We start from the raw sequence: 144,179 nt of genomic DNA, 5'->3' as shown, positions 1-144,179 counted from the left end.
GGTGGCCTGCGGTAGAGTTGCTGCCTTACAGCGAATGCAGCGCCGGAGACTCAGGTTCGATCCTGACTACGGGTGCTGTACTGTACGGAGTTTGTACGTTCTCCCCGTGACCTGCGTGGGTTTTCTCCGAGATCTTCGGTTTCCTCCCACACTCCAAAGACGTACAGGTTTGTAGGTTAATTGGCTGGGCAAATGTCCCTAGTGGGTGTAGGATAGTGTTAGTGTGCGGGGGTCGCTGGGCGGCGCGGACCCGGTGGGCCGAAGGGCCTGTTTCTGCACTGTATCTCTAAATCTAAAAATCTAAAAATCTAAACATCGTGATCTTTAGCATAGACCAGAGTCGTAGTCATACAGCATGGAAATGGGCCCTTCCACCCGACTCGTCCATGCCCACCATGATGGCCATTCACGCAAGACCTGTTTCCCTACCTTTGATCCATGTCACTCTAAACCTTTCCTATCCATCCACCTGTCCAAATGCCACTTAACTGGTGTTGTTGTTCCTGCCTCAACCACTTCCTCTGGTAGCTCATTCCATATACCCACCACCCTCTGTGTGGAAAAAGGTGCCCTTCAGTTTCCTAATAAATCTTTCCCCCATCACTTTAAACCTATGCCCTCTAGTTCTTTAATCCATTTACCTGTCTAATCCACTTATGACTTTTTACACCACTATAAGATCACCCCTCGACCCCCTACGCTCTAAGCAATAAAGTTTTCCTTGCTTCTCCCAGCTTCTCCCTGTAACTCAGTTGCTGGAATCTTGACAACAGCCTTGTAAATCATTTCTGCGCTCTATCCAGCTTAATGGCACCTTTCCTGTAGTTGATTGACTAAAAATGAACGCAATGCTCCAATAGCGGCCTCACAAACATGTTGTACAATTGCAATATAACATCCCAACTTCCAACTCGATAGACACAAAATGCTGGAGTAATTCAGTGGGTCAGGCATCATCTCTGGAGGGAAGGAATGGGTGACATTTCGGCTCGATACCCTTCTTCGGACTCTATACTCTTTGGCTTTACTGATGAAGGCCAGCAGGCCAAAAGCCTTCTTCACCATCCTGTCTTCCTGTTACACCACTTTCAGGGAACTATGTACTTGTATTCCTAGATCTCTCTGCACTACATCACTCCCCAGGACCCTATCATTCACTGTGAAAGTCCAACTATGGACTACCTTCCCAAAAAGCAACACCTATCACAGATAAAGCCTCCAATAACAAATAACAGAGAGAGGTGGAAACAGAAAGACAGGATATACTGAAAGAAAGGTAGAAAGAAGTAGGCTCATTTTTGTAGATTGAATTTGAGAATCTTCACAACAGGAAGCATCACTTTCTTACTTACATTGCAGTAGCAATGCAGACAATAAAACCAGCACTTACCACACAGCAACACCAGGTGGCAGTATCCTGGAATGCCAATGTCTTTAAGGGTCCTGGCAAACAGATTTCTTTGAGTCAAATAGGAAAGTTGGGGATCAAATTGAAAGCCTTGGCACGTGGTGTCCAGTTGAAGAACTACCCAGCCTAATTACTCTGCTCTCTCTCTGGTCTTACATTTACATCACATTCGATATTCAGGAAGGATAGATAGAAAGGAAGAGGAGGTGGGATGGTATTGCTGGTTAAAGAGGAGGAGGAGCCAGCGCTGCCGTCGCAGCTGCGGCTTGCCTGCAGTCCATCTGTCTTTTGTGTTTTTTGTTGTTTTTGTCTGAATTGTAGTTTTAATATGGTGTAGGGTTTGTATGTTATGTTTGGGGGGGGGGTGGGAGGGGGTGGGAGGGAACGGGAACTGTAAAATTCTCTCTCCCGAACGGAGACGCGACCTTTGTTTCTGTGTCGTGTCCCCGTTCCCGTTGCGGCCTACCATCGGCCATGCACTTGGGACCACCTGGGGCTCTGGTTCGCAGAGCCCGCGGCCCGGACTCACCACCTGCGGCGCTGGCTGCCTTCAGATGCTGCGGGTGCGGCTGCGACTCGTCTCCGGAGGCTCCGGCGCGGGCCGCGTGGATGTCAGAAGCCCGCAGGCCCCTGGATGGGGGCCGACATGGGGACCTCCGGCAACGGCAGCGACAGCGTGTTCGCCCGTCCCGAATCGCGGGGCTTGGGTCGGCCCGCCGCGGACCTTTCACCGTCCGGCGCGGCCTGGAATAGGCCGCGGGATTTTCACCGCCCAGCGGGGGCTTCAATGTCGGGAGTCCCGACCACCCCGACGTGGCAACTCCAACAGCCTGACCGTGGGAGAAGACGGCAGGGAAGAGAAAAGACATTGTGGCCTTCCATCACAGTGAGGAGGGACTGGAGGAGACTCACTGTGATGGATGTTTCTTTTTGTTTGGTGTTAGTTTGTGATTGTATGTGTTATTGCATTTTTATTGATTATTCTTATTGGTCTTATTGTTCAACTGCGGGTAATGTTTCATTTCACTACACATTTATGTGTATGTAACAAATAAACGACTATTGACTATTAATTATTAAAGAGGAGATTAATGCAATAGCAAGGAGAGACATTAGCTTGGGTGCTGTAGAGCTGCTGCATGGGTAGAACTGCGAAATAGCCAAGGGAAGAAAATGCTTGTTGCAGTGGTATACAGACCACCAAGCAGCAGTAGGGAGGTTGGGGGTGGCAGGAAATTAGGGATGCGTGTAGCAAAGGTACAGCAGTTATCATGGGTGACTTTAATCTACATATAGATTGTGCCAACCAAGTTGGCAGCAGCACTGAGGAGAAGGATTTCCTGGAATGTATACGGGATGGGTTTTTTAACCAATATGTAGAAGAACCAATTAGAGGGCAGGCCATCGTAGGTTCACCGGGTTAATTCCCGGGATGGCGGGACTGACATATGATGAAAGAATGGGTCGACTGGGCTTGTATTCACTGGAATTTAGAAGGATGTGAGGGGATCTTATAGAAATATATTAAATTCTTAAAGGACTGGCCAGGCTAGAGGCAGGAAAAATGTTCCCGATGTTGGGGGAGTCCAGAACCAGGGGGGTCACAGTTTAAGAATAAGGGGTAGGCCATTTAGGACTGAGATGAGGAAAAACTTCTTCACCCAGAGAGTTGTGAATTTTGTGAATTCTCTGTCACAGAAGGCAGTGGAGGTCAATTCACTGGATGTTTCCAAGAGAGAGTTAGATTTAGCTCTAGGGCTAAAGGAATAAAGGGATGTGGGGAAAAAACAGGAAGGGGGTACTGATTTTAGATGATCAGCCATGATCATATTGAATGGCGGTGATGGCTCGAAGGGCCGAATGGCCTACTCCTGCACCTATTTTTCTATGCTTCTATGGTTCTACATTAAGTGCAATGCAGGTTTCCATTCCTATTACATTCCTCAGTCAATGAGTTCTAGATGGCCATAAACGTTTGGTTGCAAGATGAAATGATACCATCTCCTCAAATGATACCATCTCCTCAAGATGAAATTATACCATCTCCTCAAACCTCCACTAACCTACGCCCATTGGTTATTGACTTCCATATTGAGGGAAATAGATTTCTTCATATCCACCCCATCTCCTGTTAAGTTACATTTTCCCCCTACCTCCTCTGTTCTAATTAGTTTAGTTAGTTTAGTTTAGAGTTACACCACAGAAACAAGCCCTGCACCAACCAGCGACCACCCTATATATCAGCACTATCCTATACACTAGGGACAATTTGCGATTTGAACGAAAACCAATTAACCCACACTCTTTGGAGTGTGGGAGGAAACCGGAGCATCCAAGGAAAACCCACGCGGTCACGGGGAGAACATACAAACTCCGTACAGATAGCATCCGTAGTCAGGATTGAACCCGGATCTCTGGCGCTGAAAGGCAGCAACTCTACCGCTGTGCCACCATGCCCCCCCCCCCCAATGGAAACTGAGCAGCACAGTGGCACAGTTGGTAGAGCTGCTGCTTCACAGCGCCAGAGAACCGGTTTCGATCCTAACCTCAGTGTGGAGTTTGTATGTTCTCCCTGTGACCGCTTGGATTTCGTCCGCGTGCTCCGATTTCCTCCCACATCCCAAAGGACATGCGGGTTTATAGGTGAATTAGCCTCGGTAAAATTGCCCCTAAAGTGTAGGGAGTGAATGAAAAGATAATCTGTTGCAAATGTGAACTGTTGATCAATGGCTGACATAGACTCGGGCCTGTTTCAATGTTGTATCTCCAAACGTAAGCAAAAACATTTATAGATTCAGCAATTGTTCCTCATATCTAAAAATCTCTACTCCTGATAACCTCCTCATAACTCATCCATTGTTACCTCTCTCTGACGTTATCATATACTGTACTTCTTATAATGTGGTGACCAGACTGTACACAGTGTTCCAGCACTGAGTTTTCTAATCTTATTTAAATTTCTAACAAACCACTTATATATCCTATGGCATCATAAATAAGGATAGATATCAAATATATCTTCTTAACCATCTTATCTACCTGGTCATATTTTCAGGGATTTGTAGACATGCAAACCCAGGTTAATCAACCACCCATCCAATGTTGTGTAGAAAGGAACTGCAGATGTTGGTTTATACCTAAGATAGACACAAAGTGCCGTTGTACCTCAGCGGGTCAGGCAGCATCTCTGGAGAAAAAGGAAGGGTGATGTTTTGGATCGGAACCCTTCGTCACGCTCATCTCTGGAGAAAAAGGATGGGTGACATTTCGGGTTGGAACCTTTCTTCAGATATCTCTGGAGAAAATAGCTGGGCGATGTTACAGATTGGAACTGTTCTTCAGACTACCTTCCATCTGCCCATCCAATCTTTGCATGATGTACACAGATGTATACCACACAAAGCAAGTCAACTAGTTGTAAGCATTGTGGAAAAACCCTGGAAAATAGTCTTATAGTCTCAATAACAAACTTGATTACATTCACTGAGATCCAACTTGCCTGTTTCCCATGGATCTGCTGGGCTTTGATTGAACAGGCCATCGTGTGTGGTATTGCCAATCTTTTACCAAAATCCATGTTGACTACTTCAAACATTACCTTCTTTGACTACTGGGTACCTCTTCACACAACTCAATCATCAATACAATAAACCCTTGTTATAACAGACCATGGGGGGCAGGGGGGGGGGGGGAGGGGGATAGGTGGTGCCTTGGTGTCCGTTATTGTCGATTGTCCGCTATAACCAAGTAAGAGATTATAAGTAGTTGAAACAAAAGAACTGCAGATGCTGGTTAATACACAAAAAGACGCGAAATGCTGGAGTAACTCAGCAGATCAGACAGCATCTTTGGAGAACATGCCTAGGTGAGATTTCGGGTCGGGACCCTTCTTCAGACTCTTGGTCTGGAACTGGGCCTGTCGGGGTGAGGATCGATGGTGTGCAAACAGACGCTTCAGCCCACTTAGTCCGTGCCAAACGACAACCTGATCACCCTGTACATTAATACTATCCAACACACTAGCGACAATTTACAGAAGCCAATTAACCGACAAACCAATACGTCCTTGGAGCGTGGGAGGAAACCAGAACGCCCGGTGAAAACCCACACAGTCACAGGGAACTCTGTACGGACTCTGTACAGACAGCACCCGTAGTCAGGATCGAACCTAGGTCAGTGGTGCTGTAAGGCAGCAACTCTACCACTGCACCACGATGTCACCCCACACCTCTTTTCACAATTGTTGTTTGACCCGCTGAGAGTTTCCAGCATTTCCTGTTTTATTTATGAAAGACCATGGTCAGTCGGTTTAGTTTAGTTTAATTTGGAGAAACAGCGCGGAAACTGGCCCTTCGGCCCACCGAGACCGCGCCGACTAGCCATCATCCTGTGCACTAACACTATCCGACACACGAGGGACAATTTACAATTCACAAAAGCCAATCGACCTACAGACAACGTACAAAAGTATAGTTCCCCTTCTACTTCCCTGCGACCTGATGGTGCAATCATAACTGAGTCGGTGACTGTTTAGAACAATCAATTTCATTCTATGTAGACGCAGAAATGTCACGACAGAAATAAACTATGAATAGTGGAGATATTTAGGATTTATAAGCCCCCTTTGTCATCTTTACCATCCCAAGCATACCAGTTGTAATGTGTATCAGCTCAAGTTATTGTTATGGCAATGATTAACATAATTAGCAAACAAGCCATTCCCACTGCATTATATATGAGGCAAATGGTGTTAAAGATCATTTATCAAAATTTGGTTTATCTGATAACATCTTTACATAAAAGTAACCTTTTCTGTTGCATTACAGCAGTCAAACATTACAGCAACAGCATTTTGTAAATGTATAATTTATAATTAAAGATACAAAGGTTTGCATAGTGACGATATTATTGAAGTGATACGAGGTGATTCACAAAGGTGTTGGCAAAAAAATATTGACATGAGAATCACAAGGAGAAAATGGGCAGGTGAAGAAAAGCTTGATGAAAGGGTAAGACTTTAAGGATTTTAAGGAGGGTAGAATTAGTAGCCAGCTAATATAAATTTTACCGTTTCGTTTCGGGACACATGACAATAAAATACTCTTGACTCTTGATCATGCAATCAAAGACAATACATTTGAATTTCCCAATATGCAGTCAGAGAAAATGTTGTCCTGCACAGATTTGGATATTGGACAATTTGATGGAAGCAAAAAGGCGGTGGTGGTCAGATAGAATTGGGAATCTTCTGCATGTGGAAACTCATATTGAATCCAAATGATGAACTGGAGCAGCAGAAATGGGGAAATAAAGAGCAACATGCCGAAGAACAGTGCTGAATGTACTTAGCCATGTTCCATTCCAGAACTGCACTCCTTGGCTTTATTAGAAGACATTTAAGCACACATAAGGCCCAAATGTTAATACACTTTGAAGTAGGTATATGGGAATCCATTGTTATTTTACAACCAACTATTTGCTGATGGAATGCATCCCTTCTGCAGTCAGTACCGCAGAATTAATGCTTCAATACCTCTGTGTATAATGTCTCCCCACTTTGATAGACTGGTGACAGAAAAGTAAAAGTGACACATTATTATTTCCTTCTTTGCAAACATAGAGCTCAGCCCCTTTGAAGGGGTTCCTAAGTCCAAGCCGTGTGGGAGGTTTAGGCTGAGGCTTTGTTCTTTGCCTGCAGCTCCTTCTCCAGGACCAGCTTGCGTTTCTCGGCCTCCTGCAGTGCACGCGTGGTGTCACACAGCTTCACTTCCATAGCTTCGTACCGCTTCTTGTCTTCCTCCATCTGCTGATTGAGTCGCACCACTTTGGCCCAAACTTCGTAATTCTCCGTTAAAACGCTGCAAGGAAAAGTGCGTCAATTTTGTAAGAGGCATCGAAATGTGGATCATATCACTTGAGTTTAGTTTAAAGATACAGTGTGGAAACAGGGACTACGGCCCACCCAGTCAGCGCCGACTATCGACCACCCATTCACACCAGTTAGACTTTACTTTACTTTGGACTTTAGAGAATGCTGCTTGGAAATGGGCCCTTCAGCCCACTGAGTCCGTGCCGACCAGCGATCACGCATTCACACCAGTTAGACTTTACTTTAGACGTTGGAGATGCAGCGTGGAAACAGGCCCTTCGGCCCACCAAATCCGCGCCGACCAGCGATCATCCCCTACACTAGCATAATCCTACACAAGATGGACAATTTACAATTTACAGAAGCTACTTAACCTACAAACCTGTACATCTTTGGAGTATGGATGGGGGAGAAACCGGAACACCCAGAGAAAACCCACACGGACACAGGGAGAATGTACAAATTCCGTGCAGACGGCACCCAGTGTCAGGATTGAACCCGGGTCTCTGGCAAGACTCTACCACTGTGCCACCCTATGTTCTATGTCATCCCACCTTCTCATCCAGTCCCTAAACACTATGGGCAATTTACAGAGGCCAATTAACCTACAACCCTACATTTTCAGGATGTGGAAGGAAACCTTTGAACCGTCTGTGATCAGAATTCACTGGACTTTATCTTGCATTAAATGTTGGACCCTTTATCCTTTATCCGTACAATGTGGACGGTTTGATGGTAATCGTGTATAGTCTTTTCTTTCACTGGCTAGCACGTAACACTATCCTTCCACCATACATGTACACAATGAACTAAACTCTAAATCGGAGCACCCGGAAGAAACCCACTTGGTCACAGAGAAAACGTGCAAATTCCACACGGAGACCCCCCAAGGTCACAATTGCATGCAGATCTCTGGTGCTGTGGTGCTGTGAATCACCGTGCCCCCCCCCCCCCCCCCCCAACTGTGTTCTGATCTATTATTAAACTTTGACAGAATGCGTCACCAAACGGGAATGACACAGAACTACACCATGTAGTGTCAGAAAATAACTGCAGATGCTGGTACAAATCGAAGGTATTTATTCACAAAATGCTGGAGTAACTCAGCAGGTCAGGGAGCATCTCAGGAGAGAAGGAATGGGTAACGTTTCAGGTCGAGACCCTTCTTCAGACTGATGTCAGGGGGGCGGGACAAAGGAAGGATATAGGTGGAGACAGGAAGATAGAGGGAGAACTGGGAAAGGGGAGGGGAAGATCGCTGTTCCTGATTGAGGTGCTGTTCCTCCAATTTCTGGTGGGCCTCACTATGGCACTGGAGGGGGCCCATAACAGAAAGGTCAGAACACCATGTAATTGCTTTGATGGCCGATACAAAGGGCACCATCTAACAGGTTGCATGGGGATACTTTCTCTTAGGGTGGAAATGTCAAAGACATTGTGGTGATGTTTTCACGAGAGAGTTAGATTTAGCTCTTAGGGCCAAAGGTATCGAGGGATATGGGGAAAAAAGCCAGAACGGGGTACTGATTTTAGATGATCAGCCATGATCATGTTGAATGGCGGTGTTGGCTTGAAGGGGAGAATGGCCTACTCCTGCACCTATTTTTCTATGTTTCTATGTTTCTATGTTTCTTGTAGAAGGCATAACTTTCCAATGAGAAGCGGAAACTTTAAAGGAGAAGCGGAAACTTTAAAGGAGAAACTTTAAAGGAGTATTTGTACACAGAGTGGGGGGTGCCTGGAATGCATTGTCAGTGGTGATGGTCAAAGTAGGTATGATACTGGTGTTTACGAAGCTTTTAGATAGGCACATTGATATGCAGCAAATGGAGGGATATGGATAAAGTGCTAGCAGAGGTAATCAGGGTAACTTGGTATCATGTTTGGCACCAACATTGTGGGCTGAAAGATTTGTCTTGTACTGAACTATTCTATGCTGTATGCTGTAGACTTACGGTGTAACATGCAACAAAACTGATGGTACATTCTGCCATCTTGTAGAACTGAGGGGCGATACAAAGTGCACCAACGAACAAGATTGGCAGAACCCATACAATAATCACTTGGCAGTTGGCATGCAGGCACCATTTTGCTGGCACATGACTGACAATGGGCACATGGTGCACAATCTAAGTCAATTCATGATGGACTTGCAGTGCACCATCCAAAACAGTTCAGTGCATTATGGAGTGATAGTCAATAACGAATCCTAAAACTGAACTGATTGTCGACAGTGCACCATTTAACAGCATTGATGGTGGATACTCAGCAGGTCACTGGCCAAAGAAACAAAGAACCCTAGCTAACAGTATTGCTAGTAAACACAGTGTTTTTCTTAATAAGACAGATGGTAGATCAACAATTGAGCATTAACCCAAATTTAAAGTAGGCACCACACACCATCTAATAGGTTTAATAATGGACAGTGTGGTCTCTAACAGGTTTGATAGGAGATGCACGGTTTACCATTTCATAGGGTTGACAGTAAATGCATGATATACCAACTAACAAAACTGATAGTGGGTACATAGTGCATCATCTGTTTAGAACTGATGGTGGATTTAATGCAGCTTCTAACAATTTTGATGGTATATACCTAGTACAACACTCAGCAGAATTGACAGTAGAAATGCAGTCTCCCATCTAACAGAAGTGACAATAGACACAGTATACCATATTTAGACACAAAATGCTGGAGTCACTCAGGAGAGAAGGAATGGATGAGGTTTCGAGTCGATACCCTTCTTCAGACTCAAACCGAAACGTCACCCATTCTTCCTCTCCAGAGGTGCTGCATGTCCCGCTGAGTTGCTCCAGGATTTTGTGCCTATCTTATAATAGATGTGCAGTGCACCATCCAACAGAACACAAAAAGCTGGAGTAACTTAGCAGGTCAGGCAGCACCTCTGGAGAAAAGGAATAGGTGACGTTTTGGGTCGAGACCCTCTCGACCCAAAAGGTCACCTGTTCCCTTTCTCCAGAGATGCTGCCTGATTTGCTGAGTCACTCCAACTTTTTTGTGTCTGTCTTCGGTTTGAATCAGCATCTGCAGTTCCTCCATACACATCTAACGGAACACATGATATGCATACATTGTACTATCTGACGGGGTTGATAGTGTTCAGAGGGTATCATGTGTTCTAATGCACTGTTTCAATTTCCAAGTATGACGTGCGGGGACTGATACTAGACACATAATATGCTCTTTAACAGGACCCTTTGACAGGTTTGATTGTGGATAAATAGCAGGCCAACTAACAGGAGTGAGAGGACATGCAGACTGCACCATCAAACAGATCTAATGGCTGACACAAAGAGCACCATATACTGTGATAGGAATGCAGAATGCCACCTAATAATAATAATAATAATAATAATGCATTACATTTATATAGCACTTTTCTAGTAACCCAAAAACGCTTTACATATTAGATATAACATTAAAATAAATAAATAAACGAACAGAAAAGGAAGAATAAGGTGGAGCAACGGTCAATGATTGAAGGCAGTGCTGAACAAGTGAGACTTCAGTGATGTTTTGAATGTGGTGAGTGAGGAGGAGTCTCTGACGGTTTGGGGTAGTGAGTTCCAGAGGGTGGGAGCAGCGATGGAGAAAGCCCTGTCCCCCCAGGATCTGAGTTTGGTCCGGAAGGGGGGGGGGGGGGGACAGGAGGTTAGCAGCAGCAGAGCGGAGGGTGCGGGTGGGAGTGTGTCTGTGGAGGAGGTCAGTCAGGTAGGATGGGGCCAGGTTATGGAGGGCTTTGTAGGTCATGAGGAGGATTTTGTACTGGATTCTCTGGGGGATGGGGAGCCAGTGGAGCTTGTAGAGGACGGGGGTGATATGGTCACGGGTCGGGGAGTGGGTGAGTAGACGGGCAGAATAAGACTCTTAATGACAGTCAAGCACAATTGAACAGAATGGATGACAACACATAATACCATTTTTTATCAGAACTGATGGAAAGTACACAGTGTACCATCTAAAAAGATGGACAGTAAACACACAATTTAGACATAGCGTGCAAGTAAGAATTTCATTCTTCTGCTTTGGGACATATGACAATAAAACACTCTTGACTGTTGACTCTCTTGACCTTTTCGATTGGATGGCAAACACTATTTAGCCGGATTCATAGTAAGTACATAGTGCATTTTCTAACAGGTGTATGGTCTGATAAGATCGATGATAGATTCGCAATGGACCAGTTAATAAGGCTGGTGGAGGAACCACAGTGCAATATCTAACATGACTGATCCTAATTGCACAGTGCACCATCCAACAGGATTAACAGCAGGCAACCAACCAGTGCATCAATGTGTAGGAAGGAACTACAGATGCTGGTTTAAACCGAAGACAGACGCAAAATACTGGAGTAACTCAGCGGGGCAGGCAGCACCTCTGGAGAGAAGGAATGGGAGACGTTTCGGGTCGAGACCCTTCTTTAGGCTGATGTCAGAGGAGAGGGAGATACATAGATAAGGAAGCGTAAGGTGTGAAAATAGGACAAAGGGAATGGAAATCAAGGAAAATGTATAATAGTTCATTGTTGGCTGGGAGTTAGCTGCTTTTTTAAAGCTCTGTTCAAAGCAAACAGAGATTGTTTCATCAATGTTCTGTATTGATGGTAGACACACTGTGTTGACATAAATGGAGTGGCCAACGGATTCATGATAGTCGTACAATGCACCCTCTATCAGGACTAATAGAATCTATGATTGATTGCAGATAGTAGATTCTCTGACAGAACTGATGCTGGGCACAAAGTGCATTGCATAACAACATGAATAGCTGACACGCACTATGCACTCTCACAGAATTGATGGTAGTCTCATAATGAACCATTTAATAGGATCGATGGTGTATGCACTGAGCAACATCTGAGAGGAATGGAGGCAGCCACAACAGTGAAGCATCTAAAGGGATTGATAGAAGCACAGTGCCCCTTCACAGGATTGATGGAGGTACCCAGAACCCCATCGAGCAGAATTGGCAGCGTGATGCAGTGAAGCATCTAACCAAAGTGATGACAGGTACACAATGTACCATCTAACGGGACTGATGATGAGCCTGGTGTACCATCTAATGAGAACGAAAATACATGCAAAATGAACCATGCAAATGGATGTGTTAGATGTGTTGCTTGCCACTTATCACCAAAGTTCTCATTCTGTCTTACCGGGTCCCTTGCCTAAATAACTCAACAATGGACAGCTGACCCTTTAGCTATTAACACCAGAAGTCTTGAAATTATTCCGCCCCTCTGTTATTGCTTTGGTTGCCTTATCTGGTGACTCCTCCTGTGGCAGATGGACAAATTCTGCGTGATAATCTTCTCCGAGAAATGTTTCAGGATGTTTCGTTAAGAATGTACAGGGTGGAACTGCAGATGCTGGTTTACACCGAAGATAGACACAAAATGCCGGAGTAACTCGGTGGGACAGGCAGCATCTCTGGACAGAAGGCATGGGTGATGGTGACATTTCGGGTCGAGATCCTTCTTCAGTCTTTCTTCAGATATTGAAAATTATGTGAACGTAGATTACTTTCGTTATATTCTTAGATTTTCAAGGCTCAGGGATAAAAGGGCGAATTTATGTTGACAGTTCTCGTGGCTACTGCTCTCTTTGCTGGATAGTTAACTCTTTTATTGCACATTTATACAAATTAAAACCATCCAAGGGCCCAGCCCTCGATCCTGTGACTCCCCACCACCAATGGTGTGTCAACTAAGAATGGCCCCTTTATTACGACTCTCTATTTTATCTCTTTAGCCAATCCATGTGGTTCAATTTGGGGAATTTCCCAAAGACACACTTGGAAAAAATACAGTAATACATTAAAAGCCCTGCTCCTGTTGTTTACGAATGTGAATTATTATTGAAATATTGGAATTATTTGAAAATGGCACTAGTTTAACCATGAAGAAGATCAAGGATCTGAAGCCATATCTCAATAGACTAGACAATAGGTGCAGGAGTAGGCCATTCAGCCCTTCGAGCCAGCACCGCCATTCAATGCGATCATGGCTGATCACTCTCAATCAGTACCCCGTTCCTGCCTTCTCCCCATACCCCCTCACTCCGCTATCCTTAAGAGCTCTATCCAACGAACTGGCCTCCACTGCCTTCTGAGGCAGAGAATTCCACACCTTCACCATTCTCTGACTGAAAAAATTCTTCCTCATCTCCGTTCTAAATGGCCTACCCCTTATTCTTAAACTGTGGCCCCTTGTTCTGGACTCCCCCAACATTGGGAACATGTTTCCTGCCTCTAATGTGTCCAATCCCCTAATTATCTTATATGTTTCAATAAGATCCCCCCTCATCCTTCTAAATTCCAGTGTATACATGCCCAATCGCTCCAGCCTTTCAACATACGACAGTCCCGCCATTCCGGGAATTAACCTAGTGAACCTATGCTGCACGCCCTCCATAGCAAGAATATCCTTCCTCAAATTTGGAGACCAAAACTGCACACAGTACTCCAGGTGTGGTCTCACCAGGGCCCGGTACAACTGTAGAAGGACCTCTTTGCTCCTATACTCAACTCCTCTTGTTATGAAGACCAACATTCCATTGGCTTTCTTCACTGCCTGCTGTACCTGCATGCTTCCTTTCATTGACTGATGCACTAGGACACCCAGATCTCGTTGAACTCCCCCTCCTCCTAACTTGACACCATTCAGATAATAATCTGCCTTTCTATTCTTACTTCCAAAGTGAATAACCTCACACTTATCTACATTAAACTGCATCTGCCATGTATCCGCCCACTCACTCAACCTGTCCAAGTCACCCTGCAGCCTTATTGCATCTTCCTCACAATTCACACTACCCCCCAGCTTAGTATCTCTGGCTACCTTTTTCTTTGTTCCTATTCAATTTTCTGTCTTTATTCCCTAATCCCTACCTATACGACTTTACCCATTAAATGCTTGCAAATGTGCGAAGAAGTTGAAAGAAAGATTTGAATTTTTTTAACCCATTCAGTATGGCCCATAATACTTTATACCACTTGAGGTATTTGAATTGTATCTGCTACTGTAAGCTATGAATTTCGACAGCCAAATTGCAAACAGCAGGTTCCTACGTACAATGCAATAATTCTCAGATCTATTTTTAGAATCTGATCTATATGAGGTTAAATATGGGCCAGATCTCTAGATTTAATTATGCTGCTCTTCATCCAAGTCGTGTTGCGGGATCTTTGATATTTCATCTACAACAGTGCAGCCCATCCTCAGTACTGGAATCAAAACTTGAGCTACAGGCTGGAAGGGGACTCGAACAGGGAACGTTCTGCTTCAGAGAGGAGAGTCCTGCCCACTAAGCCAAATCTACCTTGGAAAAGTAGAAACAAGGAACGGCAGATGCTTGTTTACACAAAACAACACAAAATGCCGGGGTTAATTCGGCAGGTCAGGCAGCATCTCTGGAGAACATGGATAGGCGATGTTTCGGGAAGGTGCAGAGACTGAAGAAGGGTCCCGACCCAAAATGTCACCTATCCGTGTTCTCCAGAAATGCTGAGTTACTCCAGCATTTTGTGTCTTTCTGCCATGGAAAACTCAGCCGGTGTGTAACAGATGCTTACCTTTCAATTCTCTCCTCGTAGCTCTGCTTCTGCTCGTTTAGCTCCTGTCTTAATGTGATAAGTTGGCTCCGAAGCTGTTCCATGCTCATTTCACTCACATCCAACTCTGCTTTTTCCTCTTTTCGTTCCAACTTTGGCTGGTCCTTTTGGGTGTTTGAGGAGAGGTGCTGGCTTACCTTGAGGCATGGGTTACCAGGACTCCCCAGTTCCACGCTGGGTAACGTACTCTGTTCAGGAGGCCACCCTGAGCTCACTGAGTCCTTCCTCTGGGAATCGTCAGGCTGTGTCAACGTATCGTGAGTGGGAGTCTTCATCATGTCCTGGGAGTGACTCCTTTTGTGTCCCTCGGTGAGGTTTTCTTGGTAGGACTTGCGTTTGTCGAAGACGTCAGCACCAGAACTGCCTGCAACGACACTGTGGGACATCTCTCCAGCTGAACTCAAGATGCAGCTACTGGCTGGGAGTGTGTGAGTCCTTTTCCTGGGGCATCCATTCAATCTGTCGAAATCACTCTCTAATGTGAAGCCAATCTCATCAACTTGGCCGGACTAGGGACACAAAGAAATGATTGTAAATACTCTTAGTATTTCCCTTAGAAAAAAACGTTTACATTTACATTAACGATAAAGGGTAGGGAATCTGCGGAATTCATTGCTACAGACGGATGTGAAGGCCAAGTCAATGGATATTTTGAAGGCGGAGATTGAAAGATCAGGGGTTATGGGGAGAAGACAGGAGAATGGGGACGTGAGGGAAAGATAGATCATCCATGATTGAATGGCAGAGTAGACTTGATGGGCCGAATGGCCTAATTTCCTCCTAGAACTTATAAGAGTTGAAGGCCGTGCAAGGTGTCGGAAGATTGGACAAGAGAGGATAGGATAGTATCGATGTAAGTGGAACAGAAAGCTGGATCGAAGCACCATTTGAAATCTATTTTTGCACTGCTGTTGTAAGCATGGCCTGTACAGCAAGAATAATTCTCCAATTAGACCATCAGACCATAAGACAAAGGAACAGAATTGGGCCATTCGGTCCATTATGTTTGCTCTGCCATTCAAGCATGGTTGATCTATATTCCCTCTCAACCACACTCTCCTGCCTTCTCCCATAATCTTTGATGCCTTTACTAATCAAGAACCCACCAAACTCCACTTTGTAAAGTACCCAATGTCTTGGCCTCCACAGCTGTCTGTGGCAATGAATTACACAGATTCATCATCCTCTGGCTAAAAACAATCCTCCTCGTCTCCATTCTTTTTATTCTGAAGCTGTTTCCTCAGGTCCCAAACTCTCCCATCAATGGAAATATCCTCTCCAAATCCACTCTATCCTTGCCTTTCATTATTCAGTGGGTTTCAATGAGATCCCCCCTCATCCTTCTAAACTCCAGTGAGTACAGGCCCAGAGCCTCATAGGTCAACCCAGTCATCTCCAATGTAACCACAAGGATCTTTTGCTACTGCCAGAGGGGGCAGGCATGGCTTTGAATTATAAGGTCATATGATCGTAGCTGACTTATCTCTCCCTCCTAACCCCATTCTCCTGCCTTCTCCCCATAACCTCTGACACCCGTACTAATCAAGAATCTATTTATTTAGATTTTTAGATTTTTTTTAGATTTAGAGATACAGCGCAGAAACAGGCCCTTCGGCCCACCGGGCCCGTGCCGCCCAGCGATCCCCGCACACTAACACTATCCTACACCCACTAGGGACAATTTTTACATTTTCCCAGCCAATTAACCTACATACCTGTACATCTTATCTCTGCCTTATCTCTGTCTTATCATCTTGCATGAAAGAAAACAATGATCCCTCAGTTCTTTCACTCGGATCATTAGCTTGGATTATGTCTCCAAGACCCTGGAGTTGGACTCAAACCCATGACTTCTGAATCTGAGCCAAGAGTGTTCCCACTGAACTGGATAACCCCTTAACTGGATTGCATATTATCACCTTGATAGATTTCCAAAGGCCCACTGACTGAATTCACAAATATATGGAGGCAAATGTGTGAGTGAAAAGATTACAGACCAGTCATCGACTTGGTCCATCCCAGCCCACCTTCTGGCATTTGCTTAGTTCTTTCTTTCTGTCAATGTTCTTGACCTCCCAGACCATCAATGGCTCGCGTTCAGTGCTGTGAACCGTTAGCTTAGTTTGCCTAACCATGGACAAGTTGTATTTTTCTTTTGACTCGACAACCTGGAAGCATTAGCCAATTCATTTTGCAGCTAATTGAGGTTGCAGCTAACAATGGCCAAATTGATGTCAATGCCCCATTTTCCCTGCAAGAGTCCACATTGTGTTGGTGGGTTCCTCATATCAACGAGGCATGAAGGCTCTGTGGTATAAGAAGATAACTGCAGATGCTGGTACAAATCGAAGGTATTTATTCACAAAATGCTGGAGTAACTCAGCAGGTCAGGCAGCATCTCGGGAGAGAAGGAATGGGTGACATTTCGGGTCGAGACCCTTCTTCAGAAGTGTCTCGACCCGAAACGTCACCCATTCCTTCTCTCCCGAGATGCTGCCTGACCTGCTGAGTTACTCCAGCATTTTGTGAATAAGGCTCTGTGGTAGCTGTTTCCAGCCAATGTCCTCATCTGTGAACCAAACACACAGCCACTGATGATGAGTTGTGGACCTGACCATCCCTATCTCGATCTTCATCTCCCGGTGTTCAACCCTCAGGAAGTGCTTTCAAATAAAGCACCATTGAATCATTGCTTTCAAACATGGCTGTGTGTGCACTCCCCATTTTCCTTGCCCAAACATTAGTCTTCTTGCTATCAGCGATCTATGGTTCAGGCTTTGGATCTCGCTTCTAGATCTTGGCCCCGCAACTCCTCCCGAAGATGCTTCCGACAACCTACCTCTTTTGACTACGTTTTCAGCCAATATCAAATTTTGGCTGTTTCTTCCAACGGAAAAAATTGGACCATTTTGCTATCTGATCAAAATCACCAACTCAATGTTCGGAAGGAATTGCAGATGCTGGTTTATACCAAAGATAGGCACAAATGGCAGGAGTAACTCAGCATGTCAGGCAGCATCTCTGGAGAAAAAGGATGGGTGATGTTTTGGGTCGGAACCCTTCTTCAGTCAAAAGGGTCAGAAGAAGGGTTCCAACCAGAAACATCACCCATACTTTTTCTCCAGAGATGCTGCCTGACCCATTGAGTTACTCCAGCACTTTGTGTCTATCATCACTAACTAAATAAGTAGTTGTTGACAAAGAACCTGATGTGAGAGTGTTGGACTACTGATGGTGACTCAGAATGATTATTGTCAGCCGGTTATTGGTGCAGATCTAAGACAATTGTACCCTGTAATCATCAGTTGTGAATCCTGTGTCAATCTCTGAAGCCCCCCAGCCAACCATGCTTCGCTGTACGGAAGCTTTCTTGCTGTCTGACTTCGAAGGGGAAGGCGGTTTATCCTTGTGCTTGGGGAATAATTCATCATGGTTGCTGATCATCACAGTCATCAGTTTCTGAATCTGTGGTGCTCCTGTCTCAAAACAAAAAGATTGAATCATTTCACTGTGAGACATTTCTCAGACGAGAATTCTGTGAGACTCACTGCTCCCCCTCTGTGATTCTTACTACTCTCCCACTCAATGACCTCCACCCTTCCTTGGTCGTCTATTGCTGGTCCATTATGGGTTCCACCCTTCCTTGGTCGTCTATTGCTGGTCCATTATGGGTTCCACCCTTCCTTGGTCGTCTATTGCTGGTCCATTATGGGTTCCACCCTTCCTTGGTCGTCTGTTGCTGGTCCATTATGGGTTCCACCCTTCCTTGGTCATCTGTTGCTGGTCCATTATGGGTTCCACCCTTCCTTAGTCATCTGTTGCCATGAGCCGATTTCTTCTGACCTTTTTCCTACCTCTAGTTCCCTCTCCTCCCCCCTCTACTTTCAGTCTGAAGAAGGGTTTCAAACCGAGAAGTCACCCATCCTGTTTTTCCAGAGATGTTGCCTGACCCGCTCCACCACTGTATGTCTATCTTGAGTCATTTCACCACTGAGTTTTTTACCTGTAAAATTTTCGATTGGTCTTTAGGTAAAACTAGGGACCCAAGTAACAACAAACTCATTACGATCAAATATGAAGCAAAATTAATGAGATACAGGATAAAGCCAGTCTAAAAACTAAATCTCTAAACTAAATTTAAACTAAAATTTACTGGTGGGGCCCACATGATGACAAGAATCTCGAGGCTGCAGAAAGAACTAGGCATATGTTGAAACAATCGTTTGAACTGCTAAATCTGAGACTTCCCTGAAAAAACTCCCATCTTTGTACAGAGTGCAGACAGTTTCTCCTCAGTCGCTCCTTCAGGTACTGGCCTATTAGATGATGATTACTTAGTAATTGGTTCAGTTTGTTTATTAACAGGGCTTAAACAATTGAATAAAACTGTCTTGTCGTGTACCTTAATAATGGCCTGGTTCCCTCTCGAAATGAACATCACTTCCAGCTATACAAACTAACCTGTTAATTCATATTATTCAAACCCTAAAAAAAACAATAGGTTTAAGTTCATTGTTGTCAAGTGTACCAAGGTACAAGGAAAAACTGATCCAGTCAGTTCAGATAATAGGATTCCTAAATAACAATCACCTCAAGGTCAAGTGCAATAGATAGAGCAAAGGGGAAGATACAGAGTGCAGAATATAGTTCTCAGCATTGTACCACATCATTTCCACGGATATCCTGTTCATTAAAGTGGCAACATCTTCCTTTGGTCTATGTGGTGCAGCGGTAGAGTTGCTGCCTTACAGCGAATGCAGCGCCGGAGACCCGGGTTCGATCCCGACTATGGGTGCTGTCTGTACGGAGTTTGTACGTTCTCCCCGTGACCTGCGTGGGATTTCTCCAAGATCTTCGGTTTCCTTCCACACTCCAAAGACGTGCAGGTATGTAGGTTAATTGGCTTGGTAAATGTAAAACAAATTGTCCCTAGTGGGTGTAGGACAGTGTTATCGCTGGTCGGCGTGGACCCGGTGGGCCGAAAGGGCTTGTTTCCGCGCTGTATCTCAAACCAAAACTAAAACTAAAACATTAATGTGTCAGCATAAATGTTGACATGTTGCTAATAGGAATATATCGGCCATAAAAATTAGACTTTTGTTTTTTCTCATTCCTCTCTTCCCAGGTATGTCAGGGATTTTCTCGTGAAAGTGACATTCCTTGGTCACAGATGGAAGAGATCGCTGAGTAAAATCCAAAGAGTGTGTAAAGGTAGAATCTATTGGTATGGTCAGTGTGATCACCACATCACCACATCAAGGAGGAGTTGGCTGCGCCTAACGGCTGCGGCTCTCTGGCAGTCTGTTGTCTTTTTTTCTTTTTTTTTGTTTGTGTCGGTGTTGGGATGGTTTTTGTTTCTGTTTTTGGCTGTGTATGTGTGGTGGGGGTGTGGGGTGGGGTGGGGTGGGGTGGGGTGGGGTGGGGTGGGGGGGGGGAAACCTTTCTTTTATTAGGTCTCTTCCCCGGGGCGCAGCTCGCCCGCAGGGCCTTCCATCGCCCGGCTTGGCTCGGCTGCGGGCCTTAACATCGCCGGCGCAGCTCGGCCGCGGGACGTTTCAGTGCCCGGTGCGGCTCGGCCGCTGGACTTAACATCGCCCGGTGCGGCTGCGGGACGTTTCAGTGCCCGGTGCGGCTCGGCCGCGGGACGTTTCAGTGCCCGGTGCGGCTTGGCCGCTGGACTTAACATCGCCCGGTGCGGCCGCGGGACGTTTCAGTGCCCGGTGCGGCTCGGCCGCTGGACTTAACATCGTCAGCGCTGTTCGGCCGCGGGACGTTTCAGTGCCCGGTGCGGCTCGGCCGCTGGACTTAACATCGCCCGGTGCGGCCGCGGGACATTTCGGTGCCCAGGGCGGCTCGGCCGCGGGACGTTTCGGTGCCCGGTGCGGCTCGGCCGCTGGACTTAACATCGCCCGGTGCGGCCGCGGGACGTTTCGGTGCCCAGGGCGGCTCGGCCGCGGGGCCTTCCATCCCCTTGCGGGGGCTGTGCGTGTCGTTTGACTCGGTAGGGGTCGAGCTGCCTGTCCGTGGGTGCGGGGGGAAGAGAGGGGAAGTTTTGTTGCCTCCATCACAGTGAGGGGGTGTTTGGAGTCACTGTGATGGATGTTTGTGTTGGGGTCGGGTGTCCTGTGTTCTTTTCTTTTTTGCTGTGTTTTGTGTGACTGCTGAAATTTCGCTCGGTGTTGTGCCGAGTGACAATAAAGTGTTGTTATGTTATGTTATGTTATGTGATGATTGATGGACTGTGTGGGGTGGGGGAAACCGTTGCTCCTCCCGTGCAGCAGGTGGCGCTGCACAGGACAAAGGGAGATGTTTTGTACATAGTTATCTTGGCTGTACACAGTGTGGAGTGTGCAGTCAGATTGAGTTACTGTAATAAAGACTTCTGTTGCACTTTGAAGACCCGCAAAGTTTCATACAGGCATAGAACAAGAACACGAAAGTGGTGTCAGGAACGGAAGACTTCGGACTGTGTCCAAAGACCCAGATAAGAGCCTATTTTTCGATTTAAAAAAAACCATGTCTCGGCAATTCGATCGTTTCGATCCCGAGCGAGAAAGGTGTTCGTCTTATTTAATGCGCGCTGAGTTTTATTTTGAAAGTATGGGAATTATGACTGACCTGAGGAAGAAGGCTCTCTTGTGTTCATCAATGTCTCCAGAAACTTTTGCACTACTTCAAAATTTACTTACAGAAGAAGTAACTGAAGTTTCGTATGCTGAAATCACAACGGCTTTGCAGCTGCATTACGAAGAAAGTCAAAATTTCCTCACAGCTCGCCTCGATTTCTACCGGACGGTGCAACAGGAAGGGCAATGAATCACCGAATTTCGCACCATGGCAAAGGCATGTGATTTTAAAGCTCAATGCTGCGAAAAGTGCCAAGACATTGTGTTGCAGGATAGACTGGTCATGGGCTGCAGGCACGCATTCATCCAGGAATCGGACGCCTCATTGAAGAATGTGCTGCATTGTGCTAAGATGGCCGAGCTGCTAAGTAAAGAACTGCACAAAATGGCCGGCGATACAGCGTCGACGCTCCCTCAAGAGGTGCATATAGTTCGTCTGACTTGTCCGCAAAGCGTGCATACAGTTTGTCAGACTTGTCCGCAACGCCAGAAACCATTTGATCGACCCAGAGCAAATCCGGAGAAGAAGGGGCAGTTTCAGAAGAGCCGCTCCCCTGTGGAGGAAGGATGGAAACCCTGCTACCGGTGCGGCTCGACTGTTCATCATCACCGTGAGTGCCCGTATATCGAGTACATTTGTTACGCCTGTAACCGAAAAGGTCATCTCCAGGCAGTGTGTCAATCCGTAGGAAAGCGGAGAAAGGGCAAGAAAGCGCAAAACACGGACAGAGGAAGACCAAATTACGGAGACCATTTCTATTGAAGTGCTCGGTGTGTCCACGATCACCGACAAGCCGAGGATTTCGCTGCGGGTCTGGAACGTTGATCTACAGTTCCAGGTGGACACTGGTGCGGCTGTGTCGCTAGTGGGTCAGGACATCTGGGAGAGGATCGGATCGCCGAAACTGAAACCGGCCAACATCCGCCTTTTTGGATACGGTCGACAGGCCATTCCCACGAAAGGCAAATGCACAGTCGCCGTTTCCTGTAATGGTATGACACAGATGTTGCCGCTGATCGTCGTTGGCAAAGAAGGTACATCCCTGTGCGCCATCGACTGGATCCGTGCTTTCAAGCTTGACATGAACGCCTTGATCTACGATGGATCAACTATGTCATTATCATCTACCACGGACTGCAACATGGTCAGTAAGTGCCAGAACAACCTGCTGAAGGTTCTTGACCAGTTTCCGGCTGTTTTCACACCTGGACTCGGGCATTGCACAAAGATGAAGGCACGGCTCATGCTCAAAGATGATGCCGGCCCTAAGTTCTTCAAACCATGACCAGTTCCGTTCAGTCGGATGAACGCTGTCGACAAGGAACTCTGCCATCTTGAAGAAATGGGGATTATCACCCACGTGGACCATTCAGAATGGGCCACACCCATAGTTGTCGTTCAGAAACCTTGCGGCAAGGTGCGCATCTGTGGCGACCACAAAGTGACTGTAAACCCTCAATTGCACATTGATCACCACCCCGTACCAAGAGTGGACGAGCTGTTCGTCAAGCTGCAAGGAGGACAGTACTTTTCGAAATTGGACATGTCCGGCGCGTATCTCCAAGTGGAACTGGACGACGAGACAAAAAACCTGCTCGTGATCAACACGCACAAGGGACTGTTCAGATACAACCGGTTGTCATTTGGACCGGCACCGGCGCCGGCCATCTTCCAGAAACTGGTCGACAATCTGGTTGCCAGGATTCCATATGTAGCCGCCTACCTGGATGACATAATTGTCACCGGCCGGACAGAGGAAGAACACCTGCAGAACCTAAAACAGGTCCTCACGGCACTGAACAACCACGGCATGAAGTTGCTCATGGACAAGTGCGCATTCTCCCGACAACAGGTCACATATCTCGGACATGTGATCTCGGCAAGTGGTCTGAAGCCATCGGTAGATGGAGTGGACGCCGTTGTAAAATTGTCGCCGCCTGAAAATGTGAAGCAGCGTGAAAGCTTCATTGGGAAGGTGAACTACTATGGCAAGTTCATACCGGCACTTTCCACTTTGTGCGCACCATTGAACAACCTGCGAAAACAGGACGTCGAATGGCACTGGTCCAAAGAGTGTGACCACGCATTCACCAGGTTGAAGGAGATGCTCGCCCAGAAGACGCGTTTGGTCCACTATGACCCATTGAAGCCAATCTCGCTGGCCGCCGATTCATCGCCGTATGGTCTTGGAGCTGTAATCTCACAAACGGCGCAGAACGGCAAGGAAGAACCAATTGCGTTCGCATCCAAAACGCTGACGACCACCGAGAAAAACTACAGCCAAGTGGAGAAAGAAGCACTGGCGATCGTGTTTGGTGTCCAGAAGTTCCACCAATATTTGAGTGGGCGACATTTCCTGCTCATCACCGACCACAAGCCGCTGCTGACTATTTTCAGTCCGGAGAAAAGTTTGCCTGTCATGATGTTGCAGCGTCTACAACGTTGGGCCCTGATCATGATGGGATATGATTACCACATCATTTACCGACAGTCTGCCGAGCATGCCAATGCCGATGCACTGTCCCGTCTATCGATTGGACCCGACCTGACCTTCGATAAAGAGGAGGCAATTATGGAAATTGAGATGGACGTGAACTTGCTCAACACGTGGGTCATTGGCGATTTCCCCGTCTCTGCAAGGATGGTCGCCAACTATAGGAGCACAGACCCCATCTTGTCAAAGGTACGACATTTTGTCACTCAGGGGTGGCCGGACAGTCCCAAGCTGGACAAGGAATTCCGCTCATTCCAAAATGCGCAAACGGAAATCTCCTCAAAGGATGGCATTTTGCTCCGCGACTGTCGAGTGATCATTCCGACGGAACTGCGATCGACAATTCTGAAAATGTTGCACAAGACACACATTGGACTTGTGCGAATGAAGGCGCTCGCCCGCATGCATGTGTGGTGGCCGAATATCAAGGCCCATATAGCCGACCACTGCAAGGACTGCACCACCATGTGCCGAAACAGCGCCGAATCCGCCGGAAAAGACCTCCCCATGGCCCGTCCCCGACCAACCATGGCAGCGAATCCACATAGATTTTGCCGGACCATTCCTGGAGGACATGTGGCTGGTCGTCATGGACGCCCATTCAAAATGGCCACATGTTATCCAAATGAATAAATATCCAACCACCGAAACAACCACTTCTGCGCTCGACGATTTGTTTGCCATTTGGGCATTGCCCTTAACAGTCGTAAGTGACAATGGGCCTCAATTTGCCTCGCAAATGTTCAGTGTCTGGTGCAAACATCACTCAATCGTGCATCTGACATCAGCACCTTTTCATCCACCTTCAAATGGTGAGGCGGAGCGGCTCGTCGGCGTTTTCAAGCAAGCCATGAAACGCGCTGTAGAAATTGAAAAGAAATCGAAACAATTGGCATTGCGCGATTTCTTACAGTAGTATCGAACTGTTCCAAACTGCACTACCGGTCGAACGCCAGCGGAGATGATGCTCGGACGTCAAGTGCTTTCTCCCTATCAGTTTTGAACCCGACCGGTAACTCTAACACGGCGTGCACTCAGCCAACGAAGTCAAACAAGTCCAAATTTGACATTGGCGACCACGTATATTATCGCAATTATACGACCAAGCAAAACAAATGGTGCGCTGGCAGGATCATGGCTCACATTGGAACCAAAATGCACACCGTCCAAGGACAAGAAGGACATTGCCGATGGCATGATGACCAATTAAGAAGCCGCGTTCCTCCAGCGAAGACTGCGCAGAGCCTGATCAGAACCAAGCAGTCGGACATCCTGGTACCGAATCGTGTGGACACTGGAGTTCCTGATTTGCCCCTCCCCTGGCTTGACGAAGTTCCACCTGACGAACTCCCCGCCGATCTGCCTGTGGTCCTTCGTCAATCGACACGTTGTAATCGTGGTACTCCCCCAAGGCAACTCATTCAGGAATAGAGACGTTCAAACTGGAAAGGGGGAGTATGATGTTTGATGGACTGTGTGGGGTGGGAGGACCCGTTCCAATCCCGTGCAGCAGGTGGCGCTGCACAAGACAAAGGGAGATGTTTTGTACATAGTTATCTTGGCTGTACACAGTGTGGAGTGTGCAGTCAAACTGTGTGGTTGCAGCCATTTTAGTTGTCTTGCTGCCAGCATTGAGTTACTGTAATAAAGACTTCTGTTGTACCTTGAAGACCCGCAAAGTTTCATACAGGCATAGAACAAGAACACGAAAGTCAGACTTCCCAAAAGCTATCGGTATGGCCAGACTTTGAGCAGGCAGGCGCCATCTCCTGTCAATCTCTGGTGCCAAGCATTCCATTGTTGTTCAAGCAAGAACAGTCTTGAGTTACTATTATTGAGTCTGAAGATGGGTCTCGACCCGAAACGTCATCCATTCCTTCTCTCCAGAGATGCTGCCTGTCCCGTTAAGTTACTCCAGCTTTTTGTGTCTATCTTGAGTTATCATTAATTGTCTGAAACTATAACATTCAGAAATGGCTAGTGTTTCACTTAAGGCCCTGACTTGCCTCTCATGATGGCCGCTGGATCCTCAATCTTGGGCCTGAACAGATTCACCCCGATAACAGTGGCCAAATTGCCCACACTCATCTTGTTAATGGCAGAGTGCAGCTGGACCTCATGGAGAAACCTGGTCAAGAAACAGAGCAGAAATATTCATTTATCACATTATTATCAACTTACATAGAAACATAGAAACATAGAAAATAGGAGTAGGAGTAGGAGTGGGCCATTCAGCCCTTCAAGCCAGCACTGCCATTCAATATTATCATGGCTGATCATCCAAAATCAGTACCCCGTTCTGGCTTTTTCCCCATATCCCTTGATTCCCTTAGCCCAAAGAGCTAAATCTAACTAAATTGGGTCAAATTATCAAAGTTATTTTGTTTTGAAGAAAAAATCTTCACACCAAACTTCCTTTATTCTAGAATCATTGAATAGTACGTCATTAGGCCATGCAGCCCATGTAGTCTGAGCTGAATCCTTCAAAGACCAATCTTGTTTGTCCTGCTCCCAAAGTCTTTCCAAGTTAAAGAAAAAAAAATTGTTATATATGATCCATTTCTCTTTTTAAGGTAATGTTTGAATCTGTTTTTACCACTGTATTAAACAATGCATTCTAAACCCTAATCATGTTGCATGAATATTAATTTTCCTATTGTTTCATCTAGTTATTTTGTTAATAATTTAAATGCTTATCCTCTAGTTATTCCTCTTGTCATCTCCATTGATATATGTACTGTATCACAGGCAGATGTATGAATGAGGAATATCCTTGCTAATTTTAGCCTGGCCTACCGTTAAGGTATGAAGAAGGGTCTCGACCTGAAATGTCACCCATTCCTTCTCTCCAGAGATGCTGCCTGTCCCGCTGAGTTACTCCAACATTTTGGGTCTATCTTCGGTTTAAACCAGCATCGGCCGTTCCTTCCTACACATCCTTGATGATTGGCTGAATTGAAGTCATAAAGCCATAGAGCATGGAAACAGGAAACATTTAGACAGGTACATGAATAGGATAGGTTTGGAGGGATATTGGCCAAACACAGACAGGTGGGTCTAGGGTAGATGGGACATGTTGGCCGGAGTGAGCAAGTTGGGCCGATGGGCCTTTTTCCATGCTGTGTGACTCTATGACACTCAGGGAATGGGGTACTGACTCAATATTCTGATCTCCACTGTAACAAACTGTGCAAACAATCGAAGGGTTGGCTGGTAGGTGTTTCTGGTGGACTGGCGTACCTGCAGATATAACCGAGCAGGTTGTAGTTTTCCTGAGGTAACAGCGATATTTGTTTCATCAGCTCCTGTTGCCCCTGTCAAGAAAAAATAACTTAGCATTGATCACGATCAGACCAAGTGATCAAAACATACATTTTATCTCTTTTACATAAACAGCATTGCGAAGTTGCCATTTCTTGATTGAGGCAGAATAATATTTGTGACACCTCGTGTGACTCAGTGTGAACTGGAGAGGGCAATTGTACATGATCGTTTGATCTTAGCATGCCACCCCATACAAAATGTACAAGCACTATTAATTTTTTTGCAAATTTGGATCGCATATAGAATTCATATTTTTCGATGTTAATGGAAAACAGCCAGGTGGAGGATCAGGTACAGGGAGACTAACAACACACCAACTTGTTACTGCTGTCCAACATCTGACTGCATGCAAGGAAGTCTTCATATTGGGACCAGGGAATGACTGGTTCTGGGAGTTCTCGGAAGTACAGCTTGAACAAAGAGGCCACAGTGTGCACATCTGTATCTCTGGAAGACAAGTTTCAACATATTACAATGTAATCTAGAAATAAGGAATTGCAGATGCTGGTTTTTGCAACAACAAAAAAGACACAAAGTGCTGGAGTAACGCAGCGGGTCAGGAAGCATCTCCTGCATTGTTGAGACCCCACAGTTGGGATATAATACCCACAGTTTTGATATAATTTTGTTGCTAAGTGTTTCTTAAAACCTTGAACGTATGTGGCTGGAAAAGCACATCAAATTTCAAATATAGCAAAATCAATTTAATCTGATTGAACATAACCACTCACTTTTCAACTTTATCCCCCCCTGAAGTTCAACTAGTTATTAGTTTGATATTATTTCCATGATTTGTACATTTCAAATCCATACCCCAAGTTACATTCTTGCTCTCCATAGGTTTAGAGTTGTCATTTATGATGAATGAGATATGTTACCTATAGATATATATACATAGACTGGAGCGACTAGGCTTGTATACACGGGAATTTAGAAGGATAAGAGGGGATCTTATCGAAACATATAAGATTATTAAGGGGTTGGACACGTTAGAGGCAGGAAACATGTTCCCAATGTTGGGGGAGTCCAGAACCAGGGGCCACAGTTTAAGAATAAGGGGTAGGCCATTTAGAATGGAGATGAAGAAAAACATTTTCAGTCAGAGAGTTGTAAATCTGTGGAATTCACTGCCTCAGAAGGCAGTGGAGGCCAAGTCTCTGAATGCATTCAAGAGAGAACTAGATAGAGCTCCTAAGGATGGCGGAGTCAGGGGGTATGGGGAGAAGGCAGGAACGGGGGTACTGATTGAGAATGATCAGCCATGATCACATTGAATGGTGGTGCTGGCTCGAAGGGCCGAATGGCCTACTCCTGCACCTATTGTCTATTGTCTATTGTCTATAATTACCTACTTAGTTATTTTGGTCTCCATGGTTTAAGAAATGCATACTTGCATTGGAAGCAAAGGAGGGAAGGTTTCCGAGAACAATTTCTGGGATGAAGGGGTTAATGCATTAAAAGTATTTAGAGGAATTCAAACATGTTGAATTCTGTCGGGCATTGACAAACTAGATGCCGAGAGGATGTTTCTTCTCATAAAGTTGTCTAGAACTAGTGAGTATTTATTCACAAAATGCTGGAGTAACTCAGCAGGTCAGGCAGCATCTCGGGAGAGAAGGAATGGGTGACGTTTCGGGTCGAGACCCTTCTTCAGACTGAAGAAGGGTCTCGACCCGAAACGTCACCCATTCCTTCTCTCCTGAGATGCTGCCTGACCTGCTGAGTTACTCTAGCATTTTGTGAATAAATACCTTCGATTTGTACCAGCATCTGCAGTTATTTTCTTATACTAGAACTAGGGGGCATTGCTTTAGAAATGGAAACACCCATTTAAGGTAAAGATGAGGAGGAATTTCCCTGAGGATCATAATTTTGTTTTGGAAGTCTCCACCACAGAGATCTGCAGAGGCATTCAATATATTCAAGGGAGAGAATGACCGATATTTTGACTACAAGGGAACAATAGGTATGTGGGGATCGCGGGAAAGTGGTTGAGGCCAAGACTGGATTAGCTATGACTGAATAACTGAGTGGTTTGGAAGGTTATTCAGCTGACAAAAGTCCTGAGAAATTGAATTCTGTCATACGCATGCTGTAACGCTGGAGCGCAGTTCGACAGCGTAGATGATGGGGAAACACTTTTTTTCATCTTTTCTTTATTTTTATTTCTGTTGACTTCAATTGACAGGAAAGTGGAGAGGGGTGTGATCTGATGTTGCTAATGCACACCATTTACTGAAAGATTGGGTCCAGTGCCCAATACTGTTCACCAACCAACCACGAGTGTATTGGTTGAACAGTGTGATTATCTGTTAACATAGAACATAGAAAATAGGTGCAGGAGTAGGCCATTCGGCCCTTCGAGCCTGCACTGCCATTCAATATGATCATGGCTGATCATCCAGCTCAGTAACCTGTACCTGCCTTCTCTCCATACCCCCTGATCCCTTTAGCCACAAGGGCCACATCTAACTCCTTCTTAAATATAGCCAATGAACTGGCCTCAACTACCTTCTGTGGCAGAGAATTCCACAGACTCACCACTCTCTGTGTGAAGAAATGTTTTCTCATCTCGGTCCTGAAAGACTTCCCCCTTATCCTTAAGCTGTGACCCCTGGTTCTGGACTTCCCCAACATCGGGAACAATCTTCCCGCATCTAGCCTCTCCAACCCCTTAAGAATTTTATATGTTTCAATAAGATCCCCCCTCAGTCTTCTAAATTCCAGCGAGTATATGCCTAGTCTATCCAATCTTTCTTCATATGAAAGTCCTGACATCCCAGGGATCAATCTGCACGGCTGTGTGGGGGAGGCCGACAGTCCAGGGTCCATCCGCTGCTGGACATGGGGGGGGCAGGGTGTGGTGGAGACGCCCCTCAAAATAAGGAAAGGGATTTCATTGCCAGTGGGCCACATGAGTGGCGAGGGAGCGGGATAAAATTGCAATTTGGGAAAACTGGATCATACATATATATTTCTTTATTTGTCCCACACGGGGGAAATTTGCAGTGTTACAGCGGCAAAGTGGATAGCAAGAGACATTCATTATAAATAAAAATAAAGATAAGGATAATTGTATAAGAAAATAACTGCAGATGCTGGTACAAATCGAAGGTATTTATTCACAAAATGCTGGAGTAACTCAGCAGGTCAGGCAGCATCTCAGGAGAGAAGGAAAGGATAATTGTCATCATTTACTGTGGGTTTTTTTTATTGTTACTGTTAACTGGTCTGTTGACTGGTCTGCTGGGAGTAGTGCTGGTTGTGCAGTCTCACAGCAGCGGGAAGGAAGGTCCTCCGATATCTCTCCTTCACACACTTGTATGCGTGTATTGTATGTATGTTCAGCCTCCGAGAATGTCGGATGGAGTTTTTTCACGGTACATGTATGGTATATATTTATTACTTGAATAAAGTCTATTTTGAAGGAAAAAATAATGCACAGAAGGAGACGATTCATCCCCATTTGCCCATGCTGATTGTAAACATATAGGCTAATTTAACCCGACTTCCCATCTCATGGTCTATGGCTTTTTTGAGCATCTCCTATGCTCCTCCAACCAATTTGTCAGTGCATTAATACCCTCAAGGCAAGTTCCATTTATCCTTGACTCTCCCTTTAATCTTCCTATTAAGCACCTTAAAACAATGTGGAATTCTCTACCTCAGAAGGCAGTGGAGGCCAATTCTCTGAATGCATTCAAGACAGAGCTAGATAGAGCTCTTAAGGATAGCGGAGTCAGGGGGTATGGGGAGAAGGCAGGAACGGGGTACTGATTGAGAATGATCAGCCATGATCACATTGAATGGCGGTGCTGGCTCGAAGGGCCGAATGGCCTCCTCCTGCACCTATTGTCTATTGTCTATTGTCTAATACCCTTTAGTGGGTATTGTTCCCATGGAACAAGTTTATCAAACTCATCCTATGTTATCTTCTCATAATTTTATGTACCTCGATTAAATCTCCCAGAATTCACAAAAATATTCTTTCATAAGTCCACAAGTTATAGGAGCAGAATTAGGCCATTTGGCCCCTCACATCTACTCCACCATTCAATCATGGCTGATCTATCTATCTTTCCTTCTCAACACCGTTCTCCTGCCTTCGCCCCGTAACCACTGACACCCGTAGTAATCTAGAATCTATTCATCTCTGCCTTAAAAATAACCATTGACTTGGCCTCCAAAGCCGTCTGTGGCAATGAATTCCACGGGTTCGCCACCCTTAAATAAAACAATCTATCCCCAGCAATGTCCTTGCTAATGTCTTCCATGCCTTGCTGGATATTGTCCCATCTTTTCTGAAATGTGTTGGTGTTATGGGCATAATTTTTTCACAGTCGTGTTTCAGATGCATACCGGTTAAAAGATGGCCTCTCTCCAGCATCGAAAGCATCCCTCAGTTCCTTCACCAAGTTGTCTTGCCCTGGTAAGCGAAAGATTCCTTCCTCCTTGAGCCCTTGTTCCCGCATGAAGTCTGCACATTTCTCCACAATAATGGGCACCAAATGTTGGCCAAACTTTTGCTCGTAACCTATCATGTCTGACAGACGCTGGCCAAAGACACCTGAGGGAATAGAAATTATTGAAGTTGAAACTCGCTCCAGCATCTTAACAGTTCAAAGATCACAGGCTTAGTTAGATTCCACCGCGTTTGCAGAGAGCCGTTGGATCTCAAGGTGGAAGATTTCTGCACATCTCCAACAGGGAAGGTGAGTTTACTGCCACTACTTTTGACTTCTGATGAGAGGAATCCCGAAGGCAATTCCTGGTGTTCCTGAAAAGTTAGTGGTTAGACTGCCAACTGTGCACAAATATCGTCCTCTTTGCAAATTGCGAAGCTACCAGCATGGCAGTAATAGTAATAGTTTCAGCACCTTGAATCAGGCAAAATTTGATGTCGTGTTTAGGTCCATGATCACCCATTTTTCCCCAGGATGGGCATGTCAAGAAAAGTCAAGAGTGTTTTATTGCCATATGTCCCAAAACACAACGATAAATTTCTTACTTGCACAACAGATATGTAGACATGGCACTCTGTAAGTCTAGGGGGCACAGTTTTAAAGTCAGAGGGGGAAAGTTTAAAGGAGAAATACATGTAAGCTTTCTGCTCAGAGTGCCTGGTGCCTGGAATGTGGTGGTGGTGGTGGAAGCGGATATAAAAGTGGATTTCAGGAGGCTTTTAAATAGGTGTAAGGACATTGAGGGAATGGGGGCAAATGCAGGCAGTGGAGTTTCACTTGGCATCATGGTTGGCGAAGGCATAGTGGGCCAAAGAGCCTGTTCCTGTGCTGTACTGTTCTATGTTCTATGTTTATTTAGCTGCAGTCATACCTGTGATAATCTAAAAGCCAAAGGTGCTATGAAATCCTAATGCTTTCACAATAACAAGCGTTTGAATGGATGTGGAACTTAGTTGAAGATCCTTAACTACTTTTGTAGTTACATATTTTCTCGAGCATCTTAATCCCAAGAATCTTAATCTTCTGAATCAGTTGACCGTGAAGAACCTTGTCAAACGCCTTACTAAAGTCAATGTGGACTTCCAACATCCACTGCCCCAGTCTCATCAATCATCTTCAATATGAGCTATGTTGAGTACATTATACCACTCAGCAAGGGGCTGAACAATCAGAGGATAGAGTGAACTATCCCATCTCATCTGTGGAATACACTATTCAACAGTTGCTGGCTAATTCCCCTCCCTTCTACAAACACAACAACCTGTGTTTATGAGGCATCATTTGATGTGGTAAAACAATCCAAACTCTTGCAGGTGTAATTAATAAACTAACCAGGAAAAAAGGGATGTTGAGACAGATAGTCAAAATTCTGTTCAGAGTTAGGTGCGACATTAGAACAAGGCAGAGTGAGGAAGAAAGGTTGCGAGAAGGAATTCCACAATTTAGGATCCAAACTGATGGTTTGACCACCAATCACAGAATGATGACAAATGAGAATGCTCAAGAAGCCAGAATTGGATGAAAACTAAAATCATAACAAATGCGGGCACAAGTTCTGTTTAGACAGTGTCTTTATTGCCAAGGCAAGTATAAAGAAAGCTGAATAAGATCCAGAGAGCATAGAGACACTCCAAAACATAGGTCATGGTCGCGATTTGGAAGAAGCAAATCTTCCAAAGGGATAAGAGAGATTGAGAGAGGTTGGAATTCCAGAGAATGTGATCAGGTGGGTGAAGGGTTTTACAACAAATAGAGTTGGTTGGGTGTTTTGGGAGCAAAGAATAGGAGACTGGAGGTTGATATGGAGGGGAGAATCGCAGTGGAGAGATCTAACGATGAGGTTTTAATTTACCATATACTAATTTAGTACGATGCCCACTTCCTCTGGGTTCAAGCATGAATTCCCTCCTTTATCCTTGAGTCTCCTACCGTCTATCTAGCTACCCTTTTGCTTTTAATGTATGTTTAATATTAGATTTTCCTTAATCCTACTGTCCAAAGGCAATTTGGGGTCCATTTTGGCCCTCCTAATTCTCTGTTTGAGTTATGTCCTGGTTTTTTCATTTTATCATATCATATCATATCATATATATACAGCCGGAAACAGGCCTATTCGGCCCACCAAGTCCGTGCCGCCCAGCGATCCCCGTACATTACACTATCCTACACCCACTAGGGACAATTTTTACATTTACCCAGTCAATTAACCTACATACCTACATACCTGTACGTATTTTCCTACAGGTTCCGTCTGATCTCAGCTTTCCTAAACCTTATATGCAATTTATTTTTATTTTTCACTGTTGATAAGAGTACATCATTCTTTTGAAAGAGTACATCATTCAAAACGATTGAATTACTTTCTGAAAGGTTAAAAAAACAACAAAAGATAAATTAACTAAAAACACCCAAACTCTAAAAATTTTAAACAAAAAAATACAAGTTACCTTTCTAAATTTTAGTTATATTTAGTTATCATTTATTTACTTATAAGTTGTATCTGAATGACAGTGTCAGTGATGCTAACCAACAAAACTACCAGTCCATCGCAGAAACAATTTAGTTCACTTTCAGGGAGCAAATTTCTTGGTGTCCCCGGTTTGGCCAATATATGCCTCCAAATACAGCAACATGGCCAACTCTTTACTGCAGTCCAAAATGGCCGAGAATTGGCAATCTTTTGGCACTCAGTTTCATGGCATCTCATCAGCTCCAGTTCTATAACAATGGTCTATGATGGTAAAAGGAGTCTTCGATAAGGCATTGTTCTTTGTTAGCAAATTATGCGTTACGAAGTTGTTTACGTTCAGTTGAAGCAGCAGACCATGATAAATGCTTGACTCTGCAATCCTAAAAGACGAAAACAAGACCATCAGCAGTTCGTGATTGGTCACCCCTGCCCTGCTCGGTTTTGGTCAATGCACTTGTCTCAAGTCACTTGTCTCAAAAGCAATTGTTTTTGTAATTCATAGGCACAGTCCTTTCAACAGAGTACAGCTATCGTCTTCTTCACATTAGAAGAATGGGTTATTAACAGCACTTGCTCGCAAAACACATACACCGAGAATGACTTTAGGTATTGAAGAATTGTCAAGGCAGAGTAGACTGTGGGCAAAGCTTTGGCAAATGTGATTAGTATAGGTCGAACTTGACAATGTACAGACATGCTGGGTTAAAGGGCCTGTTTCTGTGCTGTTAGACTTGATGACGGTCTTTAGGTATTTGATCAAGGTCTTTAGGTATTTGAAACAATCCTATTAAACAGCCCCCGAGATGTGCAGAAAATCGCTTCCATCACCTATTGTATGAGCTTAGGACAGAATGTGTTGGAAAAGATGATTTCAGCTTTTAAGAGTCGTAGAACAAAGTACTGCAGAGCTGTGCCAGTTGATACAAGGCCTCTTCACGCTGACTATCAGAGGAAACTAGAGCAACAGAGATGGAGGGAGGCAGGGATAGTGTGTGCGTCAGCATGACATGACACTGGAGCAGAATTGGTTCATCCGGCCCATCGGGTCTGCTTCACCATTCTTCAAACATGGCTTGATCACCAAAACGCAGTAAAATATCAGTAGTGATACTCTTCAAAGTATTAAAAGAAAGGTTGCAATTCCGTTTAGTTCAGGTTCACGTCATAGGAGCAGAATGAGTCCATTTGGCCCATTGAGTCTGCTCCACCATTTGATCATGACTAATCTATTTTTCCCCGCTCAACCCAATTTTCCTGCCTTCTCCCCGTAATCGTTGACACCCTTACTAATCAAGACCCTATCAATCTCTGCTTTAAAGATACCCAGTGATTTGTCCTGCACAGCCATCTGTGGCAAATAATTCCACAGATTCACCACCCACTGGCGAAAGCATTTCATCCTCATTTTAAAGTCCTTTTATTCTGAGGCTGTGCCCTATGGTCCTAGACACTCCCACTACTGGAAACATCCTCCCCACATCCACTCTATCTAGGCCTTTCATTATTCGGTAGGTTTCATTGAGATCTCCCCCACATCCTCCGAAACTCTGGCGTGTGCAGCCCAGAGCCATTAAACACCACTCATAAGATAGACACAAAATGCTGGAGTAACCCAAAGTGAAGAAGGGTCTCGACCCGAAACATCACCTCTCCTTCGACAACCCCTCTCCTTCGACAAACACATCAAACATATCACAAAGACAGCCTTCTTCCACCTCAAAAACATTGCCCGTCTCCGTCCATGCCTCTCCTCCACAGCTGCAGAAACCCTCATCCACGCCTTCATCACCTCCCGTCTGGACTACTGCAATAGCCTCCTCTATGGCGCACCCTCAAAAATCATCAGTAAACTTCAATACATTCAAAACTCCGCTGCCCGTCTACTCACCCACACCCCGATCCGTGACCATATCACCCCCGTCCTTTACAAACTCCACTGGCTCCCCATCCCCCAGAGAATCCAGTACAAAATCCTCCTCATGACCTACAAAGCCCTCCATAACCTGGCCCCATCCTACCTGACCGACCTCCTCCACAGGCACACTCCCACCTGCACCCTCCGCTCTGCTGCTGCCAATCTCCTATCCCCCCACATCCGGACCAAACTCAGATCCTGGGGGGACAGGGCTTTCTCCATCGCTGCTCCCACCCTATGGAACTCACTACCTCAAACCGTCAGAGACTCCTCCTCACACCACATTCAAAACATCGCTGAAGTCTCACCTATTCAGTACTGCCTTCAACCACTGAAGGTCACCCCACCCTCTGTCTCCTTTCTCTGTTCGTTTACTTATTTATCTATTTATTCACTTCCCTATGTTCTCTAAATCCCTGTAAAGCATCTTTGAGTATATGAAAAGCGCTATATAAATGTAATGTATTATTATTATTATTATTATTATTCCTCTTCTCCAGAGATGCTGCCTGAGTTACTCCAACATTTTGTGCCTATCTTTGGTGTAAACCAGCATCTGCAGTTCCTTCCAACACAAACGCTTCTCATACGCTAACCCAATCACCCCCGGGGTCAGTCCAGTAGCGGGAGAGTTCAGTATTTTGCAGAAGCTGTACTAATGCTTCCTTCTGCAGTTCTACCTCCGTACCATACCAGACTTCCAGTTTCTTTCCTGGAAATTGAAGGGACATCGGCTTTTGTAAACTGCTGTTTATTGATTGTAAATAATACTCTTCTGAAAATACTTTCTGATAAATTGGATTACTTGGAACTAAGGAGTAAAGCTAGAAAATTCTCAACATTTCATGTGACCATGCCCTAGACTTTGAACAATGGTAACTAAACTGGTTCTTTCAACTTCCAATAGACCACGTCAGGTCAGGCATGTGAGCTGAACGCATTATAAAACTACAGAAGTCTTTTATCAGACGATTAATGAAAACACTCTCCTCGCATATTATGTGGTTGCTATTTAAAGGAAATAGTGGAGGAATTAAGTTTCTATCCTAGTAATCAAGAGGCCTGGCGTGTTATTTTAAACAAAAACAGAAGTTGCCAGAATGACTTACAAGGTCAGGGGTGCACGTTTGGAGAGAGAAACAGAACTGATGTTTCAGGTCAATGATCCTTTATTGGAAATGGGGAAGTGAGAAAACAAATGTGTTTTAAGCTGCAGAAATGGAGAGAGAAGAGGATATAAGGGCGGCACAATGGCACAGTAGTAGAGCTGCTGCCTCACAGCGCTAGAGACCTGGGTTCGATCCTGACTACGGGTGCTGTCTGTATGGAGTTTGCACGTTCTCCTTGTGACTGTGTGGGCTTTCTCCCATGGCTGCTCCGGTTTCCTCCCACATTCCAAAGACATGCAGATTTGTAAGTTAATTGGCTTCTGTAAATTGTTCCTAGTGTGTCGGATAGAACCTATGTATGGGTGATTGCTGGTCGACGCAGACTCGGTGGGCCGAAGGTTCTGTTTCTGCGCTGCATCTCTAAACAAAGCCAGACTAATGCTGTGATGGAGGGTGTCTAGGGTAATCCAGCTGACACGAGGGCAGTTAGAGCAAGGGGACTAAATAAAGAACATGCTGGGACTGTGTGATACAAAAAAACAATCGCTGGAAATCTGAAATGGAAGATAATGCTGAAATAACTAGCTGATCAGGTAGCATATTTGGTGAGAGAAAAACGGAATTAATCTTATGGGCAGATGACCTTGCATTGGGACTGGCCAATTCTGCACAAAAACTGGTTATTTGAAATTGGCGTATTCAACACGGAGTCCTATGGCTGCAATGGAAGATGAGGTTCTTCGAGTTTATGTAGAACAGAGCAGGAGGTCAAAGCCACAGAGGATGGAGTAAGGGACGGATGGGGGATAAAAACATTAAGCGAACGGAAGCTCGGGGTTATTCTTGTGGACTGAATGGAGATGTTCTGAAGAGAGTTATCCAACGTGGAAGAGACCCACTGTGACGGCTGGTGAGCTGGGCAGGAGCTGGAGATAACAGCTTGGAAATCTGAATTAAACGTATTACATTAGTCTGGAATAAAAGCATTGGGGTCAGCCCATCAGCCGACTACTGTGGGCTGTATCTGAGATGCTTGTCTAACATGCATCAAAGTGCTTATGGATAGTGATACTTGTACTGAACTGTATACAAAAATGAATTTCACTGCACCTCGGTACACAAAAGTACCATACCCATACCATACCATGTCCAAGTTGACCATTAATGTTTCTATCCATTTTAATTCCTATTATCTGTGCTTGGTCTGGAATTTTTAATGTCATGTCGATTCAAATGTTCATCTGAAGGTATCACAAAATGCTGGAGTAACTCAGTGGGTCAGGCAGCATCTCTGGAGAAAGGAAGCCAATTCCTTCTCTCCAGAGATGCTGCCTGATCCGCTGGGTTACTCCAGCATTTTGTGATACCTTCGATTTGTATCAGCATCTGCAGTTATTTTCCTACACAAAATGTTCATCTGGATTCTTCTTAAATGTTGTAGAGTATCATCACAATCCAGATTCCAAGATGGGATTAAAACGGATGCTTGCCCACTGGTCAGCAGGGATGTTTAGGGCAGAATGGCCTGCTTCCATGCTCTATGTCTCTGGTTCTGATTCCAACCATTCTCTGAGTAAAAATGTTCTCCTTCAAATCCCTCCTACACCTCTGGCTCCTTACTCTAACCAATGCCTTGTGGCTTTGGGCAACTCTGCTGAAGAACAGGGAGTCATAGAGCAGGTCCTTCAGCCCAACTTGCCCAAGCCACTGTCCTCTTTTACAAATAGTGCTTTGGGACCTTTCCACCAGAGAGGACATGAACGCCGTTCGAAGTCCCACCTGAAAGTGAGTACCATTGACATTGTTGCAACTCCCTTACCGGTCAGGCAATATCTGTCTAAATGATTGCATGCACACATAATGACATTCATGTGAATCACTTGCAGGATATTTTTGTCACAACCAGAATCTGTTGGAAACAGCAATTCGGGAAATGTTTGTGTGTATGATGGTACCTCCAGTGGAAAGGCTTCCCATTGTTCTCCGGATTGCTTTCACCCATTCTTCCATTTCACTCTGTGAATTGGCCATCAGCATGTGCGAGTCTTGGACGTTCCCCATCCGATCTCGGTCACCGGAACCTGTTGAAAAGCACCAGACGGCAAAAAGATTCAGGGAAATGTTTAGTTTAGTTTAGTTTAGAGGGACAGCACAGAAACAGGCCCATCGGCCCACCGAGTCCACGCTGAATATCGACCGCCCGTTCGTACTAGCTTATTATCCCACCTTCACGTCCTGTACACGAGGGGCAATTTGCAGAAACCAATTAAACTACAAACACGCACATCTTTGAGATGTGGGAGGAAACCATCTGGGGGAGAATCCACGTGGTCACGGGGAGAACGTGCAAACTGACAGCACTCAAGGTCAGGATCGAACCCCAGGTCTCTGGCGCCAAGGGGCAGTTTCTCCACCAGCTGTGTCACTGTGCCACTCAATGCTAATTCATGCTTATACTTTTTCATGTCTGAACTTTCATGCACCTGATGGTTACACAAAGCCTAGATTAATTTCCAACAACAACAGCAACAGCAACAAACAAAAACAAAAGAAGAGCTCAAAATCTGAAATAAAACCAGAAAATATTAAAACTTTTCAACAAACCTTCAACAAGGTAGAGGCAGAGAGGTTTACTTTAGACTTTTAAACTGCGGATTTTAGACTTTGGAGATACAATGCAGAATCATGTCCTTCGGCCCACCGAGGCAGTATCAACTAACGATCCCCACAGACGAGCACGATCCTACACACTAGGGACAATTTACAATTTACAGAAGCCAAATCAGCCTACAAACTCTATGTGGTCAGACCCTTGTGTCATTTTGTGTAAACCTGCATCTGCAGTTCCTAGTTTCTACCATGGAGACCAAGACATTGCGTGACAGCTGCACGGGGCCCAACATCTGTTTTAAGCAGCTTGTCTGAACATGCCCAAGCCAAAATGGTGTTGTTTATATTTCTTGCATCTTTAAAACAGAGGATTCGGCAACCCACATCAGTCTGAAAAAGGGTCTGGACCCAAAACATCACCCATTCCTTCTCTCCAGAGATGCTGCCTGTCCCACTGAGTTACTCCAACTTTTTGTAACCATCTTCAGTAATTTCCTTGTCATTTATGTCCTAAAAGATGTGAGCACAGGGACTTCTGAAACGTTTGACGGCTCTGAGCCTGGACTCGCTGGAGTTTAGAAGGATGAGGGGGGACCTCATTGAAACTTACCGAATAGTGAAAGGCCTGGATAGAGTGGGGTGGAGAGGATGTTTCCACTAGTGGGAAAGTCCAAGTCTAGGACATACCTTTAGAAGGAGATAAGGAGGAATTTCTATGGTCAGAGGGAGATGACTCTGTGGAATTCATTGCCACATAAAACTGTGGAGACCAAGACATTGGAGGATTGGTGGAGATTGACAGATTCTTGCTAAGTAAGGGTGACAAAGGTTCTGCAGAGAAGGCAGGAGAATGGGGTTGAGAGGAAAAGATAGATCAGCCATGACTGAACGATGGAGTAGTCTCGATGGGCCGAATGGCCTAATTCTGCTCCTGTGACTTATGAACTTATGAACTAAACTGAATTGCAACTTTTCTTTTAATACTTTGAAGAGCATCACCCTTGATATATATTTTTTTGCATTTTGGTGATCAAGATATTATTTTAGGAGTATGTGTAGGAAAATAACTGCAGATGCTGGTACAAATCGAAGGTCTCACAAAAAGCTGGAGTAACTCAGCGGGTCAGGCAGCATCTGAGGAGAGGAGGGATGGGTGACGTTTCGGGTCCCGAAACGTCACCCATTTCTCCTCTCCTCAGATGCTGCCTGACCCGCTGAGTTACTCCATCCTTTTGTGAGACCTTCCAGATATTATTTTAGTTTCGGTCACAGGGAGAACGTACAAACACCGTACAGACAACACCCGTAGTCAGGATTGAACCGGGTCTCTGGCACTGTGAGGCAGCAACCCTACCGCTGCGCCACCACCCCTATTTGGTCAGCAGCTGTGATGAACCTGGTCGACATTTGATTAAGGGTGAGAAACCATTCAGTTCACCCCTCAGTGTTAATTCCCGGAATGGCGGGACTGTCGTATGTTGAAAGGCTGGAGCAATTAGGCTTGTGTACACTGGAATTTAGAAGGATGAGGGGGGATCTTATTGAAACGTATAAGATAATTAGGGGATTGGACACATTAGAGGCAGGAAACATGTTCCCAATGCTGGGGGAGTCCAGAACAAGGGGCCACAGTTTAAGAATAAGGGGTAGGCCATTTAGAACGGAAATGAGGAAGAACTTTTTCAGTCAGAGAGTGGTGAAGGTGTGGAATTCTCTGCCTCAGAAGGCAGTGGAGGCCAGTTCGTTGGATGCTTTCAAGAGAGAGCTGGATAGAGCTCTTAAGGATAGCGGAGTGAGGGGGTATGGGGAGAAGGCAGGAACGGGGTACTGATTGAGATTGATTAGCCATGATCGCATTGAATGGCGGTGCTGGCTCGAAGGGCTGAATGGCCTCCTCCTGCACCTATTGTCTATTGTCTATTGTCTATTGTGTTTGAATGATCTGCAGCAATGTGTAGGTGGGGGATCATGGATCACACCGTACATTCTGTGCAAACATTTCCGACAGTCAAAGACCCACGGTTTAGGTGCCTCGAGGCTCAGCTCAAAACTGGTCTCTCAACTTGTAGAGGATGTGGTGTCCATGAGTGAATATGAAATAACGTTAGGTTTCATTCAGCGTAACGTAACAGAACTCTTAAATGCTGCATGCTTTGATGGTGCAAAAGATAGTATTGTTGCAAGTGGGTGTGATCGCTCAAAACCATTTCTCTTAGTCATTAGGAATTCAGATAAAGATTTCCTTACAATAATCCTACATTTTACTATTTTTACATTAGCAGAATGTATCCATTTGTGTGAAGATGAACATTGATTAAAAAAAACAGCTTCATTCGAAAACTCAGTTGCCCCCAATGTTTTTCGCCGTGTCACGCTTTTTTCTTAGTCATCACCTCCCACCACTCTGAGATCTCTATGATTGGACCTTTGGCTGCTAAAATCTTAAGCTCTGGAATTCCTTCCCTAAATGGCACTGTAGTGCATGGATAAAGCTGCAGCCTCACAGTGCCAGAGACCTTGGTCTGATCCTGCCTACGTTGCTCTCTGTATGGAGTTTGTACGATTTCCCCATGACCACGTGGGTTTGTAGTCTAATTTGGCTTCTGTAAATTGTAGGTTGTCCCTAGTGTGTATGATAGTCAGGGCCGTCTTAACGCATGGGCCTGATGGGCACTTGCCCGGGGCCCCACGAGCATAGGGGCCCCATACTGATCTGTGTATGTTAAGTGACTTGCAATGAATAAGTACTACTTTAAAAATGTAGGTTCAATAAGTGCTTTTTTCGCAACATTTTCGGTCCCTAAGTGCTTCTCACAGCGATCTGTAAGTGCTTTTCGCAACAATGTAGCACCCTAAGTCCATCCCTAAGTGCTTTTCGGTAAGTGCTTTTCGCCGGCACGACAGGGGGGGGGGGGGGCTGGTAGGGAAAGGGGGGGTGGGGGAGAGTAACGGTAGGGGCCCCAGTACACTGCTTTGCCCGGGGGCCCATAATGCTGTAAAAACGGCCCTGAGGATAGTGTTAGTATGCCGGGATCACTGGTTGACAAGGACTCAGTGAGCCGGGAGCCTGATCCAGCCCTGTTTTTTCTAAACTAAACGAAACCAGACGTTAACTTTATACCTTTCCAATTTCCGTCCGTTCGCTCTCTGACCACATGGGTTTTCTCTGGGTGCTCCGGTTTTCTCCCACACTCCAAAGACGTACAGGTTTGTAGATTAATTGGCCTTGGTAAAATTGTAAATTGCAACGTAGCATCTCTGGTGAACATGGACAGGTGACTTCTCGAGTCAAGGGACCTGAATCTGGAGAAGAATCCCTACCAACTGAGTTACTCCAGCACCATGTGTGCATTTGTGTAAATCAGCATCTGCAGTTCCTTGTTTCTACTCAGTCATCTCTACCACTGTGCTCCAGGCCCAACAGCTGCAAGGGACCCAAGGAGTCCACCGGGGCCCAGAGACAATGCTGACCTTGGTTGGGGCAGTGAGGGAGAAAGAAAGTGGACAATAATGGGGAGAGAACAAACTTGCATTGCCATCCACTGAAACTCAAGAAATGGGGTTCAGTTAGCTGCTTGTAGCTCTGGATCTGTTTCTGTTTCTGTCTTTAGCATGACTCGCTTTCAAAATTGAATGCTCCCACCCTCATTTTTACAGTTTGCTATCATCTCCCTTCAACAAAAGGAGGGTCCACTGTATTAGTTGGTTAGGAGCAATAGCTGCGTTTGATTGTTCCATCTGTGGTGTAGAGCTCGACAACATGTAGCGTAGACAAAGTCCACTTACAACAAGACTTGAAGCCTCAGATGCAATACTGAGATGTTAACTATGCACCTCCCTCTGATGCAGAAAGAACAATATATTTTTTATCGTCCTTTTTCCATTTCTAAACATTTCCTTTGTTGCAGCATTGTGTGAAACTTTGCTGTAAACATTAAAACATCCAATGTCCTTCTGGCCAGAAACATATGGTCGAGTGCCAAAAACATACATAAAATGCTCATTATTGTCTCCAAGACTGCTAGACTTGTGTCTGTTTCCAATGACCATGGGTTCAATATAGACAGGCAGTATTTTTTTAAACTATTTCCAATGTATCTGCAAACACACAGTCAGGGGGAATAATTTGGTAAATAAGCCAATTTAATATGGGGATCTTATTGAAACATATAAGATAATCAGGGGATTGGACACATTAGAGGCAGGAAACATGTTCCCAATGTTGGGGGAGTCCAGAACAAGGGGCCACAGTTTAAGAATAAGGGGTAGGCCATTTAGAACGGAGATGAGGAAGAACTTTTTCAGTCAGAGAGTGGTGAAGGTGTGGAATTCTCTGCCTCAGAAGGCAGTGGAGGCCAGTTCGTTGGATGCATTCAAGAGAGAGCTGGATAGAGCTCTTAAGGATAGCGGAGTGAGGGGGTATGTGGCGAAGGCAGGAACGGGGTACTGATTGAGAGTGATCAGCCATGATCGCATTGAATGGTGGTGCTGGCTCGAGGGGCTGAATGGCCTACTCCTGCACCTATTGTCTATTGTCTATTGTCTATTGTCTAATATGTTTTACAAATCCGCACTTTGCACTTGTCCCAAATCCCAACGGTAGTCAAAGTAAGCACCTCTGGACCTCATTGCCGAGTATTTAGCGCATAGAATCAGCCTGGTAAACCCATGCCTAAGTTTGTACATGGACATCTCAGCCCTGCAACATTTCCTTCTGTAGAAACAAGGAACTGCAGATGCTGTTTAGTACACAAAAAGACACAAATTGCTGGAGTAACTTAGCGAGTCAGGCAAGATCTTTGGAGAACAATGATAGGTGACTTTGGGGTCGAGACCCTTCATCAGATTCTTTCTTTCTTTCTCCCTTACAAATTTATCCTGCTTCCTGAAATTCAAATCGTTTTGCCTCAACGTAATTCCCACATTTCAAGCATTCCCTGTGTAAAGTTTACTGTGAAAGTTGTGAATCTGTGGAATTCTCTGCCTCAGAAGGCAGTGGAGGCAAATTCTCTGAATGCATTCAAGAGAGAGCTAGATAGAGCTCTTAAGTGTAGCGGAGTCAGGGGGTATGGGGAGAAGGCAGGAACAGGCTACTGATTGAGAATGATCAGCCATGATCACATTGAATGGCGGTGTTGGCTCGAAGGGCCGAATGGCCTCCTCCTGCACCTATTGTCTATTGTCTATTGTCTATAAATTCCGATTGGATTTATTCGTGATCACTTGAAACATTTTCCTCATGTCCGACCCCTTTCTTAACAATGTAAATCATCCCTTTTCTAGAGCCTGTTTCATTTTCCCAATAGCCATCGGTTATAATTACTTTTGCTAGCCTTTCAATATTTTAAAGATCATTTATTCAAATGTTTAAATTCCAAACGCATACTGTATTTAACCTAAATCATATTTATACTGTTGGGCCAACACTCAATAGCTTTATCTATTATTAAAAAGTCCAATGCGTTCGTTCTAATGAAATGAAAGAGAATTCAATTAACAGCAAAGTTGATGATCATTTAAGGTTTATTTTGCAACATCATTATCACGATGTGACAGTTGCCAAAAACTAAAATAGGATATTTGGAAGTCCGTGGGTGAAAACGTGGTGCTAACCAGTTCAGGGAGTGCTTCAGTAATAATAGAAATACATTTCAGAGAGAGTTGGATAACACGCACATAGAAACATAGAAACATAGAAAATAGGTGCAGGAGTAGGCCATTCGGCCCTTCGAGCCTGCACCGCCATTCAATATGATCATGGCTGATCATCCAGCTCAGTAGCCTGTACCTGCCTTCTCTCCATACCCCCCTGATCCCTTTAGCCACAAGGGCCACATCTAACTCCCTCTTAAATATAGCCAATGAACTGGCCTCAACTACCTTCTGTGGCAGAGAATTCCACAGACTCACCACTCTCTGTGTGAAGAAATGTTTTCTCATCTCGGTCCTAAAAGACTTCCCCCTTATCCTTAAGCTGTGACCCCTGGTTCTGGACTCCCCCAACATCGGGAACAATCTTCCCGCATCTAGCCTCTCCAACCCCTTAAGAATTTTATATGTTTCTATAAGATCCCCCCTCAGTCTTCTAAATTCCAGCGAGTTCAAGCCCAGTCTATCCAGTCTTTCTTCATATGAAAGTCTTGCCATCCCAGGGATCAATCTGGTGAACCTTCTCTGTACTCCCTCTAAGGCAAGAACGTCTTTCCTCAGGTTAGGAGACCAAAACTGCACACAATACTCCAGGTCACATGAAAGAAGGAAGGTGAGTGGTTAGCTGGTAGACCTAGGATTTAAGGAAGTTTCCACTCAACCTCCCTTCCTTAATTAAGGAATTAAATAAGGGTGGGAGGGAGGTTGAGAGGAAGCTTCCTTAAATCCTAGCATGAATTATATATTCAATATTCTTGCATGTAAATATTATTAGATCAAGAATGCATTACAGTAGAACAATGCCCACACTTCAGATTCCTCTGCTCCACCACCCCCACCCCCACCCCCACTTCTTCACCAGCTTCTGCATTCAGTGGATCATCTTTGATGCTTCCAGTGCCTCCCTCCATGGAGATACGACAACCGGACATCTCCTCCCCGTCACGCCATCCAGAGGGACATTTCCCTCCATGACTCCCATTTTTCCATCACCCACTCCCATTCTCCAACACTTTTACATGCAACTGGAGAAAACACAATCAATGCCAAATTACTTCTTCCTGTCATCCAGGAATCTAAAGACCTGTAAACTCTCTTCACTACCTTCATTTAAAGGGATAAGTTATCAACTAAAGTTCAATAAAAGGCTCCATGTCAAATATTCTGGTCACCACACTATAGAGAGGATGTGACTGTGCTGGAGAGAGTGTTGAGAAGATACACGAGTTATTTAAAATGTCCATCTCCGCCATGTTATTGCTTGGATTGGAGGACTCTTGTTATGGGGAGAGATTGGATAGCTTGGACTGACAGAAGACATAAGGTTATGAGAAGCATAGACAGTCTTTTTCCCCATGTCAAAAACAAGAGGGCACAGGTTTAAGACGAACAGATGGGGATTTTGCATTTAAAGGGGAATTAAACAGAACGGTTGAAATCTGGAAGATGCTGCCAGAGAAGGTGGAATCAGATACAGTCATTATATTTAAGAAGCAATATTTATGAGCCTGGCCACTACTTTGAACATTAGGACATTCTTCTACGCTAAGAAGAAAGCCCTTAAATAGGCAAGGTGTAGAATCTCTATACGGGACAGAATGTCAAGGAGATGTAGGAGGAGGAGGAAATGACATCAGTTCGCTCAGAACTGGGTCCTCACTGATCCAGCTACTCCACGACTGATGCACAACATTGGGATGGACCAACAATATCTCCTGATTTCATATCGGAAGTCAAATGCCGAATTCAATGACAAGGAAGATTAGCCACAGGTATCATGACAACCAAAATTTATTCAACAACTCTATGCATATACTGAAGGTTTCATATAGAAATGATCCTCCCCAAACTAACTATTTTCCCCTTTGTAACACAAGAATACAGTGCATAATTATAGCATTCGTTCATTCATTCCGGATGAAATATCTGTTGTACTTCGTGGTCCGGTATCTGTTATACCTTTGTTATGACCCTGGATGGACCACAAGTACACGTGTTTAAAAGGTTATAATGCTGGAGCTTAAATCCAGGCTGTTTATTCCATGGCCACCTGGAACTAGAGTGGCCACCAAATCACATCATCCTCTTATATAGACGTTACTACACAGGCAAACAAAGTAGTCCTTGTGATACAACAAAGTAGTCCCTGCAATATCACAACAATATCTAGGCATAGTCTAGTGATTGAGCTGGGAATGTTCCTGGGCTTCCCAATACACAGTGGATTGAAATGAAAACATGGTTTGCTGACCCAAGAGAACAGTGAGACATACCTGGTACAATTTCAAAGAGGAACTTTCCTGGATCTTCCGGGTTTGCGGGACGTTCATTGACCTTGCAGTCCTGGAGAACAATGCAACCCTGTGGGTAATACAGACGCAAGTGTTAAAGTGTCATAGAGTCACACAGCAACTTGCCTAAGCTGATCAAGATGCCCCATTTACACTAGTCCCACCGGCATGCGTTTGGCCAATATCCCTCTAAACCTTTCCAATGTTGGGCGAGTCCAGAACCAGGGGACCATAGTGTGAGAATAAAGGGGAGGCTCTTTTACAACTGAGGGGAGAAAAAACTTTTTCACGCAGAGAGTTGTGAATTTGTGGAATTCTCTGCCACAGAGGGCAGTGGAAGCCAAATCACTGGATGAATTTAAGAGAGAGTTAGATCGAGCTCTAGGGGCTAGTGGATTCAAGGGATATGGGGAGAAGGCAGCCACGGGTTATTGATTGAGGACTATCAGCCATGATCACAATGAATGGCGGTGCTGGCTCGAAGGGCCGAATGGCCTCCTCCTGCACCTATTTTCTATGTTTCTCTGTTTCTATCCATGGACCTGTCCAAATGCCTTTTAAATGTTGTGGTTATTTAGATTTAGATTTTTTTTTAGATCTAGAGATACAGCACAGAAACAGGCCCTTCGGCCCACCGGGTCCGCGCCGCCCAGCGATCCCCGCACACTAACACTATCCTACACCCACTAGGGGAATTTTTTTACATTTGCCCAGCCAATTAACCTACATACCTGTACGTCTTTGGAGTGTGGGAGGAAACCGAAGATCCCGGAGAAAACCCACGCAGGTCACGGGGAGAACGTACAAACTCCGTACAGACGGCGCCCGTAGTCAGGATCGAACCCGGGTCTCCGGCGCTGTATTCGCTGTAAGGCAGCAACTCTACCGCTGCGCCACCGTGCCGCCCTATCAGAAGGCCTTCTGGTTAAAAGTAGCAACAGCTTTCATTGTGTAGTGCATTTAGCGTAGAAGAATGTCCTAATGTTCAAAGTAGTGGCCAGTCTCATAAATATCGCTTCAGCTACAAAGGCTTTTCATCAACATTGGCAATCTACATGGTTTAAATGGAATTTATGTAAAGTTTATTTATCCAATTTAATGAAAACACGATATAACTGATTCTCTCCATGTGCAGCCATGGCTAACTAGATGTTGATCAAAAATCAAACTGCTGTAGGAATTCCTAATGAAAAAAGGGTCTCAACCCGACACATCTTCTGCCCATTTCCTCACAGATGCTGAGTTCCCCCAGCGCTTTGATTTTGCTCAGGATTCCAGCATCCCTTGCATCTGTGCTGACATGCGTGTGGGGATCAGAAAGGAACATCTTACTTCCATTGCTCAGCACTTCTGTTACCGAAAAATCAATGGTGAACTACCTGTGGCTTCCCTTCCTCCTCCTCCTTGTAGTAAGACAGGTAGAACCCTCGAAGAACGAACCACCGAGATTGCCACTGCTTCACCAAAGACCTCTTCTTCTTCAGCCAGCCCGACTTTACAGGACGGTCCAGTGTATTGGGAGACGACGGTCTATTGGAGCTGTGTTCCCCAGGCATCACGCTCTTAGAACGGCCTCCAAAGAAGAAGAAAGACATAACTTTTACAGGGTGTCTTTCACATGTCTTTCCGCCCTACTAAAGTACTTCAAAGATGCCAAAGCACTTTTGAATAGTTATAACCGTTATAATGTAGGAAACAAAGTAGTTTATTGGAATTCTGCAATGCCTCATAGTAATAACTAGACCAAGAGGACCCGTTGGGCCCAAACCTCTCCTGCATTGGTGCAGCACCCTCTCCTGCCCTCCTCCCCTCCCCCTCTCCCTCCTGCCCTCCCTCGTTCCCCTCCCCCTCCCCTTCCCCTTTCCCTCCCCCCCTTCCCCCCCCACTCCATCCCCCTCAACCCCCCTTATCCTCCCACCTCCCCCCTCCCTCCTGCCTCCCTAGGAGATAGATTTGATTGTGATTGTGTTTGTGTTTGTGTTTGTGTTTGTATTTGTGATTGTGATTGTGATTGTGATTGTGTGACGTTATGTTGGGACTGAAGAAGTGTTCTGACGCAAGTGTCACTTATCCAAGTGTAGGAAGGAACTGCAGAGGCTGGTTTGCACTGAAGATAGACACAAGCTCAGGACATGCATGTCCCTATTGGAGTGAGGGGCAAGGCAGGCAAACGTAAGGAAGCTTGGCAAAAAGAGGCCAGGAGATAGCTCTGGCAGATAGCATGATGGGCAATCCCAAGTGATTTTATAAATACATAAGGGGGAAAAGGGTAACTAGAGAGAGAGTGGGACCACTCAGGAATCAAAGCAGTCAACTCTGTGTGAAGCCACAGGAGGTGGGCAAGGTCCTCAATGAGTATTTCTCCTCTGTATTTACCGAGGAGAAAGACAGGAGGACAGAGGAACTTGGAGCAGTAAGTGGAAGTGGCTTGAGAGTAGCCAGTGTTATGGTCGAAGAGGTGCTGAAGGTACTATCAGGTATGAAGGTAGACAAATCTCTTCCAGGGCTTGATCAGATATAACCGAGGACGTTGCGGGAAATCAGAGAGGAAATTACGGGAGCCCTGGTTGAAATTTACGTGTCGTCTTTCAATACAGGAGAGGTGCCGGAAGACTGGAGGTTGGCAAGTGTTATGCCTCAATTCAAGAAGGGCTGCAGGGAAAATTTGGGGAACTATAGGCCAGTGAGCATGACATCTGTAGTTGTAAAGTTACCAAAGAATGAGGAATGGGATACGCAGGCATTTAGACGGACAAGGTCGGATTAGGGATAGTCAGCATAGATTTGTACGTGGGAGGTCGTGTCTCACAAATCAGAGTTATCAGAATCACAATTTGGAAATAAAGCACTGGGCTTAAAGAATCGCTTACGTCAGTGTGAGTGCGGGGAGTACGAGTACTATTGAGTGCGCCAACAAGGCCCTCAATTGTACCAACAAGGGCCTCAACAAATAATACACAGCCAGCTGTGGGAAAGTATTTTCGAAAATCCTTGCGGAAAAGAGATATGACTTTTATTGATCAGTCCTGGAATCATCAGCACTAGTTTTTGGACTTGGAGTTCTGATGTTTTGATATTGAATTAGTTGGCCTCCTTATTCATGTTTGAGGGCCCTATTGAAAGAATGATTTTAATGTGACCACAACCCAGTCATGGGGCCAGTGTCACAACTGAGTCACTCGTCTCAAAGGCCAGTGCTTTTTGTTGCACTCTGATCTGTGTTGATTACAGTATCGCCTTCAAACAGTAAAACGCGTAATTGGTCTGTGGGAGTCATTGCCGTCCCAAACGGGGGGAAGTGGCTGCTTAAAATAGAAACAAGCTTTCCAGATGCCTACACTATCATTGCACTGGCAGGAAGTTGATGTGTTTCAACATGGGAAAAAGAAAGGCAACATTCCCCGAATCACCCTCTTTAATTCCAAACAATCCTTGTTGTAAATCTGGAAATGTTGTGGATTGACAAAGTGGTGAATTACAGCACCTCTTGCGCATGTCTGATTTTCATCGCATCCCCTCAGTGGAGCCTGATGTTTTTCGCTCCAAGCCCTTGAGCTCTGTATCTCCTTCAGTAAATCCCATTGCCTTTCTCCCCTCAGTTAGGCCGATCCCTAAATCCTACCACTCGCATTCCTATGCAGGTCAGTGTAAAACTCCTATGAAGTGCTTCAGCGACGCTTTCTGTAGTCGGTCTCTTCACGAAGGCATGTCGTTCTCAAGGGATGTGCAATAAACGTTAGCCTCGCCAGCAATGCCAATGTCCAAAAAAGGAATGAATTAACAGCAAAGGCCACTCAGATTTTAGGAAGGAACTACAGATGCTGGTTTACAAAAAAAAGACACACACACACAAAGTGCTGAGCAACTCAGCGGGTCTGGCAGCTTCTCTGTAGGACAGGAATAGGCAGTGTTTCACATCGGGAACCTTCTTCAGACTGATTGTAGTTGGGGGGAGAAAGCTGGTAAGGAGGTGGGGGCAGGGCAAAGTCTAGCAAGTGATAGGTGGATACAGGTGAAGGGATTTCCATTGGCAGATGGGTGGAGAAAGAGGGGTTATGGTCTCCTTTTCATCTTGAATCGAATCCAGAGTTAGGTTCAAGCCGTATTAGCATTATTTACAATATACTAAGTGGTTTTAGAGGCTGCAGAAAAGAATAACTATATGAAGGGGTTCAAGATAATGTGGGGTCTATTGGTGGAAAGGTTGAGAGCCAATAAACAAAGTTATGATGGCACAAGAGATTTCAGATGCTAGAACCCGACTTCTTCCCTTTCAACCCACATCCAAATCATTGTTTGTCAACATTTCCATCAGCTACAACACAATCTCACCTAGGGAGGGACAAGCAAATCAGTTGCATCTTCCCCTCCCCACCCCTTTTACAAGGGCCACTCTCTCCACAACTCCCTGGTTTGCTCGTCCCTCCCTAGGCATTTTCCTCTACAACCCTGGCAGGAAAAACACCTGCCCCACTCCTCCTCCCTCATGATAGCGTTGCTGCCTTGCAGCACCGTAGAATGGGTTTGTACGTTCTCCCTGTGACCATTTGGGTTTTCCCCGGGTGTTCCGGCTTTCTCCCACACTCCAAAGACCCACAGATTTGTAGGTTAATTGGCTTTGGTAAAAATTGTAAATGGTCCCTAGTATGTAGTAGTGCACCGGGGATCACTTGAAGGTGCGGACTCGTTGGGCCAAAGGGCCTATTTCTGCGCTCTATCTCTAAACTAAATACTCCATTAGTCCGAAGAAGTGTCCCAACCCGAAACGCCATCTGTCCATCTCCCTCCACGGAAGTTGCCTGATCCATTGAGTTCCTGCAGCACTTTTATTTCTGCTCAAGATTCCAGCATCTGCAATCTTGTGTTTGCTTCAACCTAACCGCCAGATCCTACTACCATCCCCACGCACTGACCATGGTTGACCCCCCTCATCAACAGAAACAAACTTACTCCAGGGAGATACCCAAAACTGCAGTCTCTAATAATTAAGAAGCAAGCGATCCAAGATGGCGGCCAAGCCTGATGACTCTTTGTGTGCTGGTCACAGAAGTGGATCTGCAATCATGCATTATCATAGAAACATAGAAACATAGAAAATAGGTGCAGGAGTAGGCCATTCGGCCCTTCGAGCCTGCACCGCCATTCAATATGATCATGGCTGATCATCCAGCTCAGTAACCTGTACCTGCCTTCTCTCCATACCCCCTGATCCCTTTAGCCACAAGGGCCACTTCTAACTCCCTCTTAAATATAGCCAATGAACTGGCCTCAACTACCTTCTGTGGCAGAGAATTCCACAGACTCACCACTCTCTGTGTGAAGAAATGTTTTCTCATCTCAGTCCTAAAAGACTTCCCCCTTATCCTTAAGCTGTGACCCCTGGTTCTGGACTTCCCCAACATCGGGAACAATCTTCCCGCATCTAGCCTCTCCAACCCCTTAAGAATTTTATATGTTTCTATAAGATCCCCCCTCAGTCTTCTAAATTCCAGCGAGTACAAGCCCAGTCTATCCAGTCTTTCTTCATATGAAAGTCCTGCCATCCCAGGGATCAATCTGGTGAACCTTCTCTGTACTCCCTCTAAGGCTAGAATGTCTTTCCTCAGATTAGATGACCAAAACTGTACACAATACTCCAGGTGTGGTCTCACCAAGGCCATCATTCCACTCTTTAAAAATTCCTACTCCAACAGTCCAAAAATCACATTATTCCCTTTATCATGTATCTGTATACTGTGGATGACTCGATTGTAATCGTATATTATCTTTCCGCTGACTAGTTAGCAAACTTTTCACTGTATCTCGGTACATGTGACAATAAGCTAAAGTAACTAACTTACCATTAATATTCTTAACGGAAATGAAAAATATACTCCATATGCTTCCTTTCCAGTCAGTGATGTGCGACTTACAATAAGATCACATTCTTGAGTCGTTTCTGTGTTGTAGCAATGCCTGGAAATTCATGGTTGATATTCAGAAACCCTCATATTTAGAGCAATTGATAGTGAAACTTGAAATGCAAAACTCTGCACGATGCCGATTTACACCGAAGATAAACACAAAAAGCTGGAGTAACTCAGCGGGTCAGGCAGCATCTCTGGAGAGAAGGAATGGGTGATCTTTCTTCAGACTGAAAGTCAGGGCAGAGGACATCTAAAGGTATGAACAGGTACAGAACAAATCAGAGCCGGCACCGATGACCAAGGATATGGTGGAGCCCACAATGGTCAATTGTTGGCTGTGGAAGAGGTGATAACGATGATATATATGGATGCTATATGATATATATATCAGTCTGAAGAAGGGTCTCGACCTGAAACGTCGCCCATTCCTTCTCTCCTGGGATGCTGCCTGACCTGCTGAGTTACTCCAGCATTTTGTGAATAAATACCTTCGATTTGTACCAGCATCTGCAGTTATTTTCTTATACTATATATATATATGGATGCAATCCGTGGAGCCAGTGGGATGACGAGGGTGGGTGAGGGGTGGAGAGAGAGGGAATACAGGGGCTACCTGAAATGAGAGAAATCAATATTCATATCGTTGGGTTGTAAGCTGCCCAATTTGCGTGTGGCCTCAAATGAAAACCAAACGGTTGGATGAACTCAGCGGGTCGGGCATTATGTGTGGGGGCCGAGGGATAGTCGACATTCTGGGTGACAAACCAGCATCAGGTCCAGTAACTGATATCTGACTGTCTGACACGCTCTCCCTCACCGAATGTCTTTCCAGCATGGACATGACTTTATCGGTGCCAGAGTGGTAGATCGTTGTTCTGTTGTATGTTATTCCACTGTACTAACACTCCTCCAACACATGGTTATCAGTACGTTTTTGTTTGATGTTATGCAGTCTTATAATAAAACTCTCCAGCAAACCTGGTAGGTCTGAAGAAGGGTCCTGACCTAAAACGTCACCTTGTTCATGTTCTCCAGAGATGCCGCCTAAACCGTTGAGGTACTCCAGCGGAGAGCAGGAAACTGGGCCCTGGTGAGTTTAAAAAATGGGGCGCGGGAGACATTACGTGGGTGAGTTTCAATGAGCACAGGAAATGGCACCTGGTAAGTATCAGGAGAGCACAGGAAACAAGGCACCAGTGAGTTTAAAGACTGCATCGGAAATGCTCCGGTGTATTAACGAAAGCTGAAGAACTGGGGCTCCATTATGTTGAAGGGGGTGTGGGAATCTGCACTTGGAAACCAGATGCCCAGCCAAGGGGGATTTCCAAATAACAGGAGAACAGATTATCACAATTTCACTGTACAGCCGAGCCTGTGTGTGTGGCCTTTGAAAATCTAGGACATAAAAAGTGTGATTTTGCCCGACGAACACGCAAAGGAATGTCGAACCAAGGCACGTACATAGTGACAGATCAATAAAACATCAAACATAAAATAGGCATGTGTAGGAAGAGACGGCAGATGCTGCTTTACTCCGAAGACAGACACAAAGAAATTGGAGTAACTCAGCGGGTCAGGCAGCATCTCCGGAGAAAAGGAATAGGTGACATTTCGAGTCAAGACAATTGTTCAGACTGAGAGTCAGAGGAGAGGGAAATGAGAGATATAAAAAGGAACATAGAACAAATGCATGAAATAACGCTGGCCCAAACGTTACCGCTTTTGATGGGAAAAATGAATCGGAAATAATGAGAAATATAAGCAAAGACGGTGCCTTCGTGAGACCTATTCAATTATCCAGACGCTCCTCTGTGCCCATTGAGTCTGGGTTACGATTCTGCAACGGGGCAAAGCGCAAACACAGTGGTGCAGCGGGTAGAGCTGCTGCCTCACGGCGCCAGAGACACATGCTCGATACTGACACATGCTCGGTTCTGCCTGTGTGGAGTTTGCACGTTCTCCCTGCTCTAACTGGGTGGAGTTTCCTCCGGTGGTTCCGGTTTCCTCCCCCATCCCAAAGATGTGTAGGTTCATTGGCTTCTGTAAATCTCCCAGAGTTTGTGAGGATGGGGTAAGAAAGTGGGATCACATAGAACTAGTGTGAACAGGTGATAGACAATAGACAATAGGTGCAGGAGTAGGCCATTCGGCCATTCGAGCCAGCACCGCCATTCAATGTGATCATGGCTGATCATTCTCAATCAGTACCCCGTTCCTGCCTTCTCCCCATACCCCTTGACTCCGCTATCCTTCAGAGCTCTATCTAGCTCTCTCTTGAATGCATTCAGAAAATTGGCCTCCACTGCCTTCTGAGCCAGAGAATTCCACAGATTCACAACTCTATGACAGAAAACGTTTTTCCTCATCTCCGTTCTAAATGGCCTACCCCTTATTCTTAAACTGTGGCCCCTTGTTCTGGACTCCCCCAACATTGGGAACATGTTTCCTGCCTCTAACGTGTCCAACCCCTTAATAATCTTATACGTTTCGATAAGATCCCCTCTCATCCTTCTAAATTCCAGTGTATACAAGCCTAGTCGCTCCAATCTTTCAACATATGACAGTCCCGCCATTCCGGGAATTAACCTAGTAAACCTACGCTGCACGCCCTCAATAGCAAGAATATCCTTCCTCAAATTTGGAGACCAAAACTGCACACAGTACTCCAGGTGCGGTCTCACTAGGGCCCTGTACAACTGCAGAAGGACCTCTTTGCTCCTATACTCAACTCCTCTTGTTATGAAGGCCAACATTCCATTGGCTTTCTTCACTGCCTGCTGTACCTGCATGCTTCCTTTCAGTGACTGATGCACTAGGACACCCAGATCTCGTTGTACGTCCCCTTTTCCTAGGTGATCAATTGTCAGCGATGGACCCCTTGTGCCGAAGAAGGATCAGGACCCGAAACATCACCCATTCCTTCTCTCCAGGGATGCTGCTTGACCCGCTGAGTTACTCCAGCATTTTGTGTCCATCTTCGGTTTAAACCAGCGTCTGCAGTTCCTTCCTACACATTATTTGTGCTGGGCAGTCCGTTTCCATGCCGTATCTCAAAACTAAACAGTACTAAAAAGCTGGAAAACTGCACCAGGTATTTTCAAATGCTTTGAGTGAATAGGTGGAGAGGTGACATTTCAGGCACGGGACACCTCTTCAGACTGATTGCGATGAAGGGGAATTCCAATCTGTTGTTTAATTCATCATCCGCGTTGTATCTATTTTGTGTAATGGGAAAGGAAAGGCACAAAATGCTGGAGTAACTCAGCGGGTCAGGCAGCATCCCTGGTAAACATGGATGTGAAGAAGGGTCTCGACCCGAAACGTCACCCATTCCTTCTCTCCAGAGATGCTGCCTGGCTGTCCCGTTGAGTTACTCCAGCGCTTTGTGTCAATCTTCGGTTTTAAACCAGCATTTTGTGTCAATCTTCGGTTTTAAACCAGCATCTGCAGTTCCTTCCTAAACATGGTCCATGGATAGGTGCCGTTTCGGGTCGGGACCCTTCTTCAGAGAGGTCTTCAGACTGATTCTTTAAACCAAAAACCGAGGCAGATAATCTGATCATTACGTTGCTATCATTGAAACTGTACATTGGGGAAACTCAGCTGCCATGTTTCCTACTTTATAAAGACGACAAGACGTTCTTCACTGCCTTCAAAGCATTCTGGAATTTCGCGAGGCTGTGAAATGTATTCCAAAAATGCATCATGTTTTTTTTTTTTTTCAGGGTTTAAAAAAAAAAAAGAAATTTGCTCTTGACTTTTCTATCACCGCCTCTGATTACATCTTTCCTGCACCTGCCCGACTGGCACACAGATCTGCCAAGGCATTGGTCAGATAAAACAAAATGGTATCAGTGGTTCCTGACACTTTGGGTGTCCGTATCTTATACCAGAGGCTGACACAAAGAATGCAAGGCATTTGCTTTGCTCTCCCACCAGAATATTCCTCCGGAGAAGACACTGAGCCAATAACCCTCCTCTTAGTCAACCCCCAGTTACGGCTGTGATCACTCAACCACAGCAGGAAGTTGAGATCAGGATGTTGCTGTCAACAAGCTACATCCTAACCCGGCCCTGTGCTTTCTTCTTCAGATTGTCATGTCTAAGTATTCATTTTCTTTCATTTCGTTGGATTTCCGGGTGCAGGTATTGCATTCACTTCCCCTGCAGCGCCCAATTACTTTCCCTCGTGTTCTGGATGGAAACATAGAAACATAGAAAATAGGTGCAGGAGTAGGCCATTCGGCCCTTCGAGCCTGCACCGCCATTCAATATGATCACGGCTGATCATCCAACTCAGTATCCCGTACCTGCCTTCTCTCCATACCCCCCTGATCCCTTTAGCCACAAGGGCCACATCTAACTCCCTCTTAAATATAGCCAATGAACTGGCCTCAACTACCTTCTGTGGCAAAGATACTCTCCACGGTTAAGACATACACGTTGAACTCTTTCATTTGCTTTCAGAAATGGCCTTTTTAAAAGATGACTTCCCTTCACTACTGGAAACGCACCAAGTATGTTGATCCTTGAAGGTGAGACTTCCTTTTTTTGGAGAAGCATTCATTTCTCTTCCTCTTTCACAGGACGGCAAAATGGCGTTGCTGTAGACTTGTGCCTCACACTGCCAGAGATCCGATCCTGACTGCGGGTTCCTGTCTGGGCCGAGTGTGTACTTTCTCCCTGTGATCGCGGGGGCTTTCTCTGGGTGATCCGCTTTCCTCCCGCATAAGTTCATAAGTGAAAGGAGCAGCATTAGGCCATTCGGCCCATCATGGCTGATCTACCTTTCCCTCTCAACCCCATTCTCCTGCCTTCTCCCCGTCACACCCTTACCAATCAAGTATCTGTCAACCTGAGAGGAGATCTTATCGAAACGTATAAGATTATTAAGGGGTTGGACACGTTCGAGGCAGGAATCATGTTCCCAATGTTGGGGGAGTCCAGAACAAGGGACCACAGTTTAAGAATAAGGGGTAGGCCATTTAGAACTGAGACGAGGAAAAACTTTTTCAGTCAGAGAGTTGAGAATCTGTGGAATTCTCTGCCTCAGAAGGCAGTGGAGGCCAATTCTCTGAATGCATTCAAGAGAGAGCTAGATAGAGCTCTTAAGGATAGCGGAGTCAGGGGGTATGGGGAGAAGGCAGGAACGGGGTACTGATTGAGAATGATCAGCCATGATCACATTGAATGGCGGTGCTGGCTCGAAGGTCCGAATGGCCTCCTCCTGCACCTATTGTCTATTGTCTATTGTGACTTTTTGGGGCAGGACCCTTCTTCAGAACGGGTTTCGACTCGAAAATGTCACCTATCCTTTTTCTCCAGAGATGCTATCTGATCTGCTGAGTTACTCCAGCACTTTGTGTCCTTTTGTGTATTAACCAACATTTGCAGTTCCTTGTTTATACACTCTTGTTGAGTTGACCAGCCGCAGGGAGGACTTGAGAGTTGGTGGAGGGGCCGTCAGAGGAGCTTATACCAGGCGGCAGGTAAGTGAAGTCATTAACTAGATAGCCATGCTGAAGCCCACAGCAGGATCACAGCAGAGCCTCAGCAATCAATAGGAGCAGCACTGGGAGAGGACATCAAGGAAGGTGCGGTGATTTCTAAACTCCCAGTAAGATGATTAGAAATAGAACTTTAGTTTAGTTTAGTATGGAGATGCAGAGAGGACACAGGCACTCAGTCAAGCCTAGTCCATGCTGACCAGCGATCATCAGTACATTAGTTCTGTCCTACTATCAGTCTCAACAGACTGCGGACAGGCACGGGGAGGAGCAAATCGAACGTGCTGAAGTGGGGATGTACTGAAGATGCGGCAGACTGTGAGTGTGGACGGGGCCTCCAGACTAGGGGACATCTCCTGAGCTGTGACATGCTGCATGACACATGCACTGCAAAGGATCTTGCAGAGGCCAACGACGTGGCACTAAAACGTGCTCGCTTTTTGGCAAACAGTTTTGTGTGATGACACGAATAAAAAATCCCTCACACACCGGGGACAATTTACACACGCCAATCAACCGAGAAACCTGCACATTTTTGGCACATGGGAGGAAAGGAGATGAGGAGTTTCTTTAGCAGGAGGGTGGTTAATCTGTGGAATTCATTGCCACAGAGTGCTGTGGAGGCCAAGTCATTGGGTACTTTTAAGGCGGAGGTTATAGACAATAGACAATAGGTGCAGGAGGAGGCCATTCGGCCCTTCGAGCCGCTATCCTTAAGAGTTCTATCTAGCTCTCTCTTGAATGCTCTCTCTTGAATACACCTCTCTATGTTCTCCAGAGATGCCGCCCGACCTGCTGAGATAAAGCGCGGAAACAGGCCCTTCGGCCCACTTAGTCCCCACCGACCAGCGATCCCCGCACACCAACACTATCCTAGACACACTAGGGACACGTTTTACATTTTTTAAACATTTGTTTTACATTCATACCAAGCCAATTAACCAACAAGCCTCTACGTCTTTGGAGTGTGGGAGGAAACCGAAGATCTCGGAGAAAACCAACGCAGGTCACGGGGGTAAAGTACAAACGCCGTTCAGACAGCACCCGTAGTGAGGATCGAACCAGGGTCTTTGGCTCTGTAAGGCAGTAGCTCTACCGCCATGCCACTGTGCCACCCTTTTGTGATCTGGTTGTCCGTGTGTACACAGTGTGTACATAGATTGTCCACAATTAATCACCAGTTGTGATTCTAGTGTGATCTGATTGTCACCGCTCATTTCACACTGCCCAGTAATTCCTCATGCCTTTGCTCATCAAACCTTTATTTGCATCTAATCGCATCAGCCGCTGAATCAAATTGGTCAGCTGGACGGCATGGGTAAAATGGACACTCTTCTCGTTGTGTTCTGGTTGTTCCTTTAACACTGCAGTCTTATCGTCAACCCACATCCTGTGACAGCACTCGACCAATCAACGTTTGCTTTGTTGGCTGAGATCTGCAAACAGCATGACTCAGACGAACGGTTCTTAGCAACATTACAAAATCACTATTAGGAAACCATCTGAATTTTAGTGCTATGAGTCACGCACAAGCAGGCTCGCTGACTTCCCAAAATAGACGGTAAAATCCATTCATCCAAGAATCACATTTAAGCACTTTAGTTTAATTTAGTGTAGAGATACAGTGCGCGGAAACAGGCCTTTCGGCGCATCAGGTCCGCGCCGACCAGCGATCCCCGCACACTAACACTATCCCACACACACGGGGGGACAATTTACATTTATACCAAGCCAATTAACCTACAAACCTGTACGCCTTTGGAGTGTGGATGGAAACCGGAGTTCCAGGAGAAAACCCACGCAGGTCACGGGGAGAACATACAAACTCCGTACAGACAGCACCCGTTGTCAAGATCAACCCAGGTCTCTGACACTATAAGGCAGCAACTCTACCACTGCCCCACATACGTCTGGGCAAAACATAAAGACGTAGAAGAGTACAGACCAGGATCAAGCCCTTCAGCCCACAATGTCTATGCCAAACATGATGCCAAATTGAACTGGTCTCCTCTACCTGCACATGATCCATATCCTTCCATTCAATGCATATCCATGTGCCTATCTAAAAGCCTCTTAAACATATCGGCCTCCACCACTACTACCCCAGCAGCGTGTTGCAGGCACCCACTACTCTCTATGTAAAATAAACATGTCCCGCAAATCTCTATTAAATTTCCCACTCTGTCCTTGAAACTATGCCTTGTCATTTCCACACTGGATAAAAGGTTCTGACTGTCTACCCTATCTATGCCATAGACAATAGACAATAGACAATAGACAATAGACAATAGGTGCAGGAGGAGGCCATTCGGCCCTTCGAGCCAGCACCGCCATTCAATGTGATCATGGCTGATCATTCTCAATCAGTACCCCGTTCCTGCCTTCTCCCCATACCCCCTGACTCCACTATCCTTAAGAGCTCTATCTAGCTCTCTCTTGAATGCATTCAGAGAATTGTCCTCCACTGCCTTCTGAGGCAGAGAATTCCACAGATTCACAATTCTCTGACTGAAAAAGTTTTTCCTCATCTCAGTTCTAAATGGCCTACCCCTTATTCTTAAACTGTGGCCCCTTGTTCTGGACTCCCCCAACATTGAAGTTAAATTCTTCAGCTACTGTGAGAGAGTTGGAACTTATTACTTTTATCCAGTTATTACTCACCAAACCTTACATTGCTGACAATGAAGTACTTTCAAATATGTTGCAAGTATTATTTCAATTAATGCTGCAGCAATGTCCAGTAATGCATACATTTCATCACGATCACCTCTTAAATATTCTCTTTTTTTGTAGAATTGGAACAATCCCCTTTTGGCTATGGATGTCATGTCTTAGGATGTTGGGCCATATCTCTTTCACAATCCTATTGAAACTATATTGACCAATACGTTGTACACACCAGACACAGCAATGTAAGTTAAATAACAGTCAATATACCGTGGTTGATGCACACAGCATATTCCATGCATTTCATTATTGCAGAAGGTGCTTTGTCCATGGTGTTGCTGCAGTTAATGCCACGCGATATACTGCAACGTTCCTGGTCACAGGGAGAACATATAAACTTTGTTTAGACAGCACCCACAGTCTGGATCGAACCCGGATCTCTGACGCTATAAGGCAGCAACCATACTGCTGCACCACTATGCATAATATACTGTGATAGTATCCTATTAATAGACAATAGACAATAGACAATAGGTGCTGAAGTAGGCCATTTGGCCCTTCGAGCCAGCACCACCATTCAATGTGATCATGGCGGACCATTCACAATCAGTACCCCATTCCTGCCTTCTCCCCATACCCCCTGACTCCGCTATCATTAAGAGCTCCATCTAACTCTCTCTTGAAAACAACCAGAGAATTGGCCTCCACTGCCTTCTGAGGCAGAGAATTCCACAGATTTACAACTCTCTGAGTGAAAAAAAAATTCCTCATCTCTGTTCTAAATGGCCTACCCCTTATTCTTAAACTGTGGCCCCTGGTTCTGGACTCCCCCAACATTGGGAACATGTTTCCTGCCTCTAGCTTGTCCAATCCCTTAATAATCTTATATGTTTCGATAAGATCCCCTCTCATCCTTCTGAATTCCAGAGTATACAAGCCCAGTCGCTCCAGTCTTTCAACACATGACAGTCCCGCCATTCTGGGAATTAACCTAGTAAACCTACGCTGCACTCCCTCAATAGCAAGAATGTTTATGATGGGTGCATTGTTATGCAGTGTTATATACCTGCAAGAGGGCATGTGTACTTGCTAAATCAGAGAAAGCATGTATGTGCCATACGATGATCCATTTCACACATTTTAAAGAGGAATTTTGTGAGAATTTGCACTGAATCGCTGCCAACAAACCCTATTGAAATTAAATTGAGTCTTGATCATGAACTTTGCAGAATGTTATACGATATTATAAAATATAATGAAGGCACACAACGTTTCAAAGCGAGTAGATAGGATTGGCAGTCATAAATGTTTCCCCAATGGAGTAACCAGAAGTCATGATTTTAAAGTAAGGCCTCGGAGGTTCAGACGTGATATCACAAGATATATTTCTGTCAGAGGATGGTTGGAGTTTGGATTTCACTGCATGAAGAGATGTTGGAGGCAGAGACTGTCACATTTACAAATTATCTGGACACAAATTATCTTGGCACTTGACGTGCTGTGGCATAGAGGGCTACGGACTGAGTCCTGGTAAATAGGGGTTAGTATCAATGGTTACTTGATTGTTGGTATGGACAGGGTGGGTTATAGAGAGCGTTTCTGTTCTATATGACTGTACGACACAATGACCCAATGTATCGTGGATTGATACATCACAGAAGGGGATCACTAAAGCAAGCAACAATACCTTGGTTCTTAATTCCCATGGACCATGTCAAAACATCAACGTGTACAGCAAGCAGGAAAATAAGAGTTTATGAGACAGGGACCAAAGTTCTTGATAATGAGCTGATTTGAGATGTTTTGTGAAGACCAAGAAGTGAAAGAGAAACTTAGGAAGGAAATTATAAACACCAAGACCCCACTGGGCGAAAGAGCAAAGATGTTGGAGAGTGAAATGAAGAGGGATTTGGGGACATATATAAATGGTAAGAGAAATAAATTCTGTATAATGCACTGACTTTAATCTATATAATCTAATCTGAAGAAGGGTCTCGACCCGAAACGTTGCCCATTCCTTCTCTCCAGAGATGCTGCCTGACCTGCTGAGTTACTCCAGCGTTTTGTGAATAAATACCTTCGATTTGTACCAGCATCTGCAGTTATTTTCTTACACTTAATCTATATACTAAAACTCACATTTGTTTGTTTGTTTGTTTGTTTGTTCCTGAACTACAGCCAAAATGGTGCACAACAGGTCGACAATTTTAGACCCTTAGACCCGTCGTCCCTTTGGTGCTAATGGAAGAAGTTTCATTGAAATCGGTGTTATATTTTTTAAGTTATTCACATTTTAAAGTTTAAATCTATCTCCTAGGGAGGGAGGGGGGAGGGAGGGAGTGGAGGGGAGGAGGATAAGAGGGGTTGAGGGGGATGGAGTGGGGGAGGAGGGAGGGGAGAGGGGAAGAGGGGGAGGAAGGGAGGGGGGAGATGGGAAGGGGGGAGGAGACGTACAGGTATGTAGGTTAATTGGCTGGGTAAATGTAAAAATTGTCCCTAGTGGGTGTAGGATAGTGTTAATGTACGGGGATCACTGGGCGGCACGGACTTGGAGGGCCGAAAAGGCCTGTTTCCGGCTGTATATATATGATGATGATATGATATGATAGGGAGGGAGGGAGGGAGGGAGGGAGGGAGGGAGGGAGGGAGGGAGGGAGGGAGGGAGGGAGGGGGGAAAGGGGGAGAAGGGGATGGGGGAGTGGGGGAGGAAAGGGTGCTGCACCAATGCAGGAGAGGTTTGGGCCTAACGGGTCCACTTGGTCTAGTCTCTGATTAAAACTGACAGTTCAGCATGTTCCATCACTAACACAGCAGCATATTCAGTGCAAATGTTACTTGTACAAAAAGCCCATCTACAGGAATATCCAAACGAGTGAAAAACTGCAGCAGCAAAGTCGTTTCAAATAATGCAGCCGCCATTCATTCTGAGAAACATTAAGTAGGTCACTGATCCAATCCTTCTCTCAGGAAATGTTGTTGCAACTAAATTAGATTTATCTCCCCAAAAGCTCGCACACCGTCAACAGTTGAGGTCCTTGTGATATAATGACGACAAAATTAAATATATTTTCATTGTTACAAGCAATTGTCATACATTGCTCCACGGAATGCCATGCATCAGAGGAGCATGAAGATTAATAAACCAGCACCCAGTGAAATAATGTAGAAAGGAACTGCAGATGCTGGTTTACACCGAAGTTAGACACAAAATGCTGGAGTAACTCAGCGGATCAGGCAGCATCTCTGTCGAAAAGGCATTGGAGGGAGAAAGATAACTTCTTCAAAGAAGAAGAGTCTCGACCCGAAACGTCACCTATTCCTTTTCTCCAGAGATGTTGCCTGACCCGCTGAGTTACCCCAGCATTTTGTTCCTCTCCCAGTAAAATATAATACTTTGCTGCGTCCCTAACGTTGTGAATTACATAGCAAGGTTGCAAACTCTCCAGTTAACCTCTCAGTCAGTCCATTACCAGCAGATTCCTGGGAATATCTAGACATGTGCCGTTTGTCACTGAATCCCACCACTTCCCACTCCTGGTATCTGCACTACACTGCAATACGACATCTGTTGAATCGTAACATTTCCCCTCTCTCCCCCAATCTCACGGTCTCATCTAAGTCATGAAACCAGATGAAACGCATAGAGTCTCAGCCGTGGACTAAAGCAAAGTGGTAAGATAGGAGGAAATGTTCAATGGGTTAGCAGACCAGACCAGGCTCGTGCCTCACTCTACCTATTCGTGCAGAATCTGTTTTAAGGTTGAAATCCCAAACGTTGCGCGGTAGCTTCAGTGACATGGTCTCCCTCTTCGGAAAGCGCGGAGGAGAAATCTTGCCTTCAAAGCGCACACTCTTCTCTTCGGCTAGGGCAGGTCCCTGCCTCAGCCTGTGCAGACGTCTGCCAGCCCACATCCTTGTTCCTGTTCAACACTGCCGTGACCAGCGCGCGCAACCAGGCAAGGATGGTGCACTCTGCGTTTCACTTCATGTATTTTAAAGAAAGGGTGGAGGCTGGGCACACTCTCTTCTCCCACTCCGGCAGCTCCTTTCGTTCAGTTTCATGAGGACAGGTGCTCCAGTTGCAAAGAAAGTACGGTTTTGAACGGTCCTTGATAAGGAAGTGGGCGTTTGTTTCACACTCTGAGCTCCCCAAGTGTTAAGCAAAGTGCAAGGTTTTGCGAGCAGTTACTTAACAGATCAGGGCCCCTTTGCTCTCCCTTTCCGTTCATTTGTATTTAGATGCTGAAAGGAGTCACGATTCATTCTGAAAATGAACCAACGCAAATTAACCAACGCTGATTTAAGAGAGGGGAGAGAATGGATAAGCATGAAATGCTGGTTTGGCACCAATTGTGGTGATGCATTCTTACCGAATAGTGAAAGGCCTGAATAGGGTGGATGTGGAGAGGATGTTTCCACTGGCAGTAGGGTTTAGAATAAAAGGTCATACCTATAGAAAGTAGATGAGGAGGAATTTCTTTAGTCTGTGGAATTCATTGCCACAGATGGCTGTGGAGGCCAAGTCAGTGGGTCTTTTTAATGTGCAGATTGACAGATACTTGATTTGTAGAGGAGTCAGGGGTTATGGGGAGAAGGCAGGAGAATGGGGTTGTGAGGGAAAGATAGATCAGCCATGATTGAATGGCGGCGTAGACTTGATGGGCCGAATGGCCCAATTCTGCTCCTATGACTTATGAACATGCACATTCAATTCTAGGGGTTGGAGAAGACAAGAAGGCCTTATGTTATCTTCTCTTATCAGACAGAATCTGCTGCCCGAATCTTTAAATGAAAGGACATCTGTTTATCCATCTTATTCATGCAGTTTAACCTTCCCGAGCTGTTGGTTAAACAAAGCTGCACTTCTAAAGATCTCTTATTTTATTAAATCTCTCTATGCCCATGCTCCATGCCAATTGGCCAGTTAACTTTCAAGAACTTTATTTTCTTCCAGCTTTTATTGTGCTTTCCTCCATTGTTTTCATTCTTCTATTGGCTCTCTCTCTTTCTCTCTCTCTTTCTCTCTCTCTCTCTCCCTCTCTCTCCTCCCTCTCTCTCCTCCCTCTCTCTCCTCCCTCTCTCTCCTCCCTCTCTCTCCTCCTTCTCTCTCCGCCCTCTCTCTCCTCCCTCTCTCTCCTCCCTCTCTCTCCTCCTCTCTCTCTCTCTCTCTCTCTCTCTCTCTCTCTCTCTCTCTCTCTCTCTCTCTCTCTCTCTCTCTCTCTCTCTCTCTCTCTCTCTCTCTCTCTCTCTCTCTCTCCCCCTCTCCCTCTCTCTCTCTCCCTCTCTCTCTCTCTCTCTCTCTCTCTATCTGTACTTCACACTGCCTTGGCAAGGCCACCAGCACAATCAAGGTTCAGTCTCATCAGATCAGGTCACTCCCTCTTCTCCCCTCTCCCATCAGGCAAGAGATATAGACGTTTGAAGACGCAGGCTTCCAGATTCAGGGACAGTTTCTTCCCTGCTGTTATCAAGGCAACTAAACCATCCTACCAGCAACTAGAGAGAAGTCCTGAACTTCCATCTACCTCTTTGGAGACGTTCAAACTATCTTTAATCAGACTTTATTGGCCTTTATCATGCAGTAAATGTTATGCCTTATCCTGTATGGGTAAACTGTGGATGGCTTTATTGTAATCATGTTTCGTCTTTTCACTGACTGGATAGCACGCAACAAAAAGCTTTTCACTGTACCTCGGTGTACATGACATTAATAAACTAAACTCTCTCCCTCTCTTTCTCCCTCTCTCTCTTTTCCTTAAAGGTTTGCACGAAAGCTGATCTCTCAGTCCTCTTGTACAGTGTCAGTTTTTGACTGACTTCCCTCCGTGAAATGCCTTGGGTTGGTTTCCAGTGTATCTGTGCAATATATTAGTAGCAGGTGTGAGGGGAGAGGAGGTGACCTTCTGCAGTATCCATGTTCGGACACCCATGATGTCGATTCTCACAGCACCGCATCAACCTACTTTCCAAGGGACTAAACCACACAACTTATTCCTGTGAATCTGGCAAACACTAAGACAAAGTACAGGCTCCCTCTGTAATGGGGCCAATCTGCACCCAGTCACTGACCTCCCTGCCTGACTCATGTCTCCGTCTGTGTGAATGAGTAAATACCTAACACCAGGCAGTGAGTAATCACAACATCCAACCCTTCGAGAGTGAGGTACAAGAATCAACCTTTCATTGATGGAGGAATTTCTTTAGCCAGAGGATGGTGAATCTGTGGAATTCATTGCCACAGGAGGCTGTGGAGGCCAAGTCAATGGATGTTTTTTGTATGGCAGAAATTTCCAGATTCTTCATCCGCACAGGGTGTCAGGGGTTATGGGGAGAAGGCAGGAGAATGGGGTTGAGAGGGAAAGCTAGGTCAGCCATGATTGAATGGCAGAGTAGACTTGATGGGACAAATAGCCTCATTCTGCTCGTATAACCTATTATATCAGAGGTATTTATTCACAAAATGCTGGAGTAACTCAGCAGGTCAGGCAGCATCTCGGGAGAGAAGGAATGGGTGACGTTTCGGGTCGGGACCCTTCTTCAGACTGATGTCAGGGGGGCGGGACATGAAGAAGGGTCTCGACCCGAAACGTCACCCATTCCTTCTCTCCTGAGATGCAGCCTGACCTGCTGAGTTACTCCAGCATTTTGTGAATAAATACCTTCGATTTGTACCAGCATCTGCAGTTATTTTCTTATACTATTATATCAGAGTACCACTTTGAATTCCAGCCGGTAATTCATTCCTATTAAAAAATTAGTTCTGCATTTGTTCATAACTGTGTATCTGCTTTGAGAGTTCTGCTTCTTCCTTATATGGTTAAAAGAGAGAATTGTTCCTGTGCCACTTAAATGTATTGGTTTGACCCTGAGCTCGGGATCTCGTGGGTCAACAGTGCCTTGGTCAGTTTTCAGACTGTTCACTGCACAAGTTACCTGACTGAGGTAGATATACATTGCAGGAAGGAATATTATTGATAATGCAAGTTGTTAAAAACACTGCCAGTTGTTATTTTCCCTCCTCATCATCCAATCTATCTCCCATCACTTCTTCAACCATTGATGGCTGACCACTTGCATTGATGGCTGACCACTTGCATTGATGGGAATATGGGCAAGTCACCCCATCCACGGGTAAAGATTGGAGAAGCAAGGAACTGAAGATGCCCCAAACTAATGTGAAAGGGTGAAAGATTTAATAGGAACCTGAGGGGTAACTTTTTTACACGAAGAGTGGTGGATATACGGAACGAGCTGCCAACTGAGGTAGTTGAGGCAGATACCATCATGAAGTTTAAAAGATATTCCCACATAGATAGGAAAGAGTGATATGAGCCAAATGCGAGCAGGTAGGACGAGTGTAGATGGGGTATGTTGGTGGACGTGGCAAGTTGGGCCGAAGGGCCTGTTTCCACGCTGTTTGACTATGAATCTATGCTGGGTTTTTTTTTAAAAGACACAAAGTGCTGGAGTAACTCAGCAGGTCAGGCAGTATCTCTACAGAACATGGCGAGGTGATGTTTCAGGTCTGCTGTCTGTGTGGACTTTGCCTATCCTCCCTGTGACTACATAGATACCCCCCTGATACACCTGTTTCCCCAAGTGTTACATATTATATGCACTGGTCATTTGGCTACTCTAATCTTTCATGTGTGGAGACATTGTGGCCAAATTGGCTACTTTAAATTACACCGTGTAAGCTGCCGATGTGAGAATGATTTTTTTATGGGGTGCTGTTCATAGGCATGTGTGGGAGACAAGATAAATGAATTACACTGAGAGCCAGCATAGATGCATTGGGCCGAATGGCCTTTTTCTATATCGAAATAAAATATAAACTACTTCATCTGGCTAATCTTGTCCATATAGCTAATCTTAAGGTTAAATTCCATACAGCATTGGTAAATGCCATGATATCATGATAACTGTTCTGTCCTCAACCATTGTCCACAATGTCCTTTACTACAATGTTTGCTGAATAGAAACCAGTCACAAGAACTGCCAGAAGGCGGCTTGTTGGCGCAGCGGTAGAATTGGTGCCTTACAGCGCCCGAGACCCGGGTTCAATCCTGACTACTGGTGCTGTCTGTACGAAGTCTGTATATTCTCCCCAAGACCGGCGTGGATTTTCCCTGAGATCTTCGGGGAAGATCCTCCCACACTCCAAAGACATACAGGTTTGTAGGTTAATTGGCTTGGTACGAATGTAAATTGTCCCGAGTGTGTGTAGGATAGTGTTAATGTGCGGGGATCGCTGGTCGGTGCGGACTCGATGGGCCTGTTTCCATGCTGTATCCATAAAATAAACTGTTTACCCTTACTAATTCTAGATGTTTAGGAGATTTTACCTGACTTTATGCTACACTGGGAGCCTCGCTTACTCTGGATTTTCTCCAGTTTCTGTACCTCCCACATAAGATTTGGCTGTAGAGTAAATTACTAGAGAAGGCTACTGCATTGTAGACTTTCTATATCCAAATGAACACTTTTTTTTTGTCATAAAAACCAATACATTACCATTGTTATGAGATCTGGTTTATGTGTGAGTCCAGACCCACAGCAATGTCATTGAATCTTAGAAACGAGGAACTGCAGATGCTGGTTAATGCACAAAAGGACACAAAGTGCTGGAGCAACTCAGCAAGTTAGGCAGCATCTCCGGAGAACATGGAATGGGTAGGTCTCCCAAAAGATCACCTATCCATGTTCTCCAGAGATGCTGCCTGACTTACTGAGTCACTCCAGCACTTGTGTTCTTTGTCATTGGCTTTTAATCGGGTTCTGAAATGGCCTGTTAAGGTGCAGGTTAATAGCTGTCAAGACCACAGTGAATCAGTTCCCTCTTTGTACCCGGCCAGTTTCATGTTTATGTGTGGTGGTAATGAAATCTAATGGAAAATTAAATACTTTCTCACCAGAGCAGATACTCCATCTTGCATATATTTAGTGGTCAGCACCATCTAGTGGCGTTGCTGGGACCTGCGTTCCAGTGCATTCTCCTTCTCAGGATGGAAGGATATCTCAGCCGGTATCACAAAATGCTGGAGTAACTCAGCAGATCAGGCAGCATCTCTGGAGAGAAGGAATGTGTGACATTTCGGGTCGAGACCCTTCTTCAGTCTGAAGAAGGGTTTCGACCCAAAACGTCACACATTCCTTCGGTGCCAATTATAGTAGGGATTGTAATATCAAGTCCTATAAACTCAACTCTCCAGCATTTTGTGACACCTTCGATTTGTACCAGCATCTGCAGTTATTTTCCTACACCTCAGCCGGTAAATCTGCTGCAGCAAAAGTTTAAGCAGTTGAAAATGCCTAAGTGTGTCTATGATCTTATTGAGGTGTGCAAAATCATGAGAGAAAAATAGATTGGGTGTATGGAACGAGCTGCCGGAGGAGGTAATTGAGGCAGGCAGGTACTATCGCACTGATCAAGAAACATTTAGAGAGGTACATGGATAGGACAAGTTTAGAGGGATATGAGCCAAATGCTCTATACGGGAGATCCTAATAAGGTTGCACAACCTAGTGGCACGGTACTGTAATCTAATCGATCTAATCTAATCTAATTACAAAATTCTTAAGGGGTTGGAGAGGCTAGATGCAGGAAGATTGTTCCCGATGTTGGGGAAGACCAGAACAAGGGGTCACAGTTTAAGGATAAGGGGGAAGTCTTTTAGGACCGAGATGAGAACGTTTTTTTTCACACAGAGAGTGGTGAATCTGTGGAATTCTCTGCCACAGAAGGTAGTTGAGGCCAGTTCATTGGCTATATTTAAGAGGGAGTTAGATGTGGCCCTTGTGGCTAAAGGGATCAGGGGGTATGGAGAGAAGGCAGGTACGGGATACTGAGTTGGATGATCAGCCATGATCATATTGAATGGCGGTGCAGGCTCGAAGGGCCGAATGGCCTACGCCTGCACCTATTTTCTATGTTTCTATATGCTATTTTTGGACACACCTGCAAGTTAAATAGTGGATTGGAGATACAAGAAACTGCAGATGCTGGTTTATACAAAATGCTGCCCGACCCGCCGAGTTACACCAACCTTTTAAAAAAATAGTATATACAATTGTGATTTTTCAAAATTCTATTGATTTTGTATGTTTCCACGGGTTACAATATATCAAATGTAATGGATAAAGGACGGGGAATCATTGAGTAACTGGCCTGACATCTGTATTAACGGAAAATGTTGGAACATGTTATTAGGGAAGTGCTAGCAGAACACCAAGAAAATAATTGTAGGATTGGACAGGGTCAATATGGAATTATGAAAGGGCATTTTGTTCTGAGCTTGTCATCTTTTCATGGCATCTTACTGGACTTGATCTTTCATACCAGTAAAAAATGACACACAAAAAATAATTAAACCAGATGCATGGCATTAGAGGTACTGAGTCAGTAGGCTGAGGAAACAGAATAGGAACATGCAAGGTATTTTTGATTGGGAGGCTGAGACTCGTGGGGTGCCACAGAGATCAGTGCAAGTCCCCCAGATGAGGACGAGGGAATCAAATGTAATATTCACATGCTTGCAATTTTTTTTTAGAGATACTGCATGGAAATAGGCCCTTCGGCCCACCGGGTCCGCACTGACCAGAGATCCCTGCACATTAACACTATCCTACACAAGGGACAATTCTTTGGTGGAGCAGTAGGCCATTTGGCCCTTCGAGCCAGCACCACCACCAATGTGATCATGGCTGTTCATTCACAATCAGTACCCCGTTCCTGCCTTCTCCCCATACCCCCTGACTCCGCTATCATTAAGTGCTCTATCTAGCTCTCTCTTGAAAGCATCCAGAGAATTGGCCTCCACTGCCTTCTGAGGCAGAGAATTATAACTCTCTGAGTGAAAAAGTTTTTCCTCATCTCAGTTCTAAATGGCCTACCCCTTATTCTCAAACTGTGGCCCCTGGTTCTGGACTCCCCCAACATTGGGAACATGTTTCCTGCCTCTAGCGTGTCCAATCCCTTAATAATCTTATATGTTTCAATAAGATCCCCTCACATCTTCTAAATTCCAGTGTAGACAAGCCTAGTCGCACCGTGTGGCAGCACGGTGGCGCAGCGGTAGAGTTGCTGCCTTACAGCGAATGCAACGCCGGAGACTCAGGTTCGATCCTGACTACGGGCGCCATCTGTATGGAGTTTGTACGTTCTCCCCGTGACCTGCGTGGGTTTTCTCCGAGATCTTCGGTTTCCTCCCACACTCCAAAGACGTACAGGTATGTAGGTTGATTGGCTGGGCAAATGTAAAAATTGTCCCTAGTGTGTGTAGGATAGTGTTAATGTGCGGGGATCGCTGGGCGGCACGGACCCGGTGGGCCGAAGGGCCTGTTTCCGCGCTGTATCTCTAAATCTAAAAATCTAAATCTAAATCTAGCCGCTGTACATCTTTGGAGTGTGGAGGAAACCAAAGTTCTCGGAAAAAGCCCACACAGGCCATGGGGAGAACGTACAAACTCCATACAGACAAGCGCCAGGATCGATCCTGGGTCTCTGGCGCTGTATGTACGTAAGGCACCAACTCTACTGCTGTACCACCATGCCAGCCAATACAATGATATAAGGTTAGGGATACAAGGTCAGAAAGATGCAGAGGTGCCTCAGAGTGAATTTGGTAGACAAAATTGAAAGGGAAATGGGTGAAAGGCCTGAAAGGTGGTTCAGAGAGACCCAGAGTGTGGTTATGCACAAATCATAGACATTCAGCAAGTAATTAAGGCAGGCAAACAGTATGTTGCCTTTAATGTATTAAGATTTATGTACAAGTGACGTGTTGTTCTAATTATATAGAACCACGTTTAGACCATATATAGAACCATCTAATTATATAGAACCACTTCTGTGCACGTCTCTACTATCAATATACTTACGAAAAAGATAGTGTAATAGAGCTGTACAAAACAGAGGCGGATTCCCAGGCCCACCGTATCCATGGCAACCTTCTTGCCCGTCTACACATAATCCAGTTACCCACATTAGAACTGCATCCTTTGTGCCTTGCCTGTTTTAACCTCTGTCTGAAAATGTGTCTTAAATACAGTAATTGTATTTGTTTCCATTACCTTCTCTGGCAGCACATTCCAGATATCAGGCATTCTCTATGTTGAAAACTTACATTTTAGATCCTCTTTCAAAAAATTCTCTTTCGCTTTAAACCTTGAAGTACAGCCACTTGTTTTTGACATCTCCACCTAGAAATAAAGATCTTAACTACCAATGCATCTCACAATCTAATATATTTGTATCAGGTCAGCCTCCTTCACCATCCATAAGTGATAGGAGCAGGATTAGGCCTTTCGGCCCATCAAGTCTACTCTGCCATTCAATCATGGCTGGTCTATCTTTCCCTCTTAACCCCATTCTCCTGCCATCTCCGAATAACCCCTGACACCTGTACAAATCAAGAATCATTATCATTAATATCATTATTATAGTCTGTATCACACAACTATCTCAGAAGGATGTCAATGCCTTACCTCAAAGACACTGTAAAATAAGCATTGTTTAACAAGACCTTTTTAGGAGAAAAATGTCTTCGGTTTGATTGCCATAGCTCAAATGTTAAAAACAATAGATAAGCACAAAATTATGGAATAACTCAGCGGGACAGGCAGCATGTCTGGAGAGGAATGGGTGACGTTTCGGGACGAGACCCTTCTTAAGACTGATCTAGTTAAAAACAATACATCCAATTGGGTCATCAAGCTCAATCCCCTTTCCACTTCAGAGTTGGAAGGCAGAATAATGGGTGGTTGTGTCAGACAGCCAATATTTGCCGCATGTTGCCTACGCCAGGAATATGTTCAACCACAGATGGTATCTCCGAGGATGCCAGGAAGAGTCTCATGGTGGTGATGGTTGGTGGGGAAGGTGATCAGTCCATAGATTACCGTCATTGGTTCTGAAGTGAGGAGCAGTGCTTATCCTGAAGATAGATACAAATTGCTGGAGGAACCCAGTGGACAGGCATCATCTCTGGAGAGAAGGAATGGGTGATGTTTCAGGTCGGAACTAGACACAAAATGCTGGAGTAACTCAGCGGGTCAGGCAGCATCTCGGCAGAGAAAGAATGGTTGACGTTTCGGGTCGAGACCCTTCTTCAGTCTTTAGTTCTCAAGAATAAGGGTCCTTGGCCTGACCCGAAACTTTACCTATCCTTTATCTCGAGCTCTTTGTTTCTACCTTCTATCATATTATATCATTGTTTGTATAATCTGTGATGCTTACCAGGGTATTTGTAGGTTACTCGGCTTGTGAGACACAGGGGGCTGTGGTAATGGAATCAGAGAGACTACACCAGGTAAGTTTTCCTTTGCTAAATTTCAAAAGTAAACTGGTTGTCTTTATAAAAATACTAGACCAAGTGGATCTGTGGGCCCAAACCTCTCCTGCATTGGTGCAGCACCCTCTCTTCCCCCCCCTCCCCCCCCCCCACTCCATCCCCCTTTATCCTCCCTCCTCCCCCTCCCTCACTCCCCCTTAGGAAATAGATTTAAACTCCCTCCCTCCACCCCCCTTCCCTCCACCCCCCTTCCTTCCACCCCCCTTCCCTCCACCCCCCTTCCCTCCACTCCCCTTCCCTCCACCCCCCTTCCCTCCACCCCCCTTCCCTCCACCCACCTTCCTTCCACCCCCCTTCCCTCCACCCCCCTTCTCCCTAGGAGATAGATTTAAACTTTAAAATGTGAATAACTTAAAAAATATAACACCGATTTCAATGAAACTTCTTCCATTAGCACCAAAGGAACAATGGTAAGGTGGGCCTAAAATTGTCCTGATAAGGAGGTCTTTCAGGCCCTTATATTTGTCATCCGCGGGGGGGTCATTAAGGTAGGGCTTTACTCGCCTTGCTGTCGCCTGGTCCAGGGCGCCGACGACGTAAAAGTACTTCGTCAAGTCGACGGTTACCCCTCGCACAGCAAACTGTGCCTCTGCCTGCTGAAACCAGACCTCAGGCTCTTCGGTCCACAGGGTCGGGAGTTTGAGGGAGACGGCCTCGAGGTCGGCAGGGCCGAGGGCGGCAGGGCCGGGTTGCGCGAGGGCGGCAGGACCGGGTTGTCCATTGTTCGACATCACTACGTGTGATGTCCGTCGAGGTCACCAATGTAGTGGCCTGGCGGAGGCCAGAGAAAAGGCAAGACGCCAGGCAGTGTTTAATTAGATTCTTTATTAGGCTGTGAGCTGGTGCCCACAGCGTAGTTCTCCAAGGGATGATCCACGCCTTCCCTTGGTCTGGCTTTTAATTCCTTTCACCTGTCCGTCACGTAACGAGGGGGCTGACCCGAGGAGTGGCCTGATCCGCCACACCTGCACTGTTTTGGCTGCAGTTCAGGAACAAACTAACGAACGAGTTTTAGTATATAATATATTGCAGCTGCAAGGTGAAAATGAATGAATGACTACTTTGTCATTAGGAAATAGATTTAAACTCCCTCCCTCCACCCCCCTTCCCTCCACCCCCCTTCCTTACACCCCCCTTCCCTCCACTCCCCTTCCCTCCACCCCCCTTCCCTCCACTCCCCTTCCCTCCACCCCCCTTCCCTCCACCCGCCTTCCTTCCACCCCCCTCCCCTTCCCTCCACCCCCTTCTCCCTAGGAGATAGATTTAAACTTTAAAATGTGAATAACTTTAAAAATATAACACCGATTTCAATGAAACTTCTTCCATTAGCACCAAAGGAACAATGGTAAGGTGGGCCTAAAATTGTCCTGCACTGTTTTGGCTGCAGTTCAGGAACAAACTAACGAACGAGTTTTAGTATATACATTGCAGCTGCAAGGTGAAAATGAATGAATGACTACTTTGTCATTTAATAGGATTTTTTTATTTCGAACATATATAAATAATGTGTACTCTTTAACACCAAATATACACATACACGTGTGTGTTAGCGCATCTACACTATATATGCACATACACGCACATATGAACACACATGTTGAAATGTTCAATACAAATACAGGCATGTACAGTAACACGTGGCAGGTTTCACTTGAACTGAATGTTTTATACTTCACACAGACAAAAAATTAGCATTAAGAAAATAAGCAATTTACTCAAGCACATTACCTAACTAAATGTGTGCATTAGTCCGTGCTGTAATCTAATCCAAAGGGAATGCTGTGTCTAGTCTTCAAGAGGCTTCAAAGTTAGAAGCAGCTTCCTTCTTTTATGCAGAACTGTTAAGATTTCTGAAAGAGTTTCCCTTGGGCAAGTGTAAGAGCTCACATCTCATATTAGAAATTTGGATTTATTGCCTTGATGGATGAAAATAAATCATTCATCCTAGGTGGAAGAGCACCCTCATCCACCTGCTCTGACGTCTACAGCTCCACACTCCCCCCTAGATATTGGCACTCCCTACATCGCTCAGTCTACACAACTCACACTTTCACTTGTGCTGCAGCCCTTCTGATGCCCTACCTACACTTGCTTTGTGCCTGGGTCACTGATTGCACTGTGAGGAAAGTAGAGTGCAAATTATACATGATGCCCTTTTGGCATCTTAGTATTCAATCAAGACATTCCAACAATGAATTTATTGCAATAGCATATTTGATTAATGCAACAATTGTTAAAGCTTGAGTAATTAAAAGTAAATTTCTAATTTGACAACATTGTTGAATTTAGTATCCAATAATGTGTAAAGCCACGGTATGGTTCCCTGCTTTAATTCCCAATCAGTGATTCCCTAGAGAGGGAGCAAAGAGCAGCATTTCACTTCATTGTAGTCAGCTGGAAAGCCACACTTGAATTCGAAGGCATCAGCCTCAAAAGATAAAGCAACATTGTTACATAAGGGAAATTATATCCGAAAAATATCCCCAGGAAATTTTCAAGTTGTAAACGAAATCAGCATCAACATTTTTATTTTGGATCTCAGCTCGAAGCATTCCAACTTATTTGGAAACGGTTTTCATTCTACAGACTTGGGAGTCAAAGCTGTGAAATCTATACCTGTGTATGCACTCACGGGGCACTATCAAAGATAAAGCAATGCTTCCCTCAACAAAGCATTAGACAGCACTTCATATTGTATCAGAGCCATACCGTGTACAAACAAGGAACTGTTGGCACAGGTTTACTAAAAAGGACACAAAGCGCTGGAGTAACTCAGTGTGTCAGTCAGCATCCTTGGAGAACATGGATAGGTGACATTTTGGGACAGACCGAAGATGGGTCCAGGCTCAAAACATATCCTATCCACATTCTCTAGGGAGTCCGCCTGACCCACTGAGTTACTCCAGCACTTTGTGTCCTGCGATCTATCCCATGTTTGCTGTCCCTTCCACTGTGTGGGCATGAAACCATCTCACTATGCATCAGCTCTATACAAGACCTCCACCTGCTGCAAACACTGTCTCACTACTCCAGCCATTAAAATGTCACTTTACATCTTTATCACATTCGTTAACGGATTTTGAGCCACTGAAGCATATTTAACTAATTTATTTTAAAATATTGCAAAATGCAATAATTGGTTTCTGCATTCATGTTAATACGTCTATCGACCAACAGATTCAGATTTTGGATATGTGAAAAGAATTAAATACCTATACATCAGTAGTGTAAAAATGTAATGAGTATTGGCTGGCTGCACTTCACACCACTAAATGCAGGCAAGGGGGAGAAAGATGAACCTCTCTGAGATCAGACACAGCATTTCCTCACAAGTTCTTCATCTAAAGATACTGTACAACAGTGCATGGACATTGTTTAAAGAATAAAAACAGGTTTCATAGCTCCCACAAGACACTTTGCGTGACTAAACTTAAAATTAATACAGTTCTTGAAAGCACCCTCACACCCAACACCTTTGTTAGATGTCGTTTTAGTTTTGAAATATCCTCTGTGAATTAAAAAAGACATTCATGACTGCTTCCTGATTCTCATTAGCATCTCTTATACCTTCGATTGGGGAGGGAAGAAATAACATTTCTGCAGGCACCAGATTGAGGTGAGGAAGCTGACGAGGTTTCAGGTGTCGTGTTGACTTGCACATCACCTACTCTATTTACCACAGGCCAGTGTATATATAACTCGTGCATATCCCCTGCACGATTCACTTCAATATCTCTCCAGAGTAATCACAACACTCAATGTCCACTTCTCTGAGGGGCTAGCTCACTTACTTGAGGCTCAGAGAAACATCATCATATTCTTTTACCTCTGCAACCCCATAATTAAGCTTGCAACCAAATCTCTCCCAACTACCATTTTTCAATGTTTCTGATCCAATGTTTTGAATCTTCTCAGCTGTCCTACCAAGGCATTAATCATGTATTTTATGCCAGGGGATAGCAATTTCATGCCATTTATTAAGTATTTGTGCACTATTATCCACGACTAAGGGATACTTTGGCAAAAAATATTCTCCATTCGAACAAACTTAAATCCCTCAATAATATTGGGACACACTGCGTGAGAGAACTTAAGATATTTAAGGGATTGTCATTATTTCAGACGGTTTGTGTATTGACAGCCCCGTGTGGGAGAGGCACATTTAGCACTTGTTCATTTTCGGAAGATCATTGATGCTGTTCAGACTGACACTCATGGAAAGGTAGCAGACTGATTTTCAGAACAATTTTGAGGCCGAGATAGAATCACGTCCCAGATACTCCTTTTCTGAACACTAAATACACTAAATATTCAATGGAGACGGCGTGTACAGTATATAGTTTGCAGAGCGAAAGGATACAAGTCTGAATCAACAAAACTTCAATTGAAATGTAATAGGAATATATTTTTAAAGGATATATATTTTTTTTTAACAGAGAAAAAAATTGTCATATCCTTCATCAAGCTGATAAAAAGATTGACTCGTTTTATACCACACTGATTCTTCAGCTGATGTTTTAAAAAAGCTGATTCCTTCTCAAAGCGGTTTCTGGTTTGTTCAAGATATTGAATAGATTTTAATAGATGCCACAACTTCACAGGCTTTTGCTCATAAATTAAGCACAAAACTTTGCAATAACGGCGTAACCTCTAGCAATATTCAATCAGAAAAGTAAACACTAGAAATATTATTAATTCACAGTATATCAAAGTAACAATCAAAATTTGATGCATTCGTGTATTGCAGAAATTCTGCCGTTATATTGACAGACCAATAATGAGAGATAAAATATTTCAAGGGAAAGTTATTGCAACACATATGTGGCTGCAAAAGGATTTGGTGTGGCACAGATTACATTATTCAATCGTCAGTCTTGCTTTGAGGAGAAATCATAGCCAAGATGCTGGAATTTGTAGAACGATTGTCAGGTCACCGCAGGTGATGCTGATACATGACCAAATCTACTCCTATTCTCTGGCCCCCGCTCCCATGTCGAGAAAAAAATTAGCTTCAGTGTGCAATTCCAGCAAATGTCAAAAAACAATTGGGAATTTTCTAGGTTGGCAATCTCAAGAATTTTATTTGATACATTTTACTAAATGAGGACAATTAGAAAATAGGTTGGGAGGGAGGGAGTGTTGTGGGGAAGACACTCTTTCTTTTTCTGCCAACAAGAAACAGGTGACTGTGGCAACACAGGCTGCCAGTTATAGTCACCTCCACAGTAAAGTCATTGGACCCAAAAAAACAGGAGATGAGCACAACAGGCTCATTATTCTCGGTCAATTTTCTCCCACTTGTATGTTTGCCCCCAGTGTCTCCAATAGAAGATTCCCAGCCATTAATAACCTCTACTGGCCAGACCCTGCTTGAAAGTGTCACAAAGATGCTGAATTGAAATAAGTTACAATAGTCCAACAGATTTTGGTAAGTCATATCAGTCAGGATGGATTGAAAAGAGATAGACACAAAGTGCTGGAGTAACTCAGTGCTCCAGTAACTCTCTGGAGATGCTGCCGGACCCACTTTAACATTTGTGCCCAGCACCTCGTGTCTATCTTTGGTATAAACCTGCATCTGCAGTTCTTTGTTTCTGCACTGTGGATTGAGAAGAGAATTGGAAAGACAGTTGGTTATTCCAAAGCCCAATTCATCCTTCTTTCCTTATCCAGGTATCTACTTCAAGATGAGGAAACTGCAGTGACATATCAATGCAGTTGAAAGACATACTGATGGGTATGGAGAGTGAATCCTTGCTTCAGTCCTCTCTACTTCCGCAAATTAATGTTAAATGCTGCTGGCTCTTTTAAACCCGAGTTTAAAAAAACCTTTGAGCTAGTCAGGCTTGGCCAGTAATAAGTCACGTCATGCCATTGTCACTCTCCAAATGCCAACATTTATCATGGTTCAAAGTCATTTATGCTGTTCCAAGTGCGGCAACTTCAAAGCAGGAACTCTCCAGATCAATGAAGCTAGTGGCTATCTTTCCCAGTGAAATTACTCAAATGAATTTAAAGAAATTAGAAAACAGCTTCTCAGTAAAAACAGACCGCACTCTGAGATAGTCCCTGAGTTCTTCTCATTCCTATTCCATCATTATTATTGTCCTAAATCCACTCTTGACAGTAAACTCTCTCACTTTGACCCACCCCAGAGGAAGAAACATTGATGGAAGATCGCACTGCAGGTTCAGTATCTGAGGGTCTTTAACAATTGTGCTCAATAATTCACAGTATTTCTCAACACAATCCTCTCTCTCTCTCTCTGTCTCTCTCACTCTCACTCTGTTCCCTTCGACACCCTGTGCAGCTGGACAACTAATAACAATACTGGAACGAAGGCTAACAAGAGGGGAAATAAAACAAGGAGATGGTAATTAGTGGCACAGCATATGACCACTTAAACTGGTCTCCCTCCCTTAAAAATTGAAAACAGTACAGTGCATGAACTGCGTAATGAAGTACATTTCACGCAGGTCGATGTTCACTCCTAAGATGTCTACAATTAACCATAGAGATGGATCACCTCCACAATGTATATAAGGATTGTCAACACAACAGCTCTCTGTAAAATCTTTAGAGCGTCAACTACTAATTATTTCCGGTCACTTTGGGTGATACTGAATATTGGCTATTGACAAATGTTTGGTGTACTTTAAACCTCCAGCGGGGAATTCAATGTGTACATTAACAGGGCTGAAAACCAAAAGGTTCGGGAAATCTTTAATTCTTAGGTTTTGTTGAAATATTGATAAAATAATAATTTGCACAAAAATAATCATTTGCTCATGCTCCCTGAATTATTGAGCCTTCTGGCATTCCTCAGGTTCATACCAGAATCAACGAGTAACATTCTATTCCACAGCCGTATTCGTCAAGTGGAATTCGTCATCAGAATATGACGGTCACAGCCCTTTGGCACGGCGTAGTCCTTAGACGCTCCTGAGAAATGACCATCACTCGCTCCCCCACAGTTAGCTTTAGCTGTCGTGTGTATTAGCAAGCAGAAGCTGACCCGGTTTACAGTCATACACGTGACCTTCGCTCCCATCTTCGCTCCATCCCCATCTCAGATACAAGCTACCTACTACACTGAACTGACGGGATCGATCTCACAGAGGCTATATGATTAACCCTGCTTTCTCTTGGCTGGAACAATGGTAAATCCGCTGGGTCATCTGTTTGTTACCTAGGGTCTGAATGGTCATTTGGGCAAATGAGACGGGGGTGGATGAGGGGGACGAGGAATGAAGAGAAGTGGGTGGTGGGGGGGGGGGGGGGGGAGAAACAGAGAAAAACATAGGAAGCTTCATAGTGATTTCCCATGCAGCTGAACAGGTTGTAGATGGCATCTACGCGAAGAGCAGTCATCTGGTTCAGACACCAGAGGTCATGTGCAATCCTTGAAAATATCCTACCAGAATAAATTATTGGCATGAAGTGGCGTGAAATCACAATGCAGCGATTTTGTTGAAAGACCTCACAAGAAAACAGCTAATATTACAGGTTAATATCTAAATAATACTTGAGTGCACAGATTTTTTGTTTGATTAAATATATTTGTAAAAGCTAACACTTTCCTTACTAAGTGGTGGGGTCACCAGGTTCTGATAAAATGGAGATGCTAATCTCTAAAGGTCCACGCCACCCATGAAAATTTCAAAAGAAAGGCAATGTTTTGAGCAGGGTTATACCATTTACCTTGCAAGTTGAATAGTTTGCAATAAATCGACATGTATCTGGAGAATATTTCTCCTCATTTAAAGCTCTTCCAGACACCTCGCTGCAAACTCTCCAGCATGCAAACGCGACTTGCTGCTACGAGACTTTCCTCTACTTCCTACGAGACAGCTAGTGTAAACATCATATTCTAAGCTCCTTCAGGTGGCTCAAGAAGCGATATGAATGCAAATGTAAAACAGCAGGTCCTTCACAAACTACATGGTCAAGGCTGGACCAAATACTACATCTACTCCACCCTAAAGCCTACATTTGAGCTCAGCAACAAATAAATCATGGACAACCAGTTGGACTTGTAACACGAGACTCTTGCACAGGTGCAGGACAGGCTCGGATTGGGATTCAACTGGAGCAGAATCCATGATTTATACGGAGTTCAGTGCCAGCCTCCCGATCTTTCACTGTAAACAGCAATGGCGAGTCATTTAAAACTCCGTGTGCCGCTTTGATGATTAATCACGGGTTGGACCCATCAGTGGCCATCACTAATGTGCCTCCTACTAATGAGCTACGATCCCATGATTAAACATACTGCTACCTATTGATCCCATCAACCAGAGCACAAATAAAGAATGCTGCGCTCTGCTACAAAAGGAGCATGGACCTCTCGATTACATGTGGAAATTCCAGGTTGGGTAATTTGGACGCACTGCGTTTGAGAGAAAGGTGACTGGCTGGACTCTTTCCTGAGGCTTTTTACGGCAACCACTTCAGTGATTCCCCCGCTCCTACGCCCCTGCAGGCAGCATACCCTTCTGGAGCAGATTGACTTTCAGGCTTTTGAATATCTGCAACTGTTGGTCCAAGCGGAGAGCCAGTAACTGCTGCAGTAGTTTACTAGGATTCGGCCCCCTAAAAAACAACCAAACAGTTTAATACATTTTAAGCTCCCCTTTCCAGTTCCAGCTGCACACCCCCTATTGGGGGGAAAAAATCAACACAAAGTGCTGGAGTAACTCAACGAGTCACACAGCATTTCTGGAGGACATGGGTAGGTAACGTTTCAAGTCGGAACCCTTCTTCAGACAGGCAGCGACCCCTTCTCCAGTCTCCAACATTCCTCCTCATCATAGACATCCCATGTGGTCTTCTACCCTCTCTGGACCAATTATCGACATGACTGCCTGATCTGCTGAGTTACTCCAGCACATTGTGTGTTTTTTTTTGTTGCATCTGCAGTTCCTTGCGCCTCCCATTGGGGGAACATGACCACCGAGAGGAAAAGAAAGGCTTTCCATTTTTATTTATTTTTGTCATTCAGGAAGCACCAATGAAGACCAGATTCCCCATCATCACATTCATCTACACTTCACGCTACCTCGGGAAAGCAGCTAACATAATCAAGGACCTTCATCACTCTGGGTAGACACAAAATGCTGGAGTAACTCAGTGGGTCAGGCAGCATCTCGGGAGAGAAGGAATGGGTGACGTTTCGGGTTGAGACCCTTCTTCAGACCCGACCTTTCCCACCTTCATCACCCTAGTCATTATCTATTCTTCCCTTCCCATCGGGCAGATGCAAAAGTTTGAAAGCATTTACCACCAGACTCAGGAACTGCGTCTTCCCCTCTGTTAGTGGACTACTGAATGGTCCTCCCATAGGTCAGGGGGTAGTCCCAATCTTCCAACCTACCTTCATTGCAGACACTGGACATTTTTTCTGCAACTGTAACTTTACAATGTGGTAAAATTATACTCTGCATTCTGATATTTTTCATATTACACTACCTGGCATCACACTACCTGATTAATATGAAGTGGAAAGCACACAAACAATAGCTTTTCACTGTATCTTGGTATACATGACAATAATAAACCAATACCAATATACCAATAAAGTCGCAGTGCCGCCATCATTGCGTTGCGGGAAACAGAGCAGACAAGTTGCATGTAATAAGCTCTCACAAAATGCTTGATAGAACTATAAACAGTCTGCATTTTTAGAGACAATGGTTTTAGGATAAATATATACGGAAGGCATCAAGGAAAATTGCCATTAGTTGCCTATGGTGGGCAACGGGAGAGGGAAGCAAACTGCTACCAAACATCCAGGCTAATTGCAAGGCCAGAAAAAAAGGACTTGCATTTACAAAGCATTATTAACGGAGGACAAGAAAAATTGACATCGGGTCAACAAAGACAACCTTACATTAAGGTATATTCACAAAATGCTGGAGTAACTCAGCAGGTCAGGCAGCATCTCGGGAGAGAAGGAATGGGTGACGTTTCGGGTCGAGACCCTTCTTCAGACTGATGAGGGATTCAGGGGGGTGGGACAAAGGAAGGATATAGGTGGAGACAGGAAGATAGAGGGAGATCTGGGAAGGGGGAGGGGAAGGGAGGGACAGAGGGACTATCTAAAGTTGGAGAAGTCGACGTTCATACCACTGGGCTGCAAACTGCCCAGGCGAAATAAGAGGTGCTGTTCCTCCAATTTCCGGTGGGCCTCACTATGGCACTGGAGGAGGCCCATGACAGAAAGGTCAGACTGGGAATGGGAGGGGGAGTTGAAGTGCTCGGCCACCGGGAGATCAGTTTTGTTTATGCAGACCGAGCGCAGGTGTTCAGCGAAGCGATCGCCGAGTCTGCGCTTGGTTTCGCCGATGTAAATGAGTTGACATCTAGAGCAGCGGATGCAATAGATGAGGTTGGAGGAGGTGCAGGTGAACCTTTGTCTCACCTGGAAAGACTGTTTGGGTCCTTGGATGGAGTTGAGGGGGGAGGTAAAGGGACAGGTGTTGCATCTCGTGCGGTTGCAGGGGAAAGTGCCCGGGGTTGGGGTGGTTTGGGTAGGAAGGGACGAGTGGACCAGGGAGTTACGGAGGGAACAGTCTCTGCGGAACGCAGAGAGGGGAGGGGATGGGAAGATATGGCCAGTGGTGGGGTCCCCTTGTAGGTGACGGAAATGTTGGTGGATGATATGTTGGATCCGCTGGCTGGTGGGGTGGAAGGTGAGAACGAGGGGGATTCTGTCCTTGTTGCGAGTGGGGGGAGGGGGAGCAAGAGTGGAGCTGCGGGATGTAGAAGAGACCCTAGTGAGAGCCTCATCTATAATGGAGGAGGGGAAGCCCCGTTTCCTGAAGAACGAGGACATCTCGGAAGCCCTAGTGTGAAACACCTCATCCCGGGCGCAGATGCGGCGTAGACGGAGGAATTGGGAGTAGGGGATAGACTTTTTGCAGGGGACCGGGTGGGAAGAAGTGTAGTCCAGATAGCTGTGCGAGTCAGTGGGTTTATAGTAAATGTCCGTCAATAGTCTGTCTCCTGTGATGGAGATGGTGATGTCCAGAAACGGGAGGGAGATGTCGGAGATAGTCCAGGTATATTTAAGGGCAGGATGGAAATTGGAGGTGAAGTGTATGAAGTCAGTAAGTTCTACCTTACATTAAGGTAACTGGGTCTGAAAAGAATGACAGGGAATGGGTGAAGCACCAGGTTTGAAGCATCATCAGTGTAGGACAAGAAAGAATTACACCGGGTCACGGAGATGACCTTACACTAAGGTAACTGGGTCTTAAAGAAAGGCAGGGAATGGGTGAAGCACCAGGTTTAAGGAAGGCCCATGAGAGGCAAAGGCATGGCTCCTATTAGAAGGGCAAAGAGCACAAGGACCATTGTTGGAGGATTGGTGTGTTTGATTGGAGGTTTCAGAAGTAGATAAGGGTGAGCGGTAAAGTATTACAACAAGAGTTATACATTTCACAGCACCAGAAACAAGTTACATCCACTTCTCAAACCATTATTCTTTCAACATATTCTATAAATTTAAGCATTATAATTTTTTGCTACTAATAAAATATTTTATACATTTTTGTAACTTGCACCTTATCTGGAAACTTTTACCTTATGAAGCTGGCAATGTAGACATTAACAAAAGTCGCCATGAGATACTGACAATCAAAGCGGTCCATAATTCCACCATGTCCGGGAATGGTGTCAGCAAAATCCTGGGAGGAGCAAAAATGAATTTGTTCATGAGTTGGCACAATTTTCCCACTGTTACCGATTGCCACCATCGGAACACACCTCTGTGTGGAAATATAAAAATATGGTGGGTGGCAGTGACACAGCTGGTAGAGTTGCTGCCTCACAGCGCCAGAGACACAGGTTCGATCCTGAGCTCAGGTACTGGCTGTGCGGAGTTTGCACGTTCTCCCTAGGACCGCCTGTGTAACCTCCGGGTGCTCCAGTTTTACCCCACATCCCAAAGATGTAAATTGTTCCCAGTGTGCAGGGAGCGAATGAGTAAATGGGAGAACATACATATAGTGAGAATGAGTGTTGATGGCTGGCGTGGACTTGGTGGGCCAAAGGGGTTGTTTCCATGCTTTCAATCAATCAATGTTGAAATTGTCTCTTCAAACATCAAAATTTGACTTTTTAAGCAATACATCTGCCTTACAAATAAACTGTGTAAAATTGCAACACCATCTTCAAGGCCACAAACTAAGCCTATGTACGACCCATCCTTGCAGGTATGTGTTGAACCTCAAAGATAAGGCAGACTATTTCCCCCAAGAAGGTATGGAATCTCCACATAAACAGAAGGAGTGCTGTTAACTCTACATCATTGTTTAAATAGTGAAAATCTCCTGATCTTCCATGTGGGCCAAGCCATCCCTGATAAAGGGGTGGAAGTACCTGAGAGCACTCGGGAGTCAATGCACTCAGACCCCAGGTAAACACATGAAAGATGCTTGTATAAAATGAGAGTGAGCATGCCATAGACCTATTTACCATTCAATTAGATCATGAAAGATCCTAGACCTCCTTCCCACCTAATCCCATTTTCCCAATTTTCTTTGAGTACAAAATTCTTTCAATCTGTTAGCTTGAATGTTTGAATAACCCTGTAACAATTCCAAAGAATGAATTCTCCTCCTTTCAATTCTTTCGATAAAGTCTGATTACATAGGAGCAGAATTAGGCCATTCGACACATTGACTCTCCTCTGCCATTCAATCATGGCTGATCTATCTTTCCCTCTCAACTCCATTCTCCTGCTTCTCCCATAATCCCCGGCCCCCCTACCAAACAGGTATCTGCCTAAAAATTGCCCAATGGGTTGGCCTCCAGTCGTCTGTGGCAATGAAATCCAGATTCACCATCCACTGATGAAATAAATTCCTCCTCGTCTCCTTTCTAAAGTATGTCCTTTTATTCTGAGGCTCTGCTGTCTGGTTCTAAATTCTTCCACTAGTGGAAACATCCTCTCCACATTCACTCTATGCAGGCTTTTCACTATTTGACAGGCTTCTCTGACCCCCCCCCCCATTCTTCTAAACTCCAGCGAGTACAGGCCCAGTGCCATCTTATCAACTCTTATATCCAAACAATCCCTCGAGGGAAAACAATCCCTTTCACTCGCGAGAAATTTTATGTTACAATGTAATGATATAAACTCTGGAGCTTACAAATTGATTAAAAAAATAAAACAGGAACTACAGGGAAGCATCTTTCACCCAATTCAATATAGCACAGACCTTCATGAATCTTGAAACCAAGCACTGCAGCGAAGTGGCATCAATGTTTCAGCGTGCCCTGGGTCTCATCTTTTTTTGTGGCAGCAAGGCTCTCATTACATGTGCCTTTCAATGTGCTTGGGTTGAAAGAATGGAAAGCACCTCAAAAATCAAACCAACTGCCAGAAGAAATTAATCCTTGGAGCTGATGCTCGTTTATATAGTGCTGGATTCTTGCTGCGAGCTAGCTCATGTTCAGCCACTCATGGTTAAGAGATTTGCATTGGACTGTTGAGTATTGTAAGAAAACTGACATAGTGATCTGCATTCCATAACTACAACTGGCTTGGATGCACTTACGAAACCTGTCACCAATACAGCATAACACACAAGAGGCACCATTTTCGGTCCCCAAACAATATTCTTTTGATCATAATTTCACACGCAGTGTTTTTTTTCGTGCAGGAGTAGGCCATTCGGCCCTTTGAGCCAGCACCACCATTCAATGTGATTATGGCTGATCATTCTCAATCAGTACCCCATTCCTGCCTTCTCCCCACACCCCCTGACTCCACTATCAAGAGCTCTATCTAGCTCTCTCTTGAATGCATTCAGAGAATTGGCCTGCACTGCCTTCTGAGGCAGAGAATTCCACAGATTTACAACTCTCTGACTGAAAACGTTTTTCCTCATCTCCGTTCTAAACGGCCTACCCCTTATTCTTAAACTGTGGCCCCTGGTTCTGGACTCCCCCAACATTGGGAACATGTTTCCTGCCTCTAACGTGTCCAACCCCTTAATAATCTTATACATTTCGATAAGATCTCCTCTCATCCTTCTAAATTCCAGTGTATACAAGCCTAGTCGCTCCAGTCTTTCAACATATGACAGTCCCGCCATTCCGGGAATTAACCTAGTAAACCTACGCTGTACGCCCTCAATAGCAAGAATATCCTTCCTCAAATTTGGAGACCAAAACTGCACACAGTGCTCCAGGTGCGGTCTCACTAGGGCCCTGTTCAACTGCAGAAGGACTTCTTTGCTCCTATACTCAACTCCTCTTGTTATGAAGGCCAACATTCCATTGGCTTTCTTCACTACCTGCTGTACCTGCATGCTTCCTTTCAGTGACTGATGCACTAGGACACCCAGATCTCGTTGTATGTCCCCTTTTCCTAACTTGACACCATTCAGATAATAATCTGCCTTCCTATTCTTACCACCAAAGTGGATAACCACACACTTATCCACATTAAACTGCATCTGCCATGCATCCGCCCACTCACACAACCTGTCCAAGTCACCCTGCAACCTCATAGCATCTTCCTCACAGTTCACACTGCCACCCAGCATTGTATCATCCGTAAATTTGCTAATGGTACTTTTAATCCCTTCAACCAAGTCATTAATGTATATTGTAAATAGCTGCGGTCCCAGCACCGGCCTTGCGGTACCCCACTAGTCACTGCCTGCCATTCTGAAAGGGACCCATTTATCCCCACTCTTTGCTTTCTGTCTGCCAAACAATTTTCTATCCATGTCAGTACCCTACCCCCAATAGCATGTGCCACAATTTTGCCCACTAATCTCCTATGTGGGACCTTGTTGAAGGCTTTCTGAAAGTCAAGGTACACCACATCCACTGGCTCTCCAATGTCAATTTTCCTAGTTATATCCTCAAAAAAGTCCAGAAAATTAGTCAAGCATGATTTCCCCTTCGTAAATCCATGCTGACTCGGAACGATCCTGTTACTGCTATCCAAATGCTCCGCAATTTCGTCTTTTATAATTGACTCCAGCATCTTCCCCACCACTGATGTCAGACTAACTGGACTATAATTTCCCGTTTTCTCTCTCCCTCCTTTCTTAAAACGTGGGATAACATTAGCTACCCTCCAATCCACAGGAACTGATCCTGAATCTATAGAACATTGGAAAATGATCACCAATGCGTCCACGATTTCTAGAGTCACCTCCTTAAGTACCCTGGGATGCAGACCATCAGGCCCTGGGGATTTATCAGCCTTCAGTCCCATCAGTCTACCCAACACCATTTCCTGTCTAATGTGAATTTCCTTCAGTTCCTCCGTCACCCTAGGATCTCTGGTCACTAGAACATCTGGGAGATTGTTTGTATCTTCCTTAGTGAAGACAGATCCAAAGTACCGGTTCAACTCGTCTGCCATTTCCTTGTTCCCCATAATAAATTCCCCTGCTTCTGTCTTCAAGGGACCCACATTTGCCTTGACTATTTTTTTCCTCTTCACATACCTAAAAAAGCTTTTACTATCCTCCTTTATATTATTGGCTAGCTGACCCTGTCCTTTATTGAAATAATACCATAGATTTCCTTACAATATGCAGTAACATATTACAAGGTGTGGATGGTGGAATTCTTTGCCATAGAAGGCTGTGGCGGCCATGTCAATGGATATTTTTAAAGCAGAGATTGATAGTTTCTTGATTAGTATGGGAGTCAGTGGTTATGGGGAGAAGGCAGGAAAACAGGGTTTGAGAGAGAAAGATGGATGGATCATAGAAACAGAAAAATAAGTGTAGGAGGCCATTCAGCCCTTCAAGCCAGCACTGCCATACAATATGATCAAGGCTGATCATCCAAAATCAGTTCCCCGTTCCTGCTCTCTCCCCATATCCTTGATTCTTTTAGCCCTAAGAGCTAAATCTAACTCTCTCTTGAAACAACTCTGGGTGAAAAGGTTTGTCCTCATCTCAGTCCTAAACGGCCTACCTCTTATTCTTAAACTGTGACCCCTGGTTCTGGACTCCCCCAACATCAGAAACATTTTTCCTGCATTTAGCCTGTCCAATCCTTTAAGAATTTTATATGTTTCTATGTTCAGCCATGATTGAATGGCGGAGTAGACTTGATGGGCCGAATGACCTAATTCTGTTCCCATAACTTATGAAGGTGCTTGTATTACCACCCCTCCCACAAAACCCCCACCCCCACTTTCTTCCCCAAACTTTGCCACATGGCAACGAATGACAAATACCTTGATCTTAAATGCTCTCTTGAAGCCACTGGCAAAGAATCCTCCAAATGGGCTGATTAGTGATGCAAAACTAGAAAGGGCAATGCTGTGAATCTGGAAAGGGTACATCTTGATTGTCCGCTGCAGAAATAAGACAAGAAGAAATACAATTAACTTGCGGATTGCAATGTTAAATTTTAAATGTTAAATTTTAAAGGGGTGACTTTCAGTCTTTTGACCCAGTCATACACACACACACACTGAGGAAACGGCAGTAATGTTCATTTGACCAGCATGCACAGACTCAGAAAGTCACTCCCTGAAATGTAATGAAAATACAAAGGTTGCAATGTCATACCCAGCCTATAACGGACTGAAGAACAGTGGGGATTGTGTAATCTTGCAGCAGGAACAGCTCCGATGGTTCACATTCCACGGTGAAACTGTTGGCCTCATTGTTGAACTCAACAGGACAGACAAAGAAATTGTACCCTGCCATCACGTAGGACAGCTGCATGAACGAGAAAGATGAACAGCATTCCAATGTGAGGTACAGGAAAATACATTCATAGGGTGCAATAATTCCGCAAATGCCCTTCCTGGCTGCTGCTACTACTTTTAGTTTCAAGACTATTTTGCAGCTTCGTTTGATATTGACCTATTTATTGGATCTATTTATTTAATCATGAAGAAAGCCCATCAATGCCTCTACTGCCTTAAAAGATTGAGGAGATTCGGTGGACGTGGAGATACGTGGACGAATACTCTCTTGAAGTTCTACAGGTGGAAGGTAGAGAGCATAATAGTATAAATAGCTGGTACATATTGAAGGTATTTATTCACAAAATGCTGGAGTAACTCAGCAGGTCAGGGAGCATCTCGGGAGAGAAGGAATGGGTGACGTTTCGGGACGAGACCCTTCTTCAGACTGATGTCAGGGGGGCGGGACAAAGGAAGGATATAGGTGGAGACAGGAAGATAGAGGGAGATCTGGGAAGGAGGAGGGGACGGGAGGAACAGAGGAACTATCTAAAATTGGAGAAGTCGATGTTCATACCACTGGGCTGCAAACTGCCCAGGCGAAATATGAGGTGCGATTTTTATAGCTGTGCGAGTCAGTGGGTTTATAGTAAATGTCCGTCACTAGTCCGTCTCTAGTAGAGAGCATATTGACTGGGTGCATCATGCACTGGCTTGGCACTTCAAAAGCACAGGTACAAAGGAGATAACAAAAGGTGGTGAACACTGCCCAGTCCATTACGGATACCGAGATCCCCAGAGATGTGTAGGAGGCGCTGTTTCAAATATTCATCCAGCATTATCAGGAACTCACACCAGCCTGACCATGCTCTCACTTCACTCCTGCCATCCGGAAAAATGTTCAGGAGTCCGAATAAAGTGTTCAGGAGTCTGAAACAGAGTTCTGAAAACCGTGAACAGCTTCTTCCCAACAACCATATGGCTGTTGAACACTACAACCACTAACTAAACTTCGATTGCAAACTGTTTTTGGTTGCACGAGGGACTTTTGGGCTTTTGTTTGGTTTTAGTCAATATTGTTTTTTTAATTTATTGAACGTTTTTGTTATTTCTTTATTATATTTATCTATTAAGTACCGTGCTCACAAACCTGTTGTGCTCCCGCAAGTAAGAATTTAATTGTTCGGTTTTGGTGGATACGACAATGAAACACTCTTGATTCTTAATGACAATAGATCAACTGACTGCAACTCTGTACCTGGCGTTACTTAATATTGATCGGGTTAGACAATAGACAATAGGCAATAGGTGCAGGAGGAGGCCATTCGGCCCTTCGTGCCAGCACCTTCATTGCATGTCTAACAGAGACAAACCTGCCTGGAGTCTTAAAGTAAATGACCCAGAAAGTCAATCAATTCAAAAACAATCAGAGATGACCAATAAAACAAAAATTCCCTTGCCAATTATGTCCAGATCGTGAATTTAAAAAAAAAATCTGTTCTGCTGCCAAGGATAATATCTAAGTGCCTTTTGAAAACTGACCTCAGCTTTCATTCCTTAAATATTGCCATAATTCTGCTAAATGTCCCAAAACTTTGCTCTCAGTGGGGATTACAACTTCTCTCGTCCCTCCACACACTGAAGTCCCTCACATCTGCTTTCATTCTGGTAACTTTCCTCTGTGCCTTCGCCAAAGGACTGACGTCCTCTGTGATGCCTTGTTCAGAATTGGACAAAGTACACAGATGAGGCCCAACCAGAGTTAAGCGTCTGGGAAAATTTAAGTTGAAATTCAAACCCATTTCTTTCAATGGTTCAGCATTTAGTTGTGCAGTGCAATGCAACAACTTCGCAACATTCAACACTGTATTTATCATTACATTGGACTGAAAGTATTCCCGGCCAGTTGTTCCTTTTAACATTATAATCTTTCCTATTTTTGTGCACATTCTCTCGTTATTTTCATTTCTCAAACAATAGCCCACAGCTATTCTGTCTCCTCCATGTAATTGAAATGCTGCATTCCTGGCCAAGTTCAAGTTCACTTTCTCTGGGTTTTTTCCACATTTTCTATTTTTCTTAAAATATATATTTTTTCAGCAATCCCTCCCTCCCCGCAACACAGCTGGTGCTGGTTGGGCTGTTGCCTCACAGCACTTCAGACCCAGTTTTATCCTGACCTCGGGTTCTGTCTGTGTGAAGTTTGCATGTTCTCCCTGTGACCACCAGCAATGGCTGCCTCGCCAACAGTCTGTCTGTCCCTTCCTTCTCTGTTGTTTCATAGTATGTGTTAAGTATATGTTTTAGTGTTCGTTAGCCTGTTTTATGTGGGGACTGGGGTGGGGGAAACTTTTCTTTAATCTCTTACCTCGACGGAGATTTGATTTTTTTCCATATCGTATCTCCGTCCGCACTGCGGCCTGACATCGTGGAGTTGGCGGCCTCAGCTGGAGACCGACTTTGGGAGCTCCAACCGCGGGAGCCTGGAGGACTTAAAATCGCAGAGCTGGCGATCCTTTTGCCAGGGATCGACCTCTCAGCTCCAACCGCAGGAGCTTGCGGGCTTTAACATCGTGGAGCTCGAGGTCTCTGGTTAGAGACCGACTTCGGGAGCTCCAACCGCAGGAGCTTCGATCGCCCCGACGCGGGGGCTTCGATCGCCCCGACGGATGGTTCGACTGCCCCGACCGCGGTAGAAAATGAGGGACGAAGAATAAACTTTATTGCCTTCCATCACAGTGAGGAATGTGGGAAATCCACTGTGGTGGATGTTTATGTTAACTTTTATGTAGTTGTGTGCTTTGTTTCTTTTTGTTTAGTATGGCTCTATGGTAATATCAATATCACTACCTTAATTGGTACACGTGACAATAAAAGACCTTTGAAACCTTTGACGGCATAGATGTCCTCCAGTTTCCTCCTACTTTCCAAAGACGTGTGGGTTTGTAGGTTAATGAGCGTCTGCAAATTGCCCCAGGAGTGTAGTGGGTGGATGCAAAAGTGGGATATCATAGTTGTCGTGGACTTGGTACGCTGAAGGGCCTGTTTCTATATTGCATCTCTGAAATAAACATAAATGAGGAAGCCTCCTAACTGATGCAAGGTGCAATTCAGGTCGATGCCAGCAGAAGTTTCTAACTTCTGGAACTAATCTTCCTGTTTCCAGCATTCTTTAAACCCTGCTGCTTTTCTCAGATGACCCAAAAAAAAAAAAATCCCAAAAGTGACCAAAAGGGAGGGTTCAATTCATTCAACAGATGGGATTGTCTTTCTGGCTGTTTACAATGGGTCATTTGTTTAAAACATAGTCTCACCAAAAGGCCAAACAAGACGGTTGCAAAGAATCCTCCGATAAATCCTTCCCAGGTCTTCTTGGGAGACAGCTGCAAAAACAGGTAAAACCGATGGTCAGTTTCGCAGCAGTAACATATTATAAGGTGGTTATATTGCACCTTATTGATCTGTTGGTACATAAGACAATTAAACGCTCTTGTCTAAATTTAGTGTGAAGAAATGTCAGTAGTTTACGAAGGACTGCGAGGTAACATGTGGGCAGCAAAATGGACAGTCTGAAGAAGGGTCCCGACCCAAAAAGTCACCCATTCCTTCTCTCCAGCGATGCTGCCAGTCCCGCTGAGTTACTCCCGCTTTTTCTGTCTATCTTCAGTTTAAACCAGTTCCTTCCTACAGTCCAATGTGTAGGCAACTTGCACCACAGAATGGTCACATTTCCCCTCTCTCGTCATTATCATCCTTGTCAATGACATCACATCACATCATTCACCCACACAATCACACCCCCAAACGGTTGCTATACGTAGGACCTATTCTGTTAAATCTAGAATCCACCTTAAATTGTCCAAAATATACAGAAAACAAAGATATTTACTCCTATCTCTTACACAGAAATCTACAATTCAAGCAGCACCAGCAACCAATAGCTCTTGAATGATCCCAAAGTAGTCTTCATTGTGCCATCTGAAAGTGTGTGTGAAAATGTGTGTCTATTCATTTCTCCCTCATGTTCCTATCCAACCGCATCTGAACTACTACTCTGACGCACAAAGCCAGACATGTTGCCCTTCTCTGCAGTTTCCAGGGCTTAGAACTTAACTGTTAACTGGAAGTAAGGAAGGGTCAGGCACCATCTCTGGACAGAAGGAATGGGTGACGTTTCGGGTCGAGACCCTTCTTCAGAATATGTAATCAACAGATTCGATAAACTGGCATTACATAAGTGCCTCATGAAAATTCATATCAAAGTTTGACACACAGGCTGGATTTTAGGATATATATATATTGGCTGCACAAAAAATTGTTGGAAAGTAAAACTGTAGATGGGTCTCTACTTCAGTAACAGTTTCAACACTCTCCTGATCAAGTAATACAATACAAGTATTACATCTTGAAGCTCCCTCCAATCTATCTCATGATGTGCCCCAGAGGAACATGCTTCAATCATCTGGATGGAACTTTTCATTAAGTGCCCCAATACTCCTCACCGCCTCTTGGTCTTCTTACTGACCTTGATGAGTGGAGTTCGGCCAAAGAAGAATCCAAACATGTAAGCCATGATGTCATTGCAGATCACACAAGAAATCGGCACAATGAACCTGAGCAACAAGAAAGAATAGTCATGTGGAGAGAAATACCTAACAGGCATCCTCAAGATATTTATTCCTTATGAATATTCAATCAATTTTTTGTCAGCTACTAAAACCAGCTATTGCAATTTATATTGTAAATGCAACAACACCCTGTGAAGCTCTGTCTAATGGATTTAGTTAATGTAACTCTCAACACATTTGACATTGCCCTTCTTGGGAATCACTTGCGTGGGTAGACATAGCATCAGAGCTCTGTTCTCTCAGTGGATCCTGCAGTAAGCTGACTCAGATGGGGACTAACGATGCACCTTCAACCAGAACCAGTCCATTTAAATTCTGCAGAACTGCAGTAATACATGTTCAGGAATAAATGTCCATTTAAATTCTGCAGTAATACATGTCCACTCAAATGGAAGCATAATAATCATCAACCCTTACAGTAAATGCTGATAAAGTGGGATCAGGATTAATCCTCAGTTGAGCTGAGAATAGCAAGATGGCAAAGCCAAACAATTGTCTTCAATATCAATCATAGCCAGGTCCCTAGATTCTCAAAACATATTTTTGTCGTAGTCATACAGTGTGAAAACAGTACTTTCAGCCCAGTTTGCCTATGTCAATCAACATGCCCCATCTACATCCTCCCACTTGGCCCATAACCCATTAAACCTATCCTATCCATGTACCTGTCTAATTGTCTCTTAAATGTTATGATGGTATGTGCCTCAACTATCTCTCCCGGCAGCTCATCCTATATACCCATCATCACTTGTGTAAGTTACACCTCAGGTTCCCATTAAATCTTTCCCCCCTCACTTTAAACCCATGTCCTCTGGTTCTCGATTCCTATGTCCTCTGGGCCTTGAGTGAGAGTTTGCTGCTTCTACATCAAATGTGCTGATGCTACTCAGTAATAATGTCATCACCGCACATTGATTGAAATTCAGCAGATGCTTCGCAACAAAAAAATCCTCACCAGCTTCGACAATCACCAATTTTTCAGAAGCTCATGAGGTGCAAAATGCCTGCCACAATTGCAACATAACACTCACAGTCACTGGTTTTATTAAAATTTGTTGTGTGATTTGGTGGTTGATTAACTGTTGCTTAGTTTGAAGCACTCTCACACCTGTAAATTGTAGGTTCAAACCCTTTAGAACTGAGATGAGGAAAAACTTTTCAGTCAGAGAGTTGTGAATCTGTGGAATTCTCTGCCTCAGAAGGCAGTGGAGGCCAATTCTCTGAATGCATTCAAGAGAGAGCTAGATAGAGCTCTTAAGGAATAGTGGAGTCAGGGGGTATGGGGAGAAGGCAGGAACGGGGTACTGATTAAGAATGATCAGCCGTGATCACATTGAATGGCGGTGCTGGCTCGAAGGGCCGAATGGCCTCCTCCTGCACCTATTGCCTATTGTCTATTGTCTAAACTCTATTACATAGCCGACCACAAAGATCTAGCCCACTAATCATTGTTGTACTGAAGGAAAGAAAAATGAACTATGGAAAACTTGAAGTGCAATAAAGAACATCTCATGTTACATCCATATGATTTGTCTGACATTATGGTCAAAGGATTGTATGTCACACCTTCTTACGATTTTATGAAAATAAGTGAATTGTGATCTAATTTTACAGCTGCTGATTGTCTAAGGCTTCTGGGTATGGGAAGGTCCTAGTATATTGACTTAATTGAGGGTGTGCGGAACATGCTGCCTCTGGAGGCTGTAGAGGTAGGTACAGTTACAATGTTAAAATGATATGTGGACAGGTACCTGGACAGAAAAGGTTCAGAGGGATATGAGTCAAACCCAGGTAGCTGCATCTAACTCAAATAGAAATCCTGGTCAACATGGATCAGTTGGAACAAAGGGTCTGTTTCCATCTATACACTAAAACTCTCGTTTGTTTGTTTGTTCCTGAACTACAGCTAAAACGGTACACGATAGCCGGTCAATTTTAGGCCCACCTTACTCACCGTCATCCCTTTGGTGCTAATGGAAGAAGTTTCATTGAAATCGGTGTTATATTTTTTAAGTTATTCACATTTTAAAGTTTAAATCTATCTCCTAGGGAGGGAGGGGGGTGGAGGGAAGGGGGGTGGAGGGAAGGGGGGGTGGAGGGAAGGGGGGGTGGAGGGAAGGGGGGGAGGGGAGGGAGGAGGGAAACAGGGGTGAGGGAAACAGGGGTGAGGGAAACAGGGGTGAGGGAAACAGGGGTGAGGGAAACAAGGGTGAGGGAAACAAGGGGGAGGGAAACAAGGGGGAGGGAAGGGGGAGGGAAAGGGGGGAGGGAAAGGGGGGAGGGAAAGGGGGGAGGGAAAGGGGGGAGGGAAAGGGGGGAGGGAAAGGGGGGAGGGAAAGGGGGGAGGGAAAAGGGTGAGGGAAAAGGGTGAGGGAAGGGATGAGGGAAGGGGAGGAGGTAGGATAAGGGGGGTTGAGGGGGATGGTGGGGGGAGGGCAGGGGAGGGGGGGTGAGGGAGGGGAGGGGAGGGGGGTGAGGGAGGGGAGGGGAGGGGGGGTGGAGGGAGGGGAGGGGAGGTGGAGGGAGGGGAGGGGAGGAGGGAAAGGGAGGAGGGGAGGGGTGGTGAAGGGGGGAGAGGTGGAGGGGGTGGGGGGGTGGGTGGGAGGGGAAGGGGGAGACGGGGAGGAGAGGGTGCGGCACCAATGCAGGAGAGGTTTGGGCCCAACGGGTCCACTTAGTCTAGAACTGTATAACTCTCTGCTTCTATTAATTCCTCTACCCACTTTCTCTTCATCTTTAAAATGTTTTATTTCAAACTCTTTCTATAACTCTACCACCTACTGTACTTCTGTACTTGTCTTTTCTGTTTCATGCATAAGGAACTCAACCCCCTTTGTGCTGCAGCTTTCTGCAGTTTTTCTCAATTCTGCCAATTAGATATACATGTTCATTTGTGCATTTTAAACAATAACATTCAAAGGAACAAACTGCTGGGCAGTCACATACCAAATCATCCCTTCAAAGAGGTTGTGGATGATGAGGTGGGACTGAGTCACGACGATTAGCAAAGTCACATGAGTCCACCCGAACTGTGAATTAAAAATGAACATCAGACATCAGAGGCAGAGGACTGCAAACTCAGAACATATTAGGTCAACAGAATTGAAACAACCCAGAATTCAATTGGACACAAATTGATTATGCATCATCGCAGCATTCTCTACCACATTGCCACAGGCACTGGGACTGAACCGTGACAAGACCGATCAATCTTCACAAAAGCTAACATACAAACTACTCAGTAAGCAAGTTGGGCCCTCAGCCTGTTCCACCATTTAATAAAGTCAACTCTACCCACAGTAACCTTTCACCTACTTCATAGGAGTCCATCTACCGCTGGTTTATAAGTACTCAAAGACTGTAAAGTAGATGAATCAGAAATCAGGGTCCTGAATCTGAGCAAAGGAAACTACAAAGGAACGAGCTGTATATTAGCTATGATAGATTTAGGAATTTGACTAAATGAGTTGATGGTGAATGTGTTGTAGAAAAAAATTAAAGAATGTATACATAGATTATGACAATTATTCAATCCTTCCTGGCACAAAAAATGTCAGGAAAGATGGAAAATATGTGGCTTACAAATAAAATTTTAAGAATAGTTTTAGATGAAAAGAGAACTATCAGAAAAAACAGCAGGTATGAGGATTGGGAGCAGTTTAAATTCAGCAAAGTAAGACAAAAAGATTAATAAACTGGGATGGTAGACGGGAAAAGTAAGAGTATAAAAGTAAACTTGCAAGGAACATAAAAATGAACTGTAAAAGCTTTGATAAATATGAAAAGTAAAACAAATATCGGTCTACGGTCAGAAATTGTATAATTATAATGAGGAAGAAATGGTAGAACAATTAAATTAATCGTTTTTCAGAAAGGAGGGCTCAAATGACCTCCGGGATATTAAGGAATAACACTACATCTAGTGAGAAGGAAGAACTGAAGGTAATGAGTACTTAATGGGGATTATGACTGACTGATGCCCAGAGCCTGATGATCCACATCCCCGATTATTAAAGAAATGGTCCTGGATATAACAGCAATATTGGCAGTTTCTTCAAGACTGTCAAGCAGTACCTACAGATTAGAGGATGGCAAACCTAACATCAGAATCCCACTGCATCTCCAAGCTCTGCAATCTTGCACCACTTGGATAATATGGTTCTCTTTCATTCCTTCTGCCATATTGGCCAATTTCACATTTTCCTACATTACACTCAATTTTTCAGATCTATGCTCACTGACAAAGTGCCATACTCAGGTGACCTTTGCCTCATGAAGGGTCGCCTCCCGAGACGTCTCCTATTCCTTTTCTCCAGAGATGTTGCCTGACCTGCTGAGTTACTCCAGCATTTTGTGTCGATCTTTTGTAAAATTAGAATTATGTACCACAGGATTCACAGACAAAGCATCTGTTTATGATAAGACACCATTAAAAAATTGTTATATCATTTGTTATATTTGATTGAAAATCAAAAAGAATGCCTTAATTAGATCACTTGTGTAGAGTATGTACACTGGTTTAGACCTCCTGTTGTACGTACTATAATGCTGTTGGATTAATGACAATAGGATTTGCAACACAATCAGTGAACGTGCTAGCTATAAGAAAGATTGGCAATGCTGGATGATCGGTTTCTCTCTTGTTCCCTCTCTGGCCCATTCCATCACTCGAGTTGAACAAAATACACAGGACCTGGTGGGTCAGATTAAACGTTCTAATCCCCCTCTGCACATCGATTGTGGACCACTTATATTCACCAAACACATCACAGATTGTCACGGCGTGCAACACTAATTCTGGGCCCAGTGCCAAACAAAAAGTCAAATGTGCAGTGACTTATTCTGACTAACAGTGAAAGACATACCATGTAGAACTGCAGTCGGTAGTGCTTCTTCACAAGACTCAGGACAAACATGCAGAATCCTAGGGACAAAAAGTTCAGAATCAACACTTCGTATCTTTAAACAGGATTTGCTGAAACTAATTTAGTCCCCTTGATATGAACAGGGAAGGTTGTTCTTTTGCAACTGTGGTGGAACTGCTTCACACACAGGCCAGGAAGATCCAAGATTCAATGACTAGTTCAATTAGTTCAATTGACTCACCTCTCGTGAGATGGCAGTCATGGGTGTGGCAATCATGTTTAGCAGCACTGCACAGGACATAGTGAATGGAACATAAGATCTACATGCAAAACAAGCCATTGGCCCTACACTTATGCATTACATTATCGCCTTCAATCCTATTTTTCCTAACACAATTAGAATATTCTTTTACTTTGCATATTTAAATAGCGTTCCCTTAAAGGCATCCTATTTGGTTCAACATCAGTGGAGATGACTTTTCAAAGCAGAGTGTGGCCCACATTTATTACTACGTTGCACATTCAGTACACGTGACTAAGGACTAATTTCTGACCCAAGACCTTAGGAAACATAGAAACAAAGAAAATAGGTGCAGGAGTAGGTCATTCAGCCCTTCGAGCCAGCATCACCATTCAATAAGATCATGGCTGATCATCCAAAATCAGTATCCCGATCCTCCTTTTTCCCCCATATCCCTTGATTCCGTTAGCCCCAAGAACTAAATCTAAGTCTCTCTTTAAAACATCCAGTGAATTGGCCTCCACTGTCTTCTGTGGCAGAGAATTCCAGATTCACAACTCACTGGGTGAAAAAGTTTTTCCCCCATCTTAGTCCTAAATGGCCTATCCCTTATTCTTAAACTGTGACTGCCCAGCTCAGGCCAGGCTGCCCAGGCCGTTACAATAGTCTGTTTCAGCTCAGTATTTTCCTGAGTTGCTAATGGGTGGCACAGTGGTGGAGCTGCTGCCTTACAGTACCAGAGAGCCATGTTTAATCCAAACTATAGATGCTCTCTGTACAGAGTTTGAACGTTCTCACTGTGACCGCGTTGGGTTTCTCCGGGTGCTCCGGTTTCCTCCCACACTCCAAAGACCTACAGGTTTGTAGGTTAATTAGCTGGTAAAAATTGTTAATTGTCCCTAGATTGTAGGTTAGTGTTAGTGCACGGGGTGATTGCTGGTTGGTGTGGACTGGGAGGGCTGCAGGGCCTGTGACCGCACTGTATCTCCATGTCATTTCCACACAAGATGACATTCTCACTGTGTATGTTGTCCATTAACCACTTAATATCAAAAAATTATATGATGGCTTTATTTCTCAAAACTAAACTGAAAATGCAGCAGCACCAAAGCTGCATTTTGTCTTTTTTTCCCAGAACTGCTTGTTCATTTTAGAAAGCCTGCATTGTGTTCTTCAAAACTGTTCCAATATATGGCTCTGTTCAGGAATTAGATACAAGTGTTTAGCAAGCCACAAACCACAGCATTCAAACTAAGCAACTTGTGAACATTCTCTTCAACTGAAAATGCACACAACAAATTTTCGATGACACCTTAATTTTATCTGTTGGTATTTTGGCATGTTGCCATCCCAAAATAAAATGTTTTAAGAGAGAACTTCAGTAAGAACATTTGAACACCATGGGATTCTTAGATGGATTCAACCATCTAAGTATAAGGTAGCAAAGACAGGCTAGTCAGCTTCTGGAAGTGACGACCCAACAACAAAACATGCATATTCAAGTTTGAGGGGTTTCTTTGAAGCAGTATAGAGCAATCCTCTGTGTTCTTTTCCCAAATCTGAGCATGGATCTCCACCATAGATTCACGAGCAATACCAGGAGCCTAATCTTCGCCGTACAATTGTGGTCTAGCCTGAACGTTAAAGCTATCAGTCTTGCTTTCTGTACTAATAGGGTCTAAAACGGCTGCTCTACACAAACTGCAGACCACAACTCTTTGTTGCCTGTGAATTTATTGACTGGCTTTCTCTGTAGATACGTTAATCTGTAACTAACAGAAAATGACGCCAGTTACATTTGAAGATTAACCACACATCACTTTAGTGTGAAGAGTGCTTTTCCATACGTGCAGTGTTAACTTCCTGTTGTACTTCAAAATATTTGCTGATTTAACATGTAAAATAATTGTATTTACTTTTTATAATAACTGATTTTTTAAAAAACCCATTTGATGCATAAATAGCACACAAGATAGATTGTGGCATGTTTTGAGTTGCCCCGTGTTCATTTTTTGTTGAGGTCATACCCATTGGGAAACAGCACTAGTTATTTCCTGTTGCAATTGGACCACTGACATTTCTCTTTCATATTTCCACACATGATAACATTCTCACTGTGTATAAGAAAATAACTGCAGATGCTGGTACAAATCGAAGGTATTTATTCACAAAATGCTGGAATAACTCAGCAGGTCAGGCAGCATCTCAGGAGAGAAGGAATGGGTGACGTGAAGAAGGGTCTCGACCCGAAACGTCACCCATTCCTTCTCTCCTGAGATGCTGCCTGACCTGCTGAGTTACTCCAGTATTTTGTGAATAAATTCTCACTGTGTATGTTATCCATTAACAACGTAATATCAATAAACTATATGATGGCTTTCAGTTAGCACTCTTGATAACCCCAATGATATACTTGCATCTACATGATCAGTTAAAAAAAAATTGTGCTTGTTAACATGTAGGTAGCTGATTGTTGCATATGTAGTTAGTTATTGTCCCCAGCATAGATTAGTTCAGATAGTAGTTTGGCTTTGGTCTTGGTTTTCTTGGTTGAGTGCATATCCTGATGTTATAGCACAAGTATTTTTGTGTTTTCATTGTAATTTAAAGTAGCGAATCCTGTATGAAGTGAAGACATTGCTGGGCATGGTTTTAATATTTTATAAATTCCTTCTCTCAGTATTTCACTTGCATTAAAAATTAACTGCTGGCCACCCTTGGCATAGAATAATATACTGGTAACTCCAGTCCACAGGTGATTCGGACTATGGCCTTGATTCTACAGTCGGCGATAGCTTGGAATCCATTTGTAATACCTAACCAGAGTTACTCCATTGTGTGTTATTAGAAGCTAGCTTACACTGAACTTAGACGCAAAATGCTGGAGTAACTCAACGGGTCATGTAGTATCTCTGAAGAAAAGGAATATGTGACGTTTAAGGTTGAGTCCCTTCTTTAGAATCCCTTTACTCCAGAGATGCTGCCTGACTCGCTGAGTTACTCCAGCATTTTGTGTCTATCTTCAGAGTTACTCCATTATTCAGGAAAGACTGGGTCATGAATCTCCTCTCTCTCCCACCACTGATTTCTCCTGAGCTATTCAATTCGAATCCTCCCCATCTCCCCACATCAGTTTCATACCAAATCTTCTTTGGCTGTCATGGTGAAATACCCTTAACAATACTGACATATCATATCATATCATATCATATATATACAGCCGGAAACAGGCCTTTTCGGCCCTCCAAGTCCGTGCCGCCCAGTGATCCCCGTACATTAACTATCCTACACCCACTAGGGACAATTTTCACATTTACCCAACCAATTAACCTACATGCCTGTACGTCTTTGGAGTGTGGGAGGAAACCGAAGATCTCGGAGAAAACCCACGCAGGTCACGGGGAGAACGTACAAACTCCTTACAGTGCAGCACCCGTAGTCAGGATCGAACCTGAGTCTCCGGCGCTGCATTCGCTGTAAAGCAGCAACTCTACCGCTGCGCTACTGTGCCGCTGCACTATGTACCGTGCAACATACTTGCTGACTACTACAGCAGCTTTCCACAGCCACTGACTATGAACGCTTAAGACAGCCTCTGCAATGCCAAAAAGCATGGTAACTATTTCTAAAAGTAAGGTTTATTCATGACGTTACACGGTTTGGTATGAGGGCAAAATGTAGAACTCATTTAACGTGCTCAAAATGGGAGCATTCTAATTTCTAGGCAGTCTCGGCGATCGTTTCGCCCAACACCTCCGCTCAGTCTGTCTTAACCAACCTGATCTCCTGGTGGCTCAGCACTTCAACTCCCCCTCCCATTCCCAATCTGACCTTTCTGTCCTGGGCCTCCTCCATTGTCAGAGTGAGGCCCAGCGCAAATTATAGGAACAACACCTCATATTTTGCTTGGGTAGCTTACACCCCAGCGGTATGAACATTGACTTCTCTAACTTCAGATAGTCCCTGCTTTCCCTTTCTATCCCCTCCCCCTTCCCAGTTCTCCCAATAGTCTTCCTGTCTCCGACTACATCCTACCTTTGTCCCGCCCCCTCCCCTGACATCAGTTTGAAGAAGGGTCTCGACCCGAAACGTCACCCATTCCTTCTCTCCAGAGATGCTGCCTGACCCGCTGAAATACTTCAGCATTTTGTGTCTACCTTCAATTTAAACCAGCATCTGCAGTTTTTCTTTCCTAATTTCTGGGCAAAATGTTCTCCAGTAAAATCTTTCAACTCACTGACAAAATGTTATATTTTGGGAAGTTTTCCTGAGCTATTGGACAGATTAAGTGGTTTGTTCGACCTTACTTTGAAAGACTTCTCTAACACGGCACAACCACACAGCAGTACCTGCCAAGTAAAGAGCAAAGGAAATGAAGCGATGGTATTTGCTCAGGATACGGAGAGGCTCCTCCCTCTGAACCAGTGCGAAGAACGTATCTGTCACTGTCTCTCCATAGAAGAAGTAGTTTGCACATAATAAGAAATACCTTTCAGAGAAAAACAGGAAAAAGTCAAACGGTTTCCAGCAGAAAACAATATTTTTGGATACTACATTGTATTACGAAGCTCAAAGGCAACCACCAACGGACTCAGGCTCCCCTGTTATCAGGCTTCTGAATGGGCCTTCCACAAGCTGGGGAACTGTCCAATTCACCACTATTCCATTGCGGTCATTGGATTATCATCGAGGCCAGTGAAGGAGACTATCAACACTTACAGTGGGATCTTGATCAGCTAAGTAAGTGGGCAAGGAATGAAAAATGGCATTTAATTCAAGTAAGTGGGGAAGCACAGTAGCGCACCGGTAGGGTTGCTGCCTTACAGGCCAGAGATCGGGTTCGATCCAAACTACAGGTACTGTCTATACGAATTTTGTACATTCTCACCGCGTACCAGTCTCCATGGGTTATCTCCGGGGGCTTTGGTTTCCTCCCCCATTCCAAAGACATGCAGGTTTGTAGGTTAATTGGCTTCTGTAAATTGTCCCTTGTGTGTAAAATAGAGCTAGTATACAGGTAATCGATGGTTGGTGCTGACTCGGTAGGCCGAAGGGCATGTTTCCACACTGTATCTCTAAAGTCTAAACTTTAACTTGCATTTTGGGAAGTCAAACCAGGGTAGGACTCATACAGCAAATGCTTGGGCCTTGGGAAATGTTTGCAAAACAGAGGGATCTCAGAGTACAAGCAGATAAGCTTAGTTTAGTTTATTATTGTTAGGTGTACCAAGGTTCAGTGAAAAGCTTTTTGTTATATGCTATTCAGTCAGCATACAGACTATACATGATTACATGTACGTGATAATTCCCTGAAAGTTGCGTCACAGGTAGACGGGGTGTGAAGAAGGCCTTTAGCTTACCTCCCTTCATCAGTCAGGGCATTGAGTACAGAAGTTTGTTTTAGTTATACAAGATATTGGTAAAGCAGACCTTGGAGTATTGTATAGTTTTGGTTACCCTGCCAAAGGACAGATGTCATGAAGGTGAAAAGAGTGCAAAGAAGATTTATGGGAATGTTTGGGGACTTGGAGGCATCATTTATAGGGAGAAGTTGGTCAAGCTAGGACTTTATTCCTTGAAGCTTGTGACCTTATCGAGATATACAAGATCACAAGAGGCACAGATAAGGTGAATGCACGCACTCATTTTTCCTCAGGGAAGGGGGAATAAACTAGAGGGAAACTGTTTAACGTGAGAGGGGAACGATTTAAAAGGGACCTGAGGAGTAACTCCCAGATGGTATACGGAATGAGCTGCCAGAAAAATTTATCGTGGCAAATCCAATAACATATTAAAAACATTTGGACAGGTACATGGATAAGAAAGTTTTGGAGAAATATAAGACAAACACAGGCAAATTGAGTTAATTTAGATGGCCATCATGGTTGGCATGGACATTGGGCTGAAGGGCCTATTTCTGTGCTACACGACACTGTCCTTCTCAATCATGTTTGCTGACCCACATTGGCTCTTGATCCATTTTACTGTTAAAATTCTCATGCTGGTTTTCAACTTTCTCCATGGTTTCCTCTGTTTCCTATCTTCGCAGAGTTTTCAATTGCTATAAACCCAACATATTTGGGCTTCACCAATTCTGGACTTTTGCTTATTCCAATTCTCATTTTTGGAGGATGTATGTCTAGCTCCCTCTTTCATTTCCTTCAGGATGTTTCCCAAATCCTACATCTTAAACAAAATTATCTCTTAATCAGGTGTCAAATTTTGTTTGATAGCAATGTGTGAATTGATAGATTAATTGATTGCTGTAAATAGTTGTTTACGTGCAGGTAAGTGGTAGAAACAGGAGAGAGTTGATGGGAATGTAGGAAGAATCAAATAGGTTGGTGTTGGATTAATGTAACTGGGTGTTTGATAGTCATCGTCGACTTGATGGACTAAAGGGACTTTCCATGCTATATCACACTCTATTACACTTTTGTGAATAATATAGAATGTTGTAATATATTAAAAAGAGCTGAAAAATATACATGTTATTGTTGATGACACCTTAAAGAAGTATTGAGTGTAAATGGTACAAAAAACAGTAGAATTAACCTGGCACATGGACTAATTAAAAAATTCAGTCCTGATGCAAAATCTCAACCTGAAACACCAACCATTCCTTTGCCTTTACAGATGCTGCTTGACCAGCTGAGCTCCTACAGCAGTTTGCATTTTTGCTCCATATTCCAACATTTGCAGTCCTGAGTCTCCATGTCACTAATTTAATAATAAATGTCTGGACAATTGCTCAAAATGAAATGCTTGTTAAAAGATGCTTTCATGTATTATTAAGCACCAATGCTTAATATTAATTTACAATGGAATTAAATGGGCTTGTGTCATCTGTGGCTCAGACTGGGTCACCAAAACAACCAATATATTTTGCTTTTATGGAGCATCTCCAGTGTAATTAAATGTACCAAAGCATTTAAAACGAGTAACATTAAACAGAAATTTGATACCATGCCAAGAGAAAGTCCATACAAATGAATAATTCTATCAAGTGTTCCCAGTTCTTATGAAGGATCTTTGATCTGAAACATTAACTTTGTTTCTCCTTCCACAAATGCTACTTGATCGGCTCAGTATTTCCAGCATTTTCTGCTTTTAATTTATACTTCCAGCATTTGCAAGATTTTGATTTTCATTTGCTTTAAGCCCCATCATGTTTCAGAGAGAATTCCAACGTTTTAATTTCAGAAAGCATGGAGACAGCACAGATTGAGAAATGAATATTTGAAAAAAAGCAATTCCTCTGAAGAAAGCAATTCCACAGAATTCAACGAGCGAAGACTTTGGAATTGGGAGATGTTGCACAGATGGGGAAAAGGGAGAGAGTTCAGGTGAAGGAGTCCAAGGAAGTCTGTGCAAACAACAGACACAAAGTCCTGGAGTGCTGGATGGGTGACGTTTCGGGTCGGGACCCTTCTTCAGACCAGTGCATCATGTGATCCCGATGTGGGCTCCTGTACATCGGCAAGACCAAACGTAGACACGTCAATCATTTTGCTCGGTCCACAGAGGCCTGCGTGATCTGACGGTTGCCATTCCAACTCCCCTTCCCATTCTCATACTGACATTTCCGTCCTGGGCCCCCTCCATTGCCAGAGCGAGGCCACACGCTAATTGGGGGAACGGCACCTCATATTTTGCATGGGTAGCTTACAAACCAGAGGTATGAACATTGAATTCTTTAATTTTAAGTAACTTCTACTTAATCTCCCCTACCATCCACGCTTCCTCCACCTTAGTCATTTTACCAGTTCCACAGTTCTCCATATTGTTTCCCTCTTAAGATTTTTTTTTTTTTTAATGGTCTGAAGAAGGGTTCCAACCTGAAACATCACCCATCCTTTTTATCCAGAGAGGCTGCCTCACCCACTGCCACTGTGTTTCTTTTTTTTCCTAATCAAATGTGCAGCACTTTGGTCAATGTGGGTTGTTTTTAAATGTGCTATACAAATAAAATTGACTTGACTTGACTTGACTGAGTTACTCCAGCGCTATGTGTCTATCTGATATTAGAATGCTTAATGTAAATCCTGGTTTCTGGGGACCCGAGATCTCATTTCCAGGGGATGAGGTTGTGGGAGCAAGGTGGAGGAGCAGGTGTGGCACCTGCCACAGGTGCAGGGAGGTTGCGATTACCAAACAACAGTAAAGAGAGAACCATCTTTAGCATTACAATATATGCACAATGCAGGTGGTTAGAATCGAGTAGCTGTAATTTCCAACCCCTACTCATTAACTTACAATTTACTACTATCTAGTTAAAGGCTTAGTTTGGCTGAGACATATATCTGAACCCAGATGATTGATTTTTAAATCTCACGAGGCATTTTCAACTTTTTCCACATGTGCCGGTCAAATTGTACCAAGACTCCTCGTAAGTCTCCTCAGAGAAAATGGAAATAGAATTGTCAAGATAAAACAAAAGAAACCTTGATCAGAAACAAAATAAAGCCTATGGCTGTTCACATGAAAGAACTCATGCAATCATTGTTTTCATTTCACATGATACTAAGGACTTAAGATAAGAGTAACATTCCACAAGTGCCATTATGGCAAATCTTATCACATGCTCACCAGCTGAGAGTCCGGAACCATGGCAGATGGTAGGAGTGATAAACGCTGTAACCAATGAGAATAATCTCGTGAAAGCATTTGATCTGTACACCTAGAACCTAAGGAAATAATAGAAAGATAAGGAATTAATAATAAGGAATTAATAATTAATAATGTCTTTGTGTCATTTGGGCCTAATCGCAGGTACTATTTGTGGCATTCGACAGAAATTTGCATTAAGATATCACATGACAGCAGTAGTTTTGACAAACACACACAGGATCCTGCGTGATTACAACTCTGTGTGTGTTTGTCAAAACTACTGCTGTCATGCATGCTCGCTCGGTATGTTGTGTTGTACGAGGTACAATATATCTGGGGCTAAAACGTCTTTGTCTTGAAAATGCAAACTTCTCTGTTTCTCCCAAACTAATATTGAATTTTTACTGAAGGATGTCAGCATTTACCAATGTGATATCTTAATGCAATTTTCTGTCGAAATGTGGCTGGAATATACGATGGGACATTAGCTTGGAAATGTGCCCATGCAAATTTAAAGTGCCTATTTTAATGCATGTAAAACATGATCTGCCTAAAAATATATGGGTTAATAGCTGCCTTACAATTTTACTTAAAGCAATATTTTCTGAACATCATTAGCTTTTGGTCTAGCAATCACACTATGCTGAACCCAGATAAATAACTTTTAATTCTCACATGGTATTTTCAATTGTAGCTCCTGGAGATATTTAATGCTCCAATGGCATTTATAGACATTGAATTTTTAAGTATTGTTTGAGCATTTTATCAATGCACGGAATGGCGTTGCAACTTTCACTTCATCTCCCTTCAGGTCATCGTTATTTTCTCACATAAGTGCGGCTCTTTACTGAGCTTGTCCTGAGCTTGTTGGTACTATTCCCATAAATAGCTGTCAGATCGTACTAACCTCAACATTTGCTGTGTGTCAACAGACAGATTATATCTTCTCAAAAGGAACTGTGTTTCACTGATGTTCAGTGTTTCTGTATTACGCAATTATTTTTGTAAACTGGTGATATTTTATTTAATAACAAAATTTGACAGGGTCAGGATATTTCTGTCTGTATTTTCCGACCTTTTTTAATTTATAATGCCTCTTATTCCAAGGTATCAAGTTCAACTTCAGAACTCAAGATAGCCACACGCCCCGTGACCCAGCAGTAAAACCCTTTTTGAACATCGAGCATTGTAAATAACAGATGAGTTTGAGGTCAATCACTGGTTTGTGCTGAGATGGCTGAATTCAGCCAGAGGATTGATTTGTACTAGAATCACACTACAATCAGTATATCAGTGAGGAGGACCAAAGCATACCTACTCTTGTTCATTGTACAAGAAGTCACAATTGACTTAAGTATCGAGTATAGAAATTGGGAGGTCATGCTGCAGTTATATAAAACGTTGCTGAGGCCACATTTAAAGAACTGTGTTCCGGTTTGGTCACCATGTCACAGGAAAGATGAGGTCAAGCTTAAAAGGGTGTAGAGAAGATTTACAAGGATGTTGCCAAGACTCGAGGGCCTGAGCTACAGGGAGAAGTTGAGTAGGGTAGGACTTTATTCCTTGGAGCGCAAGAGGATGAGGGGTGATCTTATAGAGGTGTATAAGATCATGAGAGAAATAGATCAGATTTCAGAACCAGGGGACATTGGTTTAAGGTGAGGGGGAAACATTTAGTAGGAAGTTGAACAGTAGCTAGTTACACAAAGGATGGTGGGTGTATGCAACAAGCTGCCAGAGGAGATAGTTGAGGCCAGTACTATCACGGCATTTAAGCATTCAGACAGGTACATGGATAAGATAGGTTTAGAGGGATATGGGCCGAAAGCAGACAGGTGGGGCTAGTGTAGATGGGCATGTTGATTAGTGTGATTGGGCCGAAGGCCCTATTTCCACTCTGTATGACTCTGTGACTAATTGACTGATTGTTGAGCTGCATTAAGAAGGAACAGCACTAAGCTCCACGTACTGATAACCCTCGCCATAACGGACCATATGATGGGGTATTGTGTCCGTTATTGCTGATTGTCTGCTATAAACAAGTAAGGGGTTCGCTCCAACCATCTAGAGGTCATTCCATAACTCAACAAGTTGTTTTCAAATACAAAGTTCTTTTTAACAGCTAAAAAAGTGCTTTTGTTACTGCAAGCTAAAAATACTAAAGGCCAATTGTTACATTGTTTAAAAGAGTATCGTTCCACAAGTCTTGATCAAAGCAATTGCTTGTCAACCTCCCGCAGTGTAACTAGCAGGCCTGTGTTCTTACAGGGGTGTCTGATGACTGCTCCATCTACCATAACCAAAATCTGTTATAAAGAGGTCAAGGATAGACTGTAATGCATTTTACAGTCAAGACCCTGCTGCCCCCAGAAGTGATCCAAATTGCAGTCGTCGATTCAGTTTGCACAAATGAGCTGTAGAAAGGAATTGCAGATGCTGGTTTATACCGAAGAGAGACACAAAGCGCTGGAGTAACTCAGGAGCATTTCTGGAGAAAATGGATGGGTAACGTTTTGGGTCAGGACCCTTCTTCAGACTGAGCTCTTGAGTCTGTTACAAATCTTAAATCCACAAGCTGTTGTCAATTTAAGATCCATTTCACACCTAAGAGCAAAAGTATCCCAGCTGACATTCAGTACTTAAGGGTTCAAGAGAGAGCTGGATAGAGCTCTTAAGGATAGCGGAGTCAGGGGGTATGGGGAGAAGGCAGGAACGGGGTACTGATTGAGAATGATCAGCCATGATCACATTGAATGGCGGTGCTGGCTCGAAGGGCCGAATGGCCTCCTCCTGCACCTATTGTCTATTGACCATTATATTGGGAGGAATAACTCCAGCATGTTGTGTCTATCTTCAGTGTAAACCAGCATCTGCAGTTCCTTCCTACACATTACATTGGGAGGTGCTAACCTTCAAAATGAGAAATATAACCAAGTATCCACCTGTTCCCTCAGCTGCTAAAATAACCCGCAGCTCTAGTTAACAGGGTAGAATTATCCACACTGTCTTGGCCCACATTTAGCATTCTACCATTAACTGAAAACAGATCATTAAACAGAACATCCTGGAGAAATTCAGACCAGGCAACATCTAAGGAAATAAAAATACAGTTGATGTTGCAGGTAGGTAATGTCTATTCATAACTGGGAAAGTTTACAAAAAAGGCATGATTAAACTTGCAGAACAAAGAGGAGAATGGAAAGAACAAAGTGAATTTTGCAGTAAAATGAAGGTCAAAAGAAACCAGATAACACAGTGTGTCGGAAGGAAGGAACTGCAGATGCTGGTTTACACCGAAGATAGACACAAAATGGTGGAGTAACTCAGCGGGACAGGGAACAGACAGACAGCATGCATTTTGTGCTATTTGTGCCTGCATTTTGGATCTATTTCCAGATAACACAAGCCTGTGTCAAAGGGAAGATACTGAAGGCTTGGTAAAGGCAGCTAATATGTCTGGACGAGAGGTCAGAGGAGAGAGGAAAAAGTGCTGGAAGTGCGAGATGCAGAGCACAGCAGCGATCAGGGTGGAAGTGAGATGGAGAATTAAAGTGACAAGCAACTAAAATCACTGGGCCACACTTGTGGACTGAATAGACGTGTTCTACACGTTCCAATTTGCACACTTCTGTTCTGTAAGTGAGATTATTAAGGGGTTGGACATGTTAGAGGCAGGAAACATGTTCCCAATGTTGGGGGAGTCCAGAACCAGGGGCCACAGTTTAAGAATAAGGGGTAGGCCATTTAGAACAGAGATGAGGAAAAACTTTTTTAGTCAGAGAGTTGTGAATCTGTGGAATTCTCTGCCTCAGAGGGCAGTGGAGGCCAATTCTCTGAATACATTCAAGAGAGAGCTAGATAGAGCTCTTAAGGATAGCGGAGTCAGGGGGTATGGGGAGAAAGCAGGAACGGGGTACTGATTGAGAATGATCAGCCATGATCACATTGAATGGCGGTGCTGGCTCGAAGGGCCGAATGGCCTCCTCCTGCACCTATTGTCTATTGTCTATCTTCCCCTCCCCTCCCCTCCTCTTTCAGTATTTGATAGGATCTTTCCTTCCATCGCCCATGGTTCACTCCTCCATCTTCCTCCTCCTCAACACCAACTCCTTCTCACACCAATTGCAGGAGAGGCAACCCTTGTTGTTTTACTCTCTTCCCACCATCCAAGGACACAAGCAATTCCAGTTAAACCGGTGATCATTTGCAATCCATAGAGTGAGAGTCATGCAGCATGGAACCAACCCTTCGGACTAACTCATCCAAGCCGACCAAGATGCCAGCCTACGCAAGTCACATTTGCCCATGTTTGTCCCATATTCCTCCAAAACTGCCAGTTCTAGTGTACTGCATTTGCTGCTCACAATGTGGTGACCTCAACACTGAAGACCAGGTGACTGCTTTGTAAACATCCTCTGTTCACTCCATGTAGGTGACCGAGTGTTTCCAGTTGCCTGTCACTTCAATTCCCCATTACACCCCTACCCTGACCTCTCTGTCAAAACACAAAGTGTTGGAGGACCTTAGCGGGTCAGGCAGCATCAGGGGAGGGAATGGACAGGCTACGTTTCAGTCGGGACTCTTCTTAGGACTTCTTCCGATGCTGCCTGGCCCGGTGAGTTCCTCCAGCACGTTTTCCTTTGCTCAAGATTCCAGCATCTGCAGTTTCTTGCGTCTCTGCCTTTGGCCTCTTATAGACTGCTCTAATGTCCCAGCATAATCTCACGGTGCAACATCTGTCAGTCGGGCATGTTTCAGCCCCCAGTGCTCAACATCGATTTCAACAATTTCAGTAAACCAGCTCTACCAGTTTGTGGCTGAACCTGCCAGTTGTGCTGTAAGCACAGGGAACTACTGGAGTGCTTGGCAGGTGTGGCAGCACCTGCTTTTGTGGAGGGGCTGGGCTAGGGAGAGGGTTAGCAATGGGAGAGATCGTCAACTCAATCACCTTTAGTCAATGATCTCTCATGGTGTGTTCTTGCTGGTCTGGTGTGTTGTAGCTCTTTTTCTCTTCCCATGCAAACGTGGCCCAGCCTAATGGCATCTCTAGCACTTTCTCCTTTAGTTTCAGCTGTTACCATCGACAGCTTTTTGCCTTCAATCCCTGGCCGGCTCTGAAGTAACTCAGCTCTCTCCTGATACTGTCTGTCCTCGTGGATATTCTGACCCCGTGCATTCTGCTTCCACTTTATAGAACTGCTGTAATTTCTCTTTTCTGGCCACTTATTTATGTAGTCATAGACTCATCGCACCAGTCCTGGGCTTCAGTGATAGTGGGGATTTTTCTCCATGGGAGTGAAGTGGTTCCAAACGTTGGCCAGCCAGTATGTGGTTTTCCCCCTATGGGCTACCTGCTCACCTCCTCTCCTTTAATTGTGATTCCATGTAATGTAAGGGCGCAGCGGTAGAGTTGCTGCCTTACATCGAATGCAGCGCCGGGTTCGATCCTGACTATGGGCGCCGTCTGTACGGAGTTTGTACATTCTCCCCGTGACCTGCGTGGGTTTTCTCCGAGATCTTCGGTTTCCTCCCACACTCCAAAGACGTACAGGTATGTAGGTTAATTGGCTGGGTAAAATGTAAAAATTGTCCTAGTGTGTGTAGGATACTGTTAATGTGCGGGGATCGCTAGGCGGCGCGGACTCGGTGGGCTGAAGGGCCTGTTTCCGCGCTGTATCTCTAAATCTAAAAATGTAACAAGCCTTCAATACCTTCTCCTATTCAATATCTATCTGTATCATGTCTTGGTCGCAATCTAGACAATCTCTGACATTCTCCTTATTCTCTCCATCTCTTCTCTGCAAACTTTAAATAAATCATTATTCTGAATTTTTTCCACATCTAATGAAAGGTCATTGACATAAAGCATTAACTCTGTTTCGCTCTCCACGGATTTTAGATTTCCAGCGTCTGTAATGTGTTGTGTTTTTCTACTTAAAAAAAGATTATTGGTAATTTATTTCTGCCTGTTGTAGGAACTTGCAGTGCGTAAATTGGCACATTTCCAAACATTTCAAAAGCAGTCAAATATGTTTTTGGGTGTTGGAAAGTTGAGAAAGGGCACTATAAATGGAAGTTAAATCTTCCTTTGGCTATGCCAGTGAATTGGCAAATGACCTTCAAGATGCCAAATCCCCGTATCAGTTGGTATGATGGGAGATAAATGGAATTCAAATAATTTCCTGCACTTGCAGAAACACAAGAGCTTGAAGCTGGTTCATTGAATGTTTATGTGGAAAACAGTTTTAATTGAGGACCCTAGATAAAACAGTACACAGACAAAATGCATAGAGAGCACGATTGATAAATTAAATACAACTTACGATCATCATCAAAACCATGGGTCCTAGATAGATGATGACGAAAAAGAATGTAATCATGGCCAGCGTCAGAATTCCTCGCACCCACCAATTCTTCCATCTGTCAAAAGGACAACATCTTTAGTTCCAACACTGTGCATTCAATCCAAATCATAAATTCAATGCATTTGCTTAACTCTTTAAATTCCTGATTGGGGTAGCATCCTATTACCTAATTTAGCAAGTGGAAGACCCATGGTGTATCGTGAAGGAAGGAGCCGCAGATGCTGGTTTACAGCCAATGGAATGTAGGCCTTCATAACAAGAGGAGTTGAGTATAGGAGCAAAGAGGTCCTTCTGCAGTTGTATAGGGCCCTAGTGAGACCGCACCTGGACTACTGTGTGCAGTTTTGGTCTCCAAATTTGAGGAAAGATATTCTTGCTATTGAGGGCGTGCAGCGTAGGTTTACTTGGTTAATTCCCGGAACGGCGGGACTGTCATATGTTGAAAGACTGGAGCGGCTAGGCTTGTATACACTGGAATTTAGAAGGATGAGAGGGGATCTTATCGAAACATATAAGATTATTAAGGGGTTGGACACGTTAGAGGCAGGAAACATGTTCCCAATGTTGGGGGAGTCCAGAACCAGGGGCCAAAGTTTAAGAATAAGGGGTAGGCCATTTAGAATGGAGATGAAAAAAAACTTTTTCAGTTAGAGAGTTGTAAATCTGTGGAATTCACTGCCTCAGAAGGCAGTGGAGGCCAATTCTCTGAATGCATTCAAGAGAGAGCTAGATAGGGCTCTTAAGGATAGCGGAGTCAGGGGGTATGGGGAGAAGGCAGGAACGAGGTACTGATTGAGAATGATCAGCCATGATCACATTGAATGATGGTGCTGGCTCGAAGGGCCGAATGGCCTACTCCTGCACCTATTGTCTATTGTCTATTGACAGGTAGCATATCTGGAGAGAAGGAATGGCTGGCGTTTCGGGTCGAGACCTTTCTTCAGAAGAAGGGTTACTCTAGCATTTTGTGTCTACCCATGGTGTATCATTGGTTTTGCACCTAATACTGCTTTCTGTTGACTTCAGCAGTATTACTTGCACTTAATCCCAATAATTTCCCCGACATGCAAGCTAGGCATAAATCAACATCACACTTCAAATGTCCGTCCAAACTGCAAGCAATATTCTTTGTAGTCAAAAGGAATTGACTGCTATTTACGTCTTATGCCAAGAGCAAACCTGAAGAACCTGGTAACAAACCTTTTTCATTCCTAATACTACTGTACCTTGAAGACAGCCCTGACAGAGCCTTGTTCAGCACCTCTGGAGTGTTATCAACAGAAGGAGGAATGTCCGAATTCCCCGATTCCGTTTTCACGTCGTTTGTAATTGACCCCACTTCTGATTCCTAAATGAAAACAAGACCAGACAGTTGACAATCGACTTATTGGAGTAACGGAATATAGGTGATACAGGTCACCTAACATATTAAAAAAGAGTTAAACATGTTTGTATGCCCAGGAATCCAACCTTCCATCTTCAAGCACCGCATGAGTCAACACCATTGACATCAAGACAACATCTCATCCAGCTTGGCTTTTCAAAGCCTTTATAAAATGGAAGTCAATAGTCATCCAGGCAATCACACTTCATTATTGGAAGACATATCTCACACAGAGGAAGCTGGTAGTGGATGCCAGATTTCAATCATCCCCGCCCCGGGCCGTCATTCAAGGAGTTCCTCCGGGTAATCTTTCTTCATCGTGTTTAAGCCGGAAAGAGTGCAGAGAAGATATACGAGTCGCTGCCAGGACTTGAAGGACTGAGCTATCGGGAGAGGTTGGACAGGCGAGGACTTTATTCCTTGGAGTGTGGGAGGATGAGTGGTGATCATATAGAGGTGTGTAAGATTATGAGAGGAATAGATTGGATAGATGCACAGTCTTTTACCCAGAACAGGGGAAACAAGAACCAGGGGCCATTGGTTGAGGTGAGCAGGGAAGGATTTAATAGGAACCCCAGAAGCAAAACATTTTCACACAGAGGCTGGTGGGTACATGGAACGGGCTGCCAGAGGAGGTAGTTGAGGCAGGTATTATACCAACATGCAAAAGGAGTTTGGACAGGTACATGACTTTGAACGGTTTAGAGGGATGTGAGCCAAAAGCAGGCAGGTGAGATTAATGTAAATGGGGCATCTTGGTCTCCATGGGCAAGTTGGGCCAAAGAATCTGTTTCCATGCTGTATGACTATGACTCTCACCATCTTCCGCTGCTTGATTAGTTAACTTTCTTCCACCATAAGGTCAGACATAGGCAATTCACTGATGATTGCACATCATTCATTTCCGTTAGCAGTATTTCAGCAAACGAAGATATCCATGCCTACGAAATGCAGTAAGACCCAGATAACAGTTATTCATGAACTGATGCAGCAAGTAACATTCTTGCTGCAGAAGTGTCATCCAATGACCAAGAGAGCATCTAACCACGTTCTCTTGATATGCAATGATGTTATCGTCACAGGTCCTCACACCGCCATTATCCTTTGGGTTACTAATTGACAATAAGTCAATTAGGGCAGCCACCTACAATTCTGAGACCAGGCATCCTACAGCAAACGACTCCACTCCACAAAGCCTTTCCAACACTTGCAAAGCAGAGGGAGCTGGAATACTCTGGACTGCACCTTTTGGATTCACCTGCACCTCCTCCAACCTCATTTATTGCATCCGCTGCTCTAGATGTCAACTTATTTACATCGGCGAAACCAAGCACAGGCTCGGCGATCGTTTCGCTGCGCTCGGTCCGCATTAACCAAACTGATCTCCCAGTGGCCGAGCACTTCAACTCCCCCTCCCATTCCCAGTCTGACCTTTATGTCATGGGCATCCTCCAGTGCCATAGTGAGGCCCACCGGAAATTGGAGGAACAGCACCTCATATTTCGCCTGGGCAGTTTGCAGCCCAGTGGTATGAACATTGACTTCTCCAACTTTAGATAGTTCCTCTGTCCCTCCCGTCCCCTCCTCCTTCCCAGATCTCCCTCTATCTTCCTGTCTCCGCCTATATCCTTCCTTTGTTCCGCCCCCCTGACATCAGTCTGAAGAAGGGTCTCGACCCGAAACGTCACCCATTCCTTCTCTCCCGAGATGCTGCCTGACCTGCTGAGTTACTCCAGCATTTTGTGAATAAATACTCTGTACTTGTCTGGATGAGTGCAGCCTCAACAACATTCAAGAAACAACACCATCAAGGATAAAGCACATTACTTGATTGGCACCCAACCACTGCCTGAACAGTCATTTGCTCCACCATCGGTGGTACATGAGCATGTCATCTGCAAAACGAACTGCAGAGGGGTGGGAGCTGCTTAACGAACTCGTCGTCTACCCTGGGTAGTTCTACAGAACTGGCAACATTTGCAACAAAGCATCAACTACGGTGTTCTGAAGCACCAATTGCCACTTTTGATTGTTGTAGTTGACATACAAAAGAAGAAGCCCTGCAGAAATCGGCATCTCCTCAACCCATGGCCTCCAACCACAACGAAGGACAAGGAGCAGCAGACATTTTGGATTACCACCACACATAGCTTGCCCTCCACGATGTGCAGCGCCCTGAATTGCAAATGTATTACCATTCATTTATCATTACTTGAGACGATATCCTGGAACTCTCTACCATACAGTATTGCAGAGAACCATCTCCAGAAAGAGTGCAATAGTTCAGGAAGGTGGCTTCCTCTCCATCATTTCAAGGCCACCGTTTGACCTGTTTTTACAAAATGGTCAGCACGACATAGATTACCACATCTACACCAAACCCAAACCTATCAGGAGTGGACGAGGGCATTCGATTCAATTTGAGATACCAGCTATCAAGACAGTGTATATGTTCATTCTTTCCTCGCACAATTAACGCATGGAGTCGTCTTCACCCTACTATAATTACTCAACCAGATGCAACTAAATGTAAGTTAAATATAATATAATAAATATAATATAATAATATAATAAATATAATATAAGGCAGCTCCCTCTTCTCCAAGAAGCCCTTTTTGCTTAAGTCCATACTCCGCCACCTCCAGTTTAAATTCCATTTGGAATATTTTGGAAGACCAAGAACCAAGGGAAATTGGGGAGAGCAATTTCCTATGGCCTTTGCCAACAACATCTACAACCTTAAAAATTAATAAATCTAAAAGTAACTTGGAATTTTGTTCCAATTGCACCCTAGTTTACAACTGGCTGAAGCAATCAGAACATCCAAATATAGTTCACAGGGTTTGTCATGATAAGAGAGGAGAGAAGAGAGAAAGCGTACTCCCTTTTACTATTATGTTTATCCAAAGACCTGGGGCATTCATGTGATGGGTTACGACAGTGCATGACAGGGGAGAAGCAGGTTTTTTTGTCACGGAAACCGAGTCATTGAGTCTCATCCTCCCTTCTCCATGCAGCTCAGAACATCCAATGGTTTTCTGAAACCAGGTGGTGGCAGGTGAAGAAAATGTACATGTGGAAAAACTGTGTTTGTACTGAATCGGCACAGATTTCATGTGCAGTAAATATTTAACCTTTAACTAGATCAAGGTTTGCAACAAACAGATCATCTTTGGGAAGCAGCTGGCAACAGCTTGACTTGTGTTTGAAAGGGTTGGCAGCACATTTACCATGACATCATTCTGCCTTGCAAACCATCTGAAAAACTGGTGAGGGAACGAGGAGATGGGAAATCAGGGAACAGAGGGGGAAACCAGAGAATGGGAGCGGAGAATACCAGGGAATTGGGAGGACAAGGGAATGGGGCAACCAGAGAATTAGGGGGGAAGAACACCAGGGAATCGGAGGGGGTCAAGGGAACAGGGGAAAGACAGGGAATGAGGGGACATAGGAACGGGAAGGGGAGGGGTGTGTGAAAAAAAGGGAAAGGGGCAACCAGAGAATAGGGGGGACCATCAGAGAATGAGGAGACATCAGGGGATGGGAGGGCAAGGAACGGGGGTGTTGACAAGGCAATTGGTGGGGGGGGGGGGGGAGAAAAGGGAATTCGGGCGAGAAAAGGGAATGGAGTGGGAGAAAATGGAATATGGGGGGGCATGAAGGGTTTGGGGGGGTAAAGAGAATGGGGAGGGTAAAGGGAATGGGGGGGGGGTAAAGGAACAGGGGAGGGTAAAGGGAAAGGGGGAGGGTAAAGGGAAAGGGGGAGGGTAAAGGAACGGGGGAGGGTAAAGGGAAAGGGAAGGGGGAGGGTAAAGGGAAGGGGGAGGGTAAAGGGAAGGGGGAGGGTAAAGGGAAGGGGGAGGGTAAAGGGAAGGGGGAGGGTAAAGGGATGGGGGAGTGAAGGGAATGGGGGGTATGGGGAAGGTGAAGGGAATGGGGGGTATAGGGAATGGGGGGTGAAGGGAATGGGGGGGTAAGGGAATGGGGGGGGTAAGGGAATGGGAGGTGAAGGGAATGGGGGAGGGTGAAGGGAATGGGGGGGTGAAGGGAACGGGGGAGGGTAAAGGGAAAGGGGGAGGGTAAAGGGATGGGGGAGTGAAGGGAATGGGGGGTATGGGGAATGCAGGGGTGAGGGAATAGGGGGGGTGAAGGGAATGGGGGGTGAAGGGAATGGGGGTGAAGGGAATGGTGGGGGTGAAGGGAATGGGGGGGTGAAGGGAATGGGGGGGGGTGAAGGGAATGGGTATGGGGCAACCAGGGAGCAGGGGGTGGGTGGGAGGGGAGGGGTTGGGACAGAGTCGGGGCCGGGGCAGAGCTCCCGTTCACCCGCCCGCGTCGCTCACCAGGTCGGTATACAGATCCTGCGAATCATCGCGGGCCCTGTGCCTCAGCTCCGTCATGTCGCCCTCCGTGTCCCCGCCGCCGCTCGCTGCCGATCCCGAGCTCCCGCTCTCGCTCTCTCCCGCCGACCAGCTCCAGGCTCCCCGTAGCCGGAGTTACAGAAAACCGCAGCTCCTCGACGAACCGCCTGGCATCCACCCACCGCTCAACCGACAACAGCTCGGCGTCCCCTCCGCTTCGCTCCTGTCCGGTCCTCCCGGCCGGCAGGGGGCGCAGACGAGCACTTGTCAATGGTCCTCCCAGCACCAGAGCACCGGCCAATGGTCCTCCCAGCACCAGGGGTCGCGGCGGAGCATTGGTCAATGGTCCTCCCAACACCAGGGGTCGCGGCGGAGCACTGGTCAATGGTCCTCCCAACACCAGGGGTCGCGGCAGAGCACTGGTCCATGGTCCTCCCTGCCAGCGGGGGGGGCGCAGACAAGCCCTAGTCAATGGTCCTCCCAGCACCAGGGGTCGTGGCGGAGCACTGGTCCATGGTCCTCCTAACACCAGGGGGCGTGGCGGAGCACTGGTCCATGGTCCTCCCAGCACCAGGGGTCGCGGCGGAGCACTGGTCCATGGTCCTCCCACCACCAGAGCACCGGCCAATGGTCCTCCCAGCAGCAAGGGTCGCAGACGAGCACTAGTCAATGGTCCTCCCAACACCAGGGGTGCCGGCGGAGCACTGGTCCATGGTCCTCCCTCGAGGGGAGATGTTTAGAAAAAAAACCTGCAAATGCTGGTTTAAATCGTTCCCTTTACCGAGGAATTTCTCGTCATTGGGCGGTGAATCTGTGGAATTCTTTGCCACAGAAGGCTGTGGAGGCCATCAGTGGATATTTTTTAAGGCATAGGTTAGATAGATTTTGATTAGTAAGGGTGTCAGAGATTATGGGGAGAAGGCATGAGAATGGGGTTGAGATGGGAGTTGTTTTGGCTGATTGGTGTTAGATGTGACATCTCTAAGTTTGCGGCAACACCCTGTTTGTGGTTTGCCCCTCCTAGGTCCACTGTCAGTAGGTACTCACCACTGCTGACCGGGAGCACCCCACAAGCCTTGCCGTTTCAGAGATACTCTGACCCAATCGTCTGGCCATAACAAGTTGGCCCTTGTCAAAGTCGCTTTACTCCTGCCCATTTCTCCTGAATCCAACACATTAACTTCAAGAACTGACTGTTCACTTGCTGCCTAATATATCCCACCCCTTGACAGGAACCATTGTAACAAGATAATCAATGTTATTCACTTCGCCTGTCATAATGTTTTGGCTGACTGGTATATATATTATATATATACCTTCATTTATTATATTGTAAGACACGTACTATGTTTTCATATTATTATGTGCTATGTTCACATATCTATAATAATAATAATATTTTATTTGTCATATGTAGGTTGGCACTGGGTCAACGGTACAATGAAATGTATTTGACAAGACAACGGGTCACCTCAGCAGTAATATTCCAAGGATAAATAAGATTTTAAAAATGACATTAGTAAGGTAAAAAGACAATATTAAAAATAGGTTAAAAGACAATGTTAAAAATAATCAACATACATGATTTGAAATGTGTTTATGAGTTCAGAAGCCTGATGGCCTGATGGTAGAAACTGTTCTTAAGTCTGGTGGTACGCTCAGCCATACTCCTGTATTGTCTGCCTGACGGTAACAAGAACAGCCTGCGTGCTGGGTGGCTGTGGTCCTTGATGATGCTGCGTGCCTTCCGCAGGCACCGCTGGTAGAAAATTTCCCGAATGGCCGGGAGACAGTTGCCAGTGATTTGCTGTGCCGTCTTCACCACTCTCTGTAGTGATTTGTGGCTGTGGGCAGAACAGTTCCCGTACCAGACTGTAATGCAGCCCGTCAGCAGGCTCTCGATGGTGCATCTGTAGAAGATTGTGAGGATGCTGGCGTTCATGCCAAACTTCCTGTCTTCTCAGGAAAAAGAGCCGCTGGTGGGCCTTCTTTGTTATTGTGTCCGTGTGCAGTGTCCAGGAAAGGTCCTCAGTGATGTGCACACCGAGGAACTTAAAGCTGTTGTGATCATGCATAATCTTTTTATTCACAAAATGCTGGAGTAACTCAGCAGGTCAGGCAGCATCTCGGGAGAAGGAATGGGTGACGTTTCAGGTCGAGACCCTTCTTCAGACTGATGTCAGGGGGGCGGGACAAAGGAAGGATATAGGTGGAGACAGGAAGATAGAGGGAGATCTGGGAATGGGGTGAAGGGAGGGACAGAGGGACTATCTAAAGTTGGAGAAGTCGACATTCATACCACTGGGCTGCAAACTGCCCAGGCGAAATATGAGGTGCTGTTCCTCCAATTTCCGGTGGGCCTCACTATGGCACTGGAGGAGGCCCATGACAGAAAGGTCAGACTGGGAATGGGAGGGGGACTTGAAGTGCTCGGCCACCGGGAGATCAGTTTTGTTAATGCGGACCGAGTGCAGGTGTTCAGCGAAGCGATCGCCGAGCCTGCGCTTGGTTTTGCCGATGTAAATAAGTTGACATCTTTGTACCAGCATCTGCAGTTATTTTCTTATGCATAATCTTTTCCCTTACTGGATAGCACGCAACAAAAAAAGCTCTTCACTTGACCTCGGTACACGTGATAATAATCCTGAAACTTCACCCATCCTTTTTCTCCACGGATGCTGCCTGGGCTGCTGAGTTACTCCAGCACTTTGTGCCTACCGTCACAGGCATGCGAGTGAGGTAAAAAAGAGGGAGAGCCAAGTGCTTGCGATGGGGTCCAAAAAATCGGAAACATTTTTGAAAATTTACACACAAAAGTATCAGTTTCAAGCCTCTTTTAAGTGCATATCAAAGTAAAAACAGACATTACAATATTATGTGAATATGTCACTGTATACAAATAACATTTTTATTATTTTAATTAATTTAGTCATATAATCTTCCACTTAAATTTAATATTTACTCATTACAGTTCCACCACTGATTTTCTGGCACTCTTGGTTCCAGTGCTTTGCTGGTTTATCCAGCCGGCCAAGGAAGTCGGCTGTGGGGATAGATGTGCTGGCTCCAGCTGGGCTGGAGTTCCAGAGTCCCGGTCGCAGGTTGCAAATTCAACCCGCCGATTGGCCGTGGAAGTCCCGATGAGGTCGAGATTGGCTGCCTTGCCCAGCCTAGGTACCACGTTTTCGGGGAGACTTCCAGGGCGGGGAGATTTCATGTGGGCTCTCATAATTTTGTCTGGATTTCAATGATTAGCGGCTATTTCTCCCGGAACCCCTAGCGACCTCTAGCGGAACCCTAGTGTTCCAGGGAATCCCGGTTGAGTATACATAATTTATTTTCTGCTATACATCGTTTATTTTTATTTTATTTTGATCCGTTTTCTCCATTGGTAAACGCGATTTCAGCAAAGTGAAAAACGCAGAAATCATACAAAAAGCGCGGAAAATGGATTTTTAAAACGTGGAAATCCGCGGAAAATTCACATACCTGCGCATGTACCACATGTACCAGCGTTTGCAATTCCTTCCCTTTGATTACACATTAATCAAACCCATTCCCCCAACATACTCCAAAGCCCCCTCTATTTTAATACGAGAAGCAAGCCTTCAGTTTCACAAACATTTTATTATTGCTCCATTTCATTATAACAAAGTGAAATGTTGGATAGCATATTTACATAAAAATATCTACAAAGGCACCCGGACGGGAACAGACGTCTGTAAAGGAGACGTAGGTCACCGTAGCAAAGCCAATCAACTTGGCCCACAGAACTCATTTCCAATGGCTGCTTGACATCCCCGTTCTTCTGATGGTCAATCTTCATCTTCAAAGTTCCCACCTTAGGAAGCCTCCTCATCTTCGATCTTGGGTGCCAGGTAATACTTGACGTGCCCCATGTCTGCAATCTTGTACTCCACCACTGCAATGATAAAACTCACCTTTAAATACCGGCCGGTACACCCTGCCCGACTTCCTGACTAACAATGTAAGTGGACCCCACTCCACGCACCGGGGTGCACATAAAGCTCTGGAGTAACTGCGAGCCAGGATCGCATCGAAGGGCCGAATGGCCTACTCCTGCACCTATTGCCTATAACTCAGCGAGTTTAGTTTAGAGCTACAGCGAGGAAACAGGCCCTTCGGCCCACTGAATCCGTGATCCCCGCACATTAACACTATCCTACACGCACCAGGTACAATTTTACACTTATGTCAAGCCAATTAACCTACGTCTTTGGAGGGTGGGAGGAAACCGAAGATCTCGGAGAAAACCAAGGCAGGTCACGGGGAGAAGGTACAAACAGCAAGGCAGCAACTCTACTACTGCGCCGCCGTGCCGCCCCGAGTCAGGCAGCACCTCTGGAGAAAATAGATAGGTGACGTTTCGTGTCAGGATCCTAAAACGTCACCGATCCAAATTCTCCAGGGATTCTGTCTGGTCGGCAAGGACCCAGTGGGACGAAGGCCTGTTTCCGCGCTGTATCTCTAAACTAAACTACTCAACTTATATCCTGCAAACATGCACAACTTTGGGATGTGGGAGGAATCCGGAGGAAACCCACGCAGTCGGGGGGAGAACGTGCCAACTCCACAGACAGCACCTGTAGTCAGGTGTGAACCTGACTCTCTGTTGCTGCGAGGCAGCTCTACCAGCTGCGCCACCAAAAAAGGTAGAAGCAAACCACCAATTACCATGGTTTTCCTCAAGTAGGTCAGGTCTCATTATGGAGACGGAGACAAAACAAACTGGTGTAGCCACAAGGGAGCACGGTGCTCAGTGTAAACATCCAACATCTTACAAACTAAAGAGCCAAACGCCATTCAATCAAACGTGAAAGGTTACGTTTTGTTCATTAGGCACCAAGCTAAATGGTCAATGGACAAACACTCCCATAGGTTAGACAATAGGTGCAGGAGTAGGCCATTCGGCCCTTCGAGCCAGCATCACCATTCAATGTGATCATGACTGATCATTCTCAATCAGTACCCCGTTCCTGCCTTCTCCCCATACCCCCTGACTCCGCTATCCTTAAGAGCTCTATCTAGCTCTCTCGTGAATGCATTCAGAGAATTGGCCTCCACTGCCTTCTGAGGCAGAGAATTCCACAGATTCACAACTCTCTATGACTGAAAAAGTTTTTCCTCATCTCCGTTCTAAATGGCCTACCCCTTATTCTTAAACTGTGGCCCCATGTTCTGGACTCCCCCAACATTGGGAACATGTTTCCTGCCTCTAACGTGTCCAACCCCTTAATAATCTTATACGTTTCGATAAGATCCCCTCTCATCCTTCTAAATTCCAGTGTATACAAGCCTAGTCGCTCCAGTCTTTCAACATATGACAGTCCCGCCATTCCGGGAATTAACCTAGTAAACCTAGGCTGCACGCCCTCAATAGCAAGAATATCCTTCCTCAAATTTGGAGACCAAAACTGCACAGTACTCCAGGTGTGGTCTCATACCCCACTCCCGATAATTCATTCAGATGTCATCCATGTTATTTGGGTGCCTATTTGGTAGAGCCACTCACTATGCTGCCTGTCCCGCTGAGTTAACATAGAAAATAGGTGCAGGAGGAGGCAATTTGGCCCTTCGAGCCAGCACCCTCCCCTGACATCAGTCTGAAGAAGGGTCTCGACCCGAAGCGTCACCCATTCCTTCTCTCCCGAGATGCTGCCTGACCGGCTGAGTTACTCCAGCATTTTGTGTCTCCCTTCGATTTAAACCAGCATCTGCATATGCGCAGGCACCAGCAGGCCCTCTCTCTGATGCGCAGGCACCAGCAGGCCCTCTCTCTGACAACTTCAGATAGCTCCTGTCCCTCCCTTCCCCTCCTCCTTCCCAGAGCTGCCTCTATCTTCCTGTCTCCACCTATATCCTTCCTTTGTCCCACCCCCGACATCAGTCTGAAGAAGGGTCTCGACCCGAAACGTCACCCATTCCTTCTCTCCCGAGATGCTGCCTGACCTGCTGAGTTACTCCAGCATTTTGTGAATAAAAAAAAAAAAATCTGCAGTTTCTTTTCCTGCTGAGGGAGTGACCCTGATTTTCTACCCCTGATCTCTGCCGTGAGAACTATCTTCCTTCATCAGCCTGTCGGTGTCTGGCTTAGAACATTTCCATTGACCCATCATGGTCGAGTTAGCTTAAACTCTTTCCAAAGGTAGGCGGTGAGGGTTTTCAGAAGATACCACATGATGGATGATAAGGACACCCATTAGAAAGTACTGGAGTACATGAACTTTAGCAGGAAATCTATGTATGCGGGTAATGTTTGTTCTGGCCAACGCTTGTGTGCATTGTAAATTAATTCAGGCACAACCTATTTACCATCTCACAACCCAAAACCATCAGGGCAATTCAACCACCCTATTGTTTCAAAACTGCCTTACCTCATTGTTTCAAAACGGAGGTAAGAAGAAACCTTTTCACCCAGAGAGTTGTCAATTTGTGGAATTCTCTGCCACAAAGGGCAGTGGAAGCCAATTCACTGGATGGATTTAAGAGAGAGTTGGATAGAGCTCTAGTAGAGTAGGGGCTAGTAAAATCTAGTAGGGGCTAGTAGAATCAAGGGATATGGGGAGAAGACAGGCATGGGTTATTGACTGGGGACGATCAGCCATGATCACAATGAATGGCGGTGCTGGCTCGAAGGGCCGAATGGCCTCCTCCTGTACCTATTTTCTGTTTCTATGTTACCTCACAGCACTGGAGAACCGGGTTTGATCCTGACCTCGGGCGTTGTCTGTGTGGAGTTTTCCCTGTGACTGGGTGGGTTTCCTCCGGGTGCTCGGAATTCCTCCCACATTCCCAAGCTTGTGGGTTAATTGCCCCTCTGTAAAATTGTCCCCCGTGTGCAGGGAGTGGATGACATGGAACTAATGTGAACATGCGATTGATGGTCAGCGTGGACTCGATGGGCTGAAGAGCTGGTTTCCATGTTGTAGCTCCAAACTAAAGGTTTATTTTGCTTTAAGGTCACCCAGAATCTTTGTACTAGGCAAAGCAGGGCACATTCAACATCAAATACTGAAAGGCATAAGGGGAACAACAGGCCCAGAGAAGCTACAGCACAGAAACAGGCCCTTCATCGTACCGAGTCCGCGCCGACCAGCAATCACCCTGTACACTAGTTCTATCCTGTGCACTAGGGGCAATTTACCAAAGGCAATTAACCTACAAACATGCACATTTTTGGAGTGTGGAAGGAAACCAGAGCACCCGGAGAAAACCCACGCAGTCACAGGGAGAAGGTGCCAACTCCGTATCGATTGCACCCACAACCAGGATCAAACCTGGTGCTGTAAGGCAACAACTCTACTGCTGTGCTAATGTGCCGCCCTTGCACTTTGAGACCACTTGGTTAAACATATGATGTGCTGTAGCTTACAGGCCTTCAGAGAAGTGGGAGGTCCCACCATTGAAAACGCTCTAGTTTTGCTTGCACAGGCAGGATGGATGGGCTGAATGGCCTCCAACCATATCATCTACTCCCAATGAGTCCCAGGGGACACCCCCTAAAAAGTAAGTAAGTATTCTCGACTCGAAACATCGCCCATTCCTTCTCTCCTGAGATGCTGCCTGACCTGCTGAGTTACTCCAGCATTTTGGGAACGAACTACAGATGCTTGTTTAAACCGAAGATAGACACAAAATGCTGGAGCAACTCAGCAGGACAGGCAGCATCTGTGGAGAGAAGGAATGGGTGACATTGCGGGCCGAGACCCTTCTTCAGACTGATGTCAGGGGAGAGGGAGATACATGGATAAAAAGGTGTAAGAATAGGGAATCTCAATAGCCGAGCGGTGGAGCGCGCAGGGAAGGCAGGGAGCTGGAGCACATACCGAGGGGAATATCCGCAGACATGCTGAGCGTGACGGTCGGCGAGAGAGGGGTCGCCTTGGTGAAGAAGTTCAGGTACCGCAGGGCAAAGGTCAGCTGCACGGGCTCGTTCATCTCGATGGTCACCTGCGAAGGAAAGCGAGGTTGTGGTGTTAGCTTCGCCGCCGCTCCCCGTGCCCGGCGCGGTCACTCACACCCGGCAGGTCGCAGCCACAGCAGAGCAAATGGACGGCTGTAGAGCCGGGATCTGGTTGCAATACTGGCCGAGGAAAAGTGAACCCAAAACGAGGAGGGACACGGGACGGACGGACACGCAGTTTGGTGCAGTGAACCATCGTACCACAACTAATGAGCTGTCCTGAACCACAATCCACCTCACTGGAGACCCTCAGACTATCTTTAATCATTGGCTTTATCTTGCACTACACGTTATTACCATCATCGTGTATCTGCACACTGTAGATGGCTCGATTGTAATCGTGTATAGTCTTTCCGCTGACTGGTTAGCACGCAACAAAAAGCTGTTCACTGTACCTCGGTGCGCGTGACAATGAACTAAACTGAGCACGGGACAGGCGCACTCCTTGCTCACTGGACCACTTCCGCCCTCGACGCTGATGTGCTAAGCTGGCCATCCACGAGTCATGGCGCCAGGTGGAAGAGGTCTCCGCCCAGGCTGGCTGCCTGCCCCTTTTCCGGGGTTACGCCCGCACACGGGTGGTTTTAGAGGGACCACACGCTGTCCACGGGCACGCTCGGGGACTTCCAGCACCACTGGGGGCGGAATGTACCAGGGGGTATGGGGAGAAGGCAGGAACGGGGTATTGACTGAGAATGATCAGCCATGATCACATTGAATGGCGGTGCTGGCTCGAAGGGCCGAATGGCCTCCTCCTGCACCTATTGTCTATTGTATCGTTAATACGGATTGTGAAATAGTTATTTAAAGTTCAGTATATTTGTTTTACTTGTGCTATGATGGTGGGTTTGGTTGAATTGTTTACTATTGTAAATGGTATTGTGAATAATTGAATAAATCTAATTTTGGTTAAAACAAAAACACTGAAGTTGCCCCGAATGGAAACGCAGCTCAATGCCGCACAACTTCACCGTGCCGCGCTTACGGAATGATCCGACACTCAGGGAGATCAGACGACGGACAGAAAAACCCCAGCTCGCGTTTCCGGTCTGTTGATCTGGGGGAAATAGTCTTGAGTCTCACCGCAGAAGACGGGCCATTGACGTCAGTGTCAGTACTGGGGTGATAACCACAGTCCACCTGTGGTCAGACCTCTCATCCACCTTTCAGGGCAGTGAAATCCTTACTCAGTCTGCTCTGTGAACGAACCATCGAGACCCCGCTGACTAGCGATGCCCGTACACTAACACCATCCTGCATACTCGAGACAATTTAGTTTTGCCGACGACAATTAACATATTTCTGTTGTGCTGCTGAAAGTAGGAATTTCATTGTTCTATCTGGGACATGTGACAATAAAACACTCTGGACTTGTTTACTAGAGATACAGCGCGGAGACAATCCCATCTGCCGACCGAGCCCGCGCTCACCAGCAATCACCCCGTACACTCGCACTACCCCACACGCTTGGGACATTTTACATCAGCCAATTAACCTACAAATCTGTACGTCCTCCGAGTGTGGGAGGAAACCAGAGCACCTGGAGAAAACCCACATGGTTAGAGGGAGAGCGTACAAACTCCGCACCGACAGCACCCAAAGTCGGGATCGAACCCGGGTCTCTGGCACTGTGAGGCAGTGACTTCACCGCTGCACCACTTGACACAGGATTGACCTGACCTGATATAGGAATGTTCCCCACCAATGAGTGTTGGCTCAAAGGGATATTCCCAGTAAATCACTCACTTGGAGCTGCTACTTGTTTGGGAGAAGAATGATCATAACTGGATGGACATGTGAAATGTGGTTCCCACCCCAAGTCAAGTCAAGTTTATTTGTCACATACACATACACGATGAGCAGTGAAATGAAAGTGGCAATGCCTGCGGATTGTGCAAAAAAAGGAATTAGTTACAGCATATAAATTAGTTAATCCAGAGAAGACAAAATTTAGTCCCTGGAGTTACACCTATTTCTATTTCTCAAAACCTATTTCTACTCCCTAGCGTTTGAGGCTCATTGAGGAGGCACTGTGAACTGTTTGCGTGCTACTGTATGTTTCTTTTTTTTTCCCTTAGTACCTAATCAGATGTACAGCACTTTGGTCAACGTGGGTTGTTTTTAAATGTGCTATACAAATAAAATTGACTTGACTTGACACCTCCTGATGTATAGGTCCTGCAGGGGGGCGAGTGTAGTTCCCATGGTGCGTTCTGCCGAACGCACTACTCTCTGCAGGGCCTTCCTGTCCTGGGCAGAGCTGTTCCCAAACCAGACTGTAATGTTGCCGGGGAGGATGCTCTCTACAGCCCCAGAGTAGAAGCATTGAAGGATCCTCAGAGACACTCTGAATTTCCTCAGCTGTCTAAGGTGGTAAAGGCGCTGCTTTGCCTTACCCACCAGTGCGGCAATGTGCGTTGCCCAGTGGACCTTTTAATGGCCCCTCTTCTGTGGTGAGACTCGAGACTACTTTCTCCAGACCAATCGCCCAGAAACGCGACCACCGTTGATGCGATTGTGTGACTGGCTCATCCCGGGAGGGGTCAGCTCCCGGTGGAAAGCTACCAAAGGCACTCACCGCCTCCTCTTCTTTGTCCACGTTGCTGGTCTGCGACAGCTTAACGTTGCCAGTGCCCAGCTCACCGCTGGCGGAGAACTTCACCCCGTCCTTGGCGCAGGAGATGACAACCACATCGCCGATCTGGCTCAGGTCCCGGCAGATACGGGAAAACTCGCCAGACGGCATCTTCACCACGCAGCTGTACTCCTGCTCCTGGAAAACACCGGGACAGAGCACACAGTCAGACCAGCCGAGAGACAACTAACAACCCCCGCCCTCACCGACGGCTCACCAAACCCCCAACTCAACACCATGACTTACTGGAATTCCCAGCTGCTCAACGTCCAAATCCATCAGCTTCATCTCGTAGTCCGACACTTTCTCCTGATCTGCAATTTGCAATGGCAAATGTCAAACTTAATGCTCAAAGCTCCCCAATCATTATTTACACAATTATACACAACTTCTCGCACTCAGTGTACTATTGGACGAGTGCAAATGGGGCAGCACAATGATAGAGTTGCCACCTTACAGCACAGTGACCCGGGTTCGATCCTGACTCTGGGCGCTTGCCACTGTGGAGTTTGGACGTTCTCCACGTGTCCGCGTGGGTTTTCTCCGGTTTCACCCCACTCCATAGACGTCCAGTTTTGTAGGTTAATTGGCTTTGGTAGAAATTGTAAACTGTCCGTAGTGTGTAGGATATTGCTCGTGTACAGGGTGATCGCTGGTCGGCACATGCTGGGGTGGGCTGAAGGGCCCATTTCCGTGTTGTATCGCTAAAGTCTAAAGATTATTGGAAGTATAGCAGTATAAACAAATACAAAGCACAGATAGGGTACAGTCAGAACCTTTTTCCCAGGGTGGAATTGTCCAAAATCAGAGGGCGTGGCTATAAAGTGAGGGGGGGGGGGGAGTTTAATGCAGATATGTGGGGCAGGTTTCTGTTTGCAGAGAGTAGTGGGGGCTTTGCTGGGTGAGAAGTGAGCGGGGTAAAGAGAGGAGGTAGTGGCGTTTAAGAAGCTTTCAGATAAAAAGTGCAGGGAATAGAGGATTATGAGAAGAGTTTAACAGCATCATGTTCGGTACAAACATTATAGGCCGAAGTGCCCCATTCCTGTGCTGTACTGTTCAATGCAAGGCGATTATTGGAAGTATAGAAGCTTATAAAATTTGAGGCTCAGAGTAGACCAGTGTTTCTCAGCCGGGGTTCCCTGGAACGCTAGGGTTCCGCTAGAGGTCGCTCGGGGTTCCGCTAGAGGTCGCTCGGGGTTCCGAGAGAGGTCGCTCGGGGGTTCCGAGAGAAATAGTGATAAATAGGCTAATCATATGTAAATGCATTTTTGAGTCATTTTTGTGTTTGATTTCATAATCGTAATTTTATTATACACGTACGGCATACTCTTGGAAAATTCTTGGGTATTGTAATAAAGTCTTCAACCTGGTATATCATTTAAAAGTATAATAATCATTGGGAATATATTTAGCAACGTCTATACACAGAAAAAATCATTGACGCTTTCATTTCCTCCCGCCTAGACTACTGCAACTCCCTATACACTGGGATCAGCCAATCTTCCCTGTCCCGCCTGCAACTGGTCCAAAACGCCGCAGCGAGACTCCTGACGGGTACCCGTAAAAGGGACCACATCACCCCGATTCTGGCCTCTCTCCACTGGCTCCCTGTACGGTACAGAATCAACTTCAAGCTCCTCCTATTCACGTATAAAGCCCTAAATGGACACTCCCCCCCCTACATCAAAAATCTTCTAACCCCCCTCTCTAACTCCAGGTCCCTCAGGTCGGCCAACTTGGGGCTACTCACTATCCCACGGTCTAGGCTTAAGCTCAGGGGTGACCGCGCTTTTGCGGTTGCAGCTCCTAGACTGTGGAACAGCATCCCTCTCCCCATCAGAACTGCCCCCTCCATCGACTCCTTTAAGTCCGGGCTCAAAACCTATTTCTACTCCCTAGCGTTTGAGGCTCATTGAGGCTGTGAACTGTTTGCGTGCTACTGTATGTTTCTTTTTTTTTTTCCTTAGTACCTAATCAGATGTACTGCACTTTGGTCAACGTGAGTTGTTTTTAAATGTGCTATACAAATAAAATTGACTTGACTTGACTTGACCTGTGTGAAACGGCCTTTAGTGGTCAGTGGACAGGAGCTGTACGTGACCGATTCGTGTACCATCACCTGTGACTCACTCGATTACAGACGCACACACTGTCTCCATCAGCCCAGTCTGTGCTTCCTGGCGTGCAGGTAGTCTCTCATTCACCCACGTTATTTAGCATTTTTTGCCCATCATTTAGGGGTGTTATATGAATTTTAAGTATGTTTACGTTTATTTTTGTTAGTTTATGATAAGTTTGTGTTTATGTATGTTTTCGTTAGTTTATGAAAAATGTATGTGTGTTGTTTTCCCCCTCTCTCTCTCTCTCTCTCTCTCTCTCTCTCTCTCTCTCTCTCTCTCTCTCTCTCTCTCTTCCTCTCAGACATGAAAATCATTTGAAGGGCAAAAAGGCTGAGAAACGCTGGAGTACAGTCAGAACCATTCCCAAGGTGGAAATGTGAAAGACTAGAAGGCACAGCCTTAAAGTCCGATGGGCAAAGTTTAACAGAGACGTACCTTGCCAGTTTATTTTAAAACACAGAAAGTGGAGGCAGCCTAGAAGGCGCTAGGAAGGGTGGTGTGTGGAGACAGATACATTTACGAGGCTGTGAGATAAGCACATGGATATGCAGGGAATGGAGGGATATACATCACGTGCAGGCAGAGGCGAGTTTAACTTAGCATCATGTGCAGCATGGACATTGTGTACCAGCGGGCCCATTCCTGTGCTGCACTGTTCTATGTTACGCACTGGAACACCATGGTTGTGGACACATGACAGAAATTATTTACTTTTGACGATGAGACACTTACGGCCACATTAACAGGTGCCCAAGATGCGGTTTTAACAGAATGAACGAGGGGGGGGGGGGGGGGGGGGGAAGAGAAATTGCTTCCGTTGGCAGGTCATTGATCACACATCAGATTAGGATAATTGCTATTAGAACCAGGGAAAAATGAATCAACAAGGAAAATTGGCTTGTACATTCTCCCCGTGACCTGCGTGGTGGTTTCTCTCCGAGAACTTCAGTTTTCCCCCCACACTCCATCCATCGACTTACAGGTTTGTCGGCTAATTGGCTTGGTACAAATGTAAAAATTGTCCCTAGTGCGTGTAGGATAATGTTAATGTGCTGGGATCGCAGGTCGGTGCGGCCGAAGGGCCTGTTGCTGCTCAGTATCGGTGAACTAAATTAAATCTGTGCGACTGGTGTTGTGTGGAGTCTGCACGTTCTCCCTGCGATCATGAGAGTTCCCTCCAATTGCTCTAATTACCTCTCACATCCCAATAACCTGGGCATTGGCAGCATAACTGACCGGTGTAAAGTTTCTTTAGCGTGTATTTAGGACAAAGAATAGATTAGAATAGGGCGGCACGGTGGCGCAGCGGTAGAGTTGCTGCCTTACAGCGAATGCAGCGCCGGAGATTCAGGTTCGATCCTGACTATGGGCGCCCGTTCTCCCCGTGACCTGCGTGGGTTTTCTCCGAGATCTTCGTTTTCCTCCCCCACTCCAAAGACGTACAGGTTTGTAGGTTAATTGGCTGGGCAAATGTAAAAATTGTCCCTAGTGGGTGTAGGATAATAGTGTTATTAGTGTGCGGGGATCGCTGGGCGGCGCGGACCCGGTGGGCCGAAGAGCCTGTTTCTGCGCTGTATCTCTAAATCTAAATAAAATCTAAAAATTACAAGGAAAAATGGCGAGGGGATGGAGTTACTAAGAGAGGCAGCATGGAAGTGAAGGGCAGAACAGCTCTTGCGTTAGAAGGAAACATTGTTCTGATGATTTGAATGCTCTGCAAAATAGGATGGTGGAAACAAATTCAACTGTAACTTTAAGATGAGAAAAGGCTAGCAATCTGACACAATTATTTGCATGTCTGCAGGGGAAACCAGCCGAAATGGATTATCCTCAGCAAAAAAATAATTGGGTGGAGTGCATGTGATTTTAACAACAGCGCACGAGGTCTGACAGAGGACTTTGTTAGATTAAACCGCATAGACCAAAATCTGTGTTTTCACCCACTGTAGTTTGGGGTGTATAAAAAGGCACAAAGTGCTGGAGTAATTCAGCAGGCAAAACAGTATCTCTCGAGAACATGGATAGGCGACGTTCCCCATGGATAGGCGGGTTTTGGGCCCCTTCTTCAGATTGCTTTTGAGTGTGTTTATATGGGGAGAGAAGACAGCTGGAAGAGAGAAAAGGCTGCACAAAGCATGGTAACAGGTTGTGTAAGAAGGAACTGCAGATGCTGGTTTACCAAAGATAGACACAAGATAGGTGGTGTAGTTAATAATGAAGTCGATTTTCAAAGTCTACAGAGAGACTTGGGCCTTTTGGAAGGTTGGGCTGAAAGATGGCAGATGGAGTTTAATGCTGATAAGTGTGAGGTGCTGCATTTTGGTAGGACAAATCAAAATAGGACGTACAGGGTAAATGGTAGGGAATTGAGGAATGCAGTGGAACAGAGGGATCTGGGAATAACTGTGCATTGTTCCCTGAAGGTGGAATCTTATGTGGATAGGGTGGTGAAGAAGGCGTTTGGTATGCTTGCCTTTATAAATCAGAGCATCGAATATAGAAGTTGGGATGTAATGTTAAAATTGTACAGGGCATTGGTGAGGCCGAATCTGGAGTATGGTGTGCAGTTCTGGTCGCCAAATTATAGGAAGGATGTCGACAAAATGGAGAGGGTACAGAGGAGATTTACTAGAATGTTGCCTGGGTTTCAGCACTTAAGCTACAGAGAGAGGTTGAACAGGTTGGGTCTTTATTCTTTGGAGCGTAGAATGTTGAGGGGGGACTTGGTAGAGGTTTTTAAAATTTTAAGAGGGACGGACAGAGTTGACGTGGGTAGGCTTTTCCCTTTGAGAGTGGGGAAGATTCCAACAAGGGGACATAACTTCAGAATTAAGGGACAAAAGTTTAGGGGTAACACGAGGGGTAACTTCTTTACTCAGAGGGTGGTGGCTGTGTGGAATGAGCTTCCGGTGGAAGTGGTGGAGGCAGGCTCGATTTTATTATTTAAGAGTAAATTGGATAGGTATATGGATGGGAGGGTTATGGTCTGAGAGCAGGTAGATGAGACTAGGTCAGAGAAAGTGGTCGGCGTGGACTGGTAGGGCCGAACGGGCCTGTTTCCGTCCTGTAATTGTTATATGTTATATGGTTATAAGATGCCAGAGTAACTCAGCAGGACAGGCAGCATCTCTGGATGGAAGGAATGGGTGACATTTCAGGTCGAGACCCTTCTTCAGACTGAGTGGAAGAGGGAGACATCGAGATATGGAAGGGTAAGGTGTGACAATGAGAGATCAAAGGAAACCAAGCTCAAGGAAAATGTAGACTAGATCATGGTTAGGTGGGGGACGGTAACAAAGAGGTATACAAAGTAAAATGTAATCAGGAAGACAGTCAAACTAGTCATAGAAATAGGATGGGGGTGGGATGGAGAGGTTGATACAGGTGAGGGGGCTGATGGGAGGATGGTGGACAAAAACCAGAGATGAAAAGGCAGAGGACGTGAGACAAAAGCATTGAAGAGTTGCAAATGTGAAGCTAGAGGAAGAAATGTAGATGGAAGGGGGGAGAAATAGGTGCAAATCCAGTGAGGCACAGGAGAGGGGAAGGCCGGGGATTGGGGGAGTGACGTCATTTAACCCAAAACGGTGACACAATGGACTTGGTACCTAGTATGGGCCTATTCTGTGCAACACGAGACGCTGGTGGATATTCAGTCCGAATCAAGGTTGCAGTTGGTAGATTTTTCGACACCAAGGAATGGGTAATCAGCACCATTGATGAACTGAAGGGGTGATATGGTCAACTACTGCTGTTATTTCTGGCAGTATCTGTCTAAGCGGACCCAAGTGTCAATGCCCAATACTCACTCTGTGCCTCGAACACCAGTGCCAGTGTGTCCGCATTGTCCTCTGCTCTCAGTGTGATGATATCATCATTGCCAGCGCATTTAAGGATTTTGGACATGCTGTGAAAAGGACCAGAGTATTAGAACCAGAGGTCAGTTATCACTAAACACAATGTCTTTGTAACCCACCAATTTGTAAAAAATTTTTTTTTAAACAATCTAAACCCAGAATGTTCTGCTTTTAATGATGCTCGAGCTAGACAGATAACTACCCTCTACTTTTACAGATCTGTTAACCTGGGTTTACCAATCATTTCGTGGAAAGTTTCGTTCAGAGGTACTGCATGGAAGCCAGCCCTTCGGCCCACAACACCATCGAATCCGCATTGACCGTATCACCTGTACACTAGTTCTATCCTAGACCCTAGGGGACAATTTACAAAAGCCAATTAACTTACAAACCTGAGATAGACACAAAAAGCTGGAGTAACTCAGCGACACAGGCAGCATCTCTGTTGAGAAGCAACGAGTGACGTTTCGGGTTGACACTCTTCTCCGGAGTCTAAAGAAGGGTCTCGACCCGAAGCGTCACCCATTCCTTCTTCCCAGAGATGCTGCCTGTCTCGCTGAGTTACTGAGTTTTGTGTCTATCTTCGGTTTAAACCAACTTCTGCAGTTCCTTCCTCAACAACATACAAACCTGCACGTCTTTGGAATGCGAGAGGAAACCAGAGCACCTGGAGAAAACCCTCAGTGACAGAGAGAGCATACAAGCTCTATGCATACAGCACCCGAAGTTAGGATCGAACCTGGGACTCTGGCAAAGTAGGGAAGCAACTCTTAAGGAAGCTGTGCCACTGTGCCCCCCGTGCCCCCCTTACAAACCTGTCTCCCTCTCCTAATGCTGCCTGATCCATGGAACATTTTACATCGCCAGTTTCTGCTTTCTAACATCCACACCATTTACTTTAGTTTTAGGAATTATAGGCACCTAGTATCCTGAAGGATCAAATAATCTATCCAAGGTATTTATTCACAAACTGCTGGAGTAACTGAGCAGGTCAGGCAGCATCTCGGGAGAGAAGGAATGGGTGATGTTTCGGGTCGAGACCCTTCTTCAGACTGATGTCAGGGATTCTCCACCTATATCCCTCCTTTGTCCCGCCCCCCTGACATCAGTCTGAAGGGTCTCGACCCGAAACGTCACCCATTCCTTCTCTCCTGAGATGCTGCCTGACCTGCTGAGTTACTCCAGCATTTTGTGAATAAATACCTTTGATTTGTACCAGCATCTAGTTATTTTCTTATAATCATCTATCCAGATCATTATTCATCTTATAGGATGCACTGTCCATCGCCTAGTAACCTACCACTACTTTGGTCAAGACCTGACTTTTGAGGGTCCTTGGGTGTGATACTAGGATATTCTGCACTTTCTTTCATTGAGTCTGTACAAGCTCTTTGATCAATCTCATTGCACCACCAATTTATTCCCACGTGGTCTTTTCCTCAACCTCAACCATTGATTACCAACCCACCAGCTACGTATCCAGTGCAATTTGGATCAATTTTCAAAATAGCTCAGCCACCATCGAATGGCAGGCAAGACTCCATGGGCCTAATTTCTGCTCTATATCTTAAAGTCGACACTGACCAACGTCTGTGGGTCATGGAAGGATGTTGGAGCACCTGGAAGAATCCCATTCAGTCACAGAGACAATGTACAGATCCACGCATATAATGCCAGAGGTCAGGATTGAACCCGGGTCAGTAGATGCACGTGGCTGCAGCTCCACCATCTGCTCCACCCATGGTGGTTTGAAGAGGCCGTACAGTGGGCAAAACGCCTGCGTGCATTGGTTATGAGAAATTCTCTTTTACAGATAAATTTTAACCGTTGGCCCATAGATGTCTGTTCATGTTATCGGAGCAGATTAGGCCATTCAGCCCATCAAGCCTACTCTGGCATTCAATCATGGCTGTTCTGTATTTCCCTCTCAACCCCATTCTCCTGCCTTCTCCCCATAACCCGACATCCAATGGGCAAATAAACATACAAAGTAGGAGCAGACACAGGCCCTCAAATCTGCTCAGCCTGCACCGATGCTGTAACCTCAATGCCAGGTTCCAACCTACCATGGTCATCTCCGACCCCTTTCCCGCCACCTCTTTTGTAAAACAAATCAGAATCAGTCTGAAGGTCCCAACCTGAAATATCACCCATACATGTTCTCTGGAAATGCTGAGTTCCTCCAGCACTTGGTGTCCTTTTGTGTAAACCAGCATCTGCAGCTCCTTGTTTCTACATCTATTGCCCTTTGAGGTAGATTTGCAAATACTTACGATTCTCTGAAAGAACAAAAACCTACTCGCCTTAAACAGGGGACTGCTTATTACTTTTGTGATCATTTGAACTAGAATCTCCCACGAGAGAGAAAACATCCTCTCCATATCCACCCCATCAAGACCCTGTAGAACTTGTCTATTTCAAGCAATCTTTGGTTTAATTGCAAAGACTTGCACCCAACAGCCAACTTATTCATTACTCTGAAGATAGACACAAAATGCTGAAGTAACTCAGCGGGACAGGCAGCATCTCTGGAGAAAAGTAACGGGTGACGTTTCGGGTCAAGACCCTTCTTCATCTTCAGACGGGTCTCGACCCGAAATATCACCCATTCCTTCTATTCAGAGATGCTGCCTGTCCGCTGAGTTACTCCAACATTTTGTGTCTATCTTCGGTTTAAACCAGCATCTACAGTTCCTTCCTACACATTATTCTCCTCTTTGCACTCAAGAGATGTGGATGAAATATGGAGTCAGGTCGTAGACCTATCACCATCTCCCTTAACAGTGTAGGATAGTCATAAAAAGCTGGAGTAACTCAGCCGGTCTGATAACATCTCTGGAGAAAAGGAATAGGTGGGGTTTTGGGTGGAGAACATTCTTCAGACCCTAACGGTGGGCCAGGCTAAATTAAATAACTGGGGGAAACAAGGAACTGTAGATGTAAGAAAATAGCTGCAGATGCTGGTACAAATCGAAGGTATTTATTCACAAAATGTTGGAGTAAGTCAGCAGGTCAGGCAGCATCTCAGGAGAGAAGGAATGGGTGATGTTTCGGCTCGAGACCCTTCTGAAGATGAAGTAGGGTCGAGACCCGAAACGTCACCCATTCCTTCTCTCCTGCGATGCTGCCTGACCTGCTGAGTTACTCCAGCATTTTGTAAATAAGGAACTGTAGATGCTGGTTTACGAAGGAAAGGCACAGAGAGTTGGAGAAACTCTGCGGGTCAGGCAAACACCCCTGGAGAACATTACGGGTCGGACCCCCCCCCCCCTCTCTCTCTCTCCCCCCCCCCCCCCCCCTCTCTCTCTCTCTCTCTCTCTCTCTCTCTCTTCTCTCTCTCTCCCCCCCTCTCTCTCTGTCCCCCCTCTCTCTCTGTCCCCCCTCTCTCTCTCTCCCCCTTTCTCTCCCCCCCCTCTCTCTCTCTCCCCCCTCTCTCTCTCTCCCCCCCTCCCCCTCTTTCTCCCCCTCTCTCTCTCTCCCCCCCCCCCTCCTTCAGACCGATTGGAGGCAAATAACTGGGGACTACACAGTTGCAAACTGTGTCTGTGCAGGAAATTGCTGGAAGGAGGGTTATTACAGGGAGAGGGGGAGGTATCATCCAACAGTTTAAAAAAAACCGAGAAGAATATAAGAAGCTAATTTGAGTTCGCAACATGATTGAAACGAAATCTCTGGACACAAATCTCCCCGCGTTGTGAATGAAATGTAACAAGTCTGGGCAAGTTCCCGCCAACCCGGCCTTTGTGCTTTCGCGCGCAAGTGACGTCACGGCCGGCCCGGTGGCGCCTTTTTTGTAACAAAAACGGAGGGAAATTTCAAGGGGCAGGTCTGGGTCTGCAACAACATACATATTATATGTGTGTATATATATATATATATATATATATATATATATATGTGTATGTCCCATCCACAAACCCAGCCGGCACAGTCAGTGACAAGGCTTGTCCCACTGCAAACAGAACCAGGACAAGTCTCTCTCATTCAGTCTGAAGAAGGGTCTCGACCCATTCCTTCTCTCCTGAGATGCTGCCCGACCTGCTGAGTTACTCCAGCATTTTGTGACTTAAATACCCTCGATTTGTACCAGCATCTGCAGTTATTTTCTTATATTATATACAGTCTCTTATACGCAGTCAGTGTGACACTCAACTGCTAGCCGCTGCAAAACAATAAACACACAAGTTGCACAAAAAGCACTGCATGCATTTATACAATTTTCCAAGTTTAGATACAAGCCACGAATCTAAAGCATATACAGGATGCTTTATTTTTTTGGAGGAGGGATGCTTATTTCAAGACTGAGCCCCATTTTCCCGGTGTATTTAATGTAGAATTGTGTTTTATTTTAATTTATTTTTCTCTTCTTGCAAACGTTTACGTTACCTGCTGAGGTTGACCCCCATGGATAGGTTCCTGTCGCAGCGGTAGGTGTCGAAGCCGTCGCTGCGAAGGGTGAGCTGCACCAGGGACACATGCGAGCTGTCCATGGACTGCAGGCTGATGCCGGTCGAGCTGATGTCCCAACAAGCCTCGGTGATCAGATCTTTCAGGGCCTCCAGCACCTTCTTCAGGATGCTCCCCTGCACCAAGCGGGCCTCGAACATCTTTGCGAATAATATCGAGCACTTGCAGCGCCGAAGAAACGAGAGGGGGAGTCGGTTTAATTGCAGGGCCAACTCACTCGCACCAAGTCTCACTAGCAAATGAACGGGCCTGAAGCTCCCTCCCCTCCTGATATAACCTCATGCAAATCATTCCTTCCATATATGGCAACAGCGCGAAATCACGTCTCATTTAAAAAAAATATTGACCTAAAAATAAAATTTGAAAACCCTCATTATTTGAATCGCATTTTCATGATACTAACTAAATTAAAATTAATTGAGTCTAAAGAAGGGTCCCGGCCCGAAACGTCACCCAATCTTTTTCTCCCCGCTGGGGTACTAGGCTTTTGTGTCTATCTTCCATATAAACACACAAATATACAATTAATACAATAAATTAGTACATAATATTAGGTAACCATAGTGCAAAAAACGAAGTCTGTAGAGCAAATTGATGTCTGCACTGCTGAATGTACAGCAAATATATCAAAGTTATATCTGCATTTCCTTTCAATGCAAAATATTAAGACTTATTCCTGAAAATTGACAGTTG

General features: G+C 45.1%; 3 protein-coding genes across 3 annotated transcripts; all 3 read right to left on the bottom strand.

The window, feature by feature from the left end:
- Positions 1–6,169: 6,169 nt before the first annotated feature.
- Positions 6,170–65,818, bottom strand: LOC144610165 (rho GTPase-activating protein 25-like). Its single transcript, XM_078428714.1, has 11 exons — positions 65,677–65,818; positions 49,242–49,435; positions 47,845–47,932; positions 39,268–39,393; positions 31,715–31,922; positions 27,670–27,802; positions 27,272–27,345; positions 26,038–26,159; positions 18,202–18,386; positions 14,872–15,419; positions 6,170–7,266 (listed from the first exon to the last, which is right to left on the bottom strand). Exons 1-11 carry the CDS (start codon positions 65,738–65,740, stop codon positions 7,077–7,079), a joined length of 1,932 nt encoding a protein of 643 aa, XP_078284840.1. The 5' UTR covers positions 65,741–65,818; the 3' UTR covers positions 6,170–7,076.
- A 10,943-nt stretch (positions 65,819–76,761) lies between these two features.
- Positions 76,762–122,664, bottom strand: cds2 (CDP-diacylglycerol synthase (phosphatidate cytidylyltransferase) 2). The gene is made up of 13 exons (XM_078429062.1): positions 122,406–122,664; positions 117,905–118,026; positions 116,637–116,733; positions 110,293–110,390; positions 106,053–106,192; positions 101,463–101,521; positions 99,544–99,626; positions 96,495–96,582; positions 95,284–95,352; positions 91,848–92,000; positions 91,511–91,630; positions 86,878–86,981; positions 76,762–83,886 (listed from the first exon to the last, which is right to left on the bottom strand). Exons 1-13 carry the CDS (start codon positions 122,460–122,462, stop codon positions 83,763–83,765), a joined length of 1,314 nt encoding a protein of 437 aa, XP_078285188.1. The 5' UTR covers positions 122,463–122,664; the 3' UTR covers positions 76,762–83,762.
- A 2,677-nt stretch (positions 122,665–125,341) lies between these two features.
- Positions 125,342–143,748, bottom strand: pcna (proliferating cell nuclear antigen). Its single transcript, XM_078429215.1, has 6 exons — positions 143,406–143,748; positions 138,972–139,069; positions 133,289–133,356; positions 132,986–133,180; positions 130,271–130,394; positions 125,342–126,345 (listed from the first exon to the last, which is right to left on the bottom strand). The coding sequence occupies exons 1-6, from the start codon at positions 143,624–143,626 to the stop codon at positions 126,266–126,268; spliced, it is 786 nt and encodes a 261-aa protein (XP_078285341.1). The 5' UTR covers positions 143,627–143,748; the 3' UTR covers positions 125,342–126,265.
- Positions 143,749–144,179: the final 431 nt, after the last annotated feature.

The sequence above is a fragment of the Rhinoraja longicauda genome, chromosome 36 (genome assembly GCF_053455715.1).
Source record: "Rhinoraja longicauda isolate Sanriku21f chromosome 36, sRhiLon1.1, whole genome shotgun sequence".
Lineage (NCBI taxonomy): Eukaryota > Metazoa > Chordata > Chondrichthyes > Rajiformes > Arhynchobatidae > Rhinoraja > Rhinoraja longicauda.
Note: the sequence above shows the minus strand (reverse complement) of the source record. Positions and strands in the feature narration are given on the sequence as shown.

Bases quoted from the DNA above. Each gene is read 5' to 3' on its own strand.
- LOC144610165 (XM_078428714.1), bottom strand. From the start codon at position 65,740: ATGTCACTGAAGCTACCGCGCAACGTTTGGGATTTCAACCTTAAAACA. The intron at 39,394-47,844 runs GTATGTCTCACT...GCTTTTCAACAG, and splicing joins CCTCTTTGAAATTGTACCAG to GTTCCGGTGACCGAGATCGG. The intron at 27,346-27,669 runs GTGTGTTGTTAG...TTTTCTTGACAG, and splicing joins TGGACAGCAGTAACAAGTTG to GGGCAACAGGAGCTGATGAA.
- cds2 (XM_078429062.1), bottom strand. From the start codon at position 122,462: ATGACGGAGCTGAGGCACAGGGCCCGCGATGATTCGCAGGATCTGTAT. The intron at 91,631-91,847 runs GTATGACATTGC...TTATTTCTGCAG, and splicing joins TTCAGTCCGTTATAGGCTGG to CGGACAATCAAGATGTACCC. The intron at 86,982-91,510 runs GTATTTGTCATT...TGCTCCTCCCAG, and splicing joins AGAGAGCATTTAAGATCAAG to GATTTTGCTGACACCATTCC.
- pcna (XM_078429215.1), bottom strand. From the start codon at position 143,626: ATGTTCGAGGCCCGCTTGGTGCAGGGGAGCATCCTGAAGAAGGTGCTG. The intron at 133,181-133,288 runs GTAAGTCATGGT...GGTGTTTTCCAG, and splicing joins TTGAGCAGCTGGGAATTCCA to GAGCAGGAGTACAGCTGCGT. The intron at 130,395-132,985 runs GTGAGTGCCTTT...TTTCCTTCGCAG, and splicing joins TGGACAAAGAAGAGGAGGCG to GTGACCATCGAGATGAACGA.